This window comes from Lutjanus erythropterus, chromosome 3 (assembly GCF_056507025.1).
Source record: "Lutjanus erythropterus isolate fLutEry1 chromosome 3, fLutEry1.hap2, whole genome shotgun sequence".
In the NCBI taxonomy this organism is placed as follows: Eukaryota; Metazoa; Chordata; class Actinopteri; order Lutjaniformes; family Lutjanidae; genus Lutjanus; species Lutjanus erythropterus.
The window spans coordinates 45009945-45151448 of NC_139319.1; the positions used below are offsets into that span (position 1 = coordinate 45009945).

At 38.1% G+C, this 141504-nt stretch overlaps 17 protein-coding genes, 1 long non-coding RNA gene and 2 pseudogenes across 21 annotated transcripts in view; 11 read left to right on the forward strand and 9 right to left on the reverse strand.

Annotated features, from left to right (window-relative positions):
* Nucleotides 1-1862: 1862 nt before the first annotated feature.
* Nucleotides 1863-17599, reverse strand: LOC146330872 (uncharacterized). The gene is made up of 7 exons (XM_084711770.1): nt 17509-17599; nt 10083-10133; nt 6994-7095; nt 6693-6908; nt 4312-4442; nt 4013-4113; nt 1863-2209 (listed from the first exon to the last, which is right to left on the reverse strand). Exons 1-7 carry the CDS (start codon nt 17597-17599, stop codon nt 2062-2064), a joined length of 840 nt encoding a protein of 279 aa, XP_084567896.1. The 3' UTR covers nt 1863-2061.
* A 3676-nt stretch (nt 17600-21275) lies between these two features.
* LOC146330873 (histone H1 pseudogene) lies at nt 21276-22510 on the forward strand (annotated as a pseudogene).
* Nucleotides 22511-23088: 578 nt separating this feature from the next.
* Nucleotides 23089-23515, reverse strand: LOC146330874 (histone H2B 3-like). Its single transcript, XM_084710536.1, has one exon. It carries the CDS (start codon nt 23502-23504, stop codon nt 23136-23138), a length of 369 nt encoding a protein of 122 aa, XP_084566662.1. The 5' UTR covers nt 23505-23515; the 3' UTR covers nt 23089-23135.
* A 1799-nt stretch (nt 23516-25314) lies between these two features.
* Nucleotides 25315-25889, reverse strand: LOC146330875 (histone H4). The gene has a single exon (XM_084710549.1). It carries the CDS (start codon nt 25678-25680, stop codon nt 25369-25371), a length of 312 nt encoding a protein of 103 aa, XP_084566675.1. The 5' UTR covers nt 25681-25889; the 3' UTR covers nt 25315-25368.
* Nucleotides 25890-29910: 4021 nt separating this feature from the next.
* LOC146330876 (histone H3) lies at nt 29911-30479 on the reverse strand. The gene has a single exon (XM_084710401.1). It carries the CDS (start codon nt 30366-30368, stop codon nt 29958-29960), a length of 411 nt encoding a protein of 136 aa, XP_084566527.1. The 5' UTR covers nt 30369-30479; the 3' UTR covers nt 29911-29957.
* Nucleotides 30480-30723: 244 nt separating this feature from the next.
* LOC146330877 (histone H2A-like) lies at nt 30724-31172 on the forward strand. Its single transcript, XM_084710457.1, has one exon. The coding sequence runs from the start codon at nt 30739-30741 to the stop codon at nt 31120-31122; it is 384 nt and encodes a 127-aa protein (XP_084566583.1). The 5' UTR covers nt 30724-30738; the 3' UTR covers nt 31123-31172.
* A 2723-nt stretch (nt 31173-33895) lies between these two features.
* Nucleotides 33896-34362, forward strand: LOC146330878 (histone H2B 3-like). Its single transcript, XM_084710524.1, has one exon. It carries the CDS (start codon nt 33943-33945, stop codon nt 34309-34311), a length of 369 nt encoding a protein of 122 aa, XP_084566650.1. The 5' UTR covers nt 33896-33942; the 3' UTR covers nt 34312-34362.
* A 656-nt stretch (nt 34363-35018) lies between these two features.
* Nucleotides 35019-35794, reverse strand: LOC146330879 (histone H4). Its single transcript, XM_084710638.1, has one exon. The coding sequence runs from the start codon at nt 35571-35573 to the stop codon at nt 35262-35264; it is 312 nt and encodes a 103-aa protein (XP_084566764.1). The 5' UTR covers nt 35574-35794; the 3' UTR covers nt 35019-35261.
* A 1541-nt stretch (nt 35795-37335) lies between these two features.
* Nucleotides 37336-37766, reverse strand: LOC146330880 (histone H2B 1/2-like). Its single transcript, XM_084710675.1, has one exon. It carries the CDS (start codon nt 37749-37751, stop codon nt 37383-37385), a length of 369 nt encoding a protein of 122 aa, XP_084566801.1. The 5' UTR covers nt 37752-37766; the 3' UTR covers nt 37336-37382.
* Nucleotides 37767-40342: 2576 nt separating this feature from the next.
* Nucleotides 40343-41604, reverse strand: LOC146330881 (histone H1 pseudogene; annotated as a pseudogene).
* Nucleotides 41605-46131: 4527 nt separating this feature from the next.
* Nucleotides 46132-46567, reverse strand: LOC146330882 (histone H2A-like). The gene has a single exon (XM_084710460.1). The coding sequence runs from the start codon at nt 46565-46567 to the stop codon at nt 46184-46186; it is 384 nt and encodes a 127-aa protein (XP_084566586.1). The 3' UTR covers nt 46132-46183.
* Nucleotides 46568-46894: 327 nt separating this feature from the next.
* LOC146330883 (histone H3) lies at nt 46895-47395 on the forward strand. The gene has a single exon (XM_084710411.1). It carries the CDS (start codon nt 46938-46940, stop codon nt 47346-47348), a length of 411 nt encoding a protein of 136 aa, XP_084566537.1. The 5' UTR covers nt 46895-46937; the 3' UTR covers nt 47349-47395.
* A 1873-nt stretch (nt 47396-49268) lies between these two features.
* LOC146330884 (uncharacterized) lies at nt 49269-51872 on the reverse strand. Its single transcript, XR_014768961.1, has 3 exons — nt 51622-51872; nt 50259-50345; nt 49269-50079 (listed from the first exon to the last, which is right to left on the reverse strand). It is a non-coding gene; the product is annotated as an uncharacterized LOC146330884 (long non-coding RNA).
* Nucleotides 51873-53611: 1739 nt separating this feature from the next.
* On the forward strand, nt 53612-58006 carry LOC146330885 (CD209 antigen-like protein C). The gene is made up of 6 exons (XM_084710361.1): nt 53612-53769; nt 54927-55016; nt 55777-55839; nt 57006-57148; nt 57504-57604; nt 57809-58006. Exons 1-6 carry the CDS (start codon nt 53637-53639, stop codon nt 57954-57956), a joined length of 678 nt encoding a protein of 225 aa, XP_084566487.1. The 5' UTR covers nt 53612-53636; the 3' UTR covers nt 57957-58006.
* A 1095-nt stretch (nt 58007-59101) lies between these two features.
* Nucleotides 59102-68651, forward strand: LOC146330886 (uncharacterized). The gene is made up of 11 exons (XM_084711776.1): nt 59102-59359; nt 59762-59857; nt 59940-60241; nt 60834-60885; nt 63443-63562; nt 63793-63882; nt 64914-64997; nt 66927-67010; nt 67613-67755; nt 67890-67990; nt 68114-68651. Exons 1-11 carry the CDS (start codon nt 59209-59211, stop codon nt 68259-68261), a joined length of 1371 nt encoding a protein of 456 aa, XP_084567902.1. The 5' UTR covers nt 59102-59208; the 3' UTR covers nt 68262-68651.
* Nucleotides 68652-70768: 2117 nt separating this feature from the next.
* Nucleotides 70769-75079, forward strand: LOC146330887 (uncharacterized). The gene is made up of 5 exons (XM_084711784.1): nt 70769-70941; nt 71642-71731; nt 71962-72021; nt 74254-74316; nt 74895-75079. Exons 1-5 carry the CDS (start codon nt 70923-70925, stop codon nt 75077-75079), a joined length of 417 nt encoding a protein of 138 aa, XP_084567910.1. The 5' UTR covers nt 70769-70922.
* Nucleotides 75080-86317: 11238 nt separating this feature from the next.
* Nucleotides 86318-102919, forward strand: LOC146330888 (C-type mannose receptor 2-like). Its single transcript, XM_084711795.1, has 12 exons — nt 86318-86467; nt 86954-87043; nt 87296-87355; nt 88042-88104; nt 90201-90343; nt 90472-90572; nt 90757-90881; nt 97295-97384; nt 98866-98958; nt 101163-101305; nt 102405-102505; nt 102596-102919. Exons 1-12 carry the CDS (start codon nt 86347-86349, stop codon nt 102741-102743), a joined length of 1278 nt encoding a protein of 425 aa, XP_084567921.1. The 5' UTR covers nt 86318-86346; the 3' UTR covers nt 102744-102919.
* Nucleotides 102920-116133: 13214 nt separating this feature from the next.
* Nucleotides 116134-119924, forward strand: LOC146330889 (CD209 antigen-like protein C). Of its 2 annotated transcripts, XM_084747784.1 has the most exons (4): nt 116134-116365; nt 117149-117217; nt 119030-119363; nt 119496-119924. In XM_084747784.1, the coding sequence occupies exons 1-4, from the start codon at nt 116158-116160 to the stop codon at nt 119635-119637; spliced, it is 753 nt and encodes a 250-aa protein (XP_084603910.1). In that variant the 5' UTR covers nt 116134-116157; the 3' UTR covers nt 119638-119924. The 2 variants fall into 2 exon arrangements, with proteins under 2 accessions (XP_084603910.1, XP_084603900.1); XM_084747774.1 differs by having other exon boundaries at nt 119030-119924.
* A 3243-nt stretch (nt 119925-123167) lies between these two features.
* On the forward strand, nt 123168-127906 carry LOC146330890 (CD209 antigen-like protein C). Of its 2 annotated transcripts, XM_084714370.1 has the most exons (6): nt 123168-123883; nt 124835-124924; nt 125870-125962; nt 127019-127161; nt 127264-127364; nt 127449-127906. In XM_084714370.1, exons 1-6 carry the CDS (start codon nt 123730-123732, stop codon nt 127594-127596), a joined length of 729 nt encoding a protein of 242 aa, XP_084570496.1. In that variant the 5' UTR covers nt 123168-123729; the 3' UTR covers nt 127597-127906. The 2 variants fall into 2 exon arrangements, with proteins under 2 accessions (XP_084570496.1, XP_084570497.1); XM_084714371.1 differs by lacking the exon at nt 124835-124924.
* Nucleotides 127907-131756: 3850 nt separating this feature from the next.
* The window catches only part of LOC146330891 (centrosomal protein of 95 kDa-like), a 25571-nt gene continuing 15823 nt past the window's right edge, over nt 131757-141504 (forward strand). Inside the window, exons 1-7 of one of the 2 annotated variants that reach the window (XM_084710722.1) lie at nt 131757-131954; nt 134089-134217; nt 134870-134977; nt 135244-135354; nt 137467-137578; nt 139190-139305; nt 140847-141079. In XM_084710722.1, coding sequence (XP_084566848.1) covers nt 131930-131954; nt 134089-134217; nt 134870-134977; nt 135244-135354; nt 137467-137578; nt 139190-139305; nt 140847-141079 — 834 coding nt within the window. In that variant the 5' untranslated portion in view covers nt 131757-131929. The remainder of the gene's footprint in view (nt 131955-134088; nt 134218-134869; nt 134978-135243; nt 135355-137466; nt 137579-139189; nt 139306-140846; nt 141080-141504) is intronic. The other variant, XM_084710730.1, reaches the window with a different exon arrangement.

The window sequence follows — 141504 nt, forward strand, 5'->3', positions numbered from 1 at the left end:
CTCTGCTGCCTCCAAGCAATGTCCTACCTACCTGTCCATGATTCAGCTCCATGGTTTTTCCAAGGTCCAGCCTCTCCCTCGTCTTCAGCCCGGCCAGAAAACTTCCCAAAATCTGACACAGTGCATTGCTCTCCAAAATGACCTCAAGACTCTATGCCAGGATAAAAAACAATATGAAGCCATTTGGAAATGCCTTGAGAAGCATCTTCAGTAAACAGTTCATTCATTTATTTCTTTATTGTATATGCATCAACTCAATATTTTATATATAAACATTAGGGGAATCGGATCAAACAAAGAAGAGCTTCTCCACTTCCTACAGGAAAATGATGTTCATGCAGCTTCAATAAATGAAACGTTTCTCTCCCCGCTCATAGACTTCTCCATACCAGGCTATGACATTCTAAGAAAAGACAGACCTCAGGGGAAAGGTGGAGGAGTGGCCCTGCTCATTAAAAAAACAATTGCCTATAATGAAACTATTATCTCACGTCCAGATCAAGTCCAAAGCAATGAATATATAACTGCAAGAATCAAACCCTCCCCTGACTCTAGTATACTCCTGATGTCAGTTTACTGTCCTCCAGGTGTAATTCCTTCCACTTATCTATTGCAAAAGATTCTTCTCCAGGAGAAGAAAGTAATTATCATGGGAGACTTAAATGCAAAACACTCAGCTTTTAATAATAATAGCACAAATCAATCAGGTACTGTACTAAATAGTATAATTGAGCAGACTGATCTAGTTATACTGAACAATGATGAGCCATAAATTCATCAAGTGTAAATCCCAAATATTTATATTCAGGTGTACACTGATCAGGTATAACATTATGACCAAGCAAGCGTAAGGATTTGACAAGGGCCAAATTGTAATGGCTGGACGACTGGATCAGAGCATCTCCAAAACTGCAGCTCTTGTGGGGTGTTCCTGGTCTGCAGAGGTCAGTATCTATCAAAAATGGTCCAAGGAAGGAACAGTGGTGAACTGACGACAGGTTCATGGGCGGCCAAGGTTCATTGATGCACATGGGGAGTGAAGGCTGGTCCATGTGGTCTGATCCAACAGACGAGCTACTGTTGCTCAAATTGCTGAAGAAGTTAATGCTGGTTCTGATAGAAAGGTGTCAGAATACACAGTGCATCACAGTTTGTTGTGTGTGGGGCTGCATAGCTGCAGACCAGTCAGGGTGTCCATGTTGACCCCTGTACACCACTGAAAGCACCAAGAGTGGACATGTGAGCATCAGAACTGGACCATGAAGCAATGGAAGAAGGTGGCCTGGTCTGATGAATCATGTTTTCTTTTACATCACGTGGATGGCTCACATGGTATTGACTTGGCCTCCAAATTCCCCAGATCTCGATCCGGTCAAGCATCTGTGGGATGTGCTGGACAAACAAGTCTGATCCATGGAGGCTCCACCTTGCAACTTACAGGACTTAAAGGATCTGCTGCTAACATCTTGGTGCCAGATACCACAGCACATCTTCAGGGGTCTAGTGGAGTCCATGCCTCGACGGGTCAGGGCTGTTAATGCAACAAAAGGGGGACCAACACAATATTAGGCAGGTGGTCATAATGTTATTCCTGATCAGTGTATATTTTTAATACAAAATAAAAGATAGAATCATCACAGAAAAAAACAAAATTGATCATCTACTGACATAATACAAAGAAAAGTTACTCAAAGAAGTTGATGAATGAACCACAAAAATATATATGAATGTAAAATGAATTTGGGAAACAGAATAACAGGTAGCTATTAAATGCTTTTTAAAATGAACTGATATATGGAAGCATTTAAAACAGTAACAGTTACCATTCTGCAAACAGCTGTAAAAGAAAAGCAATTTTCAACTGCAACATATAATATCTCATATCCTGTATACATGAAGTTTACACAGTGTGTGTATGTCTGTGTATGTTAATGAGACACTTTCCCTACACTAGTTTTCTTAGCATTATGTTTGTGTTGTCTTAACAAATTTAGCTAAAACTGGCAACATGGAGTATCTCCCTGTCTTTTATGTCACTGTTTTGTGGGTTTGGATGCTGAGTTATGAAGGTGATGTCTGTTCACAGATCCAGGATCTTTGAAGGTTACACAATTCATCATTCCAGCTGTTTTGCTGATCATAGATCTTTATTTCTGCGCAGTCTTCGTCTCTGTCTGGGACACCATTTGGCTCAGCATTGGCCCAGAAGCTGAAACCACAAAACACAAAATTAACAACAAGATACAGTTGACTGTCAATAACACTCAGGTCATGTGTAAATGAAAGGTCCAGTGTATGAGATTCACAGGGATTTATTGGCAGAATATGGAATATAATATTCAGAGGTTTTGTTACTTTAGAATGTTCTTTAAATTTCAACCCACGGCCAACACAATACTTTATTATGAGTGATAGATTGGTTTCTATATTGAAAGTATAAGTTCTACTTAAATGTGTATTTTGATTGACAGAAGCTAAATATTCACTGTGTCCAGCTCAGTGTATCTCATAGTCGGTCCATTCTACTAAATGGGTGCATATTGCTTCGTGTGTGCAAATCTTGGATGTAAGATCCTGATATAATCAACTGACGTCCAAAATAATATTTGATATAGCAGTAAGCTTAATGCATATAAAATCATTATTTGTAGGGTACTAAATTAAACTAAATTTCAACTTATGAACCGGGTATCAAAAAGATTTTGATGATTTTTTTCAATGCTGTATTTAAAAGATCTGTGTAGATCAAAAATACATTTATTTTGCATTTTGTTCTGCACTCGTGTAATTTTTGGGTGTGATTGCAGAAAACTTTTATATGTGTACAACTGTTCGGAGCGAGGCTAGCTGACTAGTCTCTTTGAGATGGGCTCAAAATGATCTAACATTGTCACTACTGAAACAGTGAGCACACTGTATGACATTTTTGTGTACAGTATTAAAATGTGAGAAATGGAGCCGTTATGAAAAGTTAGTTTCCCTCCTGAATTCAGTCTCTGATTTAAAATGACAACCGATGCAGCAGATGGTTGGCTCTCCTGTTGATGGAAGGCTCAGGGAGCCAGAAGTGTAAGTCTGGTTGCCTGCTTTGTTACATTTTCTGGCAAAGATTTTCCTACAGTTTGATGTTTAAATTATGTATGTGGAGTGAAAACTGTGGGAGCAAATTTAAGAGAAGATTTTACCCCCTCTGCTCTCTGATTTATCCCCAGAATATTCTGCCCAATACACACTAATACAAACATCAAATACAAAAGATGGTTTGAGAATTGCATGAAATTTGAATTGCTGATTGTGTAAAAAGAAAAAGAAAAAGATGAAAAGTTGAATTAATGGGAGAAAGTCCAAAATGTCATGAACCTTTTAAGGTTTGAATGGAGTTTGTTTGTGAATGTATGAATGAGTGGGAAGAGGCTGAAAAGTCAGTCTGTCAGTCATTTTACAACAGTTTACAGACTGACTTCCACTTTGACTAAGCCTAAAGGAAAGTTCTGACAAGTTTTAACAGGATTTGAAAGTTGGACGATGGCCAAAATGTATGAAAGAAGTTGAATGACTGCATTTAATTTCTAGCTGAAAGTATGAATGAGTTGTTAGGAGTTGAAAACCTTGAAAATCTGTGACAATGTGGCAATTCTTCCACAATTCCTCCAATTCTTTCACCAAAACCACTGAGTATTTCTGAAAGTATGAAAATAATCAAACATCTGAATAATAGCTGATTGAGCTGAATATTTAATGTTCAAATGAAGTTTCTACATAGAAACATGTGGAATCAGCTAAGTGAAGAATCTTTTTGTAAAAGAACATATGATTGTGAGAAACTGACTCCACATATCAGTTAAATATAACTGTCAAAACTGATGAAGCTGAGGCTGAGATATCCTGACTCTGTGGGACAAGCTTTAAAAGTGCTACATCACGATACTCCCATAATGCAGCTGAATAGAGTGAGTGACTACAAGAGACTGGTCACAGTACACCATAGCAACAAAAAAGAGAAGTCATGAACCTTGTGGTCAGCGGAGTCCCATCCACCCATTTCCACGTCCCCTCTGTCTCTCGGTCTGTCAGTCCAATCCACACCCGTCTCTTGAAACCTCTTGTGAATTCCTTGTTGAGAGAAACAGTCATCAACATGCACTTCAATACAAACAGTTTAATAATGTTCTACCTCTTTCACTCTTTCACTGTTTGTCTCACAAAGATGCACAGACAGACACATACCTTGGGTTGTATTCACATGGATAAATGCATTTATTATTGTAAGTTGCTTTGGTTAAATACATGTAAGGCAGTGTGATGAAATACCTGTTCCTCTCTGCTGTTGATGATCACCAGGTCTGCACCTTTTTCCCGACAGTCATTTCTGCCTTCTTGCCAGGTCTTTTCCGAAGAAGAAATGTAATAGAAACTTCCTCTGAAATACACCCATCCTAATTGGGCAAATATGAAACAAAACAAATCAATATCTCAACTGACATTAGTTTTTTTTTTCAACATTGTCTGGAGGGCTGCACATTTACTCTCAACTGCAATAAAAATTGCAATATTGGAGCTGCTGGTTCCAGAAGTGCTTTTCAACCACATCTTCCTTTTACATCAACTTTGTTTCTGAAAAAGCATGTGTAAATTACTACAATACCCATGAGCCACAGTCACCACTGCCATGGAGAAGAAGCCAGGCAGAGGTGTGAATCAAGGCAAATTGAAATCACTTGTTGTTGTTTGTGCTTTTTGAATCCCCGTGGATGCCGACACGGACCTTTCAGCGCCTCATGGACACTGTGGTGACAGACCTGCCATTCCTTTTCATCTACCCGGGTAACATCTTCATGGCAGGACAGAGCATGTGGTCCACCTTTGAAGTACAAGTTTGAACTGATTTTCTCAGCCACTCAGACCACTTTTACTTTACACTTTATCTCCCAGGTTGCACAGCTGATGAGAGACCTTGAAAGACTGTCAGACACACTGTGGACTGGACTGTGGAGAAGGACAAGGCATTTATGGACACCAAAGCATCTCTGTCTAACACAATAATGCCATCACCCTCTGCATCAGCACAGACACCTCAGACTATACAGTCACCATGGTTCACGAGCAGTGGGTCCATGACACTTGAAGCCACTTGCTTTATTTATTTACTACGGACATACGACATGTGTCTTTTCTGGGTCATTGCCGGGGCCATTCATCTGAGACGGGACTACACACACATGGTGGCTGATCAAGTTTCTGATGCACACATGATAAGGGATTTCAGCTTGAGGATGTTGTACACTCCTGTGTGATTTCCATGGGTCAGTCAAAGTCTACCATGATGTCTACAGTGGACCTTTTCAATTACCATATGACAGTCCCTTCTGCATCCTGGGGACTGGTGACAAGGCCCTCATACTAAATGCTGTAAGCAAGTCAGAGTGCGTCTTTCATTTATCTGTACTTTTGTCCTGCCTTTTTCAGCTGATCTGGAAAAAGATGAATAAACCCCCACTACACCCCTGTTTGGTCCCCCTTTTGCTTTAATGACAGAATGCACTTGAACTGGCGTGGACATGGACACATTTGATGACTACCAGCTTGTCAAATACAACAGCATGTTCAGTGGCCCCACGCCTCAAAGTTTAACACTGTAGGTACCCCTCTAGCATCAGTTTTGCCTGTCTGGGGTCCGCAGTCTTTCAAATTAAAAGCACCAAAGTAATAATTCCATCAGATGATCAGCATTATTTTTTTATGTTTAACAATCAGTGGTGTTGTAACATTAATAATTCCTACTTTTCCTCTAAAAAAGTTAGCAGTGTTATTTTTGATGACGATGAATTTTGGCTCCGATTGATGTCGTTTTTGATGAGGATGAATTTTGGCTCCGATTGGAGCCATTTTTGGCGAGGTTTGATAACCATGTATTTTGCCTATGACGACAGCCCACCGGGTGTCATTTTTGATGACAACAAATTTTGGCTCCAGTTGTAACATTCTGGATTTTGTCATGTTGTTTCCTGTTTTATTTTGTAACGCTATCTCTTGTGTCATTTCAGTTTCCTGTGTTTTCCCACCACTCATCAACCACACCTGAGGCCACTTACTCACCTATCCCTGATTACCCTCCTTACCATCCCTGTGTATATATACCCCCCTCCAGCTCCACATCTTTGCCAGATTGTCTTTGTTCTCAGTGACCTTATTTCTAGCTTTCACTGTGTTAGGCTCCCTGGATTGTTCTATTTGTAGGATTGTGCCTATTCCTTGTTTGTTTTGTTTGCCTTTATGGACTCAAGTAAAGACAGCGATTTTTTTGTTTGAACCTCACTCTGACTCCTGTGTGTTTCTCTGCACCTGAGTCTGAGCCTACCAGAGTTGTCACACCTGTGGGTTTCCTTCTTGATGATGATGAATTTTGGCTCCGACAACAGCTGGCAGCAGTATGGAGGCTGGTATCGAAACAACCCTAGTTTTTTATTTAATAAATGATTTAATACCTGGAAACTTTTTCTGAAGATTATTTCTCTCTTCGGTCATGTCCAAGTTTTTTTGGAGCTGGTCTCGTTCTTTAGCCAGGTTGTAGTAACTAGTCTGTAACTGGTCTCTTTCTTCCGTCAGGTTGTTGTAACTAGTCTGTAACTGGTCTCTTTCTTCCGTCAGGTTGTTGTAACTAGTCTGTAACTGGTCTCTTTCTTTAGCCAGGTTGTTGTAACCAGTCTGTAACTGGTCTCTTTCTTCCGTCAGGTTGTTGTAACTAGTCTGTGACTGGTCTCTTTCTTTAGCCAGGTTGTTGTAACCAGTCTGTAACTGGTCTCTTTCTTCCGTCAGGTTGTTGTAACTAGTCTGTGACTGGTCTCTTTCTTTAGCCAGGTTGTTGTAACTGTTGTGTAACAGGATCATCTCTGTTTTCCTTTTGGTGTCTGTTGGCACATAAACAAACAAACAAACAAACACTGTTAGGCAGCATCACTCGGGGGTTTAGCAGCATGCTAACAAAGTACTCACAGAGGCAAACCAGAGTTATGAGTCCAGCGAGGAGGAGAAGACACAGCAGACCCAGACACACTGCTGCAGCTCTGCAGGAACTCTTCTTTACAGTTTCAGCACCTGCAGGTAGAGGTCAGTGTTGTTCATGTGTTTGTTCCTCAAAGTTAAATCAAATGATCAGAGGTCAAGTCAGCTCTTCGCGTGTTTGGTCATCATCAATCATTTCACCAGTTGGTCCCAATGCTCAACAGCTATTTGATAGATTGCCATGAAATTTTGTACATTTTACATTTTGCACAGTTTGACAGTCATGATCCTTGGAGAATTAATCCCAATGACTGTTTGAATTCAAGGCTTTACATCTAGCTGTACTATCTGGTCAGAATTTCAATTTCAGTTGGTTTAAGACCAAATACCTGCAGTACTAATGGCATTCCCATCAGCCTCAGCCGCATTTTCTACGGTGGCCGACAAGTGCAAACGCGCTGCATATACAGACAGGCGCTGCAAATACAGAAACGCCCTGCATATAAGAAAACAGATGCAAAAGGAAAACGCTGCAAATACAGAAACGCGCTGCATAAACAGAAACGTGCTGCAAATACAGAAACACGCTGCATAACCAGAAACGTGCTGCAAATACAGAAACACGCTGCATAACCAGAAACGTGCTGCAAATACAGAAACACGCTGCATAACCAGAAACGTGCTGCAAATACAGAAACGCGCTGCATATAGGAAAACAGATGCAAAACAAAAACGCTGCAAATACAGAAACGCGCTGCAAATGAGAAAACAAATGCAAAACGAAAACGCCGCATATACAGTCACACAACAGAAGTGCTCCAGGCCTCTAGGGGCAGTGCTGAGCTTTCCCCCGAGAGACAGACAACGGACGAATCAACCTGCTGAAGAGAGGAATAGGCCTACGTGAGAAGTAGAAAGTTATTGGTGAGAGGAAAATTGGAGGCGGGAGAGGCAAAAAATCAGAAAATGTAAATCAGACAAACAAACAAAAATGTGAAATGTAAATCAGCTGCACTTTCATAATACAGTAAAAGATGAGGGCCACATGTGGAAAAAAGAAAGAAAGAAAGAAAAAGAAAAAAGAATACGTACTTTTTCATGTAGCCTCTCCCGCCTCCAATTTTCCTCTCACCAATAACTTTCTACTTCTCACGTAGGCCTATTCCTCTCCTCCGCAGGTTGATTCGTCCGTTGTCTGTCTCTCAGGCCCCTAGAGGCCTGGAGCACTTCCGTTGTGTGACTGTATATGCAGCGTTTTCATTTTGCATTTGTTTTCTCATTTGCAGCGCGTTTCTGTTTATGCAGCGCATTTCTGTATTTGCAGCACGTTTCTGTTTATGCAGCGTGTTTCTGTATTTGCAGCACGTTTCTGTTTATGCAGCGCATTTCTGTATTTGCAGCACGTTTCTGTTTATGCAGCACGTTTCTGTATTTGCAGCGTTTTCCTTTTGCATCTGTTTTCTTATATGCAGCGCGTTTCTGTATTTGCAGCGCCTGTCTGTATATGCAGCGCGTTTGCACTTGTCGGCCACCAAAATTTTCAGCTGTTTAATGCTCTTTAGTAAATACTAGCATGCTAACACATTGAACTAAGACAGTGAACATATTAAACGAGATACCTCAGTAAGTGGTAGCATGACATTTTGAGCATTTTTGCACTCTGGCTGTGGCATTCAGCACATAAGACTGTTACAGACCTTTTCCACAACATTTTGACATGTTAAATAACAGAAGAGTTAATTAGCAGGATAGCACAGGTGTATTTATTAATATGAATGATGGCTAAGTTCTGTTTAGAGAAGGATATGTACTGAAAGTGACAAAGTGTGAAAAGGGCTAGTGAGAGAGGGAAGATAGGTAATTTACTGATTTTCCACATTATGCAGTTTATTAAAGCACTTTATTTAAGAGTAAAGAAGAAACAGTTTTGAACAAAGTGAACAATTTGAAGTGACCAAAAAAATTATGATGAAAATTGCAGTGGTGGAAAGAGTACTGAAAATCTGTACTCAAGTACAAGTACTATTACATTGCTAAAATATTACTCAATTGCATGTAAAAGTACTAGTGTTAGAAAAATACTTAAGTAAAAGTACAAAGTATTGTCAAAAAAACTACTCAGAGTATTAGTTACTTTCAACCGATGATGTCACCATCACCTCTTCAGACTAGGGCTCTAAATTTTTAGAGTTTTTCTTTACCAATAGTTAAAACACTAAAAATCAATTAATCATTAATAAGTGATTTTATACAAAACGAGTGTTTTTTTCCTTGTTTTGATTAGCTGTTTTTTTTTGGGGGGGGGGGGGGGCTGACTTTTTGCATTTGTTTTACTGGAGGGTCATTCTGGTTCAAGCATAGTTTGGGAGAGAAACTAACACCCTTACTTTCTTATTTGCATACACCATTGCACCACTTCAGTATCTAAATTAAGATGAGAAGAAAGTAGATGTTCTTTTCTTCTTCTTTTTTTCTTTTCCATAGTCTGAATATACCAGCTCATGCTAACAGACCACAACTCAGAAAACAGGAAGGTGACAAAGATCATAAAGTCTTTCTGTTGTGTTTTGTGTGAGCTTCACATTATGTATTGTACATGTGATATCATTTATTGAAGTGCTGCGCCCTCATTATCAAAACAATAAAACACAGGTCTTCCTGGTTCACTGAACCCACATACCTGTAAAACATTGCAGCATCTGTACTGATGCATTCGAGGCAACATCTCACAGTAGGATTTTCCATTCAAAGATATATTCTCTCACTTGTATTTTAGTGATGTGTCGGTCGCGAACGATCCAGATCTTAGAGCCGGCTCTTTGAAGTGAATGATGGGAACCGGCTCTTGATTGGGAGCCGATTTGTTTTTTTCTCCTCTTTTTTTCTGTTAAAGTCGCACATGATTGGTGGCGTGTGTGTGTCCACACTGAGTATAAGGGGGAGGGGAGGGGTTATAGACACACAACACAGTGAGCACATAAGCAAGTGGGAGGGTGACGAGAGAGAACATGCGCTACAGACAGAGACAACACGCTTGAAAGGTGAGAAAATACACTTGTTTGAGATGAACTGTGCCTCACCTGGAAAGTAGACGAGATCAGACGGCCGCAGCAGGAAGTGGAGACGAAAATCTACAGTCAAGTTTTCAACAGAGTTAAGAGAGAATAGGTTACCTGTAGTCTGCAGATCACGATCATAGCTGAAGAAATAAAGTGCCTTCTTGATCGCTGATTGAAGTTAAAATAGAAGAGATCCTCCTTCTGATACATGTAACATCTGTTCTTTTATCTGCCTTGTAAAACCAAGTCATATATAAGTCATATATATAATCTTTATTATTATCAGACAAAATAACTGCTTGTTGACAGATTAAAACTTCATTGCACAACAGAAGACTAATATATCCAGTGTTAAATATTACAATTACATAGAAAATTAGTAATTAATATAATATGTGGTGTTTGTTGTCAAAATTAAGCACTCTGCTTAATATTGTAGTACTCTCCTCCATGTTAAGTATATTGAGTGTATAAATAAAGACACACAACATTTGATATAATGTATGTTTTTTACATTAGTAAATTAATTTTACATTATTTTGGGTAATAAATTAATTTGAGCAGCAAAAAATCTGAGGAGCCACTTGGGAGCCGAAAGAGCCGGCTCTTTTTAGGGAGCCGAGCCAAAAGAACCAGCTCGCTAAAAAGAGCCGGAATTCCCATCACTACTCTGTAGACCATCACTCACTAAATCAGTTTAAAGTTAAACCCCTCCCTGAAAAGTGACTGACAATAGCAACTGGAACAACAGGCCTCAGAAGAGTTTAGGATTGAATATTTTTAAATCACTTTTTCAAAATCAAAACCTCCAACATGAGCCACAAACATTTGCCTGCCTGACTAACATGTAACCTCTAGTGACCAGGCACTAGCATGACTTCCAAGACTCATAGCATTTATATAGCTAACTGTATTATGTGCAGTTACATGATATACTGATATAATTTGAATAATAACCTGGGAAAGATGCCCCACTTCTGTGATGAGATACCCCTAGGGGTGGGACTCCTGCCTTATGAGTTATTTTGATCTCTAAAAACATGTTATTTATGCATAAGATCAACTTTATATTTAAGTTCTGATGCTGCACTTAACCACAACATCAATGTTACATGACCTGCAGAAATGATTATTGTTTTGTTACTTTTATTGCAATAAATTCATGTTACATTTACAACTACAGTCCATTCACTATTTACACATTATTGCAATGTAAATTTATGTATTTTTTCATCCACCCAGTGAAACAAACTTGTTTTCATCTTCATTCTTATATTTCTATACATACATTCATACCTACATACATAAAACAGAACCCAAAAAAGAAGAAAAAAAACAAAACAAAAAAACAAAAAAAAAAAACACGAACCTACTTTTCCACTTAACTGTTCACAGTACTCTAATCATGTCTGTCTTATCCATTGAATGTATTATTTACTCAATTTAATTCATTCATGTCCTCATACCTCATCCACTTAAACCATCGTCTTTTATGTTCAGTGTCCTCGTTCCTAATTCCATAAGTTATCCTGTCCATTTCAGAGATATCCCTTATGGTTGATATCCCTCTCTTTACTGATGGACTTACAGGCTTTAACCACATCCTGGTGATTTGTTTCATAGCTGCCGTCCTCATTCTATAAATGTATTGGTCTCTTTCCTCCAACAGCTCTGGTGGAGATTTTCCTAGAATAATATGCGTGGGATTAATTGCTTTTTTTATTTAAAACATGCTCGTAATAGCTGTCATAACTGAATGCCAAAATGATTTTAGTACAGGACAGAAAAAGAAGACATGTGCATGGTTTGCCTCAGTCTCCCCACATTTTCTCCAGCAATTAGGTGTCACTGATGCATCAATTTTTGAATGGACCTCAGGTGTAGTAAAAAATCTTGAATATACTTTCCATGCAAATTCTTTTCAATATTTAGAGTTTGTTGTTTTGTGAATTTCTCTGCAAATTTGCTTCCACTCTTCTTTATTAACTTGCTGTCCTAGTTCAGACGTCCATTTTTGCTGGGTGCTAGTTTCAGCGTCCATATTGTTCTCCAGGAATTTGTATATTTTTGACAGGAGGTTTTTTATTTCCTTATTGTGACTTTTGCGAGGTGATTAATGGGTGCATTTCTTCAGAGGTTTGATTTTTGAAAATTTTTGAAAGGATTGTCCTTATTTGCAAATATTTATAAAAGTTACTTTGTGCCAGATTGTATTTCGAAACCAATGACTGAAATGAGCTTTCAGTATTATTCGACAGCATTTGTGAATATATTTTTGAACCTCTTGTTGCCCATACTTTCAAAATATTATCTGTTTTGTTTGGCTTGAACTGGGGGTCCCATGCCATCTCTCGGAAAACTATTAAGTCATCATTTATTTTGTAAGTTTTACATATATTTATTCAACTTTTTAGTGTGTTATCGACCCATCTATTCAATCCTTTGATTTGTGAATAATCCTTTTTGTCTATATATGGCAATGATTTTATAGATATTGGTAAGGACTCTTCCTCGATCTGTATCCACTTTGCTTCAACTCGGTCATTTGACCGTCTTAAAACTGTATTTATTTGTGTTGCATTAAAATAACTCTGGAGATTAGGAACGGCTAAACCACCACATTCTTTTGCTTTAGTTAATTTATTGAATTTTATTCTTTTCTTTTTATTGTTCCACATAAAATTACTTAGTAATCCATTCCACCTTTTAAACGATATAGTAGGAACTGCTACTGGTAAAGTCTGAAACAGGAAGAGAAACTGTGGGAGAATCATCATTTTAATTGTGTCCACTCGCTGAAAAATGGAGTCTGGTAACATTTTCCACCTATTTAAATCAGATTTAATTTTTTCCTCTAAAGGCACATAATTAGCTTCATACAGTTTACTCAGCTCCTTTTCAATGAAAATTCCCAAACACTTAATTTTATTCTGATTCCATTTTAACTTAAAGTTATTCTTAGCTGCCTGTGTTAACTCACAACCAAAGATTATTGATTCACATTTAGTTTCATTTATTAAATATCCTGAAAAATCACTGTATTCATTTATTGATTCCTTTAAAGCTGGTAGTGAAGTTTCAGGTGATGTTATATACATAATAACATCATCGGCGTACATTGCCATCTTATGGACCTCCTGACCTATTGTTACTCCCTTAATAAGGTTCTGTTGTCTCACTGCTTCCGCTAAAGGTTCCATACACATAATAAAAACCAGCCCAGAGAGTGGGTCTCCCTGTCTGGTTCCCTTTTGTATTTCCAACCATCTTTGTATGATAGACTGTGTGTGAGGATCCTATGTGGCAGCAACCGCCTCAGGGCGTCAGGTCAGGACACTTTTTATGTTCACGTGTGCTTTAAGGAGAGGCAGAGTCCATAATAAAGTTCAACTGTTTATCTGAGTTTTGAGGATGTACAGTATCTCGTGCAGAGTGGTTTACAGTGCGTGGTTTCTGAAACACAATCACAACAATACAGATTGATTAGAAATAAAATACAACTTAAATACAAAATACACTTGAGCTACATATTCTAGCTAGATAACAACTGAAATGCAGCTACTGCAGATTAGGAATGATTTCAGATCAACATTAATGAAATTAAATGAATGAGAAGAAATAAGCATGAATCAGCAGTACTCCACATTCTTAGATACAAATTAGAAGGACGTATCTTTACTGATCAATTAACATTCACCATGAGATATTTAACCAACAGAGATTAGCAATACAGCAACATAAACTTCACTGATAGATGCTAGTTTGCAGTTAGCTCCGTTTAATTAGCTATCAGCTATTTATGCAAGTTAAACATTCACAACAGAGAAAAACGACTCTTTAACGACCTTAATACACTCTTAATAACTCTAACAGAGAGTAAAACGTCACCACTCACAGTTCAATGGACGCAGGCACAGCAGATAATTCAGATGATCGTCACTCTGCACCGAGTGGTCTGTGTATGGTGCGTTCAATGACTTCACAGCTGTGGTAATGTACAGTTGCGGCGACAATAACAAGAAAAGGGGCATGCACTGAGATAACCTTTTGTACAATCGTGATAGGGTACCATTAACTTTTACTTGTGCTACAGGGTTTTTATACATTGCTTGCAACCATGAAATAAATTTTGGGTGAAATCCGAAAGCTTTAGCTGTACTGAAAATATAAGGCCATAATACTCTGTCGAATGCTTTTTCTGCGTTGATCATTAGCAGAAGTACATCTTTTTTATTTTTTTGGCAATGGTCCATTATATTTAAAGTACGCCTCATATTATCTGCTAGATACCTACCAGAGACAAACCCACACTGGTCCTTATTTATTATATTTGGAATTATGTCTTTTAACCTCTCTGCTATTATTGATGATAATATTTTTTGATCTGTATTTAATTTAATAGCGATATTGGCCTATATGACGAACACTTAGTTAAGTCCTTGCCTTCTTTAGGAATAACAGTGATTACTGATGAATTCCAAGTTGGTGCAAAAGTCCCCACTTCCAAAGCAAAATTATAAACTCTATGTAGAACTGGGGTTAAAAGTAGTCTGAACTCTTGATAAAATTCGTTTGTGTACCCTTCATCCCCGAGTCTTCCCGTTTTTAAGTTTCTTTATTTGTCTTGCTATTTCTTCTACTGAGATAGTTTTTATGAGAGATATGTTCTGATGAGGAGAGACTTGTTTTAATTTAAGTTTCCCCAAGTACATTTCCATTTCAGTCTTTTCTTTTATATCGTGCTCATCTTTGTATAGGTTTTCATAAAATTTTGCAAACATCTCTGCTATATCGTTTTTATCGGTTATGGTTTTAGCGGTATCATCTTTTAGTTTAGTAATATAAGATTTGAAAGTTTCCTTCTTAAGTTTATAGGCCAGAGCCTTAATTGAATTTGGTCCGTCATAATGTTTTTGTTTTGTCTCTCTATTTCCTCTGACATTAGTTTGTCCAGTTCTGAACGTCTCCTTTTTAGTTGTATATTAGTGCTGGTATTAAGGTTAAGTTTATGCTTGTCCTCCAGGCGTTTAATTTGTAATTCAAGATCTTTTTTAACTTGCTCCTGTTGTCTCTTCTTTTCAGATGCATAGGCTATTATTTCTCCTCTTAATACAGCTTTTGCCCCTTCCCATAACGTGATGTCGTTGACGTCCCCAGTATCATTTAGTTCTAAATAGTCATTTAAGCATTTTTTAATTTTTTCTTTAAATTTCACATCCTGCAAGAGGGAATTGTTCATTCTCCATAGATGTTTCCCTTTTTTGGAGGTTTAATTTCACCTTTAAAGTAACCATTACATGGTCTGATAAACTCATTGTTCCAATGACACACTGACTAATTAGTGAGATGTCTTTTTTAAACATAAAAAAGTAGTCCAGTCTACTATAAGTGGAATGTCTACAAGAAAAGAATGTATAAGCTTTAGTTGTGGGATGTAATGTTCTCCATACATCCATTAATCCTGTGTCTACACATGTTCGTCTCAGTATTGTCGCTGCTTTTTCAGCCTTATGTTTTCCCCCTGTTGAATCCATGTTAGGGTTGAGAACCAGGTTAAAGTCCCCACCAATAATAATTACTCCTTTACCTTGTGTCATTATTACCTCTGTCATTTGACTCATAAATTCTGGTCCTACATCTGGGGGATAGTAAACGTTCATTAAAGATATTTCGGTTTTGTCTATTTTTCCCACCACCATCATGAATCTTCCCTCTCTGTCTCGTACACATTTTGTCTTTTCAAAAGGAATGTGGCCATTTATAATTGTAGCTACCCGTCTTCTTGCTGAGCTGTATGGGGGTGAAAAAACCTGTCCATTTGTTATTTTACTTAGCTTTTTATGCTCTTCCTGAGTCAAATGGGTCTCTTGCAAAAACAGTATATCTCCCTTTTCTTTCTTCAATTGCTGAAATATTTTTTTCTTCTTACAGTTATTGAGACCGTTAACATTTAATGAAATTACATTCAGATTACTCATACAACAATAAGTTGTATGCACTTAATCTTAGGCATTTACTTCCTGTATTGTTTTGTGAATATATTTGCATTGTACTGTATCTCATGTCGTGGAACGTAGATAAAATATAAATAGCATTCAAAGGGGTGCAACCAAACCAACCCAAATTAAATAGAACCAAAACACAACTTCCTGATATGCTAAAATATGCATTCTACTATAAAAAAGGAACGCCTTATTTTTTCAAAATCAAAGTTACTCAGTATACGTTAGCTGCTCTTATTTACTGCTAGAGCCCTCCCCACTTTTTTTTTTTTGCTTTATCTATCCTCTATTTTTTTTTCTTTCTTTGTTTTCCCTTCCCTTCCCTCTCTCCCCCTTTTTCTCCCTTCCCTTTTCCCTCCTCTCCTTTTTCTCCTTCACCTTCCGCTTCCTTCCTCCTCTTCTCCCTTCTTTCTTGCACAGGCTAATGTGCTATATGGAGTTAAAGAGAAGAAAAAAAAAAATCTAAACAAAATAGAAATAAATAATAATAAATTAATAATAATAAAATAAATAAAATCACCTTTTTTTCCCTTAAACTTATACACACACACACACACACACACACACACACACATATATATATATATGTATATATATGTGTATATATATATATATATGTATATATATATATATATATATATATATATATATATATATATATATATATATATATATATATATATATATATATATATATATATATATGGGTGTGTGTGTATGTGTATGTGTATATATGTGTGTGTGTCTCTGGGCTGCCGTAGATCGTCGCTGACCCGTCCTTATTAAACACCTTAAGTTTTGCTGGAGCAATGATGTACGATCTGATGTTTTCTTTGTTGTTGGTCTGTTATCGGTCTGTACAGGATTCTCATCTGTTTGTGAAATCGTGGTCGAAATATAGTCTCTTTCTGTTAAACAGGACCTCTTTCCTTGTCCACGCTGCCTGTAAAACTTTTTTCTTGGTGTCATAATTCATAAAGGCAGCGACAGCAGGTCTGGAGTGGTCTGTGCTCTCCTTATAGATGCGGTGGGCTCTAATAATACTCAAATCTCCAGATAGTCCCAGCGCCTCATGAAAGAGTTTTCTCAGGAAACCCGTCACATCATTACCTTCACTTTTTTTCTGGGATGTTGAAGATGCGTATATTGTTTTGTCTGGACTTATACTCTCCAGGTCCATCTGGCTCCCATTTCATTCATCTTTTGCGTGATGTTGACAGATATCTGACTCGTGTATTTCCTCCACTCTGGTCTCCGTTTCCTCCAGCTTTTGCCGTAGCTCAGTCATCTGTTCTATGATTTTCTTCATATCTCTATGTTTTAAATTCAGATCGGAAGTCTTTGGTCTCTGTTGTGATAAAGTGTCAATTCAATCATCAACTGTTTCATCTCTATGTCTTCTGGCATTTTTGGAGAGGCGTCTGTCGGCTGTTTGACCATCTTACTGTGTTTCTGTCGTTTGTTGCGGTCAAACCTCTTCGTTTCCGATCCAGATCGGAGATTCATTTCCCTCTGGATGTGTCTCACTTTTTTCATCTTTAAATTCGTGCCTTTAGCATCACATCGTTATCTAAAACTGAGGGCTCAACGGACGCCACTTTCAACCTGCCGCCATTACGCACGCGGCCGGAAGTCCTTCCTGTGATTATTTTTGATTGATTTCAGAGAACGCTTACTGCCAATTAATTTTAAATTGCCGGGCCAAAGACAAATCACAATTGGTTTCATTAGAAAAAAAACTTTCACTTGTTAAAAAAAGAAATTTGTTATTTTTTGTTAAAAATAAAGGATCACCCTACAAATGTATTTCCTCTGTTGAGGTCAACAATACATCACAGCCTCACATGGCTGCTGCTGAGGACTTTTAAACTTTTATTGTTGTTATTTACAGAGAGAAGACGCTGTCAGATGATTTTCCTTGGTTTTAGCATCCTGTGTGTCATATAAGCAACTCATGTTTCTCAAAGCCTTGCTTGCGATTGTGGATTTTCTGAAAAGGTCACTTCTTAATGTACATGTTGAAGAAGGACAGGCTGACCAAGCTGCAGAGATCAGTCTCCCTCCCTCTCCAACACACATGCCGCTGAAGACGTGTGCAGCCACGCAGGACAAGAAAGGGTTACACCCTGAAACTGTGGAATCCGTTCTTATTCCTACACAGTTCAGCCAAATCCCCAAGTATAGTCCTCCACCTGTGGGCTAATGTCCTGTTAAAATCCACTGTGCGGACATGAGGGGGGAGTGAGGGACAGAACAAGAGACACAGAGAGTCAGTGTGTTTGATGGAGCCTTATTGTTTTGCTGCTAATCAATAATGAGGAAGACGTTTAGGAAAAAAATGTCAGATCTTCACACTGTGCGGGGGAGACAGAGACACTTTCTTTGTTCCGAGCGCAGGATCAGCACCATGGACAGCACCACGTGACGATCCTGACTGTTCTACTGTTCTGCTACACTGGCGCGTTCAGGGGGGCGAAGGGTGCTGGAGCACCTGCCCCTTTGCCCCTTTGACTTGCCCAGATGTGCCCTTTTTTCACTGATGTAACTCTGCTATCACCATAGAAACACATCATCAAACTGTGATGTTCATTGAAACTTTGGTGATATCAGCTGTCTTAACTTCTACACAGCTCCTCTCTGCTCACCGCTGCAGCTCTGTCTCACCACGTCTGTGACACAGTGTGTCTGCTGATTGATCGTGACTTCTAACCAATCAGATGTGCTGCTGTAGGCGGGACATTGAGCCAGACTTCAGAGTGGAGTTGTGTATTATACTGTACAGTGTATAATGATCTAATATATGTATAGTATATACATAGTACAGCATTGTATAAGTTTGAAGTTTTTAATATCATTACCATTATCATTATTATCATTATTGTTACATTACATAACTATGGTGATAATTACAGACAGACAAAGATCAAGGACAGGTGCGTTTTTAAAATAATTTAACCCTAATCCCACCACTTTTTTCTTTTTTGCTGATCTGAAAAATTATCCGTTCCGTTACTCAAAACCGTGATACGGTCCGTAAGCATCCTGTGTGTGTGTGTGTGTGTGTGTGTGTGTGTGTGTGTGTGTGTGTGTGTGTGTGTGTGTGTGTGTGTGTGTGTCTCACTCTGCACACACCTCTCATAAGTTACAGCCTCTAGTTAACCACACACAGCATGCTGAGAGGAAAAAGTATGTCAGGACTCTTTGTGTTTCTATATGTTTCTTTTGTCATGAGCAAAGTGCATCAGAGATCTGTATCATTTTACTGTCAAGTGAGTTTCAGTGTTTTTCCTCTGTTTCTAGAGGCTGTTAATTCACTAAAACGATGCAATGTACATGCATATTCACATCATTTCGGACTATTACAGTATAAATACAACAACAATAACAATAATAATTAGAAGAATTTGAATTGTGATTTTCTCAACCTCTCATTTAAACATATCAGTACTTGTTTATAACATTTGTATATATATACACACAAATTCAATATATTATGCATAAATATAAAATATATAATTTTCATACCCTTGCTGTCTTGAGCAAAGTGGATAGTCAAACTGAATAAAAGCACAAATACATGATTTCTATATCATTTCATTATAATTTTTTCTTTATTATTAGCACTACGAATAATAAAATTATGAAAATTATGAATCAGCACCATGGAGCAAATTTGTGGCCCCCTTTTAACTTTGAGCACCTGCCCCTCTAAAGGTCTCTGCACGGCCCTGCTGCTACAACTCATGAAGTTGGTGATTTTAGAGGGAAAATCCTCACCTTTTTTCAGATTAGTCAATAAAATAACTGATAATTAGATTACTGTGATTTAGGTGAGTCACACAGGATGGCAGCAGTGGACTGAGCCAGTTTCTGTTTGACACAGGAAGAAAAGTAGAAATATGAAAAATGTCCGTGTGTCAGTTAACTGTTGTAAATATGGTCTATTATTAAAATGGGTAATTTAGTAATAAACAGGACTGTCCCGATTTTTTCAGGACATCTGGTCAGGTTAAAGACCAGTATAGAGTCCTAAAGTGTGTCCTGTATTTCGACGTGCACACGCCCAGAGAAGTCAATTCAAAATATCACTTTGCTCTTTGTAGAATATCTGAGCTGCTGTTTTCATATTAGAAACTCTACATGAACAGACAACAGCTTGTTTCTCTGAGGGAAACTACAGAACAGAGTCCCGACATGTCAGTGCGTCATGACGCGGAGCGAAAGTACAGTAGATAACACAGTCATCACTGATAACATGACTAGACATGAAATATTTGAAATGTTTCAATCCCGGTTCTACCATGTAGAGCGCTTTATGACTTTGTTTTGAAAGGCGCTGTTTAAATAAAGTTTATAATTGTTATTTTTATTATTAATGAGCTCACACGTGTTGAACCTCTATGCTTCTTTTTGTCGGTTTTGATGCAGTCAGCAGCAGCTGAGTTTGTTGCAGATTTAAATCTTCTCCATAATATTGATCATGTTGTTTATCCTGCAGTAATATTTCCACGCAAGCTTCAGATTTAATTAAATACTACAGCTTGGTGTAAAAAATATTTATTCAGTATGAAAATTTAATACAAAGTATGGAATACTCAATACAAATTCAAAGTCAGCCAGTAGGCAGCAGAGCGATGCAATAACATCCTGCTGATGAAGAAAGTCAACAGATCAGAGACACTTTGTGACGAATATTAAAGGTGAAGAAGTACAATAATATAATTTGAATCATCTTTATTCAAAATCCACATTGGAACTGTGAAAAAAATGAAAACACAAAAACAAACAGAAAAATACAGTGTAAAATGCAAAAATATGAAAATAAAATCAAACAATAACATGAAATAGGATTAAAATTGTGAATAAGAAATAACCTGGTAGAATAGCATCATGTAGTCCTTCAAATATTGTATTTAATCTTTATTTCAAAGACAAATATTTTACATTCTAGTTTTTTTTGTTTAACCATTTCTTGGTTTGTTTAAATCACTAATAAAGAAAAAGAAAAACTTTTTTTAAACGTAATAATTAATGATTAATATGAATTTAATCTAAATAACATTGTGTGAACAATGATCTGCTGAGTTATTAAGTACATCTTCACTTTCAGTATCAGTAGAAAACAGTTTGGTGTGACATAATTATTTCTTTAAAAAAAAATCAGCATGAATCAGTGAAGGTATTACATTTAAAACACATTGATTAATTAATAGTAGAACTATTGACAGTTGGTTGAAATGAAAAGTCGTCCTCAGCAGAAGAAAACAGCCACAGTGAGCAGCTCTGATACAAGTCTGCCACCAGCAGCCTCAGCCATCATCTGTGTGTTTGCTGCTACCAGAATAACTTGACTTTCTAACACAGTGATCATCAACAGATGCTTGTTTTTACTTGGAGTCTGTGAACAAACACGTGGAGCAGCTGAAAACGGCTTTTGATGGAGCTCGGATGCATTTTCAAACATTTTAGGAGAGAAATGAGTGAGAAAAGTGTCTGAGCAGCGCTGGACGCGGCGGTGAATGTGTGAGTTTTAGAGGCTCCTCAAAGAAAAAGCAGAGAGCATCAGAGCTCTGCATGACGTCAATATGAAGAGACACAAGTCCACTATCGACTCCTTCACTGTCAGCCTTCAGAACTTGTCCCACATTTAGTCTGGACTCTTTTATGGATGAAGAGAAAACACAAGTGACACGACATTCACACCGCACAGAGGAGCCACGGGCTGGGCTGAGTCTCCACGGTTCTCATGGTGTGTTTAAGTGCAGCCTCCAGCTCTGGACTCTTCATTAGTCCAGTCAGACTCTCGTATTGTCGTGATTAGGATCAGAATACTCAGAGAAAATGGCAGAAGTAGCTCCAGCTCCAGCCGCTGCCGCTCCGGCGAAAGCAGCCAAGAAGAAGACTCCCAAACCGAAGAGGACTGGTCCCAGCGTCAGTGAACTCATCATCAAAGCTGTGGCCGCATCCAAGGAGCGGAGCGGCGTGTCCGCGGCCGCCCTCAAGAAGACTCTGGCCGCCGGAGGCTACGATGTGGACAAGAACAAGGTCCGCGTCAAGACCGCCATCAAGAAGCTGGTAGCTAAGGGAATTCTGGTCCAGACCAAGGGGACCGGGGCCTCCGGCTCTTTCAAGATGAGCAAGAAGGCGGCTGAGCCTAAAAAAGTCAAGAAGCCTGCAGCCAAGAAACCCGCTGCTAAAGTCAAGAAGGCCGCAGCCAAGAAACCCGCAGCGGCTAAAAAGCCCAAGACCGCAAAGAAGCCAGCAGCCGCTAAGAAGTCTCCGAAGAAGCCCAAGAAACCCGCAGCGGCCAAGAAAGCAGCCAAGAGCCCCAAGAAGGCCACGAAGAGCCCCAAGAAAGTGGCAAAGAAGGCCCCTGCAGCCAAGAAAGCCCCCGCGAAGAAGGCCGCCAAGCCCAAAGTTAAGAAGGCAGCACCCAAGAAGAAGTGAGCTGTTATGATTTTAAAGAAACTTTCACACAAAAGGCTCTTTTAAGAGCCACCCATCATCATTAAAGAGCACATTCCTGTTTTTATTGTTGCAATTCACGTCAAATATTACGATATTTGCGCCTGTTCTGCGCGCGGGAACGTGTTTACAAGAGGTGGGGTTTACCCTGGGTACAACAGCGCGCCAGTTTCGATGCGCGCGCGCGCCTATGAATGAATAAACAATTAAAAGAGGAGGGTCACATAACAATGTATACAAGACCGAAACTTGTCCTCAGCTGACAATTCATATTTGCAACATTAATTAAAACACACAATCAACTTGAAATGTTCAATTATATTTCATCATGATTTTTTAAACTTACACTGAGTTACACAGAGCCTGTTGTACTGCACTTGATCCCACGTAAACCACGTCAAGACGCACTGGAATATAGAGCATGACAAGTGCTGATTATAAAAGAGCTTTTCACCTCCGTAAGCTTGGTGGTTTTGCAGAGATGTTATCGGTATAGACACAAACTAACATTAAACTAATAGACATTTACACAGGAGCGCAGCTCTCAGTTGAAGTGTTGTGTGGTCCTGAAAAGGACCTTTGTGTTGTTGAACTGAGTGTAGCGGGTTTACTTGGAGCTGGTGTACTTGGTCACAGCCTTTGTTCCCTCAGACACGGCGTGCTTGGCCAGCTCACCGGGCAGCAGCAGGCGCACGGCGGTCTGGATCTCCCTGGAGGTGATGGTGGAGCGCTTGTTGTAGTGAGCCAGACGGGAGGCCTCACCGGCGATGCGCTCAAAGATGTCGCTCACAAACGAGTTCATGATGCCCATGGCCTTGGAGGAGATGCCGGTGTCGGGGTGGACCTGCTTCAGAACCTTGTACACGTAGATGGCGTAGCTCTCCTTCCTGGTCCTCTTCCTCTTCTTGCCGCTCTTGGTGGCTTTAGAGACGGCTTTCTTTGAGCCCTTCTTCGGTGCTTTCGCTGGTTCAGGCATGGTCGCTTCAGACGCGGTCTTAAAATGAGTTAATCCATGGTAATCTGGATACTGTATTTGTACGTGCAGGAGGCAAATGATAATGTGCTGTTGCTCGCACAGGATTGGCCAAATTGATGTGCTCGAGACTGACATGACCAGGGTGTCCTTTTTAGAGTTACATAACGGATAAACTCAGGGCCGAGCCAAGAGACCGCTTCATCCTTCGCTCTGAGTACACAGAGATTGAGACTGTATACTTTTAATTCTACACAAAATCAGAGAAATTGCATCTGATGTTTGGGCTTTATACTTCGATATCAGAATAAAGACCCGACATCTTGGGTGTATTTTTGTTATATTTAGTCATATTTGTCGATATGTCGTATATTGTTCAGGGACGTTACACTTTTGCCTCTACCAGTGTGGGTGTGTCCACCTCTGTATTCGCCTGCTTTGATAACATTTTATGTTAACATTTATGATTGACTCCTTCTTGGCATTGAAATAGCAGAATATATTTCGTGTTTTTAAAATTAGTAAAGAAGCCGTTTTCACATTTAATAGCTAAATTTGACTATCCGGAATTAATATTATAGATACCAATAATTTCATTTTGACTAGTCGTAATTATATTGTTACTAGTAAGTATTTTTATTCAAGGTATCTATAACTTCATTCTGACTAGTCAAAGGTACATTTAGAGATATCTGCAATTTAATTTTGACTAGTCAAAACAGAATTGCAGATATCCGAAATGACGTCACTTAAACCGACTCTCGACTCGTCACACATTCTAAATGACAATTACACATATCTGTAATTCAGTTTTGACTAGGCGGAATGAAAATTAAAGATATCTCAAGCGTAATTAGTCAGAATTGTTGTGCAAGACGTTGCTCATGCGAGGCTTCCCATTCGTTGCTCATTCCATTGGATACTGGCTCAGTAAACAAAACAATTAAACAGTGTTAGAAGAAGAAATGCACATGAAGAAGAAAAAGTAGAAGAAATGGCGGTTGCTGTTGTGGACAAGGTTGTCAGAAAATGCCACGAAATAGAACGAGTTTATCGCCAAGGAATTTGGTTTGAAGGGTTTTGATTGATTGAACAGGAAGCCCTATGGCCATACAAGCCGCTCCTACCACCCACTTGCTCCCGTCTCCCACTTTTACAGATATCTGCAATGTCATTTCGCCTTGTCAAAACTCCAATACAAGATATCTGCAATTACATTCTGACTAGATAGATTGCAGGTAAAAGATAAAATCCCTTCCAAGATATCCACAACCCGATTATAGATATCTACATCTGAATTATGACTATCCATAATCCCAACTAGAGATATCTACAACATAATTTTGACTACTCGTAATTCCAACTCAAGATATCTACAATGTAATTCTAGCTAGGTAAAACTCATTTTAAGATATCTCGAAAAACAAAGATATCTTGAATTGAGAGCATTTGGAGATATCTTTAAATGGAATTAGGGATATCTATAATTCATATGTAAATATCTGCAATGCGAGTTGTGGATATCTGCAATTTAATTACGGATATCTGTAATGAGAAACCCCATACACATGAATGGGGAAAGTGACGTCATTTGTCCTAGTAAAAATTACATTGTGGATATCTGAAATGATAATTGGGTATAGAAAGAATTACTTTGTGGATATCTGAAATGTTATTTTTGAATAGGAAGAAGTGAATTACAGATATCTGCAATACATATCCAGCCTAACTTTTAAATATTAAGACAGCTTGCCATAGCCTGAAGTTCTTGTATCTTTAACAATCTGGTAGAAATCCAGCTCTTCAGAGAGAGTGTGTGGCCCTTAAAAGGACCTTTGTGTTTTTAGTAAAGGGTGAACCCAGGACTTTAACCTCCGAAGCCGTACAGAGTGCGTCCCTGTCTCTTCAGAGCATACACCACATCCATGGCGGTCACCGTCTTTCTCTTGGCGTGCTCGGTGTAGGTGACGGCATCACGGATGACGTTCTCCAGGAAAACCTTCAACACACCGCGGGTCTCCTCGTAGATCAGACCGGAGATGCGCTTCACTCCACCACGACGAGCCAGACGGCGGATAGCGGGCTTGGTGATTCCCTGGATGTTATCACGGAGAACTTTACGGTGACGCTTAGCGCCTCCTTTCCCCAGTCCTTTACCTCCTTTTCCTCTGCCAGACATCCTGATAATTCAGACAGTAGACAGTCAATGTACCAAACACGACGTAACACCGTTCATTTAAATCTTCATTGAGGACGTGATAGAAAATAGAGGCTGGTCTGTTCTTCTTTGTCCTTCATGGCGGTTGATGATTAACTCTTTGGCAGCGCCACCTGCTGGACTAAAGTCCAGTTTCAACAGTCACGGTGTGACTGTGTAGATCACTCAGTAATGTTGCTTTCTGACTGTTGTTGTTGTTGTTGTTTCTCGTTGTCTTGTTGAGAAAAACATTGACAGTGTGTGTTTTTTTCTTTATTTGGTCGCTGTCCGAGGTTCTGAACTGACAGCATCAGAGCAGATAGCTGCTGTCTCTGTCCAGGTGCTGAACCTGAGCTGCTGCTGAGCTCTGTGGAGCAACAACCAGAGCCGGCCCAAGGCATAAGCGAACTAAGCACCTGCTTAGGGCCCCGCAGCCAATAGGGGGCCCCCAAAAACAATAAAAAAAAAAAAAAAAAAAAAAAAAAAAAATATATATATTATTGTAAAAATAAAATGAAATAAAATAAAGTCATTTTTTTAGTGCTGCTGCTGATGTATGCCTATGATTCTTACTGCCGTTCTATGTCAAAGCCCCGCTACCGTTATGTGTCTCCTGCTGTGCAATGTGCACTGAGCATAGCGCAGGTAGTTGTGGGGCAAAACAATGTCACAAAAAAGGACATATCCTTCAGGAGCAGAGAAAAGAAAGAGGAAGAAAGAGGAAGAAGAGAAAAAACGCCAAGATAAAGGTATGATTGCATATTATGGAATGTTAATCAAAGAGATTTGTGAATAACATAATAGCTAGATAGATGGCTAGATTTATCTTTCAGCTGGTCTGTTAGCTATAGCTTAAAATTCATACTACAGTAATGTATTAGTATTTGTGTCTGAGCTTTAACTTAGAGATTCTCAGGGTTGGCCCTATATCCCCAGTGCCAGTCCACATCGTCAGGCCCAACTGTGGGAAATACATCAGGTCAGGCAAAGACTGACACTACACAGTACATTTAATTTCTAAGTATAAGAATTACACCTGAAGCGAAATTAATTTAGTGAAAGTATCTCATTAATATGTGTGTATATTAATGTATGTATTTCATCTTAGGTCTATCTCCATCCTCTACAGAGCCCCCATCCTCTGTGCCCACTGTCCCCTCAGGCTCTGTGTCTGCGACCACAGCTGATTTGCCTGGTAATTTAACAGCAAAACTCCTTTCATGTAATTGTCAAATTATCCCAATAAGATTTAATTTAAGATATTATCATATAATGAGGGACTTTTTTAGACAAACGCATATTATTTCCAAATTTCTGTAGTAAATTTCAGTTGTTTCACTGGCAGAGTTTTTCTTATTACAAGCAAAGTCATACTGATATAAGATTTTAAACTTTTAGGTTTTTTTATATAAAAAAAAGTAAGCAACATCAAATATGACATCTAACATGGCTTGCTGTTGATGTTGTTGTTGTTTTTCTTAGGTCCATCTCCATCCTCTACAGAGCCTTGTCTCACATGCCCATCCTCTGTGCCCACTGTTCCCTCTGTGTCTGCAACCACAGCTGATTTACCTGGTAAGTTAACAGCAAAACACTTTTTATAATTGCTCATTGTACTGCAGAACATTCAGAAATTAATAATTATGTCCAAAACTGTAATTTAATGTCCTTATCAGTCTTTCTTTTTTAACCATTGTATTTCTTTGGTCACTTCCTCAGCAATTTCCACCACAGCGTCCCCTTCGCACCATGGATCATCATCAGCTCCGCCAGTTGATCCAGCTGAGTGGCCTTCTTTCCTCTCAGATTTAGACAGGACTGAATTGAATTTGTTATTATTTTTATACATTTAAGTGATTTTATTTGTTGTTGCACTTTATTGTTGTTGTTGCACTACAAATTTTTGGACATTGTTGTGCCAGATGACACTTTTACAGCAAACACAGTTTGTTTTAGGTCGCTCTTGTAGCTTAATGTGCTACATTTTAAGATTAAAAACCATATGTGGCATCCTGAACATCATTCATCAGTCATTCATTGGTCTTATTTGTATGGTTGCATTGGTATTATTTATGTTATTACCTAGGCCACCCCCGTAAATGGGTAAAGACATGTCAGGCGCAATAAGTTAATACTGTAGTAGGTGTGTGAATGATCAACAATCAATATTACTGGCAGAAATAGAGGGCCCCAAAATCAAATTTTGCTTAGGGCCCCATGGAGGCTTGGGCCGGCTCTGGCAACAACCAACATCCTGACTGACACTTCTAGCTTACTAGAACAACTTAAAAATATAAACACACTGAAGGACAAATTAATAAACTGATCAGTCATATTTATCCATCCACCTGCTCATAACAGGGGGGTTAAAATGAAATCAGAGTGATTTCAATGAGTCTCCACCAGATGGCAGCACTGCACTGACCCTGTCTCTGTGTGACTTTCTGGAGGACAAAAAGAAATATGTCATTGGCTGGGGCTTGAGTTTTTATACACACACACACACACACACACACACACACGTATGTATCAGTGTTGTTTTCGTTAACGATGACGATAACCAAATGATTTCGTTAACGCACCTTTTTTTTCATGACTAAAACGAGACGGTGACGAGCTAAAGTTAGCTCTTTGATGACGAAAATATGACGAGACGTATCTGTTGTTTTCGTTGACGAGACGAGACGAGATGAAAATGTTAGTGGGTTGGCTTTAGGACTATCAACATGCATGGCATTTCCTCCAACTGTATGTGCAATCTGTCTGTCAAATGCTGAAGATATCAGCAATGCACCTGCATCCCGTCCTTGTTTGGTCCCACCCACCACCGGACACAGTGCACACCAAGTTTTTCTGTATCTTCTCCAGACAGAAATCCTTTAATTCTTGCTATGAAAGGCAGAGACAGAGTCTCAGGCAAGTTTGTTAAGCATTTTTTTTATCAGTGTTATGAAATAAAGAGCCCTCCCTTATTTGAACTTGTTAAAAAGTCTACAATAATCTTGATTTTGTCTTGAATAATATTTATTCCAGGAGACTGTGTGTTCAGTCAGTAAGTCATGCAGCCACTGAGACTTTAAATTACAGCACAGAGGACAGGAGCCTCACAAGTTCACTGCCATTTTCTGCATCACCTTATATTATCTTGATGTGTGTTATTGAAAAAATATACACGTTTAATATTTTATGAATAAGGAATAAATTTAGACTGAGATAACAGACGATCTCATTGTTTCCTATCATCAGTAAAACAATACACACACTTTAGATGCTCTTTAAAAGCTGGACTGCAGTTAAAAATCTAGAATTTGCCCAAATTAAATCACCCAGTCTGATAGGAAGGACTGATGTAAACAACACTAAATATGTATTTGATATGAAGCTTCCATTTCCTTGAACTAGTATGTGGTTTTATCTTTTGTATCTAATTTTATTGTTGTGTTGTTGATGTCCTTTTGTCTTTTCATGTTGACCCTTGCTGCACCCTGTTTCTTTAAACATCATTTAAAAAGATTTCAAAATGAAAATAAAAAAAATATTTGAGCTTGCCATTTCAAATGAATTACTAAAGTTCAATATTGAACATTTGATAAAAGCTTTTTAATCATAATGACTCTTCATTTATTGAACATATAATTAATGTGATTAAGTTAACTTTAAGGACTTTAGTGACTGATAAAGTAAGTAACATTTTCCACCGTTTTATTGAATAATCCACATATGAAAAATGTCCCTGTGAGCGCCACCAGCTGGATTATCCAGTCAGTACAGAGTGCAAACGAGACAAAAGAGACCATTCATCAAAAAGGAGTGGAAATTGTTTCTCATATTGTTGGTCAGAAGATAAACTGATAAATATTAGATGCTCTAAATCACGTACCAAATAATAGTAAAGGCATATATATGAAGAATGTCTTCAGAGAAAGTAAGGTGGAGAAACTTGCTTAATTTTATGCATTTATTTCTAAGAAATAAATGCATAAAATTAAGCAAGTTTGAATGTCCAAGATTTCTTTTAAAATACAAACTAATGACTTGTTTACCGTTTAATATGTTCCTTTCCATGTCAAGCAAATGCACAAACGAAACAAAGAAACAGAAGTAGTTTGTTTGTCTTGAATGTGCAAAAAACAAGAATTGAAGGAAAACAATAAAAGACATAAAATCACTAAATCGCAGAGCAGCAGAGGAAGAGTGTCTTGAGAAAGTGAGGTGGCTCTTAAAAGAGCCGTTGTGTTTGTGGAGCAGCAGCAGATAGTTTAAGCTCTCTCTCCGCGGATGCGACGGGCCAGCTGGATGTCTTTGGGCATGATGGTGACTCTCTTGGCGTGGATGGCGCACAGGTTGGTGTCCTCAAAGAGTCCGACCAGGTAAGCCTCGCTGGCCTCCTGCAGAGCCATGACAGCGGAGCTCTGGAAGCGCAGGTCGGTCTTGAAATCCTGAGCGATCTCTCTGACCAGGCGCTGGAAGGGCAGCTTGCGGATGAGCAGCTCGGTGGATTTCTGGTAACGACGGATCTCTCTCAGAGCCACGGTACCGGGCCTGTAACGGTGAGGCTTCTTGACGCCGCCGGTGGCCGGGGCGCTCTTACGGGCAGCCTTGGTGGCCAGCTGCTTCCTGGGAGCTTTGCCTCCGGTGGATTTACGAGCAGTCTGCTTGGTTCTTGCCATCCTTTCTTCTCTCTCTCAACAAGAGTAAAGTAGAGTAGAGAGGAGAGACACGCTGCTCTTAAACTGTCTGACCGGCTGTGATCAGTGACGCTGCGCCAGACCTCCGCCTCCTGATTGGTGAGGGGCTCCTCTTGGAGCTCAGCACCGACAGGAGGGGCGACCCACCGCCCGAATCTCTGCTGCTGATTGGGGAGAAATCTGTTCAAAAAGTCCGCCACAATCCAGAGCGGTCGACCTCTGCTGGAGGCTCTGCTGTGGTTGGTCTGACGGACCCCAGACCCCGTCCGCGCGCGCTCCCTGAGCATATAATTGGGGTTTGACTGTCTGGTCTTCAGTTTCTGTTAGTCTCGACTTCGGAAAGTATCCAACAATGAGCGGACGAGGAAAGACCGGTGGTAAAGCCAGAGCTAAGGCAAAGACCCGCTCCTCTCGTGCTGGGCTCCAGTTCCCAGTCGGTCGTGTTCACAGGCTGCTGAGGAAGGGCAACTATGCGGAGCGTGTTGGTGCCGGCGCCCCCGTCTATCTGGCGGCTGTGCTGGAGTACCTGACCGCTGAGATCCTGGAGTTGGCTGGAAACGCTGCCCGCGACAACAAGAAGACCCGTATCATCCCCCGTCACCTGCAGCTGGCTGTCCGCAACGACGAGGAGCTCAACAAACTCCTGGGTGGAGTCACCATCGCTCAGGGCGGCGTGCTGCCCAACATCCAGGCTGTTCTGCTGCCCAAGAAGACCGAGAAGCCCGCCAAGAAGTAAAGCTGCTGGATCCTCAACCAGACCCCAAAACGGCTCTTTTCAGAGCCACACACTCTCCTCATAAAGAGCTCTGTCTTATGTCTCATGCACACAAACACACTGGAACTTTCACCATGTCTTACTAATGTTGTGGAACTCAGGAAATCATTTACAACCACAGTGGCTTTTCACCACACATCATCTTCATGAAGCTGCAGGAGTTTACAACAACTTTCTTTTCATTTCCTCTCGCAGTAGCGGCTGTTCTCTCCGTCATCGATCAAGTAACGCCAACTATCCGTCATTTAACAGTCCAGTCAGTGAAAACACCAACTGTTACAATTATTACTAAAATGACAAATCAAACGCAACAGACAACACGTTTTCTCTGAGGGAAACTACATTACAGTCCACAACTGTCAGTGCGTCATGACGCGGAGTCAAAGTACAGTAGATAATACAGTCATTACTCACAACATGTTGAACAACACAACATGAAGAAATTCAATATTTCAAATGTTTCACTCTCTGCTCTGTAAATCACTTTGTAACTTTCTTGTGACAAGCGCTTCTTCAACTTTTGCAATATATTAAAAAAAACACGCATTTAGCATTTTTTCTTTTTGTCACACTTGACATTAAAACAAACCTACAAAAAATAATGGTAAATCAGTCATTATTTTTCTGATATAAAAAGTGGCCTTTAACGTGTGATTTTTTTTTTGTCTCAAAGACATCCAACTCTGCATTATTTTAAAATTGAACCTTGATCTAATAAAAACCGTCCATTTTAGTGAAATGTATCATGTGTTGTAAGAACTATTAGTATTTTATGTCTTTTTTCATAAAAAGAACAGCTGTCCCTTTGGGTCACCCTCATTTCCACCACACTGGATAAAATGCAGATTCAGGGAGGAAAAGACATACTGTGATGGAAATGACGATGTCAGTGTTATAAATGTGTTTTATTTGGGTTCTACAACTACAAATATTTCATGTTCAGTTAAAAAGTTCAAACACTTAATTACACTTAAATCGGTCTAACATATATGAGCTCATTACAATTGATGTTGTGGTCTTTTATTCAACATCTTCTCACTCGTGACTGGATTATCTACTCTACTTTGATCCCACGGAAGTTTGTCCGTCATGACGCACTCAAAGTTCACCAGAGAAAACGTCCTGCTGTCTCTTCCCCGCACTTTCTAATATGAATACACTCGCTGAAATATTATTCCAGAAACAGATGATTAGTTTGCTTTAATGACTTTTCTGGATGTTTTCAACATCCAGTAGTCACCATGTTTTTTCCTCTGTCATTTTGTCCATAATGAATTACCGTCTGCAGTCAAGTCACTGCAGCGCTTTAAATAAAATAAAAATAAAGATTTAAATGTGCTCTATTTTCTTTCCTGTTTATTTCAGAAATAACAACATTTTGGATTTACAGAGGAAAATCAACAATGAGTCAAATTCACTATAAATCTGCCTGGAGAAATACAGAGGAAGAATAAACAACATGTAGACCTTCAGACAAACAGCCGTCGACTCTTTCAAAAACACTTCTACAACTACACAAAAAATAACTAACAAGGAAAAGAACTCGGTGCATTTTAGCCGCAACCAGAATAGACACCCGAATTTCCTTTCAACAAATTAAGAAAACGTTACAGGATAAAATCCGTCAGGAGTCAAATTCATCAAAATGCGCCCGAGGAAGGAGGACATTTTTCATGACGTTTTTTTCGAGTAGGGGAGAGTTGGGCTTCTTGTCACATGGCTACGTTGACACAAGTTATATCTCCAAAACCACCGTTGACAAATCATTTTTCTCTTGACATGCAATAAATGTGATCTGAGGTGAGAACAATTTTCAGAATTTTCAATCATATAAAAAGAAAAAAAAAACAAGAACTAAAATGCAACATTTATGTAATAAACCTTTCATAAATCAGTGCGGTCAATGATATTGTTTTTATACAGTATAGTGCAGAGTAAGTGTGTATTTTGATACCTAAATTCAAGTCATATATTAAAGCTACTTTGTGATGTAGCGAACAACAACACATGTGACTCTGAGGCAAGTTGTCTCAGTGACTTTGCTGCAAATGGTTACATGTCACAATTTTCCCCAGTCTGCAGATCTGACCACAGCCCCGAAGAAACTGACTCTGTTAGCTGCTACAGTTGATTATTATTAGTTTTAATCATATTCACTTACTGAAAATATCAGTGAGTTTAAGTCACATTTTAGTCTCTTGTTTTTGATGCTTTAGTTGTAACTTTTTTGGTGCTTTTTGTTCAAAACTGTTTATTCTTCATCCTTAAAAATAAAGTTCTTTCATACATGTGGATCTTAAATCAGCACATTTCCTCTCATTGTGACATCTATCACCAGCTCATGTTTCAACCCACCCCAGCGGTGGGGCAGGTTGTGAGAATGGACCTGCTCATATGTCACATTAACACACATAATCTGTGATGAGACGTCCAATAGAGTTTTATATGTAGTAGACACATCTGAGCGATGTGCATCAAAGCTTGAGAGATCGAGCACCAACAACCACCGACTTACTGACGGTCAAACAAAAAGTGTCACTAACGACCCCGGTCTCCCCTATTATGTACAAACGCATGCATCGGTGATGACAGGATGCTTCATTACTTCTGGAGGGGCTTTAGAGGGTCTCTCTGTTCTGGCACATGCGCAGTCTGGAGCACAAGTCAGCCAATCCTGTGTGAGTAACAGCCCACTACTCTTCACCTCATGCACATACATATAGAGCCTCTTGATCGCTCTCAAGTCACTCGTTTGACCAGTCAGTTTGGTTGGAAGCGAAAATGCCTGAACCAGCGAAAGCACCGAAGAAGGGCTCAAAGAAAGCCGTCTCTAAAGCCACCAAGAGCGGCAAGAAGAGGAAGAGGACCAGGAAGGAGAGCTACGCCATCTACGTGTACAAGGTTCTGAAGCAGGTCCACCCCGACACCGGCATCTCCTCCAAGGCCATGGGCATCATGAACTCGTTTGTGAGCGACATCTTTGAGCGCATCGCCGGTGAGGCCTCCCGTCTGGCTCACTACAACAAGCGCTCCACCATCACCTCCAGGGAGATCCAGACCGCCGTGCGCCTGCTGCTGCCCGGTGAGCTGGCCAAGCACGCCGTGTCTGAGGGAACAAAGGCTGTGACCAAGTACACCAGCTCCAAGTAAAGCTGCTTCACTCAGTTCAACAACACAAAGGTCCTTTTCAGGACCACACAACACTTCTACCAAGAGCTGTGATCCTGCTTCTTTCATATTTCATTATGTATTTGTTTTTATCATGTATTTGATTTTGGGTGTGCAACTTCACTTCAGTGTTTATTTGAAACTCAACAATGTTGCAAACTTCTTTGCATGCTTCAAACAGCATAATAATGAACGATGGCGGAGCTCACAGCCTGTGCCTGTCCGACGTACCCCAGGGATTCAAGACCCAAGTCCACAGGGATGCTGCGTTTAGTGACCGTAGTAAAATTACGCTACGGTGATACGTGATGTGCGATAATGGCAAATATTTTTTTTTATCATGTGTTTTGGCGGACAACGAAGCGTCCTGTATGCGCGAGTTCAAAACATGCAGCACAATTAAAACCTACTTGGTATTTCTAAGTCCATTTCAATGACTATGAAACCTTTGAATATTACGTGAAAATACATAAAACTCACTCTTCCCACACAGTTTACTTATTACATGGCATATGTAGGATTTACTTAAATGATTCCAGTTCTCACAGATACTTACGTTAACACTTACTACTTTACAATCTCTAATTGTAAAGTAGTAAGTGTTAACGTATTAGTAGTAAATATTACTAGTCATTTTTTACAGTGTTCATTTTCTTTTCAATGCAAAGCCACAACATTGACATAATCCACTTCATCAATTCTACCTTATTTACAATTATGCGTTTTTACAGACATTGACATAACTGAACGTATATAACTGCATTTGGTGGTTGGTGTATCACAAGTTTTCTATTGTTTAACAGAAATAAATAATGGTCCTGAATCAGCTTTAGTCACAATACATATAATCTGGTAGAAATCCAGCTCTTCAGAGAGAGTGTGTGGCCCTTAAAAGGACCTTTGTGTTTTTACTAAAGGGTGAACCCAGAACTTTAACCTCCGAAGCCGTACAGAGTGCGTCCCTGTCTCTTCAGAGCATACACCACATCCATGGCGGTCACCGTCTTTCTCTTGGCGTGCTCGGTGTAGGTGACGGCATCACGGATGACGTTCTCCAGGAAAACCTTCAACACACCGCGAGTCTCCTCGTAGATCAGACCGGAGATGCGCTTCACTCCACCACGACGAGCCAGACGGCGGATAGCGGGCTTGGTGATTCCCTGGATGTTATCACGGAGAACTTTACGGTGACGCTTAGCGCCTCCTTTCCCCAGTCCTTTACCTCCTTTTCCTCTGCCAGACATCCTGATAATTCAGACAGTAGACAGTCAATGTACCAAACACGACGTAACACCGTTCATTTAAATCTTCATTGAGGACGTGATAGAAAATAGAGGCTGGTCTGTTCTTCTTTGTCCTTCATGGCGGTTGATGATTAACTCTTTGGCAGCGCCACCTGCTGGACTAAAGTCCAGTTTCAACAGTCACGGTGTGACTGTGTAGATCACTCAGTAATGTTGCTTTCTGACTGTTGTTGTTGTTGTTGTTTCTCGTTGTCTTGTTGAGAAAAACATTGACAGTGTGTTTTTTTTCTTTATTTGGTCGCTGTCCGAGGTTCTGAACTGACAGCATCAGAGCAGATAGCTGCTGTCTCTGTCCAGGTGCTGAACCTGAGCTGTGGCTGAGCTCTGTGGAGCAGCAACCGACATCCTGACTGACACTTCTAACTTACTAGAACAACTGGGTGATAAACAGCTACTGGCTTGATTGTCTTTTTTATTATTTTTTTATTGGAATTTAACAATAAAAAAGTGCAAGATGATGTTTAAAATAGCACAAACGCTCTAAACTTTTTTTTTGTGGTTTTTGATATATAACACTTCATTACGCGTGATTAAATTGTTAAAAACCGAAAAGATTTAAAGTAGGAAACACCCACCTGTCAGTTTTCCTGCATTTATGATTTTTGTTTAGTTTGAAGTCATGAACCATTTATTTTGTATTTTTTGTGCAGGAAAACACAAGTCGTCATATCTGTATATCGTGTTTCTGCTGTGTTTCTGCTGATGTGACCATCTAAAAGTTCAGACTACATACCAATTGTTGAGTGTTGAGTGACCATCTAAAAGTTCAGACTACATACCAATTGTTGAGAGGTTTAAATTATTTGGTAAAATGACACACTGTCCTACTTGAATTCACCGGTGAGCCACATTTTTGTCCACCAAATGTGAAGAAAAGTCTGAACTAAGGATTAAAGAAAGCAGAAAATATTCACATTTAAAAAGGTGAAATCAGAGAATTTTGACTTATTTTTTTTGAAAAAATTATGCAATCAAAATAGATGGTGATTGATGTCATAATTGATTACTTCATTAATTGTTGTGATAATTTCCAGATGTGTACATCTAAAAATGTTAACCGTCTTTTTGTTTCAAATCCATTTAATTTTGTCAATGATTTTTTTCAATGTAGTTTTATTATTAAGTTTTATTAATATTCACTTACTGAAAATTTGTTTTAGTTAAAGAGTAAAAATGGAACTGCTCATACGTCACATTAACACACATGATCTGTGACGTCCAATAGGTTTATATGTAAAAGACACATCTGAGTACTGTGCATTAAAGCCTGAGAGATCTAGCATGAACAATCACCGACTTACTGATGCTCAAATAAAAGGTGTTACTATCAACCCCAGTCTCCCCTATTACATACTGCACACTTCTTGTATAGAAAAAGACAAGCTGTCGTATTGTTTTATGTCTAAAAGTTGCTTACGAAAATCAAACATTGTTCCAATTTGAGTGCCACAATTTTGCATTTTGTTCCTAATATTTATTCGCATCTTTATTGATAATGATACAGGTGGTGTGTGAATTAAAAAATGTCGATAATGTACACAGTTGTGATAGTGGAGAATCAGGATCGAGACTATCACTGACATTTTGGAGTAAACTACTACAGAACATTGCAAAAATCTGGAAAAGCATAAACAAGTTAAATAAAATGTATAATAAAAACATGGAAAAGAAGCAGGATCGCAGCTCTTTATAGAAGTAGTAGGTGGTCCTGAAAAGGACCTTTGTGTTGTTGAACTGAGTGAAGCAGCTTTACTTGGAGCTGGTGTACTTGGTCACAGCCTTTGTTCCCTCAGACACGGCGTGCTTGGCCAGCTCACCGGGCAGCAGCAGGCGCACGGCGGTCTGGATCTCCCTGGAGGTGATGGTGGAGCGCTTGTTGTAGTGAGCCAGACGGGAGGCCTCACCGGCGATGCGCTCAAAGATGTCGCTCACAAACGAGTTCATGATGCCCATGGCCTTGGAGGAGATGCCGGTGTCGGGGTGGACCTGCTTCAGAACCTTGTACACGTAGATGGCGTAGCTCTCCTTCCTGGTCCTCTTCCTCTTCTTGCCGGTCTTGGTAGCTTTAGAGACGGCTTTCTTTGAGCCCTTCTTCGGTGCTTTCGCTGGTTCAGGCATGGTCGCTTCGGATGTGATCTCCTAAAACGAATAAAGTAGTAGTGGTCAGGACGCTCTATATGTACGTGCAGGAGGCAAAGTGTGGTGTGTTGTTGCTCACACAGGATTGGCTGAGTTGTGCTCGAGACTGCGCATGTGCCAGAATAGAGAGCCCCTCTAAACCCCCTCCAAAAAAGTAACGAAGCATCAATAATCACTGATACATGCGTTCGTATGTAATAGGGGAGACTGGGGTTGATAGGAACACTTTTTATTTGAGCATCAGTAAGTCAGTGGTTGTTCATGCTAGATCTCTCAGGCTTTGATGCACAATACTCAGATGTGTCTTTTACATATAAAACTGTGTATGTACTGAACACTGCACATGTGCCATAACAAAGACCCTCTTGCTTTGTTGTTCCAAAGATGTTTCAATTAAGTACAATACAGTGCAAACACAAAAACATTCAAGATGCAAACCACCAACACAAGACCACATTTTGAAACTACTACACCTTTTTCTTGTTTTAAATATTACACAATTGGTAAATAAACGTAAAGAAAACAAAAAAAAACAAAAACAAAAAAACTAAATTAGGAATTAATAAAAACAATTATTTGGAAATGTCAGTAACATCTTGGCATTTGGCTCCTAAACGACTAGTTGTGTGAAACACCTCTGGTGTGTTAGACATTTATATACAAATGTGAAGGTAATACAAGTCTTAATGGTGAGCAATATTCATATTTTTGTATTATTTAATAAATGTGATAAATACTGACTCGGCTAAATAATTATTTTAGTATCTCAAAATAATTATTTAGTGATTCAAAACTATAAATCTTTGTCATAAAATAATGAATTAGTATTTCTAAATTATTATGTTTTCAAAAATAATGATTTTGTGTCTTCAAATAGTGATTTAGTATCTCAAAATAATTCAGGACTTCAGAACAATTATACATTTTTTGGGGGGGGGGAAATAATTTAGTGTCTGAAAATGATTTTGTATCTCAAACTTATAATTGATTGTTTCAACATAATTAATGTTTTAAGACAATGACTTTGTATTTCTTAACAATTATTTTGTTCTTAAAATAGTAATTAGTGTCTCATGATAAGTATTTAGTCTGTCAGAATAATTATTTAGTCTTCCAAAATAATAAAACAAAAAGTCTCTAAAATTCTACATTGTTGAATTTTACTCCAGGCAGATTTTATTCTGTAAACCCAAAGTTCGGAGACTCTCAGGATTCTACTCTGGTGTCCATTAAGGTGCTTGAACTTACGGTCAAAACGGTCATGTACAGAGACATGGTCAGGTGGAATCCATTGCCATTAAATATTGTTCAAGAGGACACTAAAGTTCATTTTAAAATTTTGTTAAAACAATATTTACAGTTATTTAAGGAAACATAGATGAGGGAAATGGTGTAAGAAATAAAATGTAAACCCATGGTGAAAGCAGAGAATGTGAAATGTCTTTGTACCCCAGTTCTTGGATTTCAATGTGTTGAGGCACAGGAGGGATAAATATTATTTAAGGTAATTCTGATTATATGTTTATAATGAAGAATTATGAATGTGTGCATATGAAAGGATCAAGTTTCTATGATATCTGGATCAATAATGATGGATTTATAATTCTGTTTATGATTTAACGTATGTTGTACTGAATGACAATTTGTTTCTCTAAATTTAAAAGATGAACTTTTATGTTTGTTGTGTTTATGTGGTTGTGGTGTCTATAAGTGTCAATGTGTGTATGTGTGTAGACCCCAGGAAGAATAGGCTATGCTTATGCTAGTGCTAATGGGGATCCTAATAAAGACAAAGACAACTTGATGAAATAAAACACGCAAGAAATTATATCACATTTAAATCGTTGTATTCTTTTTATTTAAAAAACTGCAGTGACTTTACTGCAGGTTGTAATTTATTATAGACACAATCACAAATAGAAAACATGCGTGACTCTCGAATTTTCAAAACATCAACAAAAGTCATTTAAACTAATACTCATCATGTGCTTTTGCTGATGATATCGGAAACTACGGTCCTTAACTGTCAGTGCGTCATGACGGAGAGCCATCAGTGTTTACATGAGATGAAAGTACAGCAGATAATGCAGTCATTATTGGTTACATGTTGAATAACACGCCACAAAATAAATCATAATAAGTCCGAGCATGTAAAGCCTTATTATTGTTAACATTGTTATTCTTTTCAGTCTTGTCAGTAGCTGTACTTTTTTCAGTTTTAATTCCCTCCATCATGTTGTTTACTCTTCTGTAAACCTTCAGTAAATAAATGACTAAATAATGTCCTGCAGGTGTTGACTGTAAACATAAATGTCAGCTGAGGTCTTGTATAAATTATGTGACCCTCCATCTTTTAACTGTTTATTCATTCATAGGCGCGCGCACCGAAACTGGCGCGCAGTTGTACCCAGGGCAACCCCCACCTCATGTAAACACGTTCCCGCGCGCAGAACAGGCGCAAATATCGTAATATTTGACGTGAATTGCAACAATAAAAACAGGAATGTGCTCTTTAATGATGATGGGTGGCTCTTAAAAGAGCCTTTTGTGTGAAAGTTTCTTTAAAATCATAACAGCTCACTTCTTCTTGGGTGCTGCCTTCTTAACTTTGGGCTTGGCGGCCTTCTTCGCGGGGGCTTTCTTGGCTGCAGGGGCCTTCTTTGCCACTTTCTTGGGGCTCTTCGTGGCCTTCTTGGGGCTCTTGGCTGCTTTCTTGGCCGCTGCGGGTTTCTTGGGCTTCTTCGGAGACTTCTTAGCGGCTGCTGGCTTCTTTGCGGTCTTGGGCTTTTTAGCCGCTGCGGGTTTCTTGGCTGCGGCCTTCTTGACTTTAGGAGCGGGTTTCTTGGCTGCAGGCTTCTTGACTTTTTTAGGCTCAGCCGCCTTCTTGCTCATCTTGAAGGAGCCGGAGGCCCCGGTCCCCTTGGTCTGGACCAGAGTCCCTTTCGCCACCAGAGACTTGATGGCGGTCTTGACGCGGACCTTGTTCTTGTCCACATCGTAGCCTCCGGCGGCCAGAGCCTTCTTGAGGGCGGCCGCGGACACGCCGCTCCGCTCCTTGGATGCGGCCACAGCTTTGATGATGAGTTCACTGACGCTGGGACCAGTCCTCTTCGGTTTGGGAGTCTTCTTCTTGGCTGCCTTCGCCGGAGCGGCAGCGGCTGGAGCTGGAGCTACTTCTGCCATTTTCTCTGAGTATTCTGATCCTAATCACGACAATACGAGAGTCTGACTGGACTAATGAAGAGTCCAGAGCTGGAGGCTGCACTTAAACACACCATGAGAACCGTGGAGACTCAGCCCAGCCCGTGGCTCCTCTGTGCGGTGTGAATGTCGTGTCACTTGTGTTTTCTCTTCATCGATAAAAGAGTCCAGACTAAATGTGGGACAAGTTCTGAAGGCTGACAGTGAAGGAGTCGATAGTGGACTTGTGTCTCTTCATATTGACGTCATGCAGAGCTCTGATGCTCTCTGCTTTTTCTTTGAGGAGCCTCTAAAACTCACACATTCACCGCCGCGTCCAGCGCTGCTCAGACACTTTTCTCACTCATTTCTCTCCTAAAATGTTTGAAAATGCATCCGAGCTCCATCAAAAGCCGTTTTCAGCTGCTCCACGTGTTTGTTCACAGACTCCAAGTAAAAACAAGCATCTGTTGATGATCACTGTGTTAGAAAGTCAAGTTATTCTGGTAGCAGCAAACACACAGATGATGGCTGAGGCTGCTGGTGGCAGACTTGTATCAGAGCTGCTCACTGTGGCTGTTTTCTTCTGCTGAGGACGACTTTTCATTTCAACCAACTGTCAATAGTTCTACTATTAATTAATCAATGTGTTTTAAATGTAATACCTTCACTGATTCATGCTGATTTTTTTTTTTTTAAGAAATAATTATGTCACACCAAACTGTTTTCTACTGATACAGAAAGTGAAGATGTACTTAATAACTCAGCAGATCATTGTTCACACAATGTTATTTAGATTAAATTCATATTAATCATTAATTATTAAGTTTTTTCAAAGGGTTTTTTTTTTTTCTTTTATTAGTGATTTACACAAACCAAGAAATGTTTTTTAACAAAAAACAAGAATGTAAAATATTTGTCTTTGAAATAAAGATTAAATACAATATTTGAAGGACATGATGCTATTCTACCAGGTTATTTCTTATTCACAATTTTAATCCTATTTCATGTTATTGTTTGATTTTATTTTCATATTTTTGCATTTTACACTGTATTTTTCTGTTTGTTTTTGTGTTTTCATTTTTTTTTTCACAGTTCCAATGTGGATTTTGAATAAAGATGATTCAAATTATATTATTGTACTTCTTCACCTTTAATATTCGTCACAAAGTGTCTCTGATCTGTTGACTTTCTTCATCAGCAGGATGTTATTGCATCGCTCTGCTGCCTACTGGCTGACTTTGAATTTGTATTGAGTATTCCATACTTTGTATTAAATTTTCATACTGAATAAATATTTTTTTACACCAAGCTGTAGTATTTAATTAAATCTGAAGCTTGCGTGGAAATATTACTGCAGGATAAACAACCTGATCAATATTATGGAGAAGATTTAAATCTGCAACAAACTCAGCTGCTGCTGACTGCATCAAAACCGACAAAAAGAAGCATAGAGGTTCAACACGTGTGAGCTCATTAATAATAAAAATAACAATTATAAACTCTATTTAAACAGCGCCTTTCAAAACAAAGTCATAAAGCGCTCTACATGGTAGAACCGGGATTGAAACATTTCAAATATTTCATGTCTAGTCATGTTATCAGTGATGACTGTGTTATCTACTGTACTTTCGCTCCGCGTCATGACGCACTGACATGTCGGGACTCTGTTCTGTAGTTTCCCTCAGAGAAACAAGCTGTTGTCTGTTCATGTAGAGTTTCTAATATGAAAACAGCAGCTCAGATATTCTACAAAGAGCAAAGTGATATTTTGAATTGACTTCTCTGGGCGTGTGCACGTCGAAATACAGGACACACTTTAGGACTCTCTACTGGTCTTTAACCTGACCAGATGTCCTGAAAAAATCGGGACAGTCCTGTTTATTACTAAATTACCCATTTTAATAATAGACCATATTTACAACAGTTAACTGACACACGGACATTTTTCATATTTCTACTTTTCTTCCTGTGTCAAACAGAAACTGCCTCAGTCCACTGCTGCCATCCTGCGTGACTCACCTAAATCACAGTAATCTAATTATCAGTTATTTTATTGACCAATCTGAAAAAAGGTGAGGATATTCCCTCTAAAATCACCAACTTAATTTCAATCAGGAGAGACTAAGAGTAAAAGGAAATAGTTTATTGATACGTGCATGAAATTTGTAATGTGAAAAGTCTTTGGCGGTCAGACCCCATCCTGGTGAAAACAATATGCACATATATAAATGGGGGGTGATGAAGCTGTAGTGAAGAGAACCCCCCGGTGTCTAAACACTGGTGGTGGTGGTGGTGATGAGGTGCAAAGCAGAGACTGGTGAGGTGAAGTGGCTCCGGACTCCTGCTGCCTGGACCTGAAGGCGTCGGGGAGGATCGAGGTGAACATCTGTTACCTGGGTCCAATGACTGGAGGAGAGAGGGGTGGAGGAGGGTCGCGCGACTGACTGGATGACAAGCGATGGAGCAAAGACAGAGAAGATTTAAAGTTTGTCAGCAGCAAATTGACTGGCTACCGCGACCATGGCAAAATCTTACAATCCAGTAAAGAAGGAAGGTGAACACTCACAATCAGCTGATTCGAGGGAATAGGAGGAGTGTGACAGAGTAAATGAAAGTTGTGAATGAAGGCATCGTAAAAGAAAGTCTTTCTGATTGAACTTCCGCTGAGCTTCATGAGTTGTAGAAGCAGAACAGTGAGGATCGTCGCTCGGTGTTGTCCAAGGTGCTGATCCTGCGCTCGGAGCAGAGAAGCTGCATCTCTGTCTCCCCCGCGCGGTGTGGAGATCTGACGTTTTGTTTTCTAAACGTCTTCCTCATTATTGATTAGCAGCAAAACAATAAGGCTTCATCAAACACACTGACTCTCTGTGTCTCTCGTTCTTTCCCTCTTTTCCTCCTCATGTCCTCACAGTGAACTTTAACAGAACAGTGGTCCACATGTGGAGGACTATACTGTCCCCTGCAGTACATTTATTTGAGTATCTGTACTTAAGTACATTTTTTGAGTATCTGTACTTTACTTGAATATTTGTTTTTGTTTTTTTTTAAACTTTCACTCCACTACATTCCAAAGACAAATATTGTACTTTTGACTCCACTACATGTCTGGGAAGGTTGTTACTTTTCGACTAAGCACAGCTTTAAAGTCAGCTGTTGCTGTTATTTCTATTAAAATAATCATACTGGCGCGATCTTTCGCGGATCTAAGGTTCCCTTCCAGACACGACCCTCTCTGTCTCTCTGTCAAACTACAGACAGCAGACTGTCTGTAAACAGCACGATGTTAAACTCTGCAGTGTTTCACACAAAGACTTTATTTGCGTGGACACCCAGGTTTGTGTGGCAGGTGGTAGGTGCACCAGTCAGGGACCCTACAAATATATGTACCTGTAGGAGGAACAGAGGTTCCGCTGTTGGTTTGTGCCGGTGGAATGAGGCAGGTGCACACCTCATTCCACACGGGCTGCAGGAAAACGGGTAGGCGAATTTTGTTTGTTTGTTTGTTTGTTTGTTTGTTTGTTTGTTTGTTTGTTTGTTTGTTTGTTTGTTTGTTTGTGGGTGAGTGAGTGTTGTTTGATGATGTCGTGTTTAGCGCGTATTACTCCCCGCTAGGTGAAGGCGGCTGGTAGTTATAAGGAAGTTGAGCACCGGCATACCAGGTATTTTAAAGTTTGGTCGTAGTTTTCATATTTTAATTTTATTATTTTTTTTTTTTTTTAATAAAGTGTTTTATAATTGTTGATATGTGTTTCCTTGCAGAGCATCAGTGGTCTATACGCTGCTCTTGCCGGGAATCATTTGTTTGGTTGGTTTGTTTCTTTGAGGGTTTCCTTTGTCTAGTCCGTCCTGGCAAGTGAGCCGGTACTGGGCAAAAAGAGATGGGTGTTGCCCGTGGGACGGACTAGTTTCTTTTTCTTTTCTTTATTCATGTTTGTTTGTTTTTTTTTTCCTTTGTCAGCTGCTTCCCCCTCATCACCAGTACCCAGTTTACTCACAGTCAGGCTGTTAGAGAGGTGTGCAAGTGTGCAGTGAAATAGTGTGTAAACTGTGTTAACTGTTTTTGAGTGCAGACATTTAGGGATTGCAGTGTAGTGTTGGTACTGGAACTCCCCCCCCCCCCCCTCTGTTCTGTTAGCATAATTGGGAGTTAGGCTGGGATTCGGGTATGGTGAGAGAAACTGATTTGTGAAGCTGAATTTTTGTAATAAATATTCGCTATCACTTACCTTTGTGACTGTCCTTCAAAAAAAAAAAGTAGTACTTGAGCGGGTGTAACATTTGGTTTGTGACCAATTTTGGCATTTTTATTTTTTTTAATCAGTCCGAGAGGACGACGGTATCAGTGATTGATTAGTGATCAGTCTGCCCTCCTCTCCTCCCTCACCTGTTCACTCTGCTGTGAGAAGATCTGAAAGTTTCTCACAGAGAAACACAGACTCTCCTGTTTTACGTATAGGCTTCCTTATACAGTTGTTTAATTTTATAAGTGCATCTGGTTGGTGTCGATGTCATTAACCATCACGTTAGTTTCTGTTGTAATAAACTTCGTCATTAACAACAGTCTCCTCCACACACAGCTTCTCTGCTGCTGTGAAAACTGAATCATGGGTGGATTAATATGTAGGGAAAAACACAGAATGTGAGTTAGGTTTAGTCTTTTTGTCTTTATAAAACATCCTGCTGATGAAGAAAGTCAACAGATCAGATACAGACAGAGTCAGAGAATCACACTGACCTCCTCTGTGTGTCTGTACTGTATGTGTGTGTCTGTACTGTACGTGTGTGTCTGTTCTGTACGTGTGTGTATGGAGGAGCTGCATTGACGCAGAGAGGAGAGATGCTGCAGCCGTGTGATAATAAATTACATCAAAATTTAAATGTCGGCACTCATCAGTACTCTGGTCTTTAATAACCCCCACATCCCAAAACAGTGGGCTGTACAGTTGTTTAAATTATATATTTAAACGGAATTTAGTAATCGAATTACTCTAGGAATGGTTTCAATCCTAAAATTAATGTGTCACACTGCAAAGTCATCCCGCGTTAAATGTTTACAATTTCTTAAGATATTAAATAATTTGAATTATGACTGAGAAACAACTTGACCAGTCTGAGCTATATTGTCAAAGTTTAAAACTTGTAAAGAAAATGAACGAACACAGCACTTTATGAAGAGTGTGTGGCTCTTAAAAGAGCCTTTTTGGGGTCTGGTTGAGGATCCAGCAGCTTTACTTCTTGGCGGGCTTCTCGGTCTTCTTGGGCAGCAGAACAGCCTGGATGTTGGGCAGCACGCCGCCCTGAGCGATGGTGACTCCACCCAGGAGTTTGTTGAGCTCCTCGTCGTTGCGGACAGCCAGCTGCAGGTGACGGGGGATGATACGGGTCTTCTTGTTGTCGCGGGCAGCGTTTCCAGCCAACTCCAGGATCTCAGCGGTCAGGTACTCCAGCACAGCCGCCAGATAGACGGGGGCGCCGGCACCAACACGCTCCGCATAGTTGCCCTTCCTCAGCAGTCTATGAACACGACCGACTGGGAACTGGAGCCCAGCACGAGAGGAGCGGGTCTTTGCCTTAGCTCTGGCTTTACCACCGGTCTTTCCACGTCCAGACATTTTATGATACTTCTAGAGATACAACTCAAGGAAACTGTAGTCTACACCAACACAACCCTCCGTTATATCTCTGCGGAGCGCGCGCTGGACGGTCGGAGCTTCGTTAGACCAACCAGAGAAGAGGCTCCAGCAGGGGTCAGCCGCTCTGGACTCTGGCGGTCTTTACGATCAGATTTCTCCCCAATCAGCAGCAGAGATTCGGGCGGTGGGTCGCCCCTCCTCTCGGTGCTGAGCTCCAAGAGGAGCCCCTCACCAATCAGGAGGCGGAGGTCTGGCGCAGCGTCACTGATCACAGCCGGTCAGACAGTTTAAGAGCAGCGTGTCTCTCCTCTCTACTCTACTTTACTCTTGTTGAGAGAGAGAAGAAAGGATGGCAAGAACCAAGCAGACTGCTCGTAAATCCACCGGAGGCAAAGCTCCCAGGAAGCAGCTGGCCACCAAGGCTGCCCGTAAGAGCGCCCCGGCCACCGGCGGCGTCAAGAAGCCTCACCGTTACAGGCCCGGTACCGTGGCTCTGAGAGAGATCCGTCGTTACCAGAAATCCACCGAGCTGCTCATCCGCAAGCTGCCCTTCCAGCGCCTGGTCAGAGAGATCGCTCAGGATTTCAAGACCGACCTGCGCTTCCAGAGCTCCGCTGTCATGGCTCTGCAGGAGGCCAGCGAGGCTTACCTGGTCGGACTCTTTGAGGACACCAACCTGTGCGCCATCCACGCCAAGAGAGTCACCATCATGCCCAAAGACATCCAGCTGGCCCGTCGCATCCGCGGAGAGAGAGCTTAAACTATCTGCTGCTGCTCCACAAACACAACGGCTCTTTTAAGAGCCACCTCACTTTCTGAAGACGCTCTGTTGCTCCTCAAGAAATAATATATACCAAGAACTAAAACAATACTTTCTTCGGTAACCATAATGTTTAAAATCTACTTTTTGTCTTGGAGATTGTAGTTCAGATCGTTCGGTATTAACCAGTTAATCTTCTGACCCTCAATTTGAGAAACGATTTCCATTTATTTTCAATAAATAGTCATTTTTATCTTGTTTGCACTCTGTACTGCCTGGATAATCCGGCTGGTGGTGATCACACAGCCGATTTACATATGTGGATCATTCGGTAAAACGGTATGGTAGCAATAGTGGTGTTCATTGTGTAGGAAGGGAGTTAGAATTTCCAATACTTCTCAGTTAACATCAGTTCTGCACATCAGTAATATAAGACCTAATTAGTTCCACTAATTTTGTTTTAGAGGAACACATTCCCAGTGTTTCTGTTACTGTTGGCAGCTTGGATCATCAGATTGGTTGTAACACACAGCCATTTATCATAATTCTACTTTTCTTTGTGTCACACAGAAACTGGCTCAGTCCATCACTGCCATCCTATGGTCACTCCTTTAAATCACTCATTTTATTAGAGCCCCCTGGTCATGAATGGATGGATACACATTAGTTATTTAAATAGTAAACATCTCATTACCTGGCTGCAGTGTTATAGGACATCAACACATTTAGTCATTGTACAAATCTGTCTTGGCTTAAGGTGTAAAATTGTTTATTTAATTTTGTTATCGGGAATAACAATTCTAACATGCATCTATTGTCATTGGTTGGTTGGTTAATTGTTTTTTTGTCCAGTGGGACATATGACCAACAAAACAAACAAATAGAATCTCATTTTTACAGCAAGAAAACATCAGTTGACATCTTTATCAGTTGGAGCACAACACCATAACCTCTACCTCCAAATGCTCTACATGTACCAACTTCATAGGGAAAGTGAGGACTAAATTACATTACAATAGTCTGTATCATTGATTCTTAGCTTATCATGTCACTTCTATTAAATTTATATATCATGTTGGCTACAAATGGAGGTTCTCATTAAAATATGTTGAAAACAGTCATTGACAAGAAATAATGCATTAGATACATACAATTTAGCACAAAGTGTAGCACAAAATACCTCAAAGAAACACAACACATGCCACAAATCACCAAGTTACACAAAGTAGCAAAAGTTAAGTTATGTAATTTATATGTACATTCACATCATATGATGTTCTTGAGTTGATGTTACTGGCATTTTGATCTCTCACACAGCCAGCGCCGCTTGCTCCCACAGGGGGCCTCATTCCAGTTGACCCCCGTGTCGAAGTGATGCATCTCCACTTTGATGTCTGCAACACGTTCCAAAAAAGTTGGGACGGTGTCATGTTTACCGCTGTGTTACATGAGCTTTTCTTTTAACAACGCTCAGTAAGTGTTTGGGAACTGAGAACACTAATTTTGAAGGTGAAATTCTTTCTAATTCCTGCCTGATGTATGACTTTGGGTGCTCAACAGTCCAGGGTTTCTGCTGTCCAATTTTAAATTAACACAAGGCATGGCATCATGGATAATTTGCACTGGAGCCTCAGGTTGCAGACCCCTGCCCCAGACTGTTGAGCACTGAAAGTCAGATATCAAGCAAGAATGAGAAAGAATTTCTCTTTCAAAACTTTAGCAATTGGTGTCCTCAGTTCCAAAACGCTGACTGAGTGTTGTTAAAGGAGAAGGTGATGTATCACAGTGGTAAACATGCTTCTGTCTTTTTGTAACATGTTGCAGACATTAAATTTAGAATGAGTGTATATTTACAAAAACAATTAAGTCAATCAGATTGAATATGAAATATCTTGTCTTTGTACTGTATTCAAATTGCAAATCATCAAAAACATGTCAACGTTTTTGGATTTGGGGTGGTACAAAAACATATTCATATCTAGAATAACAAGTACAATCATAACACGTAATTTCATGCATAAAAACCCTGATTGTGGTGCTGGGCTCAGAAAAGGTACTGCAAAGCAATAACTGTCCCAAATATGCCACGGATACCAACACGGTTAGAGCTTTTGTAGTCACTGTTCTAAATGACGTAAGATGTTGGAGGTGTTTTTAGAGAGTTTATGCTGTAACTTTCCACATTTCAGAAACCACAAGATGGGTAGTATAAGGGTAATAAGCAAAAGACATCACAGAAAATGCTTCATAACATATACAGATATTTGTGTGATAGATAGATTACAGATGGTAGGTAAATAGTGAAGACATTACGTTACATCAGAATAAGAGGATGAAATTAAGATGAACTAACGCTGAGGTCAAAAGGTTAAGGCTGAGCTTTTCTCATTCCTCAGGTACAATTTCAGCCTGTCCCTCTCCTCCTCCACCTTCTTTAGCATGTTGAGGAGTTCATTGTTTCGGTTTTCAAGCAGGTTTTTGTCTCGGGTCAAAGCATTGAATCTTTCTTGTAATCTGTTGCACTGGTCGTTCCCCCTTGACTCACAAACCCTCAACCTGTTGAGTAGCTCATTGTTTTGGTTTTCTAGCAGGTTCTTGTCTCGGGTCAAGGCGTTGAATTTTTCTTGTAATCTGTTGCACTGGTCACTACTCCTTCGTTCACAGTCTTGCACTTCCTTCAGGTTTTGCTCACTAAAGTGAGTCATGTTGCAGTTTGAGTGGCTCGAGTATGCTGACAGTACAGAAACACACAGTTTATTTAAAAATAATTTTCAGGGTTTTTTTGACAGCAAATTGTGAAAGATGTGTGACAGCAATATGTGAAACTACACAACAGTTGGGGTGAATGTGCAATAGTGTGTTCTGTATGTAACTGTCATGAAGTTGCACAATGCCAAAAACCACACTTACAAGCAAGGCGCAGAGAAACATTGAGAATGGCTTGTATGACACACAGGATGCCGAAGCCAAGGAAAATCAGCTGACAGCGTCTTCTCTCTGTAAAATAACAACAATAAAAGTTTAAAAGTCCTCAGCAGCAGCCGTGTGAGGCTGTAATGTATTGTTGACCTCACCAGATCAAAAATATGCATCACATGCAGGGTCAGGGCCAGGGTTGTGGTTAGGTGTAGGGGTTAGGGTTAGATGTCACAATTTTTTTTAACAAGTTTCTCCAAGTATGAGAAAACATAGTGTTCTGTATTCAAGTAGAGTGTGAATGAAAATAAGGTACAAACTGTGTAATTGATTCAGAAAGGGGTAATCTTGTATTATACAGGACAGGTTGCAAACCTAGTCAAGAGTCCCAGGGAATCTTCCCCAGGTTATTAAACAAATTATATATATTTTAAAAGTTAAAAAATGTGGGGCATGAACTTTTTTTCAGCTTCTGAAGTAGGGCATCCCATAAAAAGTTTAAAAACAACTGATCCAATATAACCTGTAACTGCGCATAATGTAGCTAGCTACATAAATGCTACAAGTTTTGGTCTTGGAAGTTATGCCAGTACAGATAGGTGAAGTACCTTCACAAAAAATATGAACTGTAGTCAATGATGAGACACAAATAATTTTATACTCCCGTTTGAATTGTGCCACGACTCACATGTATGATGTTTGTCAATTTAAAACATAATTTTGCTAGTCAAGAAAGTCTCAGTTGGTCATAAACTGCTGAAATATCAGACGGTGAAGAAACGTTATTAGAAAGGCTAAAACACTTAAAAAGGAGCACACAAAACTAAACAACTGCAAACCTTACACAAACTGCAACTTTCTTGCCTTGTAAAATTATCTTTTGATTTGACAAATGTCATATGTGTAATTTGCGTCACAATTCAAACGGGATCTCACTATTGACTACCGTTCATATTTCTTCTGAAGTTAGACCCAACAGGGCACACCAGAAGGGGCACGACTTCACCTCACTATAGGTAACAAGTTAGCCGGGCACCTAAATGTTTGTAGGTTACGCTGGAGAACACAAACAGAAATTAAATCCATTTGCTTACATTTCTGCTTTTCAAGGGAGCCAACTTTAAATTCATGTGCTGAGTAAAAGTATGTCATTTCTGGGGTTCTCCCAAAACTACAAAAATACAAGTGGGAATAAACCAGACAACACTTGTGTGGAATCAGTGTCAAAACACAACAAGACAAACTTAGTATAATAGCGTTGCATACTGACAATAGCATGCTATCATTATAAGTTAGTATTTTACTGCATTTGTATTATTTAACAGTACATATACAGTAAAATATTATGCATTGTTACCTCTTTGATTTCCATCGCCACTGTATTTCTGCCGTCTTGGTTGCTCATTAACATAATCTAATATCTCCATTTGCTGCATCGCTCTGGTTGCCTAACTGTAGTATTTGGTGAGAACTCAAGTTCCGTATTGTTGTCTGATGAATCTGTGTTCCCTCTTTTGGTGCGTGTCGTTGTCAAGAGTGAGCTAACACTCTCATCTCATCATGGTTAAGAGACTTAAAAGAGGTACAAAAAGAGGAACAAGTCATGTGCAGCAACTGTGTAACAATAGAATATATGACTCACTGAAGTATGTTTCAGCTAAAATACTGAAAGAATAACTCACTAAATTTTCTTGATGTTGAGTTTTATATAATTCAAGCCTACATAACATGTTTTCATCTTCCTTTTACCTTTGTAGTTATACTGTAAATTGCCTTCAAAGTTTTCTTCCTGCACTTATTATTATTATTATTATTATTATTATTATTATTATTATTATTATTATTATTATTATTATTATTATTATTATTATAAACTCTTAAATGGATAGTTCACCCAAAAATGAAAAAATCTGTCATTATCTGCTCACCCTCATAGAGATTGAAGGTGGGGTTTAGTTTTTTAGTCCACATAACACTGCTGGGGTTTCACAAGAAAACAGTGTTGCAGAATCTCCCAAAAAATCGAAGTGAATTGTGACCAGTTTTCAGATGTAAAAAACAATAACATTTAAAAAAAAACAAAAAACAAAAAAAACATGAAATGCCTTCACTGCTCTGGCGTGATCTAAGTCTCCTAAAGCTTCAACATGCCAAGTTGACAAAGAAAATGTTATTTACACCATGTTTTAGCCTGAATATTCACTGTAGATCCTTAGTTAAAGCCATGTGTGTGGTGTGACAGTCTGCAAGCAGCATGTCAGGACTTTAGGAGACTTGGATTATGCCAAGTAATGAAATATGACAAGCAATATGAAGGTATTTTATTTTCCTTTACTCGTTGTTTGTAACATTTGAAAACTGGTCACCATTCACTTCCACTGTTTGGGAGATTCTGCGACACTATCTTCCTGTGAAGCAATTTTTTGCAGATGAGCAAAGTAAACCTGACCCACGACTTGCATGAGGGTGAGTAGATAATGGCTGAATTTTCATTTTTGGGTGAACTATCCCTTTAAAACATTCCACTAAAGCAAAAATCTCCATATTGTGTCTTATTTTCATAAATCAATGCTATTGGACAGCCGGTCAGTCTGTCTGTGGGCTTGAAAAATATTTAACCTATTGAAAGTATTAATAGAAGCTACAAACTGTGTTCAGGTTTTTCAAGTTTTTTTTTTTTATTTCCTGAGAAGTCGCAGTTTTGTTCATTCACTATTTCCGCTCAACAGTAACACATTTATGACATTTTACATTTGTGTGTAACCAAACCTATGACAAATATCTCAAGAGTTACTTGGAATACAACGGACACAGTATAAATCTAAAATAGGTGAGATGTGCACGTTAGATTTTGTTTTTTATAAATGTCAGTTTATGTGTAGGAAATGACATAAGCATGGTTTTCCTGTTTACTAGAGTTTATGCACCTGCCCCCAGCTGTGGAAGCAGGTCTGAGAGAGGTACAGTAGCCTATAACTGACTTGGCACTGCCACGTGAATAATTCTGTTGAACTGTGTTTGGCACCATTTGAATACACTACTTCTTGATGGATGGATGTTCTATTACATCAAAAGGCATACAGCCACTAATGGTGACAGTCACATATTATCCATCCCATGTACTACTGTATAGTGACAGAAAAACAAAAAGCTGCTTTAATATAAGTCTCCAAAAGTTCTAGCTGGAGCAGTGATCAAAAGGATTTAGTAGGTAGAAGTTGGTTAAGACAAGGAAAAATGAGGAAGCCTCCAAGTGTGCTCTTTTGTCAGCAAACAGAAACATACAAAAGAAGAAGTAGAAAACAGATCAGTGTCAATCTTAGAAAGCACATTCACCATTAGCACCATCCCTCTTCAGTCAGTAAGTGAAACATGGTGAGGTTGGTCCATACAGAGCAATCTGAGATCACTATGGACTACGTAAATCTACCTGATGCATCAGCCAGGAGTCATGCCATGGAGAGCTCTTCTGGCAGAGATGGTGTAATGAACGCTGCAGTGCCTGGTGAGACAGAAAACCTACAAACATTTTGGGTTTTAACCATTGACACAATATGGAATTGTGACATAAGTGTCATTTTAAATGTATACTTGATTTGATCTGATTTGATCGAGTTGATCTGCTTTCATGGACCTTTAGTTTATTCAGTTTATCCAGAACGTCATTGTTTTACTAGGGTTGGATGTCATTTGGATTTTAATTATTCTGATTCCAAATAATTTCCATTCTTAACAAATACATTCTTGCATTCTTCACAGCAGACTTTTGTGAAATGATAATTAAGACAGATCAATCAGCGAAACCACTGCTCTAAACTAACATTGAACACATTTGTGGTTTCTTGAATATTTTGAGGTTTACTTTGGCTACTTTACCATAAGAGAGTATCCAGACCTTCTAAAGCATTTTGTAGCATTTGGTAAACTGAGGTGACTGTTAAAGACTAACAATTTGTCCTTTTCATCCGCTCATCAAGGAACTTAGCAACAGCTGAGTTCGTTAACTGAGAATAATGCTAGACTCACAATTTAATAAGACAATTTTTTTAGGAGACAGGAAGACATGCCTGCCTTCAACTCACATGTCTGTATGTGGAGACAGACAGGCAGGCTGATGTACAGTAGGTGTTTGCAGTACATGATTTAATTTGAAACTAGTACAAGTAAAGTTTGTGCAGGAATCAATGAGCTGAATCGAAATTAAATTTCTTAGTCGTTCCTTTAGAATCATAGTTTTGGAATTGATTATTATTTTAAATCGGTTCTTGATTCCCAACCCTATATTTCATTTAAGTGACTCATGTTGAAAGTATGCGTCATAGGGTACAGAGCTGTCTGATTTTGTACTGATGGCTACAAGGCTACAAGTTTAGAAGAAGCGTTCACGGAAGAAATTTGTCCCAAACAAACAATGTTCCTGAAGACGTTAGCATAGATACTGTGATAGCATCAGTTACATCAGAACTGGAGTGTTAGATGTGATAGATGGTTCATCCAATCACCTGCCAAGTGTCTTTTGAAAGTGCCAGCCCTTTTCCAAACAGTTTCTTAGGAGGACTTCCCAGACGGTTCTGTGTAACAAAGCATCTGGCATGTCAGGTTACTGTAAACCTGCTTCTGGGCTTTTATGTCATATGATGTTTGTCTGATTTCTGCCCTCAGGGAGAAAACTCTACAGACTTGTTGCTGTGAGCTTTGGACTCCTGTGTATCCTACAAGCTGCTCTCAACATTTCCCTGCGTCTCGCTCTCTGTGAGTCATTTTAAACTGTCTTCATTTAAGACCTGAAAATGGATCAGCTTACCGCCACAAGCTGTGAGAATCCCTGTCTCTGAGGGGTTTCTAAGAACACTATGTGTTAAGATCACTTGATGGACGCTGGCAGCAACACCTTATTATAATTCTGTGTTTGAACTCTCAGGCTAAATCATAGTTTTGATCAATTCAGTAACATTCAGTAACATACCTGCTTAGTTTGTGGATGACTGATTTTCAGATGGTGTCACAAGTTTGGGAAAGTTAAGAATCAGAAAAATCCTGACGAATAACGAAAGCAAAAGAGAGCTAACACATAACACAGCACACTACAAGATTTAAGGAAGAGGATGATGGGGCATTCCAGTTATGCTTCATTAAACATACCTTTAGCCTATAAATGTGCTTATTTTCACACACTGATTCGCTTCTTTGGTTTGTTTCCCAGTGTCCACCTATCCATGTGTCAAAGTGTCCTTGAGCAAAATGCCGAACCCCAAACACACATTTTTATGTATTTGATGTAGTCTGGAGTTAAGTCTAACAGCACTATTAGGCTATACTGGTTCAAAGGTTGTATGTCTGTGGGATGAAACACTGTACCATAATCGCAATCCCACAGACATCCTGGAATTGAGCAAAAAGTATGTGAAGGAGGGGCACCTTCTTCAAAGCTTTGTATCAGATTTAAAAAAAAATAAATAAATGGTTTAATGTGAACACATGAAATCTCAATGAAGTGTTTCTGCTCTTTCAGACAATCCTGACAGTAAGACATCAGATCCAAGCTATGAAAACCTGACTGAACTGGCTGATTTTGGTTAGTATGAGACTGAAAATCATCATCATCATCATCAATAATGAGCATTCAGTGTAATCTGGGTATTGCATCAATTCATCAATCAGACTTTATTTTATATAACACTTTTTATACAAACAGAATGTAACACAAATTGCAATAACCTCCACCTCATACAGACACACGCAAGCAAAGACTAAAATAAGAACAGCACTCATTAAAAACAGGAACTGAGAAAACACTATTCTATCGTCACTAACCTTGATCAATGCAGTCTCTGTGCTGTGACTGGCTTGAAAACCAGACTGTTATTTTTCAAAAACATTGTGGGAAATCATAAAATTATTTAACTGATTAAAAACAAGCTTCTCTAAAATTTTCCCTAAAAATTGCGGACTGGACGCTGGTCTGTAGTTTTTTTACAGTTATTTCATTTCAGAAGAGTTGTAACCACGGCAGTCTTAAAAGCAGTGGGGAAGGCACCCATCTGAAGTGAATAGTTTACAATCATCTAAAAAGCTATAATATGTTTTTAAAAAGGACGTGGGAATGGGATCCAAGAAGTAGGTTGCAGGTTTTACTTGGGAAATAATTTTACCAAGCATCTCAGCATCAACCAGGACAAACTTCTCTACTGTTTCCTCGGATAAAAACAAAAGTTCAGGGGTTACCTACAGTATATCAGATGGGAACTCACAATAAATCTTGTCAATGCCAAAGATACCAATGTCCAGAACATTTGTTTTAGATTAGATTGTACGGGTGGCCTCAAGACCAAGACTGACCTCAAGTGCTGCAACACTAGAGCAGAATGCTAGAAACAATGGTGTCCTCCTTATGGGAATATTAGAGAAATTTCTTAATTTGCTCAACAGCTGTGTATCAACCAAAGGTCAGGTGTTAGTCTCGGAAAAGTGGAAATGTAGAACGTAGAGATACTGACTGTAAAATTCATTAGTCTTCTCTTAACTGAATCTGTCTGCATCAATAGACACAAGAACACAGAGTTGTTACATTTAATGGCATTTTATCATGTTATTTTTTACTTACAGAGCTAATTAATTCTGAGTCACTTCATTTTCATTTAACTGATTACAGTCAAAGATTGCAAGTGAATAATTATTCCAGGCTCTTTTTTATTGTCTAGATTAATGTCTGAGGTATTAAGATACTGTTTTTCATAACAGATCACTATTTCCAACAAGGATGGGTCTATTTCCATACCAGTTTCTATTACATTTCTTCTACCGAGAAATCCTGGAATGACAGCAGAGATGACTGTCTGCAAAGAGGTGCCGACCTGATGATCATCAACAGCAAAGAAGAACAGGTGTGTGTATTCATGTGTGATGTTAAGAGACAATAGCGAGACAAAGAGTGAAAAATTTAATGACTGTGAGTGAGAACTATTTATGTTTTAAATAAAGATTTTAAGCACAGGAATGTAAGAAACTATACTGTGATGTAGGTAATTAAAGTGGATATGAGAAATGGTAAATTTATGCTATTCTGACATCACATACACACACACACACACACACACACACACACACACACACACACACACACACACACATATACTTTATGCCACCCCTGCAAAAGCCTCCCAGTCCAAAATGTCCAGACACGCCCCTGAGTGTGAGGTCGCCAAGATGAACCAATTACTGTTTTTCTCTCCAAACAAGGACTTCACAAGAAAATTCAAGCGGCTCATGTGGATTGGACTGACAGACAGGGAAACTGAAGGGGTGTGGAAATGGGTGGATGGCACTCCACTGACCAAGAGGTTCACACAATACTCCTTTATTCAAATGACATTCATGCTGGAGCCTTAAAGCTTCTGTCAGATGTTTATGTTAGATTAATAAATTAATCTGTGATAAATCATAGGGAATAGTTTAATTTAACCTAAACCTGGCCACATTAGACCAGGCTGCTGTCCATCAGGGTTGTGTTGTTTGTTTAAAGATTGTTTGTTTGGTTGTTTCAGCTACTGGAGCCCTGGAGAGCCCAACAGCCACGAGGGCAGAGATGAAGACTGTGTAGAATTGAAGTTCCTTGGTAATGAAGACACCTGGAATGATAGACTATGTGAAGAACAAACCTTCTGGATCTGTGAAAAGATGATAGCTTCATAGCTCAGCTTATAAAACCCTGCGAGGCTGAATTTATACAGTACAATATATTCTGGAAACACTGTTACATGTCAATGATTAAACTGTACCCACGTCTTTATGGTGATAAAAAGCATGTTGTAAAAGTGTTGTGTCCATAGATAATTTAAAGAAGAGCAGAAGTAGAGTAATATATTTTGATCAGAAGCCTTACATCGGCCTTCTGCTGAGTTCTTCCTATTACTTTAAAGTCTGTGTGAAGGGGATTCAGTTTTTCTTCTAAACACATTATACATGTTAGAAAATAGTTGCTGAAAACAGGAAGAAATGAAAATTATTTAGTACTGAACTGTGGAGTTCACCTGCTCAGGCAATAAACCAGAAGGGCTTTTATTGTTTTATAAGTTTTATTGTCCACACATAACAGTAAACCTTTTGTCTTTCCATGTGAGCGAGATTATTTCTTGGGGTAATGTCAGGGGAACACTGATAAAATCCACCCGCAAACCCATCAGTGCCAGGAGATTTGCCCTTTTGGGATGGTTTTAATCACTGCAGTAGCCTCTAGCACAGACCTGGACAATTGCATTTTGCTTACTATTAAACTGTTATCAGACCCTTATTTTGAAAGGGCTCATTGTTGTGTTCACTGATAATGATAATGAACTGTATCTTTTATATTAAACTGTAACTTTACTCACTCAGTGCTGTACATCCATGTTGTTAATGTTCTACTTTTGCTGTTACTATCATTGCAATTTGGAAAGGGTGACCAGCAGTAGAAGTGCCCTATATAGAACACTTCTGACCATTCCATTGTTAGAGATTTGGCTAATCAGCTCAACTTCTCTTGCTTGTTAAGCTCTGATATTTGTGCTGACTAAGTTGGCATGGAGAGATTCAGAAGAGATCGCAAGTTCTGAAATTAATTATGTTCCTATTTTTCACCAATAAAGGGTGAATGCACCATGTGAAGTGTTAATTTGGCCCTGCAGAAAGACAGATTTCAAGTCTTAACTATCAAGGGTTTTTGCAAAATAACACTAAGCAAAATGGAAAGCCCCTTTCTGCAGCTGCAACGTTTAAGTCAAATAGGTCATGGCGGTCACCCAAAATACTTAATACTAACACCCCTCAACTTCCTGTCAAGTAGAGAGTCACCCTAGAAAGTGTTACTTTGACGACAGCTCTTAAGAATATAACTTCAGAGGAACACTCTGCAGACTTTGATGGCTTCAGGCAGAGACAGACTACAACATTAGTACAGCTGAACATTATGGATCCACTCTTTAATATCTATGTTAACGTAGACAGACCCACAGTTAATCCCAACACGAGGAAAAGGGAGATGCAAAGTTTGGAAATTATCTATGACAATGTGTTGAACCACACTCTGGAGGCAAACAGACCCGAACCTGCGCTCTCAGGTAATAAACACATGCAAACTAATTACATGTACACTACTTTTAAAAAAAAAAAAAAAGAAAAAACAGCAAAAAAGCTTGGCTTTAGGGAAAATGACTAATGAAAGAGTTGAACAGCAAATGACAAGGACTGTCTAGTAATGGTTTTAACAAAAAAAAAAAAAAACAGAAGAAGAAAATGAAATACAAAGCAATGCAAATTTATGCTTTATATATAGATTTATGTCAGCTCATAGAAAATACATGGTCCATATTTGTGGATGGCTGAAATTTGTGTCTTTGTAAATCATTAAAATCCCAAACCTCAATGTGTTGTTTTATAAAAACTGATAATAAAAAGGCTGACTTCATTTTATCTGATTTGACATAGAAATGCAAACAATCAATGATTCAATTTACTTTCAGGGGCGAAAGATGTAAAGAAGTGTTCCTGCAGAGCTGCTGTAGTGTGTCTGAGTCTGCTGTGTCTCCTGACTGGACTCATAACTCTGGTTTGCCTATGTGAGTACTTTGTTTGCATGCTGGTAAAATCCAGAGAAGATCAAACTGGTTGACGGTGTTCCTTTATTTGTGTCAAACACAGTCACCAAGACCACTTCTGAGCGGGAAATGGAGATGATCCTGCTACACAACCTGACAAAAGAGAGAGACCAGCTACAGACCAGTTACGACAACCTGACAAAAGAGAGAGACCAGCTACAGACCAGTTACGACAACCTGACAAATGAGAGAGACCAGCTACAGACCAGTTACGACAACTTGACAAAAGAGAGAGACCAGTTACAGACCAATTACGACAACCTCATCAGTGAGAAAGACCAGATAGAGAAAAACTTGAAAACACAGAATGACCAGTTACAAAGTAGCTGCAGAGAAAAACCAGCTGCAAGAGAGAATTGAAGGCCTGAGCAAAGCCAAAGATGATCTTCAGAGAAAGCTTCAAGGTAAGAAAGGTGGAAACATCATACAGGAATTTCTTCATTCAGTCTTCATTCTTAATCGAGCATAAATATACAGTACAAGTCAAAAGTTTGGACACGCTTCTCATTCAGTGTTTTTTCTTTATTTTTTATAAGAAATGGTTCAAATTATTGTTGAAGTGGATAGGTCAGTCCCTAAACACAGAGAAGAATAAGAACAATTTTAAAGAGAAACAGAGACAAATATAGATGTAATGTGCATAGATGGGCAGTTAACCTGATTATCTTCTATTCCCAACAGCTAAAACAAGTCACTGTACCAATGAAGGGGTCATAGGCCAATGACCAGAGGTCAGTTGATGGCTGAAGAATCACAGGCACTCACAACAACAGATACACAGACGGGGTAACCCACACTAAACCAGCTGTTATCATGTGACCAGGTCACGTGATGACAACTGAATCCTCACCTGCTGAAGAAGGCGACAATATGAGGGTAAAAGTTTCACAAACAAGGTGAACTTTTCCCTGAGACTCTTTCTGTTGAAAATCCATAGTTCATGTATTTCAGACAGGAAGCTCAGCGGTTGTCGTGTAAATTTCAGACAGGTTAGAAACTTCAGGTAAACATTTAAATGCATCATATAAGCCCTAAATTTGAGACATCCAGGTTTCAGAGCTGGGAACTGTTTTGTCCAGTTATCCTGCGAAGCTAATGTTAATGTTAGCTACCGCTTAAAGCTTTTAAAAGCTGCATAAGAGGATATCAGTCTGTAAAAATTTTCCAGCAGCTTGTCATTACCATAACTGGCTAATTGCTCAACTATTTAAAGGAGTAATCTGTAATATTGGTATGTTATCAGAGATCAAGGAAGCATGATGAGTTGAAATACTTGCTTCACTTGACTTAAATGCTATCTACAGTGTCTGCCTTTGAAATTTCCATTCTGGATCAGAATAGTTGTTTTGTATGTCCATTTCACATTAATTCACATTAGTTCAGATGAATGCAGAATTTTCACAGAATGACTAAGTGTCTGTTTAAGAGTTGTAAGAAATTATTAATAATCTTGTTTGGCAGGCAGTGACACAGGCAGCCGCTTAACTCAAACTCCAGAGTGTGTTATTTCAGAGCAGTGGGCTTTTGTTTTCTGGATAACAGGTTCAACTTTACAGACAACTGACAGTTCTAAGCAGCAGATCAACTTACAGTGGAGGACTCATCTTCACTTGTTATTGTCAGTTTGTTAGTGTGTGTATCCTGCCTTTCTCTGCTGTGTCTGGGTTGAAGGGAGAGAAAGCTGCTATTTTGCATGTGCACTGGCTACATACAGCACATTTAACATAATTTCTAAATTTCATATTTATTTTTGAATATTAAATCAACTACTGACTGCTTTTAATGCTTGTTTTAAGAACTATGGAAACATTCAAACAAAAAAGCAGCAGTGAAGTGAAAAGACCTGAGCCACTCATTTAAACATCCAGCAGGTGGCACTACAGCATTTAAGCTTTCATTGTGCATACTTACTGGCCTTCTTCCAGTACTGTATGTTAGACAATGTTCCATCAGTGCTACATATCAGGAGTCTCAGAGCCCAACAATGACAAAGGTTATCTTGCACTCTTCGTCTATAAAATCATATGTATTTTGCTTTTATTGTGGTTTGTACGCATTTACAAACACTGCTATGTCACATCCAGGCCACAGGCATAATATGGAGCAGTAAACAGACTGTGTTCAATATTTTATTCATTTCTTTTTTTATTTTCTTTTTTTCACTAAATAAGTGTAGGTGTGAATTTGTGATTTTACGCAGAAGATAGTTTGTTGTCTTGAGTGAGTAGCTGTTTTGTTGTTGCAGTATTTTCTGTTTAGACACCAGTCTGTGATTGTATTGTATGAACACCTTTCACTGGTTTGAAACCTGTGGGTCCCTCACTAGGGGTTCCCAAAGCTTCCTGGGGGGTCACAAGGCCTTCTTGATTTTAAGGGGGGTACAAAAAAAAAAAAAAAAAAAAAAAATCACACAGGATGATATGAAAGATCTGATAACAGGTTATATTCAGCTCTCTGCGAAACAGCCTGATCCTGCATGAGAAATGTACACAGTTACAACAACCAAAGTATTAATATAACAACGGCAAAGCAATAGGGAATACAGAGAGAATTCTGTTTTAAAAAATTCAAAAAGTGGCTGATGGCACATCACCACTGATTCAGCAGTAAATGCTGATCCAGGTGGCATGTGCCGCTTGTTCAGTGACATATGTCGAACCATACAACAGTGGTATGCCACTTATGTTCCACTGTTAGACTGTCATGCTGATGCATATGCAAATTCATTTATAGATCTATAGATTGTCATATGCCGCTGAAGCTCTGTGGCATACCATCAGACATTTTTCAGTCTTGGCGTCTCTCAAAGTTCCTGCAGTTATTGTGTCACTATTTGATTTAATTGTACAGTTTATCATCTGTCTGCACTGCTATTGTTATGCTTTGAATATAATGTGAAATATTAAATCAAGCATGTCACTTAGTCAGGAGTCATCAGTTTACTCAATGATGGAAAAGGAAAAAAGAACTGCCTGAATTTCATTTAATTTTTACGGTATTGTATGGCAACCAAGACATTTTGAATAGATTTTGTAACTCAAAATTTTACTTCCTAAAACTGATGAAACATGTACATTCACAGAAACTTTAAAACATCTCGCCAATCAGAAAAATGATTTGAAAGTGCTTTTGATGATTCAGCACCCGCCTGTACATACTGGGGTGGATTCATTATCTGTTTCACGAATAAACTGTATCAATGTTATGAAAAGGTCTGGATTTCATTTTGTATTTAAATAAACAGGATTATTATGGGATTATATTCAATTCTGTATAGACAGATTTATACTTGTGCATTCAGTTGCAACATTACAGCAGCTATCAGTGTTTCATTAGTCAGTATTACAAGAGCCATGATACAGAAAAGATGCACTGATTAATGGTCAATGGCCAGTGCAAACTCTCGAAACACATTTTTGGCCGAAAGTCAAGATATCTTGTTGCTACTTTTGTAATGATAAACTACTGAAAGGTCAGGAAGTGAATTGAGTTTCTGTGGTAACCAGAAAAAACGGAAGCAGCAGCTGATATCTGCGCAATAATCAGAAAACGCCATTGCACAACTTTGTCATACATTTGTGAGAAAATATTTCCAGTTTGTCTCTATAGAGAACTCTGAGATGGCTTCAGACAAACCTGGAAACCTGCCTGATGCTTCATCCAGGAGTAAGTAACTTTAAAACTGTCTGATGATGTCATATTTTCTGCTACATAATTTGATTCAGAAATATACCACAATGAGGCAAAAACTACATTTCTTTCTGTATTATTCAGAGACAGTGTATGAGAAGTAAATTAAACATGGCTGGACAGTTTCCTGTTTCAAAGAACGCACTATCAGGCCTTGCTGCCTAATAATAAGTGTGATTTTGTGTGTGTTTGGTTTCCGCACGCAGAGGAGAAACTCTACTGCCTGGCTGTTTTGAGCTTTGGACTCTTGTGTTTCCTACAAGCTTCTCTCAACATTTCGCTGCGTCTTACTCTCTGTGAGTAAATTCAATTTCATTATCTGACTTTATATGTGGTGGTCCCAGAAGCTCAACACCCCATAAACTGTTTCTAACAAAAGGAAATGGAGTCAACATCCTCATTAATTTGACAGCTCATATGCAGCATATAGTGTAAAAAGAAACACTGAGTCACTGAAAACATACAGAAATGTCTTTCTAATGCTGTTGAAGTCGTACAGACGTTTCCAGGGGACGCTGACGAACGTGTCCAGATGCACCTGGGATGTGATATTAGTTGCACTGGTTCATCAGCTGAGGAGGATTAATGCACACTATGGGCTAATCTGCAGCCCTGGGGCCCCACGTGTGCAAAGGCCCTGAATTAGACAGGCTATTTTTAATTATGTAAATTTACTTCATAGAAAAGAAAAATTTGACGCATAAAAACATTTCATAAATTAGAGTCTGTGTAAAGGGAAATCAGAATTTTTCTTCTAAGCACATTCATGTTGGAAAATAGCTGTCAAAACATGCAAAAAGACTGAAAACTGTCAGCTTCTGTGTTCAGGATTTTCTTGGCAGATCTGAAACATGGCTCGGAAACATGCTGGAGCCATGGTCCCTCAACACTATATAAACCCCACGCAGACGGTCGTACCTTCAGCAACTCTCTCAGTCCAAGTCAATCCAGCAGTTCACTTCAGCTCACTTCAGGTCCAATATCCTATCAGTCCTCTGCCCCCCTCTGTAAAAATAGCCTCTAAGTGAAGAGAGCATGTGAAATTATTCACTGGAATCATAGAGGACAATATGACTTCCATTTTGCCAAAAAAAATACACTTAATACCTTTTATTAAATTACATTATATTAGTATATAGTAAAGTAGTATATAGTATACATAGTATTACATAACATTATACAGTATATATTATATAAGTCTGGACTTAAATATACATAAACTTCAGCTTTTACAAACAGGACAGTGGAACTGCTGCAATTGAAACTGGGATGTTTAAAATCAGAAAACAATCACAAAGCAAACTGATGACTGTTTCTGCTCCTTCAGACAGTAAGTCAAAAGATATTGAGGCCAGCTGCAAAAACCTGACTGAAGAAAGAGACGAGTTGAAGAGGAAGTTGACTGACTTTGGTGAGTATGAGCATGAAATTGCACCAATAATAAGACCTTCTATCCAAATTTGAATTAAGGTACCAAGGTCATCATTACACAACACAGGGTTGTACACTTTGTTTCTACAGCAGCCCAGAATGGACAAACCCAAACCAATTCAAACCAAACCAAAATGCTGGCTCTAGTTATGGCTTTTAGCGAGTTTCCAGGCCTTCATAAGTTTTCCTACATGCTTGGAAGGGGAGGGTGAGGCGACGGATATTCTGTTGGTAGCGATCTACAACCTCACCGCTATGTACAGTAAATACAAAATGCACTTGCATTTCAGAGACCAAAGATGTCTGCAAACTTACTCCCTGTTTGTGTGTGTGTGTGTGTGTGTGTGTGTGTGTGGGCAGGCAGTGAGTAATCCTATGTGACGAATGACTAAAAATACTATGTTACAGAAATGCTAATGTTGGTTGCAGTGTCTTCAAGTGCCGCAACAGTGATAAAAATAAAAGATGAAATATGACATATATATATACAGGATGAAACATGGTGTTAAAAGTGTGACCAGATGAGAAAAATGTAACAAGACAAAAACATCATAAAGAGGTCAAAAAGATGCAATAAGACAAAAAATTACATCATAAAAAGACAAAAAAAAAAACAATACGAAAGATGACATAAGACTGAAAAAATAACAAAACAAATAAGACATAAGACAAAAACAATATGACAGAAGAAAAGATGTAGAAAGATGAAAAATGATGTTAAAAACAAGAGGAAAAGGACGTAATAAGACAAATAAGACGTAACAATAAAAAAAACATTAAAGAAAAAAGATGTAACAGGATGAAAAACAAAGATAATGTAACCAGATGTAAAAGACAAAAAAAATTATGTTAAAGACATAAGATAAAAAAAAAGGGCCATAAAACAAAGTATAAAACACTTAAGACAATTAAACTGTTAAGACAAAAGAGAAGTAACAACACTAAAAACTATATAACAAGAGAAAAACAAAACACAAAGAAAACATAACAAGACGAAACACACAAGAGAGTGAAACTTGACAGGAGACAGTCAGAGGGCTACTTCTTACTTTTATACTTTGAGTACATTTCAGAGCTTTTACTTAGTTTTACTGAGTAGAGAAGTCGAGTGCCTCTTCTTTCAACAGAGTCTTTTTTTTACACAACTGCCTGTACTTGTATTTGAGTACAGAATGTGTGTATTTTGCCCCCTCTGGGACTAGTAAGTTAAATCAGCTACAGACTGTCTGAATAATTACAAACGATGAGAATCATTTGCTCTGACTGCTTCCAATAAACAGTGTGTTTCAGTCTAAATACAGTTTCATCAGAGTGTAACTCACTGGATTAATGCATCGTCACAACCCTGAGTTCCTGTTTGGCATTGCCTAAGAATTTGTGGTTTGCTGTTTTTCTGCAGAATTTAGACACCTGAGCAAAGCTAATGTGACACTTTGACTTTACTGTTTTGAGTTCATGCTATGAATCTCTGCCAAGTAAAGATTAAACCCAAGTCAAAAATGTCAGCTTGTAAACCTGATTTTAAGCTACATGAAGTCACACATTGCTCCTAAATATTGATTTAGCTTTGTATGAGGGAACGCTCTCTGCTATATAATATTAAACAAACTACATTACCTGATATATGAAAACATCCATCCATCTTATATGACTTTGGAGGGTTGCAGCAGCTGAATCCAGCCAGCTAACAGTAGATGAGAGGCAGCGTGCACCTGGACAGGTCATCAGTTCATTACAGGGCTGATTCATGCTGCCATTCACACAATCAAGAGTCACCAATAAACCCAACATACATGTTACAACAGATTAAAAATAATCTCTTAACTTGTGGACATGCTTTGATGCTCTCATCTCAAACTGTCAGCTTTACTGCAGAATTCCCACGTGAAGTCTTTCTGCTTTTTCTCAGAGAGGACGACACTCGACACTGAGGCCAGATTAAAGACGCTTACTGAGGAGCGAGATGAGCTGAAGACGAAGCTGATTGACTTCAGTAAGTGTCTTTCCAAATGGAAATTATTTGGATAAACTGAGCACAAATGGGGACTCTCACGGTTACTCTTTTGCTCGAAAAATACTAAGACTTCATGTATAAAGAGCCTTTAGCCTGGCTCAAAATCTCTGCCACAATGGCAGATATTTCCTTTAGTTTGCTCATGATAATCCCGCCTCCAGCCCCTAACGAAGCCATTCAACAACTATTAAATGGATTAAATGGGGTTCACACATTTGTGGCACCCAAATGATGAATCCCAATGATTTTAGTGATACTTTTGTGATTTTTGTTTAGTGCTGCTTACTAAACTAGCATAGCAAACATGGTAACTGTAGTCTTTGTGAGCATGTCAGCATCCTGACATTAGCATTTATCTTAAAACACCGCTGTGCCAAATTACAGCCTAACAGAACTGTTAGCATGGCTGTAGAGTCTTTTAAGGATAACATAATGATTTATTTATTCTTCTCAAAAAACATTTTTAAGTGTTGAAGCAACCTCGTAGAATGCACTTTTGCTGCTGGAGTTGTTAATTTGTTAATATTTCTTGTAACTGCGATATTAAGGATTTGTCTTTTTGTTTTTGTCCTCTGTCAAAGCTAAGTATTCCCAACCAGGATGGACAATTTTCAATGGTAGTTTCTACTACGTTTCTTCTAACCAGAAATCCTGGCAAGAGAGTAGAAATGACTGTCTGCAAAAAGGAGCAGACCTGATGATTATCAACAGCAAAGAAGAACAGGTGAGTGTGTGTGTATATTAACATATATGTGAGACAGAAACAATAGATAGTGAATGAATGTAAGTCAGCTGAGGTGGTGGATGGATTCAGATTTAATGTCACAGTTATATTGATGATTGTTTCTCTATAAAAAGAATTTCACCAGACAACTGAAGGATAACTTGTGGATTGGACTGACTGACAGAGAGACAGAGGGGACATGGAAATGGGTGGATGGGACTCCGCTGACCATGAGGTTCAAACATTTTTCTCACATTTCTCAAGAGTATCTGACTACATTGTTAGGAGAAAAAAAAAAAAACTAAAATCTGTGCATGTTTCATGTTTCAGTTACAAATTGTTTAGTTTTGTGTTTCAGCTTCTGGCTGCATAATGAGCCAAACAGCTATGAGCTCAAAGAAGAAGACTGTGGAGAAATCAGATACCATAAAGAGGAAAACAGCTGGAATGATAAACCATGTAATTTCACAAATTTCTGGATCTGTGAAAAGAAACTGCCTGTATAACTCAGCATCCAAATTCACAAGATGTCTATAAAACTGTTTTGTTTTGTTTTTTTCCTTTCTGCTTTGGCTTTAAGTTCCCCACCTTGACAGACAACTTTACTTTCCTGACATATATGCATCAACTGACCTTCCTCTTTTTGAGAAAAAAGTGTATAGCCTATTCATTTTTTTTTTTTTTTTTTTTTTTTTGCACATGGTTAATTTACTAAAATATATCATAAAAATAAAAGTATTCTTCATTGTGGAGGAGGAATTTAGTCTTGCAGCCTGATGAAAGAGGTACAATGGCAGCACAATTTATTTTTGAGGACTTAATAAAGTATAGAAGCTTAAATTATATTTTTATGGTGCCGTTTTGTTGTGTTATAACCAGTGGGACTATTTCTCTTTTTAAATATAAAATTCCAACACAGGAATGTAAGAAGCTGTAACACACTTTAAGGTCAGTAATTAAAGTATATATGAGAAATGGTACAGTAATGTGCACATGTACATGCCTGCCTGCATCACCCCTGCATAAGTCAAGTTTGGGCCACCCCAGTCAAAATGTCTGGAAATGTTGCTGGGAAGACAACTGATTTTGCAAAAATGGCACTTGAATTGCACGATGGTGCCTCTTCAAGTGAGCTAATCTAAATGACAAAGAAATTCAAGAGATATTGTTGTAAATTCGACAGACAGACTTCTGTTGTGTTTTTTAGGGACCAGATCAATTTCTTTTCCGTTATTGTGTTTCAGTAAACGATATCTTTCTGTGTTGTCTGACGACTGTAACACTATACATGTGAAGTTGCAAAACGCTAATAACATTTTTAAATTTTAATAAAGTCTTGTCAAACTTCCATTCATTTAATCACAAAAGCAGAAGAGCACATGTCACAGTACAGAAGGAAGTGTATTTTGGTACCTCAGCTGTCCCACAGTGACCACATCTTCTCTTTTATGTAGATAACAATACTTTTAAGTCTGTGTAAACAAAAATGGGAGTTTCTCTTAGAAAACAAATTATATATGTTAGAACATAGTTGCCGAAGACTGAGAACTATGTAGTACTGAACTGTGGACACTGAACATTTAACTGTTGTTCCGGATATTTTGGGAGACCTGAAATATGACTCAGCAAATTGCTGAGCCCCTCAAACAGATGCATGAACAACACGACCTCCCCCTCCCCTCACCCTCAGTTACAAACGGACCTTCAGCGACTCTCTCAGTCCAAATCAGCCCAGCAGTTCACTTCAGTTCCAACAACCCACAAAGAAGAAGGCCATACATTATGTTTAAGAGCCACTGGATTATTTACACAATATTATCATACCTGTATTATTATATCGATATTTCATGTTTTAAATTTTACGATTATCCTCGACACCCCTAGTGCGGATGTAACCCCTATAGAATATGCTGTTACTAAAGGGTTAACCTATTGAGTGTCAAACCACCTGATGTCAACAGAGAGCGCTCCTGTACTGTTGTAACCTCAGCCATGAGAAAAAGTTCCTCCAGTGTGATACTGCATAGAGGAGCGCCACCGGCTCATTTTTGGTCAAACTACAGCGAAATACGTGAAGATATTTACTCAATTCTTACTAAGAGTTGTGGACAAGATATTTTTCTATCAAAATTGTATTATCAAACAGACTCAAATGGAGCACTGCTATACTGTAGTGTGATTTGAACAGTTATCTTATAGCCATGGTTAATGGTTTTAAATGTATGACTGTGATTAATTGAGAAGAGAAAGTGAATAAGGTACCTTACAGAAAGAGAATATAAATTGATGTACTTGATTATGTTTGTTCTGTACTGCTACGTACAGATTGGTTTTTATCCTGGATTTGGTTTGGTCCCATACTATGCTGATGTCGATGGCGAGCCTGTCCCAGTGAGCGACACTCCACAGAGGGAACATTTGGATGCAGTGTGTCCAGCTGCTTCAGATTCCATTCTGCAGAGTGACTGAGCTGATTCGCATCAGGACTTCAAATTCTGGATCTCAGATAAGGAACACTTAGGAGATTTTTCTTTACTACCCGGGTAGATTGACTTTATTTTTCCCAAAGAAACACCAAGGGACAATTTATTTATTTTTATTTTTGTTTTCATTTTTTCTATATAAAAGAGCTCTATTTTATTTTGGGGTATTTTCACTTGCAAAAGTAAAGCATCTTGGTGGATATGTGTTGCAGAGATTGTGCAATAAATCTGCCAGCTGTTCTGTTCTAAAAGCAACGTCTCCTTATGAGTCTTGTTTACACTACTGGTCAGAGCCTAGTATTACTATACATTCTACTGTAGCTGTTCTTTCAAGTTAAGAATAGAGGCGCTACACGGGGAATTAAAAAGTGCTTCTTGTTTTGAGGGAAAAGGTCAAATATGAGCTTGACATGTTACAGCTGGAGCAGCAGTATGACCACAACTATGACAAAAGTCTGAATCAAGGAAGGGAAACGCATCACTTAAAAATGAGGAAGACTAAAAGGTGTTGCTATGTAAGCACCATACAAACGAAGAAGCAGATCACAGACTGCAGCAGTCCAAAGAGAAACTTTGGTCACAGTTCAGTGTCTTACAGATCAGCCAGAGATCTCTATTGAAACTGAAAACCTTCCTGTGTCTTCAGCCGGGAGTGTTTCCTCGAGGAGCCGTAAAGGTGGTGAAATGAATACTGCAGCGCCAGGTGAGACAGAAATACTTTATGTTAAGTTGATGTTGTCATCATAAAAGAAAACATTTATTTTGCATCAAATTATAAACTATTGGGTCATGTAAGGTATACAGTCATCTTAAAGTTTAAGAAAACAGTCCAAATGGTTTGTCAGGTTTGTGTGTATAAGTGTTTAAGTGAATATGTCTTTTTGGTTATATGTCAATAGTTTTGATTTATTTATTTCAGTATCTTGTGTAATCTTCTCATTTTACTTTTGTTTTTATGTATGATTGTTTTAAGCTTTGTGTTCTTTTATTATATTGGACCACTAAAGATGATATTTAAAGGGACAGTTCACTCCAAGATCTACAGGGATAAATATAACTACAGGCCAGAGGAAAAAGTTTATTTTTGATTTTGGAGTGAACTAACTATCCCTTTTATATCGGAATTTCTATCACATGAATGCACAGGTTGTGACCTTGTACAACACAATCACACAAGTGATATCTGACAAAGTCAAAAAAGAGCCTCACAACCAGCAGCCGTGTCCTTTTCTTCATCTCTACAGTGTTTGGCTATCCAGTTAGCATTAGCTGTTGGTGTTTGGGGATTTCAAGTGTCAAGTTTCAGAGCAGAGAAAACTGCTGGTGGCTCCAAGTTTAGTGTTCAAGAACTGCAGCAAAAGAGGTTTGAGGTGTGTGTGTTTGTGTGTGTTTTCTTGACACAGGTGGAAAACTGATGGGATGCATTGTTGTGAGCTTTGGTCTCTTGTGTGTCCTACAAGCTGCTCTAAACATTTGCCTGCGTCTTGCTCTCTGTGAGTTGTATATATGTTTGTTTATATACACAATAGATAAATTATCATTCTAACATTAACTAATCTAACATTTTCTGTGTGATAACATGGCTCTATTGTTGATGTTTACAGATTTTCAGCTCCTAGAAAAACCTATAGTATTATGAATGCATATGTCAGTGTTAATATGTGTTAAAGTGAATTGTCTCTATAGTTGTGAACATAATCTGATTGTGTTGTGATGATGTTAGATTCCACATCAGGTATTGATGCCATCTGTAAGAATGTGACTGAGGAGAGAGACACCTTTGGTAAGTATGATGATAAAACTACTGCAGTATTCAGCATTAAAATGTGTAGAAGTCAGACACTGTGCAAATATACAGTCAGTGTTACACATTTTACGTCATTTGAAACATCGCATTTAAATCTCAGTTGTACAAAAAGAGGAAAAGATGATTTACTGTTTCACTGACAGAAAAATGTACAAAAAATATTATTGTCTGGATAGAAGAAACTAACATTTTATTTAGTTAAATATATATCTCTTTTTTTTTACCTGTGTGCTTTCCTGAGGTTCTTGATGAATCTCCGCTTCCCTCTGCCTTTTTGCATTTATTGTTCAATATCTCAAGATGACAAACAGAGGAAAGATAATAATCAGAGGGGACGGTGCTTTGGGAGTCTGTCACCTAGTGGTTGGGACTTACTACTACACCTTAAATTGGTCAAAGTGGCTTCCAGATATCTGTCCACTGTTGAGGACACCATGCAAGAAAGGGCTGAACAAAACACTGAGTTACACTTTGTGGTCAAAAGTGTAAGGGCACCAAAGTACACATATTGTACATCTCATTGCAAGTCTAGGGCCATTAAAGGTCCAGATTAGTGAGGATTTACTGGCAGAATATGGTAGAAGTGGAATATACTATTCCATAGATAATAAGTATTTTTCCACCTGAAAATAAGAATTGTTGTATTTTCCTTACCTGAAAATGACCCCTTTAGACGGGCAGATCCTATTCTAGGGAGGCCATGTTGAGCTGTCTCAATCTGGCTCCACACATGATCATTCTGCAACAGAGAAAAAATGTTTGGAGGTGTATTTCTCTGAATCAATCAACAACATGAAATCCAGGATGTAGTGATGGACATTTGCATGTTGAGAGGCAACCCTTTAAAATGACTAAATCACTGGAAAAGAAAACCGTGATTGCTTGGTCGCATTAGCATCCCATGTGATTGGCATTTTCAGCATGTAGGTCGTTATCTCAGAGTTTGAGTTTCTCAGCTAGTTGTCCAATGGCAGGCTTATACCCCGAGATCTGCAACTGTAAATCCTACTACAAGTTTGGAAGGAGAGGGAGAGGCGAGGTGTTTGTATCTGCAAGCTCACCGCTAGATGCCACTAAATCCTACACACTGGACCTTTAATATGCTGCCAACTTCACTGGGAAGGCTTTCCACAAAATCCTGGAACTCGGAAATTTCAACCACATGATTGACTGAATAAGTACATATCAGTTTATTAGGTGGTCAGTTTCCAAGTTTGAATTCATTCATATCTGGGCTTTCTGTAAACCATCTAAAGTCCTGTCTACATTAACAATTCACAGTTGGGTCTTTAGTCTGCATCAGAGAATAGTAGCAGTAGAATAGTAACTTAACTGATCACACAGCAATGCCTCAGTGCATGTTAGTAAAATTCAATGCACCACAAGAGAATTTGTGCTAAGCTAACATATGGAGGAAGGGATACAGGGTTAGGGTTAGGGGTTAGCATGTACAAAGTCACAGATCTCTGGTTTCTTGCTGTAAGACAGAGTAGTTGGAAAAAAATATGAACAGTAGTCTATGTTACCATTTGAACTGTGCCATGACTAAAACATATTATGTGTGTCGATTTAAAACATACCTTTAAAAGACAAGAAAGTCACAATTTGTTGTAGTTTTGTCATAGTTTATTTCTATGTGAAACCGCTCAGTGAGCTATATCTCTCGTCTTGCAAAATTCATGTCATCAACACTATATCGTCCCTTTGCAACATTATCTTATATACCTGATGTGTTTTATCCAGCAACTCCTGGTCCTTTTATCAGTCAGGAAGATAAACAACCACTGTCATGTGACAACATCCCGGGATGAAAAACACATAGGCATCATAGCTTCAGCAGCTAACATTAGCTTTTGGATGGAGAAAGTCATGACGCCACACAATTTTTCCAATTATGTATCTTCATAGTCATCATAGATACTTAAAATTTTAACAAAAAAATAGTGACTTTCACATCTTGTAAAATTATTTTTGTAAATTGACAAACATATGTGTAACTGATGGCACAATTCAAACAGAATCAAAATTGTATTTGTATCTCACCATTGGCTTCAGTTCATATTTTTTCCAAAGTTGGGTCCCGTGGTGGTTCACCAGAAGGATGACTTTGGCTCTCTATAGAATGGACATTCTGTTGTAAAGTGATTTCTTCCAGTCATGTTCTGATTGTGTTACAAATGATCGTAACCTCTCTACTCAAACTGGCAGCTTCACAGCTGAATTCCACGATGGAAGAGAGAGACGAGCTGAAGAGGAAGCTGAATGTTTATAGTAAGTATGAGGATAACTCTGTTTCAATCAAGAGACACTTCATTCTGAGTGTACGAAATATATATTTCAACAACATGTGCATGGTCAAGATTGCCCTGTTATTTTATCAGTGTGTATACACTGAAAATGAATCGAGAACACCAGGAATTTAGCATTTAACATTGAGGAAGTGGTCAAAGTATGTCTGAGTATAACACTTCAAAATCCTAAAAAGAAATTAGATGTAAGTTTTTTGTAACTCAATTCATTGTATCATCATCATTCAACATTTAAGACAAGCTTATGTTGAATGAGAGAGATCTGAGATTTGCTGCTCACATCTAAAATCAAGTCATCTGCATAAAAACATACATTACAGTCTGGAGTGGCATTGACAATATACTTTTACAAGTATGCAGGGCTTGAAGAGAAACATCACAGAATACATTATTTTGAGAGACAACATTATTAATAAAGTGTTTATTGCACCAGTCGTTCTTTGCCTTCCACAAGATAAAATCATGTTGAGTAAATCTGTGATCAGTCTGTGATCACAGCAGTATCAGCACTTTTTCAGCTTCCTTCTGTTCCTTCAACAGATCACTATTTGGATGAAGGGTGGCTGTATTTCCATGGTAGTTTCTATCTTCTCTCTTCAATCAAGAAAAACTGGCAAGACAGTAGAAGTGACTGCCTGCAGAGAGGAGCAGACCTGATAATTATCAACAGCCAACAAGAACAGGTGTGTGTGTGTTCACTGATATACTATATGAGTCATAAATAAATAGTGAAATATTAGATGAGGTCAGTGAGGTGGACTGACATTGTTATATATTAGCTGATCACTGTATATTTCTCTTTAAAAACAAGGAATTCACAAGACGGTTCCCAGGGGTAATGTGGATTGGACTGACTGACAAAGAGACAGAGGGGAGGTGGAAATGGGTGGATGACTCTCTGCTGACAACAAGGTAAACACATCACTCTTTTATTCAAGTTTAATCAATCTTTAATAGCTTCTTTCAAAGTGCCACAGTTCTGAGCAGACCTGGGATTTCTCAACATATTTAATAGTTTAACTTTGCCCACATTGCTGCTCATTAAATACTGTTGGTTTCTGTTCTTTGACAAAAGTTTGTTTGTTTTGTGTTTCAGCTTCTGGCGCTCCGGAGAACCGAACAACTATAAGAACACAAACGAAGACTGTGTGGACAGTAATTCAAATCATGGCCTAAACAGCTGGAATGATGCAGTATGTCAAACTCAAAACCTCTGGATCTGTGAAAAGAAAATAGATCCATAACATAGTGTACCCACCATCATGACTGTATATTGAAGACATGAAGAGATGATGTATTTACTACCTGAAAGGTTACTAAAAAACAAGACCTGTCCCAGCCACTACTTGTTGATCCTGCTGCCATCAGGCAAGAGATACAGAAGTATCCGCTCAGGCTGTGAGCCGGCTCAATTTATCCTCAGCACCCGTCCAGTATAAATCATTCATTCTTGGTGTTTTTTATTGTATCCTTAATCTTAAATATTTATTAAAAGATGAAACTCTTGGCTATTAAACTTTGTCGGGCCAATCTCCTCGTGATGAAAAGAGTTGATGTCTGAAGAAGTTGACAAAATGTTCTCTTAATGTTAATCAAAATCCACATTTTTAAACCATATTTCTTATTCAGCCTTGATTTAGAAGCACTATACAGTGGACATGTTATGGTCAAGACACAACTGATAGCAATATTATTTAAATGAATTTGTCAAATTTGCTTGAGCAGTACTCCCCCTGTTTTTGAACCAAGAGGTGAGACAGGGGTCCTTGGGGTATAGCTAATCCATTTTATGCCTGATTAAAAATTGATGAAAATGTTGCTCCTTTAAAATTATGCCCCTAATTTCTGTCAAATCCAAACATGAAAAAAAAACAACCAAAAACAACAAACAGGATTTAAACACAGATAATTATAATAGCATATTTCTATGCCTATGTCATCAGTAGGCAGCAATCTTTAGATTTTGAAGGCATTAACACATTTTTAAACTTTTTCAAGTCATGAATTCTTATCTGGGAAGTTTCAAAAATTAAAGCAAACCAAAGCATTTCATTAATTACTTGTTTCATGATATAAAGCCATAAAGAATAAATTTTCATCCAAAAATTGGTATTGGTATTAATGATTTTTACATTTTTTTTGGTCAGATGAGAAAACTCTTCTATGTGTTCTTTATCTGTGAGTGCAGCTAGTCTACAGACAACTTAGTTTTTACTGGTGCTTATTACAGAACTGTTGTTTTCTAATGTGACTGTCGCCTCGATCCACTGTGGACATCAGCATGTGCCACTAAATCAGCAGCATATAGTTCATCAGATAGCGCTGAAGCTTTGTGGCAGACCATCAGACACTTTCCAATCTTGGCAAATTAATTTTGTTATTCAGAATTTTACCTCCTAAAACTGACATTCATAGGTATCACATAGAAGGAAGAAAATGATTGTGAGGATTCAGCACCTGCCTGTAAGTTTAAACATGTTGATTCATTATCTGTTTTATGAATAAATTGTATCAATTTCATGAAAAGGTCTGAATTTCATCTTGTATTTAAATAAACGGGACAATTGTACACACCACAGAGGTCATCTGATTGTATTCAGTTCTGTTTGGACAGATTTATACTCATACATTTAGTTCTAACATTACAGCAGCTATCACTTGTGTCTCCTGATGATTCCTTTTCTCTCCACTTAATTGTCCCAACCAGGTGCAACTGACTATATTTTGGTGGTCAAAGGTCAGAGGTCACAGTGACCTCACTGAACCCTTTTTTCCCCCAAGATTTCATATGTTAATTATGACAAAATTACACACAAATATCTAAAAGGATAAAATGATGAGGTGGTGACATTTTATATCCACAGGTCAAAGGTCAGCTTCACAGTGAGATCATATTATTCAGCCCTGTATCAGTCCTCTGTCCTTCTCTGTAAAAATAGTCTCGAAGTTAATCACTGGAATCACACGTTTGTTGATTACTTCTATTTTGCCACCAAAAATGCATTTCCTTCAAAGTTACAGGTCAATATAGTGGTAAGTTCTACATTAAATTCCTTTAAAGTCTTCACTACAGACATTACATGAATGTGGACAGACATGGATGTAGACTATAACTTGACTGGTTGGTGGAGACAAACAACAGTGAAACAGTAATTCTATTTTTTGACTGCCCATATAAAAATACGACCACTGACAGCTTTTAACAAAGACACAACAAGATGGAAAATTACATTTAGGACATTAGAAGACAAAAAGAAGACAAATAAGAGATAACAAAACAAAAAACAACAACACTAAAGTCATAACAAGAGGAAAAAATGTAACAGGGAAGACATAATCAGACAACAAAAAAGCATAAGACACAACAAGACAAAAATGACATAAAACAAAAAGGATGCAACAAGATGAAAATGGCATAATAAGACAAATAAGACATAACGATACAAAAAAACAACATTTAAGACATAACAAGACCAAAAAAAACAGGATGAGAAAAAAAACTATGTAACAAGATGAAAAAGACAACAAGACAAAAAAAAGAAATACACCCAAAAGACAAAGAATGAAGTTAAAGACATAACAAGATTAAAAAACATATCAAGACAAAAAACAATGTAAAGGATGAAATGAGACAAAAAAAAAAAAGAATAACAACACTAAAAACTATGTAACAAGGCGAAAACAAAGTAACAAGATGAAACAGACAAGAAAAGAAGATTCAACAGGAGACAGCTGGTAGAAATGTCTTTCAGAGGACAACCTTTTACTTCTGTACTTAGAGTACATTTCAGAGCCTGTACTTTTTCACTTTTATTTAGTTTCACTGAGTAAAGAACTTAAATAAGTGCCTCTACTTTAACCAGAGTCTTTTTTATACAACTGTCTGTACTTCTACTTGAGTACAGAATGTGTGTATTTTGCCACCTCTGGAACTAGTAAGTTAAATTGGCTGAATAATTACAAACGATGAGAATCATTTGCTCTGACTGCTTCCAATAAACAGTGTGTTTTAGTCTAAATACAGTTTCATCAGAGTGTGGATCACTTGATTAGTGAATCATCACAACCCTGACTTCCTGTTTGGAATTGTATACAAATTTGTGGTTTGCTGAAATTCAGCGCTCAGAGCGTGTTTCTCAGAATTGGGAAGTTTGAACAGAAACAATCAAACAGTGATTGCACTACTGATGGCCACTGTTATCACAGCAAAGCTAATGTAACACTATGAAATCAGATGAGAATAGGATGGGGTGTTAATGTTTTGAGTTCATGCTATGAATCTCTGCCAAGTAAAGATTAAACCCAAGTCAAAAATGTCAGCTTGTAAACCTGATTTTAAGCTACATGAAGTCACACATTGCTCCTAAATATTGATTTAGCTTTGTATGAGGGAACGCTCTCTGCTATATAATATTAAACAAACTACATTACCTGATACCAATATATGAAAACATCCATCCATCTTATATGACTTTGGAGGGTTGCAGCAGCTGAATCCAGCCAGCTAACAGTAGATGAGAGGCAGCGTGCACCTGGACAGGTCATCAGTTCATTACAGGGCTGATTCATGCTGCCATTCACACAATCAAGAGTCACCAATAAACCCAACATACATGTTACAACAGAACCTCAGATTAAAAATAATCTCTTAACTTGTGGACATGCTTTGATGCTCTCATCTCAAACTGTCAGCTTTACTGCAGAATTCCACGTGAAGTCTTTCTGCTTTTTCTCAGAGAGGACGACACTGGACACTGAGGCCAGATTAAAGACGCTTACTGAGGAGCGAGATGAACTGAAGACGAAGCTGATTGACTTCAGTAAGTGTGAAGATGAAACTAAACTAAAATGTGACTGACTGATATATTAATGATGTACTTTATCAAATGTATTTAATATATCAGATACTTTATTTAAGTAAACAATCTGAATACTTCCTCAAACGATGAAGGTTGCAGGATCTGTTGGGGTGCACCTCACATCACAAATACATGATGCCACAACAACCCACAAAGAAGAAACGGAACTTCTTTAAGGCCATACAGTATGTTTAAGAGCCACTGGATTATTTCCACAATATTATCATACCTGTATTAGTAACATGATATCGATATTTCATGTTTTAAATTTTACGATTATCGTCTACACCCCTAGTGCGGCGAATTAAAAAGTGCTGCTTCTTTTTAGAGAAAAGGTCAAATATGAGCTTTACATGTTACAGCTGGAGCAGCAGTATGACCGCAATTATGACAAAAGTCTGAATCAAGGAAGGAAAACACCTCACTTAAAAATGACGAAGAATAAAAGGTGTTGCTGTGTAAGCAGCACATAAATGAAGAAGCAGATCACAGACTGCAACAGTCCAAGAAGAAACTTTCACCGCACTTCAGTGTCTTACAGATGGCTGTCCATTTAGATCAGCCAGAGATCACTACTGTAACTGAAAACCTTCCTGTATCTTCAGCTGGGAGTGTTAAAGGTGGTGACATGGCTTCTGCAACGCCAGGTGAGACAGAAATACTTTATGTTAAGTTGATGTTGTCATAAAAGTAACGAAAATGAAAAAATTAATCTGGCATTGAATATAAACAGGTCATGTAAGGTATACAGTCATCTTAAAGTTTAAGAAAACAGTCCAGAGGGTTTGTCAGGTTTGTAGGTGTATAAGTGTATAAGTGAAAATGTCTCTTTGGTTATATGTCAATAGTTTTGATTTATTTATTTCAGTATCTTGTATAATCTTCACATTTTATTTTAGTTTTTTATATGAATGTGATTGTTGAGTTTTATTTGACTGTTAAACTGCTTGTTTTCTTTTATTATATCTCCACTAAAGATCATATTTAAATGGACATTTCACCCCAAAATCAAAAATACATATTTTCCCTCTGGCCTGTAGAGCTATTTGTTATCTAGATTTCTTTCTTTTTTTTTTTTTTTTTTCTTTTTTTTTTTGGTGTGAGTTGCAGAGTTTTAGAGACATTGGCAGTAGAGATGTCCGCCTTCTCTCCAATATTATGGGACTAAATGACACTCAGCTTGTGGTGCTGAAAAGTACATTTGAAAAACTTTGGACTATCTTGATTAACCAGGTCATGATTTCTTTTTCTTTTCTTCCTTTTTTTTGCTTTACTTTTTGAAAACACACACTAAAACTATCTGTGGGGATAAATAGCACTATAGGCCAGAGGGGGGGGGGGGGTGTATTTTTGATTCTGGGGTGAACTGTCCCTTTTATACCAGAATCTGCTCATTTTTTCACAATTTTGTCACCTAATTTTAGTACTTATACTTTATATACTGTGATTTCTTTTTCCTTCAAATGTGGCTGAGTGGTTAATTTTGTCACGTGACAAAATCAGAACACACACTTATTGTTGCTAGAAGCATAAATATATATGGTAACAGTCCTACATTTGCTCAGCAGTGCTCTGGGACTTAACCCTCATCCCTGAGCATTACTTCTGCAAGTATATACACAATAATTGTTATGGACAAAGGGCGAACACACATTTGCAAAGATAAAGGGGAAGAAGTCTCTGTATCAAGCACACTGAGAGTTTAAGCAACTCACAGTGATGCCCTTCCCTGTATTTTTCCCTCTATGATTTCCTTGTAAGCAGTTATGTAGATGTTACAGACATAATGTACTCCTGGAAGCCTACATCTGGCAAGTGGAGGAGCTCAAAGGTAGTGCAGATAATCAAGGATCCAAGTTCAGCCTGTTAAGAAACACAAATACACCGCTGTCTTCGGTTCTCCCTTTTAGTGCAGACCAGCCTATTGGGTCAGGATGCACCAGCACCTCCCTGCTCTCACAAATTCTTCTTTGACTTCTGTGGACATAGTGGCTGCCACTAAAGGTTTGAAATAATCACACTTGTCTGTGTGTGTGTTTGTGTGTGTTTTCTGCATACAGGAGGAAAACTGCTGGGATGCATTGCTGTGAGCTTTGGTCTCTTGTGTGTCCTACAAGCTGCTCTAAACATTTGCCTGCATCTTGCTCTCTGTGAGTTGTATGATATGTATACATATATAGTCTGGACAGACACGAATGTAAACTGTAACTTGACTGGCTGGTGGAGACAAACAACTGTGAGGCAGTAATTCTAATTTCTACCACTGACAGCTGACTTCCCACTACCAGCCACTAGGGGGCTCAAGTGATCAACAACTGCTTCAGTTTGGGGAAAAGGTTCTTCCTCATCTGTTGCCTGTCAGAGATCTGCACTCTGAGTGACCTCTTCTAGTTTGAATCTATGGATGACACTTTATTAATTAATGATAAACTACTGAAGAGACAGGAAGAGACAGGAGTTTCTGTGGGAAGCAGAAAAGAAGTAGCAGCTGATATCAGTGCAGTTGTCAGAAAATGCCATTGCACAACTTTGTCATGCATCTGTGAGTTTGTCTTTAAGGAGCACTCTGATATGACTGTGTGTGACAATGTAGTCAAACTCTTTACATAAAAAAAATCCACAAATGGGGAAACAACTTTGACTGTGTTTGTGCATGAAGCATCATCCATGTAAACACAGTGTCCTCCTCCCCCCGTCCTGCTGGAGTCTTGTGTGTTGCCTCCTGTCGGAACTGGTCCACCCATCACAGTACAACAGGTTGGTCCTGGATGTCATGGTGGAACAGTCCTCTGTACGATGCGGGCGCAGCAGTCTGATTTTCTTGCCGCTTGGCCAACCTGAGCTCCAGTTCACCCATTTCATTTTTCTGACTGAACATTAGGAGCAGCCTTAAATCCAAGCTGGGTTAGCATGGCTCTTAACTCTGATCTTGCTGTGTGGTCGAAAGATGCTGTGTGCATTGTTTATTGTCTCAAGGTCCACTGCTCTCATTCACTGTGGAGTTTTAGAATTTCCTTTCCAGCACAAATCCACTGAAATTTTTAAAATCAAAGTATGAGGCTACAGCAGCAGTTTTTCTTAACACACTATTTTTAGTTATTAGTCACAAGGCCTTTCTGTTTTGTGGATTTTCTACAAAACACCTCTGGAATAATAAATTAGGAATTTCAGGTGTTCATAATTTTTCATAACCAATCTGGACAACATCGATTCAAACAGCAAAATGATAATCTGTTGCTTTTTCTTTGTGCAAACTTCATTTGCAGACATTTTATTTTAATATGCCTAGGGGATTTACAATATGAATATTTTTGACACCTCTCTCCCTCCCTTTTCTCACATACACCCACACACTCACACTTAAACAAACACACACACAGATACTTGGTGCCTGTGTTGAGATAAAGTGCTCATATCGCTCAGGGCCCTGTTTCCCAGAGCCTTCGTACGGCTACATACGTCGTAAGTTGTATTTTAAGGTCTCCTTTAAGGTTACAGGCTGTTTCCCAGAGTTGGGACAACCTTAAGGGAGACCTTAAAATACAACTTACGACACACGTAGTGCTACAAAGGCTCTGGGAAACGGGGCCCAGGTAAGTAAAACACATTTTCTTATCTTATGAGCCAGTTATATCTATGAAGGGTGTGTGTCGTCTTCCATAGAGTTCACCATGTTGCATCACCATGTTTCTACAGCAACCTAGAACAGACAAACCACACATGGGCCCTAGACATGGCCTTTACTTAGTATAGGTTCTCCTACATGCTTGGAGAGGGTGAGGTGAGAGGTATTCAGCTGGTAGATATCTACAACCTCACCGCTGCGTGAATATAAAACGCATCTGCAGTTGCATTTCAGAGACTAAAGGTGTCTGTAAACTCATGTCTGGCACTGGCCTTTTTTTTCTCCCTGTGTGTGTTTGTGTAGGTGTGTGTGCACATGCATTTTGTGTGCATGTGTTTGTGTGAGCGTGTTTGTTAGTGGTTGAGACGCTTCAAAATAGAACATAAGTCATTAGTTCATCAGAACAGAGTCGTGCCCATGACTTTCCATTCATTTCTATGGGGTTTTGGGTGTAGAGATGCATGGAAACTCATGATCATCATTACTCCCTAAAAGTGCATTGACTTTTTTTTTTATTACTAACTCAGTCCATCGGGTTATTAAGTAAATACAAGTAACCCTATGTGAGTTACCCTATGTGAGTCAAACTAGTAATTTTGAGGATCTACTGGCTGCTACACTTCAGTTTTGTCAGTACGAGGGACACTGGTATCATGATCCACTGTTGTAAATAAAAAGGAAAGTTAGTTGTTGGTTCCACTTACAAAAGCTGATTTGGCTGTCAGTGATTCACTCATGCCTGAGCATCACAAAACACAACGTTAAGACATAACCAGACGAAAAAGACACAAGACGAAATCAACATAAAAGACGTAATATGACAAAAAATAAGGTAACAAGATAAATGACACATAACACAAGGAAAAACACGATGAAGACATGACAAGACGAAAAAGACGTAACAGGATGAAAAACAGCATAAAAAGTGTGAGCAGATGAGAAAAACGTAACAAGATCAAAAAGACTTAACACAAAGAAATTTTACATTAAAGATATAACAAGACAAAAAATAACATGAAAGACGTAAAAACATAAGACAAAATCGACCTAACAAAACAAAAAAAGTTGCAACAAGATGAAAAATTGTTGAAGACGTAACAAGACAAAATGGGTTTAATAAGACAAGCAATACATAACAAAAAACAATATTTAAGACAAAGCAAGACAAAAAGAAAGACATGATGGGATGAAAAAGATGCAACAAGACAAAGAATAGTGTAAAAGACGTAACAGGACAAGAAATATCTAACAAGACAAAAAACATGCAAAAGATATAATTAGACAAAAAACAACATAAAAGATGCAACAAGACAATAAAAACATAAAAGACAAGACAAGACGAAAAACTATCAAGACAAAACAGAAGTAACATTAAAAACTATGTAACAGGATGAAAACAAAGTATTAAGAGGAAAATGACAAGAGAGGGAGACTCAACAAGAGACAGCTGGTAGAAATGTCCTTCAGAGGGCTACTTCTTACTTTTATACTTTCAGTACATTTCAGAGCATGAACTTTTTCACTTTTACTTACTTTTACTGAGTAAAAAAGTTGAATCAGTGGCTCTACTCTCGTCTGTCTGTACTTCTACTTGAGTACAGAATGTACTAAATAAGTAGTAAATAAAATGGGCTACAAACAGTTTCAGTAATCACACGTTTCATCAGGGTGTAAACCACCGGATTCATGCCTCGCCACTACCCTGAGACCCTGTTTGGTGTTACATACAAATTTGTGGTTTGATGAAATTCAGAGACACGTGTGTGTTTCAGCAGAATTGGGAAGTTTGAGCAGAAGGGTTAGAGCAAAGCAAATGTGACACTGGACACAACAGAAACTATTAAAACGTCTCAAGTATATTATGTCTTAACTTGTGGACATGCTTTGATGCTCTCATCTCAAACTGTCAGCTTTACTGCAGAATTCCACGTGAAGTCTTTCTGCTTTTTCTCAGAGAGGACGACACTGGACACTGAGGCCAGATTAAAGACGCTTACTGAAGAGCGAGATGAGCTGAAGACGAACCTGATTGACTTCAGTAAGTGTGAAGATGAAACTAGACCAAAATGTGACTGACTGATATATTAATGATGTACTTTATCAAATGTATTCAGTATATCAGATACTTTATTTAAGTAAACGATCTGAATACTTCCTCAGACGATGAAGGTCACAGGACATTAAACAGTTGTTTATGATTTCTGCGTTAGACCTGCAACGTGACTCAGTGATGTGCCGGAGCCATGGTCCCACAGCACTCTATAAGCCCCATGAATCAACACAGGAATGACACTGCCTCCCCTCACCCTCCCTAACAGTCAGTTACAAACAGACCTTCAGCAACTCTCGCAGTCCAAATCAGCCCAGCAGTTCACTTCAATTCACTTCAGTTCCAACAACCCACAGAGAAGAAGGTGAAAATGTTTAAGGCCATACAGTATGTTTAAGAGCCACTGGATTATTTACACAATATTATCATGTTTGTATTACTACTGTTTTTAGAGAAAAGGTCAAATACGAACAAATATGAACTTGCATGCATGCGTAAGTCAGTGCCACACCAATCAAAGAGTCTGGACATGTCCCTGGGAAGACAACTGACTTTGCAAAAATGGCATTTGAACGGTTCAATGATGCCTCTTCATGTGAGCTAAACTAAATGACGACCAAGTCCACCAGACCTACTTCTGCTTTGTTTTTGGGACCAAATCAATTTCTTTTCCTTATTTTCTTTCAATAACCAATATCATTCTGTGTCAATAATGCTAATGGTTAGCCAATAAACATGTTCAAATTCTCAACGAAATCTTGTCAAACTTAAATTCATCTAAACAAAAAGAAGAAGAGCACATGTCACAGTACATGAGGAAGTGTATTTTGTCCAACAGTGACCACATTTTCTCACTTCTGTATGTATCAATAAAGTCTGTGTAAAGGAAAACGACTGAAAAAGACTGAGAACTATGTAGTACTGAATTGAGGTGTTAAAACATTAAACAGTTGTTTATGATTTCTGCATTCAGGATTTTGTAGATGGACCTGCAACGTGGCTCAGTGACGTGCCGGAGCCATGGTCCTACAGCACAGTCAGTTACAAATGGACCTTCAGCGACTCTCTCAGTCCAAATCAGCCCAACAATTCACTTCAGTTCCAACAACCCACAGAAAAGAAGGGGAAATTGTTTAAGGCCATACAGTATGTTTAAGAGCCACTGGATTATTTATACAATATTATCATGTTTTAAATGATAATGTGTTTTAAATTTTACAGTTAGTGTGGAAAATTAAAGAGTGCTGCTTGTTTTTAGAAAAAAGGTCAAATATGAGCTATCTTTACATGTTACAGCTGGAGCAGCAGTATGTCTTTGAATCAAGGAAGGAAAACACCTCACTTAAAAATGAGGAAGAAAAAAAGGTGTTGCTATGTGAGCAGCAAATAAACGAAGAAGCAGATCACAGACTGCAACAGTCCAAAAAGAAACTTTGGTCACAGGTCAGTGTCTTACAGATGGCTGTCCATTTAGATCAGCCAGAGATCACTACTGAAACTGAAAACCTTCCTGTATCTTCAGCTGGGAGTGTTTCCTCGAGGAGCCGTAAAGGTGGTGACATGGCTTCTGCAGCACCAGGTGAGACAGAAATACTTTATGTTAAGTTGATGTTGTAAAAGTAAAAAAAATAATAAACATGTATCTTGCACTGAATATATACTAAAAGATGTAAGTTTTATATTTCAGCATCTTGCTCAATATTCTAACTTTACTTCTATTGTTTTTATTTGAATATGATTGTTGAGTTTTATTTGACTGTTAAACTGCTTGTTTTCTTTTATTATATCTGACCATTAAAGATGATATTTACACCTGTGCATTCATGTGATTTAAATTCCAATATAAAAAGGGCAGTTTGCCCCAAATAATCAAAGTTGCCGAGATTAAATCAGCAGTGATGTCTCTTTCCAGAAATCATGACCTGGTCATTAGCTAGTGTTTCAGAGCAGAGAAAACTGCTGGTGCCTCCACGGGAGAGTAGAAATCAAGAATACAAATTTACAACATATTTTAAACCGTGTGTGTGTGTGTGCGTGTGCGTGTGTGTGTGTTTTCTGCACACAGGAAGAAAACTGCTGAGAGGCATTGCTGTGAGCTTTGGTCTCTTGTGTGTCCTACAAGCTGCTCTAAACATTTGCCTGCGTCTTGCTCTCTGTGAGTTGTCTTGAATTATTATATATATGCGTATATACAGTATATGCACACACACACACACACACACACATTGTCATTCTAACACCAGATCACTACCGTTCACATGTTCTGTGTGATAACATGGCTCTGTGGTTTATGTTTACATGCATTAAACTCTTAGACATAACCATCAATGTTATATGGAAATTATGTGTTAAAGTCAATTGTCTCTTTAGTTGTGAACATAATCTGATTGTGTTGTGATGATGTTAGATTCCACATCAGCTATTGATGCCATCTGTAAGAATCTGACTGAGGAGAGAGACACCTTTGGTAAGTATGATGATAAAACTGCTGCAGTATTCAGCATTAAAATGTGTAGAAGTCAGACACTGTGCAAATATACAGTCAGTGTTACACATTTCATATCATTTGAAATATCACATTTAAATCTTAATTGTACCAAAAAGATAAAAAGATGAGTCACTGGGGTTATGTATCCATCCACCACAATGCATCAATGTTGCTGTAATGGCAGATGAATTGAAAAAAAAAATGTAAATTACAATCTGGTTTTAAATGAAACCTAAAAAAAAACAAGGTGAAAACTAAATATAGGCCTAATATACTGAATATATTCTTTTACTCATAACATCCACTGGAGTGGAAAGATGTATGTTCATTCACAGAAAACTGTGTACAAGAAATATTTTTCAAGTATTATTAAAATTCACATAAAACTACTTGTAACATCTCATTTGGTTCAAAATATAGATACTTTTGTGGTTTTCTGAAAATAAAAAGATTTAAGAGTTATTCATTAGGTTTTTGATACGTCTGCTCTTCCCTCTGTCCTGTTGAATTTATTGTGCAATATCTTAAGACGACAAATAGAAAAGAGATATTAATCAAATGGAACAGTGGATAGTGCTTTGCGAAATTCAGTTGTAAAGTGATTTCTTCCAGTCATGCTCTGATTGTGTTACAAATGATCGTAACCTCTCTACTCAAACTGGCAGCTTCACAGCTGAATTCCACGATGGAAGAGAGAGACGAGCTGAAGAGGAAGCTGAGTGTTTGTAGTAAGTATGAGGATATTTTTATTTCAACAAGAGACACTTCATTCTGAGTGTAAGAAATATGTATTTCAACAACATGTGCACGATCAAGATTACCTTGTGAGGCAGGTGCACTATAAACAGTGTTTTGGGAGACTGCCACCTGGTGGTTGGGACTTGGTACTACACCTCCAAATATTTGGAACTGAGTCAATATTTTCATCTTCAGTCTGGTCTACATTAACAATTCATGCATCAGAGAATAGTTCACTTAATGACCAGCTGTCATTTATAGATCAATTAAATATGGAAATTAAATTTCAGAGCAAACCGTCTCTTTAGTTTTGAACATAATCTGATTCTGTTACAAATGATGGGAAACTCTCCATTGTAGGTATTGAGGCAAGGTGTAAAAACATGACTGAAGAGAAAGATGAGTTGAAGAGAGAGCTGGACAACTTTGGTAAGTAAAATCATCAAAAAGGCTCACATCCAAATGAGGAGTGTTGAGCCCAGCATAGGCAGGACAAATATAAATGACAAATATAAGTACATGAAATCTCCCAGTTAAATCTTATTAGTGGCAGAACTACTATTGCTACTACATTAATTTTATGATGAAGATTTTTTTTTAGATTGAATAATACTCACTGTGTAATTGTGTTTCCATCTAAATACGTAACTTAAGTGATCACATAGCAATGCCTCAGTCATGCTCTGATTGTGTTACAAATGATCGTAACCTCTCTACTCAAACTGGCAGCTTCACAGCTGAAATCCATGATGGAAGAGAGAGACGAGCTGAAGAGGAAGCTGAATGTTTATAGTAAGTATGAGTATAACTCTGTTTTAATCAAGAGACACTTCATTCTGAGTGTACTACCTATATTTCATTAACATGTGCATGATCAAGATTAACTTTCAAGGCAGCTGGTTTCTCAAGATCACACCAGAATCCATATTATCAGAGCTTCATGTTGTTTGAAAGTTCCTGCACATTTCCAATAACAACTTCTCAAATGGTTGTGTGTAAGAAATCATCTGGATGAAAAATGTAAAAAGTCAACTCTTTTCCTTAATGTTGTTTTTTTCACACCAAAAAAGAATGTGCATAGTAATCCAGCTTTAGTTTAAACTGAAGCCTGTAGGTCAAAATGCACCAAAAGTTTCAATATAGGTGCATCAACTGAAGCTTCTATGGTGCACTGCAGGCTTCACATTTAAACTCCCAACACCACACTGGCTGGATTTTAGGAAAAGGTTGCTATTCATATGTATGTGTCTATTTATTTCTTCACCATTATTATTATTATTACTGTTAATAATAGGTTTTTTATATATATAAAATATTGTCCTCTAAGAGGAAAAATCCTCACCTTTTTTCAGTTCAGTCTATATTAATGACTAAACATTGTGCGATATATTTTTGTATTAAGGCAGCAGGATAGTTTACACCAGTTTCATCCAGTTTACTTCACTGAGGACATTTGCTGAATATGACAGCAGACAGCAAACTGAACACTGACACACACAGAGGAGATGAAGAGGTAGAGACAGCTCTGGTCAGTTCATCTACAGGACAGTTCAAAATAATGTGGGTGTCTGAGCAATGGGCACTTGTGTGTACATCAGACTGGTGTTGTGAGCTGTACCTGAGCGAAACCTGACAGGACAGAGTGGGAGATAAGGCGACGCTCCATTTTTTTTTTTTTTTTTTTTTTTTTTTTTAAAAACAACCAGCCAACCCTCCCCCACCTGCGCTCCTCGCTCGCTCCTGCTCCGTTCAGTTCACATGTGCTGGATGAGAGAGATCTGAGATGTATCAAAGGCAGACTGTAGGTTTGTAATGATAAGATTAACATCTAAAATCAAGTCATCTGCATAAAAACATACATTACAGTCTGGAGTGGCATTAACAATATACTTTTACAAGTATGCAGGGCTTGAAGAGAAACATCACAGAATACATTATTTTGAGAGACAACATTATTAATAAAGTGTTTATTGCGCCAGTCATTCTTTGCCTTCCACAAGATAAAAGCATGTTGAGTAAATCTGTGATCAGTCTGTGATCACAGCAGTATCAGCACTTTTTCAGCTTCCTTCTGTTCCTTCAACAGATCACTATTTGGATGAAGGGTGGCTGTATTTCCATGGTAGTTTCTATCTTCTCTCTTCAATCAAGAAAAACTGGCAAGACAGTAGAAGTGACTGCCTGCAGAGAGGAGCAGACCTGATAATTATCAACAGCCAACAAGAACAGGTGTGTGTGTGTTCACTGATATACTATATGAGTCATAAATAAATAGTGAAATATTAGATGAGGTCAGTGAGGTGGACTGACATTGTTATATATTAGCTGATCACTGTATATTTCTCTTTAAAAACAAGGAATTCACAAGACGGTTCCAAGGGGTAATGTGGATTGGACTGACTGACAGAGAGACAGAGGGGAGGTGGAAATGGGTGGATGACTCTCTGCTGACAACAAGGTAAACACATCACTCTTTTATTCAAGTTTAATCAATCTTTAATAGCTTCTTTCAAAGTGCCACAGTTCTGAGCAGACCTGGGATTTCTCAACATATTTAATAGTTTAACTTTGCCCACATTGCTGCTCATTAAATACTGTTGGTTTCTGTTCTTTGACAAAAGTTTGTTTGTTTTGTGTTTCAGCTTCTGGCGCTCCGGAGAACCGAACAACTATGGGATCAAAAGTGAAGACTGTGTAGAACGTAATTCAAATCATGGCCTAAACAGCTGGAATGACGTAGTATGTGGAACTCAAAACCTCTGGATCTGTGAAAAGAAAATAGATCCATAACATAGTGCACCCACCATCATGACTGTATATTGAAGACATGAAGAGATGATGTATTTACTATTTTTTGACTCAACTGTAAAGACTGCAGTGACACATGGTTAGGTGAAGTGGTGCATTAGACACATACATCAAAGTGGGATTTTCTGCTAAGAGTTTTCTTAACGGGGGTGGTACGGTGGTGCAGTGGTTAGCACTGCCGCCTCACAGCAAGAAGGTCCGCTATGTTTCATTTTGTGCCAGTGTTTTTAGTAAAGGGGTGATCAAGAAAGCAATTAGTCATACTCAGTGGTGGACAAAGTACTCAACCCCAGTAACTGAGTCAAAGTATAGATACTCTTGGTCAAATATTACTCAACTACAAGTGAAAGTTGCTCAGTCAAAATTTTACTTGAGTTAAAGTACTAGAGTACTTGGTTTTAAAAATATTTCAGTATTCAAAAGTACATGTTTTTAAAAATACTTAAATATTCAAAAGTACAAATTACAAAGTACATTTTCTAATATCAATACATGCTGTATTGTTTTCATGATGCATTTACAGAAGCTTGTAACTCTCTGAAACCATCTAATGATGCTCTGACCTGCTTGTAGAACCACTCTGCTACACAAAGTCTATAGAAACACCTATAAAAACTTCAGCATAGAAATACAATCAAAACCAAAAAGGACAGCTGTTGTCATTTTCTGATGTAACTGTATTAAAATCACATCATAAAATTAGATTGAAGATAACTGTAAGGATTTCTCCAAGTCTGTTAAATAACTGAGATTTCTGTCTGGTTTCAGAGGCAGTATATATACATGAATTATGTGGTATTTTTCACCCCGATAAAAACAATCCAACTTTAAAAGCTACCTGAAATAATGAATAATTATAATTACATCTTGAGATTTAAAATTGTCAATCAATTAACCTATTTACAATCAATTAACCTATTTAATGAGATACTGTATGATCTCTTTAGTGTTGATGTGTGTGTGACAGACATGTGTATTGGACATTTATGAAAATCGCGTCCCGTAATGGTTCAATACAGGACGCAACATTTAATTGTCAAATAAAGGACGATTCCGTATTTTACAGGACGGGTGGCAACCCTACTGTGTGGGTTCTCTCCGGGTTCTCCGGCTTCCTCCCACAGTCCAAAGACATGCATGCTAGGTTAACTGGTGACTCTAAATTGCCCGTAGGTGTGAATGTGAGTGTGAGTGGTTGTCTGTCTCTATGTGTCAGCCCTGTGATGAACTGGCGACTTGTCCAGGGTAAACCCCGCCTCTCGCCCAATGTCAGCTAGGATAGACTCCAGCAGCCCGCAACCCTTACGGAATAAGTGGTTATAGAAAATGAATGAATGAATGAGCTTTCTTAATGCTAATGAAACATACAGATTTTAAAATCATATTTCTTATTTCGGTTTGATTCTGAAGGGCTACACAGCTGACATGTTATGGTTGAGACACCTCCGATAACAATTAATGAATTGGTTGAAAAAACAGAAAGTTTACCCACAGATGAGCAGTGTTCCTGCCGTTTTTAAACAAGGAGATGAGACAAGAGGTCCTAAGGGTATAGTTAATAGTTTTTATGCCTGGTTAAATCATGTTTTTGTAATAAATCCAATGGATTTAACAGAAATCTCTGACACATTTTCATTAAAACAATCTATTTTAAAACCAAGATGATTAAAATAACACGTTTTCACCTATGTTATCAGTAGGTATTATTAGTTTTTTAATTGTTTGAAGTTGTGAATTCTTGAGTGGGACAAGGGTGTTTTCTGGCATACCCAGTCAACCTTCGTTCGTCTCTCACCTATGGTCATGAGGAGTGGGTCATGGCCGAAAAAACGAGATTGCGAATAGGAGCGAGCAGTGAGGTGGTTCAGGCATCTCGTCAGGATGCCACCTGGTCACCTCCCTAGGGTGGTGTTCCAGTTGTATCCAGCTGGGAGGAGGCCACAGGGCAGACTAGGTGAGGGATTGTATCTTCACCCTGGCCTGGGAACAGCTCAGGATCCCCCAGTCAGAGCTGGCTAATGAAGCCAGGGAAAAAGATGTCTGGGGTCTCCTGCTGAACTGTCACCCCTGTAACCTGACTTCGAATAAGCGGTTGAAGATGGATGGAAGGATACTTCCAGCAGGATAATGCAACATGTCACAAAGCTCAGATCATCTCAAACTGGTTTCATGAACATGACAATGAGTTCACTGTTCTCCAGTGGCCTCCACAGTCACCAGATCTCAATCCAATAGAGAACCTTTGGGATGCGGTGTAGTTTTGCATCACAGATGTACAGCCAACAAATCTGCAGCAACTGCATGATGCTATCATGTCAATAATAGACCAAAATCTCTAAGGAATGTTTCCAGCACCTTGTTGAATCTATGCCGCGGAGAATTAAGACAGCTCTGAAGGTAAAAGGGGGTCCAATCTGGTACTAGCAAGGTGTACTTAATAAAGTGGCAGATGAGTGTATATGGGAGAGAGATACAATTCTGAATACCTCTGTGGAGAATAAGTGGGAGACTAAGCGTGAGCATGACTTTTTGAAAATAGAACATCTTATTATTCATTTTTTTCTACTTTGGAAAATCCTCCTGGTAGTCCAATTGTAGCAGGTAATAACTCACTGTCGGAGCCTTTAAGCCAATTTGTGGACCATTTCATTAAAGACATAGTACCGTATTTTTCGGACAATAAGTCACTCCGGAGTATCCAGTCAACCAGTCGCACCAGTCAAAAAATGCATCATGAAGAAGAAAAAAACATATATAAGTCGTACTGGATTATAAGTCGCATTTTTTGGGGAAATTTATTCTAACCGTTGTCTGTGCTCTGATAGAGAAGCGGTTGCGTTGCATGAAGCGGTAACACCAAGAAGGTCCTCCCGAAAAGTCATTCATATTCATTGCCTTGGCAACTACCAGGGCGTGGAGACGTACCTGCACCATTGACAAGCCTCTCCGGGCAGCACGTTGTTCAAGCACCCATCTGTGAACTTGTTCCTCCAGCTGTGGCCAACTTGTTTTTAGCCCGTGATTAGCTTTCTTTGTTTTCTTCATTGCAGTAAGAGTAACCAGTCCCTCACAAGTTTCTCGCTCAGTCCAAACTTTCTTTCTGCTGCTCGATTACCGTTTTCGGCTGCATATTTCACTACTTGCAGCTAATCTGCAGAATATGATTTTCTTTTGGGGGGCATTTCTGTTAAGTCTTTCTCAGTTGTCTTTAAGTTAATGTTAAAATTAATTTTCAGTGGTACAGGAGTAGCAAATACCAGTAGTTGTCACAAGCCTAGAGTGCCTTCTCGCTGCTGTAGGTAATGTTTACTCCTTGGTCATGTCGGTCAGTGTGAAATAACACTTAAGAACATGTGAAATTATATATTTTAATTTATACAAGTCGCACCTGAGTATAAGTCGCAGGACCAGCCAAACTATGAAAAAAAGTGCGACTTATAGTCCAGAAAATACGGTGAAGACATTACAGTCATATGTGGCAGACACTACAGAACTGGTGGCAGACATCACCTGACAACTCCTTTTTGGTATCTTTTGATGTGGGGAGTTTGTATACCAATATTCCACATGGTGGTGGATTAGAAGCTATGAATTTTTATTTTGAACCCGGGAAAGATTCACTCCCAGTGGAATTTCTTAAGTAACTTACGAAAGTCATTCTAAAATCTAATTACTTCATATTTGATAATAAGTATCACCTGTGAGCTTAAGGAACAAATATGGGGTCACCATTTGCTCCTGACCATGCAAATTTATTCATGGGTTTATGTAACGGCATATATATATATTTAAAAACGATCCCTTTGTGAAGAACATTTGTTTTTCAGAAGGTGCACTGATGATATCTTCGTGGCTCTGAGAATGAACTTAAGGCATTTAGTGAACATATACTATATACTTATCCCAACTTGCATTTTACCATGGAATACTGTCAAGAAAAAAACACCTTTAAATCACTGTTAATGAAAACAAAAAATGGAGACATGTATTTAATGTAAAGAAACTGATAGAAACGCTGACTGACACTTCCATCCTGACCACATGATTACCAACATCCCATATGGTCAAACTGTAAGACTGAGAAGGATATGCAGTGAAGAAGATGATTATCAAACTAAAGCTAAACAAATGTCCTAACGTTTTTAGATAAAGGGGATATGACCAGACACTTGATGATCACGGTATTGAAAATGCTGTTAGTTTACTGTATTTTCATCTGTATTAAGATGCCTTGTCGCCAGTCAGTTAACTGTGTTTTCATCAATGTTAAGGTGCGCTGTCGCCTGTTAGTTTTCATATGTAAGAAGTTACTGCGGTCAAGTGAGCCGTCTTTCGTCGTCGCTTGGTCAAGCCAGCCGCACGAACATTTTCAGTGCGCCCGTATTATGAAACTTACGGTTAATGCTCCGCGTCCACTCAGAAAGTCAGGGCTACTTTAACACAGAGCGAGCTAACTATTTTACCGTACAGTAACGACACTTTTGTCCATAATTTCGGACAATGCTGGATGCAGTTGACTTCAGTACCATCCTGACTACTCATTCACTCAATATCAAGCATTGTTACTGTATCATTTTTGAGAAATAAAGCCTCCAAGTTGCATTTTTGGCTCAGAAGAAGGTCTTATGCTCCATTTTTGCTGTACAGTAATGACACTTTGGTCCATAATTTCTGACAATGGTTGATACAGTTCACCTCACCACCATCCTGACTAGTCACTCACACAGTATCAGGCATTTTTACTGTATCATTTCTGAGAAATTAACCCTTTAATATCCCTTTTTTGCTTACAATACGGTCTTATGTTCAAGATTTACTGTACAGTAATGACACTTTGGTCCATAATTTCTGACAATGGTTGATACAGTTGACTTCAGTACCATCCTGACTACCCACTCACACAGTATCAGGCATTTTTACTGTATCATTTTTGAGAAATTAACCCGTAAATATCCCTTTTTTGCTTACAAAAAGGTCTTATGTTCAAGATTTACTGTACAGTAATGGTTAATTTCACACAATGCACAATCATGTCGTGGAGAAGGGAAAAAAAGCAGCCATTTTGGGATGTTTTATTATGACAAACAGATTACAACCAAAAATTCTTCTGCAGAACTCGGGGGTTTTATTTTTTCATGCAAGTGACTCAAGACTGTAAACCACAGAGCTGTCACTGATGTCACCGATAAAACAGACAGACGTGCTGGTTGACTACAGTACACACCACTGTGAAAGCGTGAGGTGGAAGAACACAAGGCAGGAGAACTGTTGAAATCAGTTATGGGTACAAGAAAAGGTGACATGGACACTTCAGACCTGTATCTGAACATGCCAGAGGACATTTATGATCACTTGTATGACGACGTTGGAACTTTCAATCAAAAAAGACATTTGGGTAAGAATATACATGCAGTAAATGCTTTATTTTTTAATTAATAATTAATAATAATAATTCATTATACCTATATAGCGCTTTTCAAAATACTCAAACTACCACTTCCAAGACCCCCAAACTCATTTGGTTTTAATCACAATCTAAAAGCAGAAACCTGTAATATATTTAACGTAGTAAATCATAAAAATTCCATGATATGTCATCAGAGATTAAGGAAACATGTTTAAGTTGAAAAACTCGCTTTACTTGACATGAAAGATTGCAGCCCTGGTGTCCCCCTTTGAAATATCTACATCGGGCCGCTTGGCTATAACTGTTTTGTTTGTCTGTTTCACGTTTTTCAGAGTTCAAATTAATGCAGAATTTTCCCTAAATGTGTAAGCATCTCTTTTTAAGTCCAAAGAAATCATTTATGATCTTATAGAAGGCATAAGTGTTTAGAACTGTTAAATTGATTAAAATGTCAATGAAGTTTGGCAGGCAGTGAGACAGGCAGCCACTTAACTCATAAACCAGTGTGTTATTTCAGAGCAGTGGGTTTTTGTTTTCAGGATAACAGGTTTAACTTTACACTGACACACAACTGAGATATAAAAAGCTTATCAACTTACGGTGGAGGACTCATCGCTGCTTGTTATTGTCGATTTACAAGGTTGCGAGGTACACAGCATCTATTTAATACACAATGTATTGCTCCAACTCGTGATGTTGACCGCTCATTTTTGCACATGCAACATAAATTTGTATCATTAGTTTTAGTAATTTGGAAAATAGAGGTGTAAAGAAAAATCACTTTATAATGGATGGAAATTTTGCAACAGATTAGGTTCATTTTTTTTTAATTTGCTGAATCAGTTCAAAAGAAACAACATGAAAATGGTTTGATGGGTCTTGGTCCACATAACTATTACTTCCCCTAGCTGCCTAGAAATAATAATGTTTTTACATGAGTGTTTCTGTTTGATTTCTGCACACAGGGAGAAATCTGTACAGATTTGTTGCTGTGAGCTTTGGGCTCCTGTGTATCTTACAAGCTGCTCTCAACGTTTCACTGCGTCTGACGCTCTGTGAGTTCAGCTGTCTCTCTATTTTAAGGCTGTGATTTACCAAATATTAAATTTTACTGTCTGATTATTACCGCTGCCATCTGAATACAGGTACAAGTTGTGACAGTCACTTGTTGTCAGTGATTTCTATTTATATTTTCATCAGTCACACATTCTTGAAAACACAAATAACACAAATTGACACTCTAATTTCATTTTTTTTTTTATTCTTTCAGGATTTGCTATATATAAAATATGTGTAATTTGTGAAATTTAATTTCTAAACTTGTTTTGCACAAGAAAACATCCTTGTCTCAGACAAGAATTCACAACTTCAGACAATTAAAGAATGTGTTAAAAGCTGTCAAAGTTTAAAACTAACCTCCCTACTGTTAACAGGTAGGTATGTATTGAAATTATATAATGATAAATAATATTTTTTTCAATAAATAATAATTTACATAATAAATTATGTAATTATTATATATTGCAAGGCTTAACAGCCAAAAGTTTGATCTTTTAAAATATATTTTCTCAAAAGAAAAAAATCAAAAACCCCTCAAAATATGGTTTTGTCCCAGTTCTCAGTAGTACAGCTATGACTCTTTGACAATTCTGTTTTTGTGTTCTAACCCCACACTCATAGTCTTCTACCAGTAGTATTCGGTGGCATGTCAGTTTACAATTAAACATTACATTTACATTAAATACAATAATATTCTTGATACAAATTACTGAGTAAAATCTATCCTATCAATAATAATAATTATTATTCATTAGCTCTAAGAAAGGATGTGCTGTCCCAGTATTATAAAATAATAGCATACATAGTTTAAATAGATAGAACAGAATAAATTGAACTGGGTGTTGTCAGTTGTTAGAGGCCAGGCTGTACTTATAAAATGCATCTTACAAGCATGAATCACTTAATTACAAAAAAAAGTTGAATAAAAGCCATATACACAAAGCTGGAACTGACATACCTTCATCATACCAAAGTTCACTAACACTAAAGTGATTGTAAAGAACTATAACTGCATATAATTGCTACTTGAAAATCCAGCAATGGCAGATTATTAGGCAATTAGGCAGAACTCCATCCAATCTATTTCCATAGTTAGATAAGTCAAGTGATGTTTTGCTGCTAATATAAAAGCCTCCTCATTAACACAATTTGATTCAAGTTTTTTTTCCCTGTAATACTTTTTAAAAAAAAATACACAAATACTGCATCTTGCAGGTAACATAGAACAGAACAACTTTTGTTAAATAATTCCAAATCAGTAACATAAAAGAACTGTATTAAAATGTGTTTGTTATGTCTTATGTCTAATAGAGTTTGTTTACTGTCATGTAGAATAGCTTCTTAAATTATACCGGGCTTAAGTGAGCCTCCTCCGGCACGATATGTTAACATTTCAACTAAATCTGGCTACCTGAGCTACCTTCAGTATGGAACTACAGTAATAAAATGGAGTGTGTAAATATTTCTGCTCTCTCAGATCAATCTGAAGAGGACACATCAGATGCTGAGGCTGATTTAAAAAACGTGATTAAAGAGAGAAACGAGTTGAAGAGGAAACTGACCATCTTTGGTGAGTTATTAAGATGAAACTTTCATAGGTTTTTTCTATTATTCATTTTCGCCTGGGTGTTATTTTTCCTTAAATAATAATACATAATAATAAATAATACCTTAATTAAAGGACTGGGCTCAGATATGGTGTAAATACAGTAAATACGGTTTCTTTATCAGTCGATATCAATCAAATCAAGAGTCATTCTTTCCTCCATCACTTGTTTTAATCACGTATGGGTGAGTCAAGTAAGTCAATTTTCAGAGTGGCTAACCATCCAAACCACAGATGGTAACCAATCAAAAACAACCTACAATTCAACTGATGCCATAGCCTTTCACCTAGATGATGCACACAACTACTCTCCCTTTGCTAACTGTGTGTATTCACAATGAGTAACTGCATATATATACATAATTCTTTAGTGCATTTTGTAAATTTGCATCATGTTGAATGTAAGCAGCAGCAACTATATGGTGATGATAATATGGTCGACATCTTCGCTTTCAAAGTTCGACATTTGGGAAACATTGTCCATCAACTGTGACTGAGTTTGAGCACCAAGCATCACTGATGTAAAAACAGAGTCCTCCTCACTCCTCCTGCTGGAGTCTTGTGTGTTGCGTCCTGTCAGGTTCAGGTGCAACAGCTCGATCCAAGGTGCCGTGGAGCAGGTCTCTCTGCGGACACAACAGTTTCTGATGTCCCATTTCATCTGTGTTATTTTCCTGGCCAGACATCAGCCGGGAGTGGTCTTAGGGTTCCAGCTGTAGCATGGCTCTTGTCCGCTCACCTCTTCTCCTCCTGGTGTGGTGCATCCATCTGATCAGACGGCATGTTTCGAAAGATGCCGACTGCATTTGTTGATCATGTCAGGATCCGCTGCTCTGAAACTGACCGACTGCTTTCGCACAAGCATTTTGCTTGACCTATCTGCAGAAGTGGTCAGATGAGTTTGATGATCTCAAGCACAATGGTGGTGTGTAGCAGTGAAGTTAAGAGGCCAACTGTTTGTCATGTCACTGTTGCATATCAGGACATGCAACATTTGCACCTTCTTTAAAGATCATGTAAAGAAAAAGGGGGGGTTTTCTTCTAAATACAGTAAACACAATATAGATGTTACAAAGTAGCTGCTGAAAACATGTGAAAACACTGACAACTATGCAGCACTGAACTGTGGAGTTGATGTGCTGGAGCACGAAGCAATAAAATACCATCCTGTCACCATCCTCTGGCTCTGGTGGCTCAAACATGTCTGGACGTGTCCAACAAACCTGCTGGAGCATCCATGTTTCAAGTTGTTTTCAGGTCATAGTGCTGTTATACACTGAGACACCAGAGTGTACGCGCCGAGCATTTCAGAGCAGAGAAAATTATTTTATATACTTGGCGATTTTTTTTTTAATTATTCAAATTTAGCTGTGTGTTACTTGAATATATTTTCACACCAGTTGTTTTTCTTGCAACTGAGTAGTATTTAAGTAACATCACCATAGAGTTGAGTGTGAATCTGTCAGTGACTGAGACAGAGAAGGAAGTGTTGGCTCTCACTGTGATAAAATCAGGAGTGGGTGAGAGGAAGCCACCATGCAAACAGAAACAAATTTATTAAATTATGGTTGTGCAACATTGCTAGTAACCACTTCCTGTACACCAGTGCTGTTACTGTAAAAAACAGGAAAAACACTTGCTCATAAAGTACTTTATCTGGAAATGAATCCCTCCTGTTAAATTATAGAGATGACCACATTCACAGCACACTATACATTATGGTGTGTTCTAAATCATTTTTATTACATGGCTTTTGTTAAATACCATTTCTATGGATGCAATTCTGATCATAGACTCTAGAGGAGTACTAAAATATTTTTTTAAATCTATGAAATCATTTTTAAATTAATATTTTGTATCAAAGTACTGTTTTTGTTTTGTTTTTTGTTTTTTGGGGGGGAGGTCAGTAACCATGTAATAATAAGGATAATGTACATTGAGCAGGTCATTATTGCAAAATAAACCACTTCAGGATGATTCAAGACCCCTCCACTTCATGTCAAGGTCCTGCATCTTCCTATTGGGTTTTTTTTTTCATAAGTATGACCTGCTCACTGTACATTATCCCTTACATAAAATCTTTGTATACTGCCTAGAAATGCTGAATTGGGGGACTTCAAGCATGTTCTTGTTTTATTGATTATTGAGATGTTTTTGTTGTCTAACAGCTGAATATTCACACCAAGGATGGGTGTATGTCAACAACAGTTTCTATTACATTTCTAAATCGAAGAAATCCTGGCAAGACAGCAGAAGTGACTGTCTGAAGAGAGGTGCAGACCTGGTGATCATCAACAGCAAAGAAGAGCAGGTGTGTGTCTACAAAGTTACACACAGGTTGTCCATCCAGCATCAGGCTCTGACAGAACAGTACACAAATTGTTTTCTCCCTGGGTTGGACTGGTCTTGTGGTCAGATATAATGACATAAGATTATAATTATTCAGCCCTTGTTTTTTGGATCCCAATAAACACAAACTGTACAGCTGCTCCAGCTGTCATGCTGACTGATCTGTTAAAGACGATCTGACAGCTGCGATCACATGCTGTGCGCACTTTGCAGGTCTGCTGAGATTTATTGGCTTTATAATTCTAATAATAATTCCTGATTCCTTCTTAGTGAGAATAATTTTGGACACACACTGTTTAACATTAATGAAAGGTGTTTTGTGATTGTGGAGAAGTGTGCACACCTCAGCCAAGAGCAAAACGCACACGCGCACACTTTTAACTTACATTGCTGATAGAAAATACGTTCAAACACTTTATTAGTCCACACTCCTGTGTGGGGAAAAGAGTGAACATAAATGAAGGTATTTTGTGACTGTGGAGACGTGTGTGTGCGCTTTGGCCAAACGCGCTGGGTGCTAGCTTGTGCAGACCGGCCAGCCAGTCCAAAGCGCAAGTGGTTTTTACTCCAGTGTGCCGAGGACAAGATACCAAATGCACTTGGCCACACCTTTGTTTTGCCTTCATTGTCAGACCGACTGCCCATGGCTGCACAGCCCAGGCGTAAGTTCATTTTCTGTGTTGCAGACATGGCAAAAAATGCAACTGTGCTGGTGTAATTGCAAATCCACCTGCGCCACCAGCGCATTGGCTTTGCGCTGTGTATAAGATAGGGATCTTAGTGTCTAAACCTAACCAAGTAGTTTTGGTGTCTAAAGGTAACCAAATACTGTTTTCACCTCAAACTAACCAAACTTTTTCACAGTGTTAATCATGCATTAAAAAGCTGTTTCTTGGTATTAATTACGTGTTAAAAAGTAAAAAAAAAAAAAAAAAAAAAAAAAAAGCTCAGTATCAGGAGCCATGGGATGATGACATTTCATCAGTATGTGACGAGTTGGGATCAGAGTTACTGTATGTTTCATTTAAGTAAATGACAGTTTGTTTTTCTCCATCAACAAGGAATTCACAAGAAGTTTCCAGAGGCACATGTGGATTGGACTGACTGACAGAGAGAGAGAGGGAACATGGAAATGGGTGGATGGGACTCCGCTAACCACAAGGTTCGTACATTATTTTTTTAATCACTGTCTAATAAACCTGGATTACTATCAAAAGGTAACACGTTTTATTCTTTGTTTTGGGATTTTCAGCTTCTGGGGCAACAATGAGCCTAACAGTCATGAAGGAACAGATGAAGACTGCGGGGAAATAAAGTTCTTTGATGAAGAAAACAGCTGGAATGATAAACCGTGTGGAACTCAAAACATCTGGATCTGTGAAAAGACAGCAGCTCTATAACTCAGCAGCCAAACTCTCAGGACAATTGAAACACTGATTATGGCAATCCTGCAGATAAAGTGGACCATTAACTTATAGGCCTTCAGTGACACACAGTATATAAATGTATTATACACAGAAAACCAAGGCAGATACATTTGGCCTTTTGCTAAGCCCCACCTCCAAACAGCAACTGTCCAATCATAGCTTAACAGCCGTAACTAGAGCTGGCAAGTTTTCCATTTCTCTCGGTGACATCTTTTCTGTAGTCTCTCAAAAACATAAAAGACAAGGGCACACATGTCATGAATGGATTAAACTCTGTCTTCATCTGCAACATAAGCTGCAAACATTAGCATGTCTAACTAACACTAGCTTACAGGCTGCAGTAAGTTTACCTCCAGACAAAGTTGTTAGATCTCACTGCATCTGCATTTGTTCTGTGAGGGTTTGAGGAGGAGGAAGTGGGCTGATGCAGAATCGAAGTGGGTCAACAATGATGCATCTCTCTCCGCCTTAAGTTAACTTAGCTCTTATCTCGGCTGTCTTCTGCCATTGTGATCAGCTCATCTGGCTGGGTGACCTGTCTCCAAGTCCAGTGCACCATCCTAGTACCTGTGCTTCCTTTTTTTATGTTAATGAGTGTACTTCTGTCATCTATCATGTCGATATACCTGCTGTATTTCACCATTCAACCAATCTTTCCAGAGATGTAAGCTAGCTTTAGCCTCAGTCTTTTAGCATTATCATTATACCATGTGGACAGCTGTCAGATAACTAAATTCCCACTTTCACATTGTACTTGTTTTAAAATGTGTCAGATGGAAACCTTTCAGCCAAGTCAAGGACTTAGAAGTAGCTTACATCAGCCAGCTACACTTGTAAAATCTGCTTGTGAGTCATTATTTTAGCCAACAAAATCCACTATTGTCAGCTTGAAATGAGAAGCTGCTTTTGTATATGTCTCTAAGGTTTCAAAGACCTTGTGTTTCAACAATTTCAATGATATATCTGCCACCGTTATCACTGTAAATGTAGCGCGAGAAAGTTTGGCAGGCTTAGCAACAGTAACTAAAAAGGACAGGGCTTAAGAAAGGGTCAATTACAGCTGCTTCATGTTACCTTCAAAAATACTGTGAATTTGAAGTATCACATTGGTTTATTTAGTATTCCATTTAGTGATTAAAAAGTTTCTGTTAACATTAAATTGGATGTATTATGCCTCTCCGTATTCTCTGACATTTATATAATAAGAATCAGAAATACTTAATTGATCCCCGGTGGGAAATTTTTTTGCATAGTTGCTCCTATTCAAGAAAAAGCGAGTATATACGCATATAGAAAAAACAAGAATGGAAATAGAAATTGCAAGTATGTAAAAAAAAATTATGTGCATTACACTAAAAATAAAAATAAGAGGTGTAAAAATATGTAAACAACAAAATGTACAACAATATATACAACAGTGGTACATATAAATAGTGTATAATGAGGATGAAGATAGGGGATAAGTGCGTTAGAATTCAAATATTATAAATAAGAGTAATTTTACAATGTTGGATGGTCACATTAAACATGGCCAAAGTCTCAAATAATGAGGTAATCTTACATAAAAGTAAGTGAGCAAAACACTCAGTTTTCAGTCTGCCCTAACTGCCCTAAATTTGTTAAGTTTAAGTCTTTGTTTTGTTTTGTTTTTTTCAACTTTCAACAACGGTTGACATGTTTTCCCTCTGCCGTCGTCCGGCTGCTAAACTCTCTACTTGTTGCTCTTGACTGCTATAGATAGTTAGTCATGCACTCCGCTGATGTTTTGAGCTCCCAGTCCAGACAGAGTCAGCTGCATGTTGGCTAACTGGGCTAACTGAGCTAACTGGCGGTTAGTTGGCTATTTTTTCATCCTGAGATGGTGCTCAGAAGCACTAGGTGCTGTAGTCTCACATAGCCAGACCTATCTCTGAGCTAACTAGCCAAATAAGTGGCTAAAGTAGCCACTGACAACATGTAATACTTGTCCCACTATCGGGGTTCGAGGCAGAGCAGCCTAAGGACATCACAGGGAAGACCAAAAGATATGTCCACCAAATCACCAAAATCACCCAAAATCAGTGAGTAAATTTGCCTCATATACAGCAATCAGTGACGATTTGGTGGGTCCTGCTCCTTACCATGCTTCCAGGAAGGTGGTGAATAATAAAAATGTAAGCTTTTAGGGAGAGTGAGCTTCAGACAAAGGGTGAACAGAGGGGCTGCAAAAGGATAAGATAAATAAGAATGCTTTTGAACTGTGGGTCATGCAAAGTTACTCTAGTGGGTCCTAGAATGAAATTATGGAGCTGGAAATGAACAGGTGGTCAACATAATAACAGTAGCAAGTGGTTACCCTGCTGGGCAGCTGGACTCATGAAATTCATGAAAAGATCACAATGAGAATCAATCCTGCCAAGTTATCAATTTGGTACAAGCCAATCAGTGTCCTCAAGCAAGCAAGCAAGTAATATAAAAAGGAGGAGATATGAAAAATAAAAACACTGTACATAGGAAAATATTCATATTGCACTTGCAATTGTAATCATAGTTTTAACCACACTTGTAACATTATATATGCTGTTAATATAGGTAGATTGAGGTCTATAATTATAGTTAAATCCAGAGAAAATACAAAGCATAAATGCTGTAGCATAAATGATGAACAAATACTATTGAGTCATTCTTCAACTTTGTGTCATAGTTTGGTTGAATAAAAAGTTTGCAGAATCTTCTCCATTTTGGATGCTTCATATGTCATGTTTGTTTGTTTGTTTTTTAATTAATCTTTTCATGGGGTTTTCACATCAGAGACAGTCTAGAATTGCAGAAAGCCACATCTGGCAGATATAGATTAGGAATGCACAGGGCGTAATATATTACCCTCCAGGTCATTTTAGATGACATCTTACAGGTCATGCTTCCAGGAGCCTGACGGAGATACAGTGGAGGGCAGATTTATAATGATCAGTATGATCTACTTTTGATCTAAATTAATGGTAAGGAATTGTTCGATTTTGGATTCAAGGTGGCAGTTGGGGAAATGGGAGAATTGCTTTTGTATAAAGTGGCTGATTGTAATGAAGCAAAAAAGTCCAATGCCTATTGGGCATCTATATTGCGCTCAAAGGGATGAAATCAGTAATAGATATAAGGCCACTGGCCAACCAATTACAAATGGCTGAGTCTGGACAGGACAGAGGCAATAAGTAATTAGCATGTTCTATGCAAGTCAAATCTTAGCTGCAAATTTGCATTCTTTTTGCAGACCAGTGAACTTTGAGGGGGCGGAGTCACAGATTCAATTCAATATTGGCAGGCAATTATTATCCCACTGCACATATCCATTTAACATTTATCTAGTTAGTTATTCTAGTTAGTTATCAAGTTGAAAAAAAAAAAAATGTACATATGATATATAACTTTCCAGAGTAAAATGCCCAAAAATGATTAGTTCTATGTTGTAAAATTTGTTGAGTTCTGTAGTTTTATTCAAACTAATGTTGTGTTTCCTTCTAATCACGAGTTGCTACAACTTCCAGTGGAACACAGGTTCGTCAGATACATCGGAGAGTGAAGAAGGAAGTCAGTGCATGTGACTAAACATACTGTGATTAAAACTTAATTACATCACCTCATCTGAAAACATGATTCCTGCCTGAGTCACATCAGATAGATTTTCATCTATGGTGTTTCCTTAACGATGCCCCACCCCTTCCCCCCAACAACAAACAAACAAAGACAGAGAATTTTAACTGTACAAGAGAATGTCATCTGAGAACTTGTGGTTTCGACCGTGCCATGTGATGTCCTTATATATGTCCTGACCAGTGGTGGACAATAGTGAAGTACATTTACTTGAGTACTGTACTTAAGTACATTTTTTGTGTATCTGTACTTTACTTGAGTATTTGTTTTTTTGGAAACTTATTACTTCACTCCACTACATTTCTAGGAAGGTTGTTGTTACTTTTCGACTAAGCTTTGAAGTCAGCTGTTGGTGTTTTTTTCTTTTCTAAACTGCAGTTGGTCACATGCTGTGTTCCTCACAAAAGAAAACCAATCACAGTAGCTCCTCTCAAATGGGACTGATGTAAAAGTGGAAATACATCATCCAGGCGCTCTCTGTAACAAGAACAAGCAAACTCTCCCTCTTTCATTCAAACAAAAAGCAGTAATGGTGATGGCAGAGAAAGACTAAATTAAATCTCAAGATGTTATTATAATTATTAATTAAAGTTGGATTGTTTTTATTGGGGTGAAAAATACAGCATAATTCATGTATATATACTGCGTCTGAGAACAGAAAGAAATCTGTTATTTAACAGACTTGGAGAAATCCTTACAGTTATCTTCAATCTAATTTTATGCAGTAATTTTAATACAGTTACATCAGAAAACGACAATAACTGTCCTTTTTGGTTTTGATTGTATTTCTATGTTGAAGTTTTTAAAGGTGTTTCTATAGACTTTGTGTAGCAGAGTGGTTCTACAAGCAGGTCAGTGCATCATTAGATGGTTTCAGAGAGTTACAAGCTTCTGTGAATGCATCATGAAAACAACACAGCATGTATTGATAGTAGAAAATGTACTTTGTAATTTGTACTTTTGAATACTTAAGTATTTTTAAAAACATGTACTTTTGAATACTGAAGTATTTTTAAAAGCAAGAACTCTAGTACTTTAACTCAAGTAAAATTTTGACTGTGTCACAACCGAACTAGGACTGAACCCAAATGCACGACTCTAGAGACGAGGTTCAAATATACAGTCTTTTAATATCAAAGTATCAAAGGAAAATCACTCAATCGAGGAAGATCTCAAACTAACAAAAAACTCTGATGAGGAAAAAATACTACGAACACAGAAGAAATCAAAATCACTCTTTCGAGGAAAATAGCTATGGCTGAGAAAAATAACAAGACAAAGTATCAAAATAACATAAGGCAAGTCTAAGGCAAAACAAAGTATCAAAGAATACAAAACCTGAATTGACAAGAGTTCTGGAGTAAACAGACGTGGGTTCTCTGGCACACAAGACAAGACGAACTGGCACAGGACAAAGGGAAACAGACTATATACCCACACACATGAGGTAATGGGAAACAGGTGGAAACAATCAGGGCAGGGCAGACAATCAGACCAGTGGGATCACACAAGGGGGAAGGAGCAAGTTACCTGAAACGAGAGGAGAGTAAGGTGTCAAAATAAAACAGGAAGCCACGAGACAACATAGACACAAGACAAAAACTAAACATAACTTAACCTGACTTCTTGGACATGACAGACTGAGCAACTTTCACTTGTAGTTGAGTAATATTTGACCAAGAGTATCTAGACTTTGACTCAAGTACTGGGGCTGAGTACTTTGTCCACCACTGGTCCTGACCTTGGAGCCAGATGGATAAGTACTCTGTGGTTACGTTGAATCGCAGTGGAGAAAATGGGCATCAACAGTGTCCCAGGCTGAAGAGGAAAAGGCCATGTGTACATAAACACAACTGGGAAGGCATACAAAGGTTGAAACCAAGAAAAAAAGTTCAAAAAAATGTATCTAAAATGATTCTCATTTCCAGAGAATTACTGCAGATGGAGGGGATGGATGAAGAGATCTCTGGCCTGTTTCTATCACTTGTGATGAACACACGTAGGGAAGGAATCTCTTGTTGATCAGAACAAACAGAAAAAAATAATCACAATAACCAAAAATTGTGTCAAAGTGTTTATGGGAACCTGTTGGTTTAGGACAGATTTGGACCTATCCTTTCAGGTAATTAAACGCAAGTCACAATTTTCAGCTTTTACATAGTTTACATAAGATCACACATTACTAGATACCATCTATGTGATGTGGTTTGTTGATGGATGAGAGAATGGTTTGTGTTAAAGACTATTTGAAAAATTAAACCACATATATACTCTATATATTATTGCAACCTGGAAATTCATCTTTAAACAGCACTGGGCTGTACTTTCCTGAGACAAATGCAAACACAAGCAAATTCTGCAGGTGCAAGGACAGCATTGACACAACTGGTAGCTGGAGCCACAGGGTCCAGTATGGTAAAACTAAATGTTAGGACCCTTTAAAAAATACATCCTACCTTTTCAATAAACAAAATATTACCCTGCTTAGGGAACTCAATTTCACAGTAGGGTTAAATATAAATCTTGTTGATATACAATATTCAGAACATGCTTTAAAACCCATATAAAAAAAATGCTAAACTTAGGGCACTTCAGCTTCCTAAGAGACTATTTTCAATATCCATATTTCCATTTAGAGGGAATGTTCCTCAAGTTTCAGTTCCTGTTTTGATATATTCAGGCTTCATCAGTTGTTATTTTGGTCAGTAAATTCCAGGTTTCAGTCAATTCTTATTTTTGAGATCAGTATGTTTCTTGTTTTTCTTCTATGTTTATCATCACACTAATAAATGCAAAGGGAATGTGGAGCTTATGGCAAAGTCCTGCCACACTGATATCATCCAAATGATGGGGTGAAGGAGGAGCTGTTTTCCTTCTCTTGAATGAAGGATGATGAGGTGCAACAGTCACTGGCCGCCTTTCAGTCCACAAGTTTCAGTTATCTGTGGGTTCAAATTGTTTTCAAATTGTACAGCAGCATTTTGTATGACATTTTTTGTAAATATTTCATACAAAAGTATAAATGAATTTTAAAATTGTACAAATAAAATTAACAAATGTTTTTTTGTGTGTGTGTGTGTGTGTGTGTGTGTGTGTGCTCTTGTGTCTTGTTAGTCAATGGCTAATTTAAACTTTTCTTATCTTGCTCTTAGATAAAAAGATCTGCAAATGCAATTTAAACTGCAGGAATGGATGACATTTTCATTGCCCCATATGTGATGAAACCATAATTGAAAGGACAGACATGGAAAAACACCTGGAGGCTTGCCAAGATGCCACAAAACAAATGCCCACCTCAGCTGCTGTCCCCATACAAACAGAATCTGCTGGTCACCTCTGCTGCACCCTCTCCCCTTCTTCCACCATCCACTCTTCCACAAGTCTCCCTCATTTCAGAATCAGTTGTTCCTCCTCCACAACAAGGTGTTCCCCTGCACAGTCAACCCAACCTTCTGCCATCCCTTCAAATACAGAGATCACGCCAGAATAAGGAGCAATGTCTTCATTGCAAACTTATCTGGCATAAAAAGAATTTAAACAAACATGTCCAGAGGAAACACATTAAGAAAAAGAACACAACAGTTAGCAACATATTGAAAAGTGTCTGTGTGGATGCAACTAATGGAATATCTGCTGTCCATAAAACAACTCCCAGATTTTCTGTGTCTATTCATGTTCAAAAGAAAACCTGGGGCCACCAACAAATTACATCACAGAGTTGCATCCATCAGAGACCATTTGCACCATCTGTCTGGGGTCAGTGCATCTTGATCAGTCCATACTAATCTCCAGAAATGCCTGGATAATAATCACAATCAATGGTGTAATTGAACGTTAGTTATTAATATCTCTCCTCATATTATGAAAGTTTCCTTTTTTGAATGTCACATTGTTAATTAATCAAAATTTTGTCACTTCACAGGAGTAGATGAAAATTCATAATTTTTTATGCTATTTTTTACTGGATGTATCAACCTATTTCCTGCGATGCCCACAGTGCCACATGATCCACCGCCAACAGGAATGACAGGACAGTCTTCACAATTTTGATGACCATGTCATATTGAACCTGGAACTATGTTTATACCTGGGACTAAACTTACAGGTTAGTACAATGGAACTTTCATGAAAAGGAAATCTGTGTTTCTTGGAAATTGTTTATTCCTCTAAAATACACATAACTGTATTTGCCTTTCTTTAAGAATAATGTTTCAGTGTCCAAGGTGGTGGACTCACTGGAAAACCTAAGGAAAGTAAAATTTCCTGCCACAGCTACCATCCTCCATGCCTACTTTGAGGCATTGACGAGTCATGATTATTCCTATTCCTGTGTTTGCTGTGGCTACTATCCTCCAGTAGTTGTGATGGACCTGCACAAAAAAGGAGTGTTCAACTCGCCTGCTAGGTCGCAATGTCACATGTGTGTTTAGACAGTAAATTACAGGGTTTTCTTTTCTTTCAGTGAGTAACATTAGAGAAGTCTTAGTTAGCATTAAAGAGTTCTGGGATTCTGTCCAGCTGGAGATGATTTCTCATGGCTTTCTCGCAAGTATTTACATCACACAGCAGTTCAGCAGGGAAAACTTAGCAGTCCTCTTCCATGGTTGACTGAAAAGCTGCAAAATCCTGATGAAGATGGGCATCCTTGCACTGGTTTTTCAGACCATTACGTCCTGTATGATAATTTCCATGAGGCCAATACCAAAGACCCAAAGGAGGTCTTAAGGAGGCTCAACCTTGTCCCAGAACTTCAGGCTTCTCTGAAAGGCCAGGTGGCTGAGCAGCTGTTTTCAAGTCTGCAGAGACACAACTACTTCCTCAATAACTTGGCACCGTCAACACACATTTTTATGGTGAGAAACCTGGTGCATCATCGAAACAGCAACACAAATGAAACACTTTTAAAAAAAACAGCTCAAGAGAGGATGTGATTCACATTCTCTGAACGAGGACAAGCAGTATTTGGTAAATATGAAGTCAAGGATTTGTTTTATTTTATAGTTGTAATGTGAAATATAATATAAAATATATGCTTGTACTGAACAAGTGTAAAGCCTCAAGATTCCTGCCATCTGAAAAATCTGCACAGCATCAACATCAGCCCTCAGCAGTTGGACCCCTGTGCAGCAACAAGGGCTTCACACTGACACACACAAAGGTCAAATCATCATGAAATTACTTTGGGCTTTTTTTTAAACTTTAATTTTCTTGGATAGATGGTGACTCATGTGGACCACACTGTGAAAATATCACAAAATGTACACACATAGAGCCACGCCGGACATCATGGACAATTCACCCACATCCCTCCCAACACCAGCTGGTATGTATATGTATTTTAAAAGCAAAAGATAATTATATTACATTTTAGAGAAAGGTTTGTAATTCATATCTTGAAACCCAGCCACCCATGAAATTCCTGGGCTACATTTTATGCTGGTTATGAACTATATGATATATGTGCAATCATGTTTTATTTTTTTATTTTACAATAATTAGCTCGACTATTTCCTGGATACTGAGATTATTTTTTGTCCCCACTGCTTTTTTACTTTCATGAGGCACATTCTAAACAGAAAAATATTCTTAAAATGTGTGTGTGTTTTATTTGTGTTGTGCCATCGTGTGTCTGTGTTGCATTAACCTCTCCCACTACGATGAATTGAAATGTCATTAACTACAATAGGTGTTGAAGCCAACGCAGAGAGAGATACTCTGGATTTGGTGATCAGGAAATGAGAGAACTGCTGAGGTCACCAACAAAAACTTATATTTGGGTTCTCATTGGTGTTCATGTTCCTATGTCGTTCTGAAAAGGTTTGTTGTAGGGCTGAGCAGTATGGGCAAAATCAAACCCCATCATTACAGTATCCAAAATCCCACATGTCATTATTGATATGTTGCCCAGCTCTACATTGTTTTTTCAATGGATCATGTTCTGATCAGTGTAATAGTCTTTTTATGGTGCAACCTAAATATAACCACATTTTGCAGAAACAGATTTTTTTTAATTAGACAGTTGTGCTGTGCATGTAAGATTACTATATGATTTTGAGAACTACATAGTTAACTGTTAATGTGTTTTCACTTTTAGAAACCTTTCCCAGTCAATATTTCCTGGACCATCGGAAGAGACCACTGATTTGGAAATACATACACCACTTGTAATCTACATTTAACAGCACTATAAAATCATTGACTGACTTTTTTCTGTCATTATAGGGTTTTCCGAGACAGCTGTATGGACATGACCGTGGCATCTTAATGTTGATGGTAGGAGACATTATTGGTCTTATTTAATTCTGTGTCTTCAAAAGATATTAACATAAAATTATTAATGTTTTTTCATAGTATGCCCTATACATTGTACTGGATGCACCCTATGATTTCACTGTGGTAAGTTGACCTGCATATTCAAAGTAAACTGTAAAAATTCAAACATAAACATTTACTCTGGCTTACAGTGCTAATAATTTCTTTTCAGATGGACATGCCAGCTTTGTGAAAGTGGTGGTGTGTTATGTTGATGGAAAATTTTGATCTTGAAAGGTGAGAGCACAAAAATGTTGACATTTGATTGATTGTCTTCGAAATGTTAACACCCTCTTATTTACCGCCATCTTTGTTATACCTGTAAAACACTTATTTTTTTTCCTTTTTATTTGAGCCATGGCAAAATGTTTGTCCACTGGATAGACACTTCAAAAGCCATCCTGCATGGTGAGGTGCCGCCAGTGTTCCATTTGAAGACATCACTGAGGTCAGATTTTGGGTTTGAGTTCCCACAATGCATATTTATTTGAATATAAAAAAAAAGGTGGAGTTGCCCAGTGTGATCACAATGGGAGAAGAGGAACTGGCGGAGGCTGTGCAGCAGTAAAACAGACTTAGAGTTGAAGATGAAAGTTCCAGAGTTGATGACCTGGAGAAAGAAGCAATCCTGGAGCTATTTAAATTCAAGTTCCACAAAATGGAAGCCATGTGGATCTTTTGTGAGGAGATTGCTGACAGACGAGGGTACTTGACATACACCAGGACTAATGATGCTCAATAAAAGGCAGAATGAACAGAATGAAAGTTTGTCGTTTTATGTATTTTCGTATTTGTTTTTTTTTTAATCATGCACCTAATAATCTATTTTTATTATACCATGAAGAACACAGGCAAGTTAGTGCATTTTAAGAAAATGAATACAGTTTTAACTATTCCCCAACTCCACACACGCTGACATTTTTAAATTTAAGCATAGCTGAAAATCTGATTGGCCCCTATGTCTTCTAACTATATCATATAAAATATATAGGTGGAATCATTTAATGTAATAATAGACAAAATAATGTATTATTATTATTATTGTTGTTGTTGTTGTTGTTGTTGTTGTTGTTGTTGTTGTTATTATTATTGTTGTTATAAATATTATGTATAAATGTTAAACATGAGATATTGAGGCTATGGAAAACAGCTTAGATTAATTATGTTGCTATGCTGATTGATTGATTCATGTAACTACTCTTCAAAGGAGCTTCAGGTTCACAGTGTAAGCAGATGCATAAGCTTCCTTTCTCATGGAATATATTTTACACATTAAGTTCAGATCTTTGCAATAAATTAACGTAATTTATATATGAGAGGTGTGTTGATCTGTCCGATCAACAAGCGTTATATGAACTTAGCTACAGCTATATGGACGGAGTTTATACCCCATTTTGACATAATGCAATAATGTTGCTGGCAGACTTACACCCATGTTAAATGCCATGTAATAAAGAATAGCAAAAATCAACATGTGCATCAAAGAAATTACATACACATACATGTACATTTAAGAAACGAATGGTTTCGCGTTACAGTGTTATTTAATTAACTATAATTTAGCGACAAAAGTGTCAAGACGATCTTATTTTGAAGTTTCTCGCGTGCATTTCCTGTCCTGAGTGTCCCGACACTGGAGGCGGCGGAGAAAGGCGCCAGCAGCGGAAACGGCCTCACTGGGGGTCTGCAGTCAGACTCTGTTGGAAAAATGAGGAAGAAGAGAGTAAGAGATGGGGGTTTGCTGCATAAGTAGACAGGACTAATAAAAGAAGAATCAGATCACAGACCAGCACCATTTAAAGAAAACACTTTCACCAACGCCACCATCATTCCACAGTGGCTAAAATATGGAGATGGTCTTCCATGAAGAGGAGGATGAGACCTCTGTGGTAAATGAAAAACAGCATGATGCTTCAGCCGGGGATGTTGCATTGAAGAGCCACTCTGGTGAAGACAGTAAAGAGACTGCTGCTGTACTCGGTGAGACAAAAATCCTTAAGTTTATTTTTGATTTATTTCTGTGACAGCTGCTCTGAGGTATCATAATCCATGCAATACAGAAGTAAAGTTTTGTTGTAATAGGATCTTTGTTTATTCTACATTAATAGAATATACTTCAAAGACAAACAACGCCAACAGGAGGTAACCGTACTCACTTACTTACTGTAAAATGCATCACTGTTAAGTTACTGTGTAATGAGTAGGGCTGGGTATCATTTTAAATAATTACAATACTAGTAATAATACTGGTATGCTTAAAGTCATACCAATACCAATGAAGTACTATATTCAGTATTTTTTCTTTGGTTTTGGTGGCCTCTAGGTAACCAACTCTGAAGCTTTGTGGTGATTAGTGGAGAGCAAAACCATTTTTCCTAGATCTGAGTACAAAAAGGATCAAATGCAGGTATCATTCAACTGGGGAAGCTTAGATACAACTTAGATACAACTTAGATACAACTTAGATACAACTGGGTAATTTCAGAGTCAAGATAAAGAAATGAATGTAATTGTAAAGTAATATATATTATATATATTATAGCAGGAAAATTGGTAAAGTGTTCCTTTTAGCATACATTGTTTTTGATGATGAGAAAAACTCATGCAGGCACACTAAGAACATGCAAACCATTGCGCCACTGTGCTGCATATATATGTTGATGTCCAATTTTAAGTCGCTATTTGATCATGTTACCACTTTGTCAGAGCGCTATCCAAGATTGTGATAGCTTTCTCTTTCTCAACTTTACCAACACAGTAGCCTCATTCAACTGTAAAATCCAACACATTGCTGGTAAAACATGTATTTTATGCCTATATGCCCAGTGGTGTGTGTGTGTGTGTGTGTGTGTGTGTGTGTGTGTGTGTGTGTGTGAGTGTGATTCATAATGGGTAAGTAGTTTTCACTGGGACCCATCGTAGCTACCTTACACTCCGGACCATAGAGATGTGCAGCTGTGCCTGTACACTGGACAAGCTGGTCAATTTAAAAATGTAAGACTCTGTGCAGACTTGTGATCATAAAGGCAGACGAAAAACTATTTAACTGTAGCCCACTTATCCAAATCAATCAAATCTGAGCAAGTCCACATAATCAGGCTGCTGGTAAGACATGCAGCCATGTGGAGGGCGCAGACGTGCCGTGCTCAGTGCAATCACCGAGTTATGTATCCAAACTCATTTCAACATTTCACTGTGTGACAAATGTTGCATTTTACCTTCAGGTGCCAGAAATGTAAAGACGAGTTCGTGCAGAGTTGCTGCTCTGTGTCTGGCTCTGCTGTGTCTTCTTCTTCTGATAGGAGTCAAAGCCCTGGTTTCCCAGTGTGAGTACTTTGCTAGCATGCTGTTAACATCAGGATCAGATTAAACTGGTTAACAGTGTTCCTTTATTTGTTTCTTTGTTTTTTTGTGTCAAACAGTTGCCAAGAACAACTGTGAGCAGGAAATGGTCCTCTTGCACAACAGTAACAACAACCTGACAAAAGAAAGAGACCAGTTACAGACTGGTTACACCAACCTCATCAGTGAGAGAAACCAGTTAGAGAACAACTTGACAAGACAGAATGACCAACTGGCTGCAGAGAGGGACCAGGTGCAAGACAGATTTGAAGCCCTGAGCAAAGACAGAGATGATCTTCAGAGGACGCTTCAAGGTAAGTAGAGAATTACTGGCTGCTGAATGTCTGGTGCTGAGCTGTATTGTTTCATGCGTACCTGGGAGCTGAACAGCACTGCTGGTTTAACTTCATATGAAAGAGCAGCTGAAGGAGCAGATTCAAGATCGAGAGATTCAAGATTCCTTCATGGGAAAAATGCTCTTCTTTTATGTAATCTACTGTCATTTTACACGTCCTTAAAAAAAAAAAAAAGAAGAAGAAGTATCATTTCAGGCACCATTAAGGCACCGGCAACATTTTGGAAGCATCGTTTCAGCACCAGTGTTGGAACAAATTCAAACGATGCCCAAACATAGTTGTTGCTGCAGCTTACAGTCATCTGTGGCTGCGAGCAGCAGATCCATAAGGTTGCGTATGAAAAATCACCTCATTATTTCCTTGCTAACACGCCAAAAAATAAAATTAAGATTGTTCACACATTCTAAATCTTGAGTCCAAGTCAATTCTGAAGTCTCACTTGTGTGTGGCAAAAGTGCAGCTCGAGTCCAAGCCACAGACTCGAGTCACCATCTCTGCTACAAGTTATGAGAAACATTTGCTCTGACTGCTCTCTAAATATGCGTCGATAAAAATCTGTTTTTATCCGTGTGCAGATCACTTAATTAGTAGCAACAAAGGAAAATAATTTGTGCGTGTGTGTGAAAGAATGAGATCCAAATATAAATCATATCAGCATCTCTGGACACTTTATTAGATGAAGCAGAGGAAACAAACACTGTATCACTGATAATATAACAGACGATGGGAATTCTGTTTCAGACACTGAGGCCAGTTTGAAAAACCTGACTGAGGAGAGAGCTGACCTGAAGAGGATTTTGACTACCTTTGGTAAGTATGATGATAGAATCAGTTCTTTTTTATTATTATTGTTATTATTTCTTTTTTGTAGGTTTCCCCATTACAAGTGATCAAGTTCAACACTTATTTCAGTTCTCCTGCCACATTTATACAGTATTTGTTTTTACAGACAGTCAGGGAATAAAAGAAAAGAGAGACAGAAACGAGGGAGAAAAGGAGGGAATCCATCTATACTCTCTTAAGTATAATTTATTTATTTTAATTTTACTATTCCACTCCATATGTTTATTTGACTCATTTTGACCATTTTTTCCTTTTCCTTTTATAATTCCAGATATAATTTGAAAGCATTCTATTCCATCTTTTAAAACTACTTTGTGGAATGGTTAATGGTAAAACATGGCATAAACACAGAAATGAAGGAAGAACCATCATTTTCACATTTTCTACTCAGTATCGATTCTGGTACAGTTTTCCATCTATTTAACCCTCATATACCCTTTTAAAAAAGTTACATTCTTCCTATTAAGGGCCAAAAGTGTCCTCTTCCAAAACACCATAAAAATATTACATGTTAATATTTTTTTCCAGTTTTCTTTCATAAATCTTTGAATCAACTTCAGGTCTGATCATAACTACCAAATATTCAATTATTTTCAGAATTTTAACCCTTTAAATGTCAGTGTTTGTGATGGCATCGCAAGTTTTTGTAAAAAAAAAAAAAAAAAAAGAAATATTTTCAATATTTCAAATGCAAACTGGATTTTTCTGGGGGGGGGTTATTACAGGCTAGGATATGTCAATGATCAGTAACAACATTGATTTTGATGGATTTTTAGTTTTTTGCAATGTCAGATTTAAAAAAAAAAATACTCACACTCTTACTATTGAAGGACAAAAGTCTCCTCTTCCAAAATGTTATAAATGTTAATATTTTTTTCCACTTTTTTCTCATAAATCTTTTAATCAACCTCAGTCTTGATCATAACCACCAAATATTCAGAATTTCTTAACCCTTTAAATGTCAGTTTGTAGTGCAGAGTCCTATTACTTTATTTTGCCATAGAAATGAATACAACATCACTTTGAACAAGAACACGTTTATTTTTTAACATTCAACAAACTTCAAACAAGAAATTCAAGATAGTCTGAATATTGGGTGGTTATGATCAGGACTGAAGTTGATTCAAAGATTTATGAAAGAAAATTTTGAAAAAAAAATCAACAAATAATATTTTTATGGCGTTTTGGAAGACGACACTTGTCCCTTAACAGGCAGAGTGTGAGTATTTTTGCTACACAGTGTAGAAAAGTGGAATATAGGATTTGTCTTTGAAATTCCAAAATAAGTCAAAACATACATAACTTTGCCAAATATCATGCCTAAAAACAGAATCACTGCAAAGTTAGCAAGAAAGTAAAACTTGTAAAGAACACTTTTGTCTCTAACAGGGCACAAGGGTTAAATCTCATCTCAATTTATCTTCCAAAACTCGGTAGTTATCTATATAGAAGGTTTTTATGTCTCCAGTAAGATAGATTCCCAAATATTTAATTTTCTTTGAATCCCATTTTAATTTATATCTATCTGTCTCTAGAGTACTTTCATTAAGCTTATAGCTTGAGTGTTTACTATATTCTGAGATTGTTTCCATCAGCTTTGGTACGGATAGGTCTGAGGATGTTAAGTAAACACACACATCATCTGCATATAATGTCAATTTATGCTCTTCTCTTTTTTTCAGATACCAATGTGACTCTGTTTTGTAGCTGAACTATTTGTTAATTCCATTTGTTAACGTAATATTAATGTTCTTTCTGCTTCTCAATATACTCATCAAGAATGGGTGTATTTCAGAGGTAGTTTCTATCACATTTCGTCTACCAGGGAAACCTGGCAACAGAGCAGAAATGACTGTCTTCAAAAAAGTGCAGACCTGATGATTATCAACAGCAAAGAAGAACAGGTGTGTTTACTGAATGCAAAAGGTCATGAGGTGGAACATACATTGGAATCAACTCAATTAAACTTCAATGTTTTTTATGTTTACAGTTTGTATCTCTCTTTAAACAAGAATTTCTCAAGACAATTCAAAAAGAACTTGTGGATTGGCCTGACTGACTCAGAGACAGAGGGGACATGGAAGTGGGTGGATGGTACTCCAATGGACAAAAGGTTAACAGGTTTTTGTTGTCCTTTTCAAACTAAATTACTGCCTTGTGCTTCTTGGGTTGTGTTCTCTGATTTTTTTTTTTTTAAGAATTATTTATGTCCTTTTTTGTTTTGTTTTGTTTTGTTTTTGTCCAGCTATTGGGGTTCGGAGGAGCCTAACGGCGGAAAACTTGAAAACTGTGGAGATATTAAGTATTATGATGCTGAAAACAGCTGGAATGATGAAGAATGTTCTGATACAGTCTTCTGGATCTGTGAAAAGAAAATCTTTCCATAACCCTGCAACCAAAGCCACCAGACAGCACAGAAAACTATAGTAGTAAATACACTTCTATATTTTAGCCAAAAGGAATAAAATACTTAGCCTTTTGTATCTTCTTAGATCTTAGTTCTTCACAAAAGTAACCTGATTGTGGTAGAACATCATTTTCAGGTGTAAACAGCATTTTCAAATTTGTCACTTTAGTTTGGATATAATCTGAAACCTGGTTATTTCTGTGCCTCATACAAGTATATAAGCAAACATATACATACTTGTAGAAACATGCATACATACATACATACATACATACATACATAGACACACATACTTATACATATATACCTTTATATACAAAGATTCATAGTTGTACATACATACATGTAAACAAATATCCATCTAAGGTCAATGCTTTAGTCATCAGCATGAATTCTCTTTTTTCTCATTAATTGACATAAATTAAGGTAAATCAACAAATTTCCCCTTCAATTATTATATTGTTGTATAAACCATCGGTCCCAGAACTGTTAATAGTCCGACTCTCAAAGTAATACTGGGATTCTTCAGTCCCTCCTATAACTGATGCTTTGCACTCAGACACTCTCTCAGACACTGAGTGTTTGCTTGATACAAGCAAAGTCACAGGTGCAGAGGCCTCGTTGTTGTTGGTGATTTTAAAAAATCATTTCAAGTGTGCCCTTGTTACTGTCAATGATGTCTGATTTTCATAGCACTGTGTTGCCTCCGTACTATGTGTTTTACCTGCTCCTTGTTCCATCCTTAAGGCTGACTGCTCTTATAAAATATGAACAATGTGGCTTTCCTGACATTGTGAGCAATGTATCACACAACTGTACAATATATATAGCCAACAAATGATCTTTTATTATCTTCTACTGTATATTACTGTATATATATTATATATATAAAAAAAATACAGCACTGTAATGGCAAATCACTCATTTAAGTCACTTTTTATCAACATCTGCCCACAAAATGTACAAACTCAGAGAAGGACAGACAAGTAAAAAATTGATCAGAATGAAATTTAAACTTGCATGTTAAATAACATCTGTAACATAACTATAACATTTATATTAATCTCACTCATTCCCACCTCCAGCTCTACAGTGTCACCATATTGCTTGGAAAGGGAAAGTGTTATTAGGGGTTTACAATCTGCAAGAACAGTTCTCATCAGTTCACACGCAGTGCTATATATTTCTCAGAGGAGAAGACGTGTCCACATTTTTGTGGAAGTCGTCCAACCTGACAACACCACATCCACTTCAGACATCAGTCACCATGACTATTATAACAGAGACACACCTGACCTCAGTGCTGCGGTTTTGTTTCAGTTCTACATGGAAGAAAGTGTGAAATGTGGATGCTCATAAACTTTGAGCCTGTCTTCTGTGATTCTGTGTGACTTGAACTGGACTTACACATCAATTCTGTAACTGTAATTATTAAGCATCACCCAGCTCAGCAAAATATGTAGTGAATATGAATTATAAGGCCTCACAAGGGGCATCAAATTTACATTTCACCCATTGCTGAGAATTTGGTCAAATCATGTCCAACAAAAAAGCCTAAAATGATTAATACCAACACTCTAATTCCATTTGTGTGAAGTCATACCATTTTTTTGGAAATGAAGCATAAGTGAATGAAAATTACACTAACCAGTGAAATTAAATTAATGCATTGTTTTTCATTCTGATGAAAAATAAAACATAAAATATCAAAATGAACATGTCATTCTCATAGCTTGTAACTGTAGTCAGACTCTGTTGGTAGCAGTTCCACTGAGAGATTATTGAGAAGTACGAGAGAAATACACTGATACACAATATGTTTTATTGATAGGAGTCCTTTCAGTGCTTTACTACCATAATGTTACCTAATCATTCTAATGCTACACCCCCAAAAGCAAAGAAAAAGTGCAGTATCACCTATAGCTTCAGAGGGCCAGGGGAAAAGTTGTACTGAAAGTAAAGGGAGCGTGGATGATGTCAGTGCTGATTAATGTGTGGAGCTCTCAGGCATTCTTGGGTGCACTCCATCCCTTTCCTTACAAGGCAGCTGGATGTGTGAGATACTTCAAGTTGTCCATTTGTGGCTGCACCATGGTCTTACAGGAGGGACTACTGGCAGCTACAGGCGTGGTTTTAGGTGTGACGACAACAAGAAATATCCATGGAAGTGAACAATGGTGGCCTCTGATGAGGTTAGCGTAGATACTGCAATAGCGTCAGTTATTTCAGAACTGGAGAGTATTTCTTCATTGGAAGAAGAGCAGTTGGTTGAAATTAGCCTGTGTAAGACATGATAGACAGATGGTTCATCCAATCACCTGTCAGGTGTTTTTTTGAAAGTGCCTGCCCTTTTCCAAACAGTTTCTAAAGACAACCTCCCTCATGGTTCTGTGAAGCAAACCATCTGGCGTGTCAGATTACTTAATCCCACCTGGGCGTTCAAACAACAGATCTGACTCTCTGTTTATCCCCTCTTGGCTGGGTTTGATGTGATGAGTTTTCTGAATTCAGATTTCTTTCTCTTACAGTTGGCTGAATGCCGGCCAACAGCACATTCGATGTGGCTCAGAGATTCAGCTGAGTTCCAGGCCCCCCCCATATCAATTAGTGTATGTTCAATTTTGCATTACAAAAGTTCTTTTGTTCCTTTGTACAGTGTAGGAGTCCTTGATGAAGTCCTGAGCCTGGCATACTGCCCGTCAAAAGGGTCAGTGCAAGGTTGTTGCCATGTCCCGTCAACAGACTAAATTAGCTAACTGTCTTGCAAACAGTCAGATTAGGAGAAGTCCTGTAGGGAGGGGAATTCCTTCTCACATGCCACACGAAGATTCTCTGATTCCCTTTAAGTCCTCCAGAGTTACTATAAAGATTTTGAATTTAAGAACACCACAAAATGCATTTTAAAGATATCAATTAATAGAGCACAGTGTTTATAATGCACAATGTGCATTATAATGCAAACATTGCACACATTGTAACTCAGTGTCACCTCAGTCTCTGTTGCAAGGAGGTGACAACACTTTCTTGCTTCCTTATTCAATCTCTAAATCCCTCTCTTAGGAATGAATATTTATATATATTTTGACTTTGTTGATAACCAGGCTACTCTTTTTTAAGCTAGCAAATCAGCAACACCTTTGTTTCTGGAGAATAACCAATTTGGTTCACTGTGGTAGATTTCAGTTGCCAATGCCATTCAAACAGCAATCTTTTAAAGTACAAAGAATTTTACCTAGTTCAAATAAACAGATGGTTTGTTTCTTCCAGTCATTGACAAAATGATGCCAACTTCCCACCTTCACGTTATATAACATTAAATACTGAATGTCACATAAAAAGACAATCATAAAATATGAAATGCAAACCACATATTAAGTCAATTTATTAATGGCAGATTCATTACAAAAAAGCTGCTATTTGATTGGATTGGCTTTGACATGAAGTGGGTGGGGCTAGACCCAGTCAAGTTGTTTTATTTATTTATTTTTTTTGGGGGGGGGGGTGTTTGTCATGACATTTGGTAATGATGTGGTAAAGTTCTCATGTCTTGCTTGTGCAGTCAAATGTGGTGTACTTTAAAATTAAAAATGACTTACAATTAGTGATCTTAAACAAGGAACAGCTCATTATTAATCTTTTACAAGAATTTACTTGAACTTATTATATCTTTTAAAGTCATATTCACACAGGGTCCAAGATGTCTGTGACGGGGTTGAACTCAAACAACTTTTGGTGAGAAAGAAAAGCCTAATAATGGTTGGGATTTCATGCCTAAGGTGGGAAAATGTATTTTCTCAATGGTTTAACTAGTCCACTATCAGATGTAGTGATCAGAAATACAGTTCTTCTTAATTCATACTTAAGTTAACTGTAATGCTCAGCCATGTCCACCCACAGTGGGCTGAGAAATACCAAGAACCTAATGATAATATAAAGTTTTAGAAGAGCACAGTTTTCTTCTATGGACTGGTAATTCCTGATTACCTGCTTTCACCTTGCAGGAAACCGTGAATCTCCTCCAATTCTAGCCGGAGCAGCAAACCCTTGTATGAAGAAGTTGTTGTACTGAACAATGAGGAAGAACAAATCTATGTGGCTTTACATGCAGAGAGACAAGTATAAGAGAGGAGGTAGATCTCAGATCTCACACACCTGCATCAGACTCAAGCTGAATATGGTGAGGAGTCGCTCTCGAGAAGATGGTGAAATGACTGCCGCAGTGCCTGGTGAGACAGAAATCCTATATTTCAACATTATATTAAGGTGCCTGTAATAAACATCAAGTTTAACATTTATTTATTTATTTATTTAAAAAGGATCCCCATTAGCTAGTGCTCTTGACACCAGCTAATCTTCCTGGGGTCCATGACACTTACAAAGTGCTTATTACATTAAAATACATAATTACACTAAATAAGTGTTAATAATTGCATAATAAACATGTTTATTGTGACATTATAAGACGCTTATAAGCACCTATAAGAGCCTATATCTGTTTATAGAATGTTAATAAAAGGCTTGTGAGTTTGTCATAATTTATACTTTGTTATCAAATACATTTATTGAGCTTAACCAACTTAACTATTATTCCAGCCTTTACTAAGCTTTTGTTGTTGCTTTATAAATGTCTACTTATAAATGTCTTATAATGTAACAATAATTATGTTATTATGCTATTATTAACACTTATATTGTCTTATTAACATATATTAATGTTAATAAGCATCTTATAAGGGCCTTATTACCTGACCTCACAACAAACCATCTAGAATATGGCTGATATTGAGTAGATCATATTTTTGCTAAAGCAGCAGAACAATGCTCTAAAACAGTAACCGTACATATCAGCTGTAGTGAGCATAATTTAGTTGCACATGTGAGGACAAAGGAAAATGTTAAACACTAGATGTGTGTTGGTCAGTTAATTGAAAAAACACTGGTGAAATTTGCTGAACGTATTCATGTCACTGGTTACAAACACGAATCACAGCAGAAGTTTTACTGTCAGAGATGTCAGAGCACCATGAAGTCAGTGAAGAAGAAGTGACATGATGAAAATGGTTTGATAGGGTCTTGAAGCACATAATAATTATTTCACCTGGCAGCCTAAACATAATAATAATAATAATAGTACGGGTATTTTTACATGAGTGTTTCTGTTTGATTTCTGCACACAGGGAGAAATCTGTACAGATTTGTTGCTGTGAGCTTTGGGCTCCTGTGTATCTTACAAGCTGCTCTCAACGTTTCACTGCGTCTGACCCTCTGTGAGTTTAATTGTTTTTCTACTTTCACCCTGTTTTCCCAAACACTGAATTTTACTGAAGGATTATTATTTTAAGACCAGGATGAGTCTGACTACAGTTACAAGCTTTGAGAATGACTTGCTCTCACTCATTTTTATATCTTATGTTTTATTTTTCATCAGAATGAAGATCACTCAATAGAACAGCTAGGACTCTTTGTACAGATAATTCTGTTTTCTCATAGTTTCTATCAGTATGATTCAGTAACACATCAATACTCTGTCTTGTCTAGTGTTGTGGGAGAAGTTGTGGTTTGTCAACAGCACGAGAACGAATCAAGTTTGGGGAAGTTTAAAAATAAAGAATGACAAAGCATGATGGCAGTTTATCTTGAAATTTATTTTAATATGTAAACATGTCTGTAGTCTAGTGTTTGTTTCTTTGTTCACAGCTTCCCTTTGCATTGTCAAAGGGAAGTTATAATTTATAAGAACATTATAATCTAATTATCATCTAAGATAAGAGAGAGAGGGGACTTTTACAGTGCTTAGTTCACATGCTTAATTTTTGCCAGTAAAATTAAACTTAACATACATTTTGGCCTGTAAACTCATTTGTAGTGTAGTTTATACAGTTATAGAGTCGCCTCAGCTGTTAGACCTCTGCTTAAGTATGGCATAAATGATGGGTAAAATGCATTTTGGGGGTATCAGATCTAAGGTTTGAACAATGCTTATTAAGGTTAATTGATCCTTTATTATGCATTTATTAACAGCTAACGAGGCCTTTTGGGGGTACCAGAGCTAAAGTGTGAATAATGCTTATAAGTGTAATTAATCCTTTATTATGCATTTATTAACAGCTAACTATAGAGTCAGGGGGTCACCATATCTTTATCAGCATCTCCACTCAACATGGCAACCTGGGATAACCTGTAAGAGTGTGTAAATATTTCTGCTCTTTCAGATCGTTCTGAAGAGAACACATCAGACATGGAGGCTATTTGCAAAAACATGACTAAAGAGAGAGACGAGTTGAAAAGGAAGCTGAACATCCTTGGTGAGTATAAGGATGAAACTCAATAGTATTATTATTTTTTTTCTATAATTTGGATATTGACCAGATGTGACAGCTCTCCATTAAATACAGTTTCTTGTCATAATAAGAGTCAGTGTTTCCTCTTTCACTTATATTACTTAAATGATGTGCAGCCAACACCACAGAAATAAATTCATCAAGTTATCAACATTATAACACATAGAGCATACTGTATAAACAAATATTTTAAATGAAATTAAAGAAAATAAAACTTAAATATTCAGTAACTTCTATGCCAATACTTATAAATACCTATACACATACACAAGGTGTGCAATGTCAATGTAAGGATCCATGTAATTTATTTATGGTGGAGTCTAACAGCTTGAGAAAAGGAGCTGTTCTGTCACCTGTTGGCACGACAGCAGTTACTTCTGTGTCTCTTGTCAGGAGCTTGGCAACAGGCCATGTCTGGGGTGGCTGTTGTCTTTTAGGGATCCTTTGGGCTCTGCCATTGACATAATCAGGAGTGGGTGAAAGAAAGTTACGATACAAACAGAAACATTCAACAAATGTTTGTGCAACTTATCATCCCCATCTTGTACACCAGTTACAGTAAAAAAGAAAACAGAATATAAAATAGAAGTCAAATAGCCCCTATTTAGTAGCATACGTATATTTAGTAAATTATTTATGACTGGCGTGGTGAAGTAATAATGAGTAATAATATGGTAAAACAAACAAAATAATAATGCAAAAACATGTCTTCATAGGAGATGTTGTAATTGTTGCTTGAAATACTGTACATTATACAGCACTTTGAAATATTCTTATAGCTTGTACAACTACACTGTAGAAGGTTATATAATTATTTAATATTTGTATACTGATTAAAAGTGCTAAATCAGGAGATTGCACTGTCTTGTGAGCCTAAACCGTCTGGGCATCTGTCAGTGCGTAACACTTAAAAAAAAACAGAAATGACCTTACCTCAAATATGTGTGTTACCTACCGTCACTAGATGCGTGCTCTAGTTTCTGCTAATATTGAGATGCTTTTGTTATTGTCTCTTAACAGCTGAATATTCTCGCCAAAGATGGGTATATTTCAACAATAGTTTCTATTACACTTCCTCATTGGAGAACTCCTGGAACGACAGCAGAAGTGACTGTCTGCAGAGAGGCGCAGATCTAGTGATCATCAACAGCAAAGAAGAACAGGTGATATAGAGGGATGGAGAGAAACAGTGGTCAGTTTAGAGGAATAAAACTACTGTGTATTTCATTTATGTAGATGGCAGCATGTTTTTCTCTGTCAACAAGGAATTTGTGAGAGGTTTCCGGAGGCTTGTGTGGATTGGGCTCACCGACCAAGGGACAGAGGGGACGTGGAAATGGGTGGATGGGACTCCACTGACCACAAGGTTCATATTTTTTTTAATCACTCTCAAATAAATCTGAATTAATGTTAGAAGTAATGTTGCATATTGTTTGTTTTGGGTTTTCAGCTACTGGGGCCCCAGTGAGCCTAACAATGATGGAGACACAGATGAAGACTGCGTAGAAATAAAGTTCTTTGATCAGGAATACAGCTGGAATGATAGACCATGTAAAGATCAAAACAGCTGGATCTGTGAAAAGACAGTGGCTCTATAACTCGGCAAACAAACTCTGCAGATAAAGCCTATATTATGTATTAACTTACAACTAATTTCCCTGCTGAGAATCATAAGACTGTTAAACATTATCGCTTCTCTAATTCAGTGCCTGATGGTTGTCATAATAAGAATACTATTTAAAATAATATTCATAAATGTTGTCATTAATTTAGGTGGCTTTATAATTATTAGTTTATAAGTTTATTTTTATTTTTGACATATGTCCAAACTGTCTGCGTCACACATGGAAAAATACTCACTGAAATACTGTTAGTAAGGCAAATCCTGTTTTATTTTCTGCAAATGTTGCCCAATTTCAGAATAAATGTGTTTGTTTGATACTGTTGTTTTTTTAATCTGATAAATTATAATGACTGTGTTGAACTGGCACTGTGACCCAGAGAGGTACATTTTGTGGTTGTGGCTTTGTCTTTAGCAAACATTCTTTGCAGCTGAAACTGCACAGTCCTCTCACAGAGGCACATGATGTGGTCTTTAGGGCATCATCGGTCTGTGACCTCCCACATTCACTGGATCAGTTTCCATCTCAGTGTGAAGCAGCTGGGATGGGGATCAAGACCGCTAAATCTGGTTCCCAGCAGCAACCCGGTAGATTGTCTACTCTGAGAAGGGAATGATTCCTTTCCCCAAGTGAAAGAGTTCAAGTATCTCGAGGTCTTGTTCTCAAGTGAGAGGACAATGGAGCATGTGATGGTCCGGAGAATCTGAGCTGCAGGAGCGGTACTGCGTTTGCTTTACCACACTGTTATGACAAAAAGAGGGCGGATCCAGAGGGTGAAGCTCTCAATCTTCGTTCCTGCTCCCACTTATGGTCATGAAGGGTGAGTCATGACCACAAGCAAGCGGCTGGGTTTCTCAGGAGTGTGGTTGGCATCTCCCTTAGGGATAGGGTGAGAAATTTGGTCATCCATGAGGGAGTAGAGCCACTGTCCCTTTGCGTAGAAAGGAGCCTGTTGAGGTGGTTTGGGCATCTCATAAGGATGCCACCAGGTCACCTCCTTTGGGAAGTTTTTCCAGGCATGTCCAGCTGGAAGGACAACACAGGCCAGACCGAGGACTAGATGGAGGGATTATATTCATAGCCTGACCTGGGAACGCCTCAGGATCCCCCAGTCAGAGCTGGTTAATGTAGCCAAGGAAAGAGAAGACTGTGGTCCCCAACTGGGACTGTTACTTCTGTGAAACTACTTTGAATAAGTGGTTGAGGATGGATGGATGGATGGATGGATGAATGGTCGTGGGCCAAAAATGACATGTTACATTTTCGTATTGTACACCCAATTTAAAAAAAAATTTTTTTTTAATAATTTGTCAACTATGTCTACAGCTTTTGATATAGTGCCCTCTAGAGTGCTCTTCTAATGGAGAAATGTGATAAAGTTCCCTCTAGAGTGCCCTTCCAGTGAAGAAAATGGGATGAAGTGTCCTTTCATAAAAATCTGAACTAGGAATTGGAACTGTTTGTGCATAAATTCATCATGACTTTCATTGCACTGGCACCCCGCTGCACACAGCTGGTGACCCTTTTACTGTTTTTTGCCCCTGCCCCTCAGACAGCCTGAGTCTGTTACTGGCCTTACCTAAACAACAGGCTCACATCCAGCTACTTCTCTGATGTTAGATATCTCCAACATTAAATTATCTGTCATGTTCATCATTCACACTGTATTAGGCAATGGTTGTGTATCTCCTCTGCCATCCTCAGATAGTGCACTTTGTGTTGCTGTGCTGATATTGCTAAGAGAAAACCACTAGAACATTTATATCTGATAACTGTAGCAACTCTGGAAAGTTTGGCCTTTAATTAGATATCCTGCATGTAGAGCCACAGTCATGACCTTTAATCTTCACTTCTGCTTTGGGAAATAGATGCTTATTTGAGAAACCGTTCACACCATTACAGCTCGGTTTCTCACCTAATGCATCTCACAGGGTATTCATTTGAGACGTCAGTGTCAGTGGGCAAAATGTAAAAAGACATGTCAGTATGAAAAACACAGAGGTAAATAATAACATTAATGATGTCTGAATTCCATTTAGCTGCTTCAGTTTCAGGGTCTTGTTGCTGACTGACTGTCACATTGTCTTGGCTTACTAGGACACCTAAATAGAACAGAGTCAGTGTTAATGCTATAAGTAACACTTGTGCTTTTTCTACTATGACAGTCAAAATTTCTGCATGTAGTCTGCTGTGTGCATTGAAGGTGGGCACAAACATTTTCCTGCACACTAATGTTAGCTTGCTAGCTACTTTGTGTAGGTCTGCATGTCACCGCAGTGTAGCTTCCCAGCTATGTTGTACCAGTGGATCGCTAAAACTGCCTCAAGGCTGTTGTCTTAAATATTTTGAGAGTCAACCCTGAGATGGACCAAACAACAGGACTGAGACCGCTTGAAAAGGTGGGTCTCTGTCTTCTTCAAAACTGACTCTTTTTCGGTTTGTTTGTGGTTTGAAAGCAAGTGAACCAACCACAGGAATTGATGATATTATGAGTGAAGAAGCTAAGCTACTAATAAACCCATCTGTTTAAGCCATGTATAGACTATATTTATGCAAATAATTTAATAGCCATAACACGCATGCACATGAATGTGGGTATTTTCCCTGATAAACAGTTCAAAAACTAAAACTGTGGTTCTTGTACCTTACTTTGTGTATTTTTTTCAGATTAAAAAGTGTGTGACAGTTATAAGTTCTGAATCATTACGTGACACGTCCTTTTCATCCTGTCTGTGGTTTCTACCTGTTAGCCACTGTAACATTAATGTAACAGTTATTAGAAAATCCATAATGCAGAGTGATACATGTAACTAAAAGTCACAGTACTGTTCTATACTATATCATCACCCCTTGACCAATTAAATTCCTTGGTCAGAACTAATACTTTGTAATATCCCTTAACTTGTGAGAGCTATGTCTATGACAGTCTATGAGAAGTGGGTGTGAAGGTTTCCTGTTTTAATGTGAACTGGCATTATCAGGTGAGTTGATTAAAAAGAGTTTCATACATTCTAATAAAATATTATTGGTATTTATTTGTAAAATTACAAACAACAAGAGTGCAATACAATAAATGCTAAAACGGGTTCCCTAACTTTTCCATGTGAAGGTCCCCAAATGGCATTAGCTTATGGCTGAGGCCCCTACTTTGCAAGATGACATTAAAAAGCCAGTGACACTGCTACAACAAATAGGGGTGCAAGGGTTGACCCAAGGGACCCACATAAGTCACTCATAGCCATTCATCAGGCAGGAATAAATCCATACTTAATGCATGCTGTAGCAAATTTGAATGTCAAGTTTAACTTGGAACCAGGAGTTCCTCAGATTTTAGCTGAGCTTTAAATAGCTGGGACGTTGGTCCACTCATCAGGTCTTGTCCTGTTTAAATCTATTGTCTGTCTATTTTTGTGGATTAGCATAGCCAGCTAAATTTCAGGAGCAGAGCAGCTTTGTGGCAGGTGCAGACCAGTTTAAAGATCATGTCAAACAACAATAACTGTTTGTTCTGAATTTGTTACACACATATTGTCAACATATGTAGTGATAATAAACTACTGTATAAACTACCATAAGACACAATCATCCTAGCAAATTATTAACTTATTAACTTAGTGTGTACACGAACATAGACAGAGCACAGAGCACATCTGTGCCTGCTGCATCTGTCTGTCTCTTTCAAAATGACAAGGTGTGCCAACCCCCTGAAAGTGTGTGATATTTACCCATGGCAATTATGAACTCACTCAATAAATGGTGTCATTTATTAAAACTGCATAGGCAGGATTGGATATTTTTGATTGGGGTCCCTCAGGATTCAAAATACATTTTTTAAGCACAAATTAAAACACAAACAGAAAATACTGATATTAAGTTGTTAGAGATAATTTCCACGTACAATTGGAATGTTATAAAATAATAAATAAATAAGAACAATGAAGCACTTAAGAGATATGACATATTTGACTCAGTTCATTAATTTGCATCCACTTGCGGTTTCCACGTGGTTGATGCTCACATGCAGTACACATGATGACTGCCTGTGTTATACGCAGTAACCTGCAGGGGGCGGTACGTGTTCATCAAAAGGAACTTCCGCAAACAAAGAACAAGCGTATCATCCAATCAAACAAGACTTCGATTTTAAACGAGAGCCGACAGTTCCTTCTTGCTGTTACTGAAAACCACAACAACATCAAAACTGACCCCATCTGCTCTGGTCAGTGTCGGGACTCTGGATTAAACGACGGTATTTTCCAGCGCGTCAGTGGAATTTGAGCTCCAGCTGCCTCTTGTCAACAGCTGTTTCATGGGAACCCAGGAGGGAGACAGAGGTAAGGCAGCGGAGACTCTGTGCTCCAGTTCAGGAGAAAGCTAACGACACGTAGTTCGCTAACTTACAGCTAACGTGAACCAGCAACCAAATTATTGTTGGTTACCAAGCCTGACATCACCTGTTCAGCACATGTCTAACTAAATTTCAGAGATACATTTTAATTCAAGGATCAGAGTTGACAGTTAAATAATGTTCTCGTTAGCAAACAGACCGAATTGGGGTCGTATCTGAGGGTAACCCCGGATCCATGAAAGATCTCGCGAGCGTGGGCGTTTAAAACCACATCTTTCCCTAGCTTTTACCGAGTCTTTTATGATTGTAATCCTACTCAGACTTTAGCCACAACTTTGACACACTATACAACATAATTATGTTGCTCAAAGCGCACAGTGAAGAAATAACGCACACAGATCTCGCGATAGTTCCGCAAGTCAAGAGTTCCCTTCTTGACACAAACCCGAAGTAGCAACGTTAGCTAGCTAGCGGTACTTCTGGGTTAACCTCAACCGGTAAAGTTGCGGTAAAACCCGTTAGAGGTGACTTATATGTGGGATGACAAAATAACACAAAAACTATTGTCAGAAGTTACCAACCACATTTAAGGCCACCGGTAAAGCTGGTTAAAAACCTAATGTATGTCATCTCAACTGTCTTTAATAGGAGCCCTAGTGTATTAGCCAAGTCGTATAAGGCAGGGGGAGATGACTCCCCGCTCTCACACTGAAGTTTGCCGCGGATGAGGATTTGTGATTGAATTGATGTTATCACCCATAGAGGAGGCACTGAGGTGGTTTGTGGCTAAATAGCCAGTGAATGTCATCACAATGAGCTCTCAGCAAGTAAAATCATTGTTCATACTTGGTAAACTGATGCCAGCAAAGATGCGGGATTTTGTTTCTGTTTTAACTGTCTGTTGTCAGTAGAGCACTTTTTGTTATTCTATACGAAAACTTTTCAGATAGATTCAATTTTATGCTTAAAGCCTTTACTGTTGGACATTAATTAATATACAGAAGTCTTTTGAACAGAAGTGTTTTGTGGACTATCAAAATAAACCTGGCCTTTTTTAGTACAAATGCCTATCCCATTGTTAGACTATCGAGTCTTCATCTGTAAAGATCATTGATTTTATGCCCCACAGCTGTCATTTACATTTTCTAATTCCTCTTTAAAGGGACACTTCACCCAAAAATCAAAAAGACATGTATTTCCTCTCACCTGTAGTGCTGTTTGTCCATCTAGATTTTGGAGTGAGTTGCAGAGTTTTGGAGATAACGGCCATAGAGATGTCTGCCTTCTCTCCAGTATAGTGGAACTAAATGGGACTTGGCTTGAGTCTTGTATATAACTTTCTTTCCATGGTAGCATCCACCACAACTTCTTTGTTTCCACTAAAAAACACATGAAACTGTTCACAACAAGGCCTGTGGATTATCTTGAATAACCGGGTTGTGATTTCTGGACCGAGGCATTTCTGTTGAGGTTTCAAATGTATGTTTTTGCTGCTTTGAGCACCACAAGCTGAGTGCCATCTACGGTAGTTTGATTGTATTCAAGAGAAGGCAGACATCTCTTCGTCTGTTATCTCCAAAACTGCAACTCACACCAATTCTATGTAAATCGATAAATGGCACTACAGGCCAGAGGAAAAATATTTATTTTTAACCTAAGGGTGAACTATCAGTTTAAATGTGATGCTGCTATATAATATCAAATGAGATACAATAGCTGCTAAGCTATGCTTTGTCATCTTTGAATCTTTAAAGGATTGTTTTTCCATCAGACATACACCAGATGCCACAAGTTGGTGGGGGTGGTGAGAAAAAAAATATCAGGAGAATCACTGTTACTGCCTTTTTGATTTGATTATTAAAATTGAAAGTTCAGATTGATCTATTTTCAATTCAGTATTGAAATCATGAGACCCCTGGCAAACAGTCAGTTATTTATGTTGTTTGTAGTCAAATGATATGATAATATTTTGTAAGTAATGTGTTGGTGCTGAATTTAAAATTGTTATAAATTTTCATTATCTGTGTTGGACCCCAGGAAGACTAACTGACGTCATAGTGTTACTTAATAGGGGATCCTAAACTAATCAGCAAGGCCATTCCCTTTCCCCCCCCATACAGATTGGGTAGATGTGGCAAATGATCTACTCAGCAAGTGTCACATAAACCTGAGGCTGAGGAAACTGACGGACTGTGATGCAAATGTTTTCATTGCTCTGTATGAGAGCATCTTGGGGGAGAAAGTTCCAGGTAAGAGAAAGCAAACTACAGATTAGAAATATGATCAAATATTATCAATATGGCCAAGTGTAGTATCTAAATTGCAGCAGCTGCAGCAATTTTAAGGGAAAATGTGTCAAAACATGCTATTATACACAAAACACTGTTGAGCTATAGCGATGCCCTGGCCTATGAATCATATTGTCTAGAAGCAAGAGAACATGCTTGTTTGATACAGACCCCAGCAGAAATCACATCATCATTATTTTTGTAAAAAGCAAAAATGTCAAATATTCTCTGGTTCCATCTTCTCTCTTGTGATGATTTGCTGCTTTTCTTTTTTTCTTATGTGCTAATAAACTGAATATCTTCAATCCAGTCTTAGCAAGTTCACTTTAATTCTTACCATGAGGCCAAATGCACTGAGGGTTAACAAGCTATGAGGTTTTAGTTATGAGCAAGATCTCCTGAGTGTGCTTAGCATGTCAGGAATGCCTTCTAAGACTATCAAACATGCCATCACAGGACTGTTAATGTTGCTGAGCTCTTTCCTGCATTGTTAAGTACAGGAAGGAGCTCAACAACATTAACAGTCCCATGATAGGGTTTTGAAGTGTGTGAATATGTGTTTCTGTGGTCTGATACATGCTTTGATTATTCACCTCGGTATGTGTGTGTTTAGATTACATTGCAGCACCATGCAGTCAAGAAGATGACGTCCATAACATTCAGTCTGTGATTGATTCACTGTCCCTGGATTACCTTCAGATCAGCCTCTCACACATTACAGGTATAATGACCATTTCCACTCTTAACAACAATGGTGATTAAGTTTGAAGAGAACTCCTACATATATACCTAACTTTCACTTGGATCAACTTGAGATGCTAGAAAATTTCACCATCAAGTCACTTAATTTTGGGCTGCACAGTCTGCTCTCCTGGCTTCCTGGAGTGATATGGAAAAACACAAGGGCAATACAATCCTCTTTTTTTTCTCCAGCAGTAAAACTGATGAGTACTGAGTATAATGTTGATGATGTTTGCATGTTCCCAGGAGAAAATGTTGTCAGAGGGGACAAAGAGTCTATCAAAAATCTCCTGGAAATCTTCGATGGCCTCCTGGAATATCTCAAGGAGGAGATAAGCGAGGAGTCACAGAATGGTGGTAGGCAGATTAATTTGTCACTTCTGCTTTTTCTTTTTATCTTTTAAAAAGACTTTTAGTATTACCCACACATTGGTACTTTATACATTTTTTGTTTGGAAAATATTGCAGATTGTACCTTTAAAACATCATTAAAAATGATAAACTCATAATGCATATGTACATACATAGATAATCTCTCTCAATCGTCACTTACTACTGTCTAGAGGTGTATGGTGGTGGCTGAATCTGCAGAGACTCTGTCCTCTGCCTGTATTTCCTTATTTCTTCTTCATTGTTGTGGTTTGGTGAAACATCCTGAGCACAGCAAAACATTGGTATTTGACGTTCTGATGTGCGAATGGCTCAGGCAAATCCTACTGACTCTACCTTTTTAAGGCTTCATAATTTATCAGAACTCTCAAAAACTATTCAGGAACTTTTCTGCTTTAGTAACCCAGAAAGCCAGTGCTATGCTAATGTTAACTGAGGAATATTAACATCAGTTTGTTTAACTTTTAACTATTAAATTGAGTTGTCTTTTTCAGGGAAAAAGTGTTCAAATTCTCTAATTTCAGTTCAGTAAATGTGAGTGTTTTCTGGTTTCTGTGTTCCTCTATGACGGTAAACTGAATGTCTTTAGGTTGTAGACAAAACAAAATATTTGAGAACGTCATCTTGGGCTTTTGGAAACAATGATCAACACATTTGACCTTTTTCTGGCATTTTATGGACCAAACAACCAATTGATTAACTAATCTGTTGTTCATTTTCTTGATTAGTTAGTTAGTTGTAACCTTATTTGAAATACATATCTGATGATCAGACTTCAGTCATCTAAACTTATGAAAACTTTGTTGTTAATATGGATTTCTCATCATTAAATGGCTTTGCAGCACAGTGACCCAAAGGCAACTTTTAGCATCTGGTCTTCTCAGTTTGCTTTTCTTTTTCACAGACTGAGACATACAGTAACTGTCTGTTGAGGTGAGACTGCCTGTCTGTCCTCCAGCATGAACTGGACATAGTGTGTTCCAAACCCAGTATAAGACCAGCTGGTGCAGGACTTGGTAGAGAACAGTCACCCCCCTTCATTTGGCAGAACTGAGCATGCCTTTGTGTGAGTGGGCCGACCCTCAGAGCACTGCCAAACAGCAATTAGTTGTTAATTACTATGACTGATGTAGTGTCCACACTTACAAATGATGTGAGTTTATAAAAGGCCTAATCAATCTGCCTGGATGTACAGTACTGACATTACTGTTTATGACAATAAGCATGGTCTGTTTACTGTGATGTAAATGCAGAACATTTGAGTTGTTAATGTTTATTAACCTGAGCTGTGGTGACACTGGTACAGTGTGGTGTTTATCTTCAGTAACTAACAGTAATGAGCTGTCCCTCTGCTTTTAGATTTTAGTCTAGTTTGTAGTTGCTGTATTTGGCTGAGCTGGGGCTAAAAAATACAAGATGGCCTCAGTTCAGAGTGTCCACAGGTCTTGAGAAAGTTCAAAATCAAGTAATCTGAACTTGAGGCCTCAAAATGTTATGAATGAGATGTTTACAGGTCTTAAAAATGTATTATTATGTTAACATTACTTTTATTAATTTGCATTAACTTCAGTCTCGCTTTCAACGGTATTTTGGGCAAAAAATATGTACTTATCACTGTGGAACAACTACAAATTAAACCAAAATGGATTTAAAAATACCTTTGAGCACACCCAGGTAGATTCACGCTATATCTTCAAGTGTGGGAAGGACAAGTCAGTTTTTTAAGAGATGAATTAACATAGGCTACTTTTTTGGCAGCATAAATATGAAATAGGTCTCAAGTTCAGTTCATAATGGTCCTAAAAAGGAATTAAAAGTTTAACTTGTTGAAACCTACAGAAACCCTTGCCTATTTCTTTGGCTTTTTTTTAGCTGTAAGTCTTTTAGGTTTTCTTTGTCTTTTCCAACAGTGAATTTCAGTCTGTTGAATTAAAGGTCATATGTCTCTGTTCCTCTTAACAAGTACAGCTTTCTCTTTGTTGTTGTTTCTGTTTATTCATATTACTCTGTAAAGTTTTTTGTCTCTTCTGTTTCTTCTGTCCTGTGGGTCATTTTGTACTATTCATGTCCTTTTTTCAGAGGAACTGAATGACAGTCTCAATGAAGAAGTTCCTGGTGAAACCAAGGAGCCCACAAATTGCAATGCCACAGATAACAAGGAGGACAGAGCATCTTCGTCTTCTAGTGGAGAGTAAGAGCTTCTCCCAGAAGCACCTCACATACTCCCAGAACACTAAAACACATCTTGGCCATGAGATGAAATGCACTGGAGATGATTTTTTTTTTTTTTGTATTTTTGTGCAGCTCATGCCAGCTGTTCTGTTCATCCCAAACATGCAGACAGACAGCAGGTGTTTCAAACAGGAAAAAGATGTTAAATCTGATATTATTTTTTTGACAGTGCTGTGGGTTATTCATTGTAAGATAAAGTTTGTTTGATAATTGGCAGTAGAGATTAACATGGAGAGAGACAGAGGATGATATGTGATAAAACTGCATCTGTCAGACTCAAATTCGGGACAGTACAGTTACACACTCACTACTTTTTTATTCTGAACAGGCAATTCATGGTAGAATGGAAAAAATAACCTAAAACAAAGTAAAAGAATACATACGCTTCTCTTCTTTCCCATTAACCAAAACAAAATAACCTGACTGTCAGGTTTGTTCCACATGACCCTGATCATGTCATTTGGCTTCAGTGCAAATCTGGGCTCTACATCCTGTTGGCACAACAGCCAGCTAGACTGTATACATGAGACCAGCAATACGCCATCCAGCCAGAGTCAGCAAGGCCACACGCTCCTCTGGGGGAGAACTCATGGTTTCATATAGTGGGAGAGAGAGGAAAATGCCAAAAGCTGCTGTGTATCAGGTCATAAAACAAATACATATACAAATCCATCACAATCTCTCATCCCCCTCCTTCCTGGAAAAGGATCCCAAAAAGGAGAGCAGTAAGAATGTCTGAGCGTCCAGAGTAACAGTAACTGTCACTACTAATGTAGAGTTAACGTTAGCTTGAGTGTGAGGCTGCTGGAGTTCACTCATAACGTTATAGTTCAGCAGACTGTCATCTCTGACTAAATCTCAGCCTTGCTCAGATCAACAGTTTTTTGCTGACAGCGTTTGTTATTTACAGACAATGTTAAGTGTAAGGATACCTGACAATCCAACCTTAATTTATTAGGATGTTGTGACTGCTCAGGGTCAGGCAAGGTCACAGAATAATTCTTAGACAGGGCTATAAAACTAATTGCATTGTTGTCTGTGAGATACCCGGTTTTCTATCCCCCAAAAAGGGGAAGTGGCTTGACATTGTAGCAGAGTAACTGTATGTGCTGGTCTGATGTATTGTAAATGGGTAATGTCAGTGGGAAGCTGTTGATTTTTTTTTGATTTTTTTTTTGTATTTGTGGGAGAACTGGTTTTGGCACCAACATTGTATTATTTAATTCTCGTAAAAGTAAATTACCATATAAAACTAGCTGTCAATATTTGTTTTGAAGGCACTCAAAGCAGTCAAGCTGTGTAAATAACTTTTGTATTGTGGTGGTACTGTAAGTAACATCTGTCTGAGTAGTGCCTCACAGCTGTTCAGTGAGTTGATGCTCCTCCTGTGATGATTTTGATGATTCATACATCTTTGGTGCTATGTACTCATTGACTTCTTTTAAAATTCTGCACTGATGAGTGAGTAGGTTGTAGTTTGATAATTTCAGAAGTATATCAAAATAAACATCCACCATTTTCATATACAGAATATTACTTTTTGCAAATAATATCATGTCTTATTGTTCAGGTCAGCTGTCCACTCCAGTAAACATTCCCTCCACTCCTGGAACGCTGAAGAGATAGGATCAGCTAGTGAGCTCATTGGGTTGGGAGTGTCGGCACACACTTTCACAAAACAACAAGGTAAAACACACAGCACATCTTACTTATCCCAGTGACATTAACCTTACTATACTGTGTCTCTATGCAGTGTTTTTCCCCTCTGGTTTTCCAGATGTTTTGAGACCAGAGTTTGACATTAAGATGCTTCAGGACTTCATGTCCCCTTAATGGAAAATTCACAAAATGTTCTTTGAAGGGATTTGAAAGAGTTTTAAGCCTCTGGGAGAACATGTTGTTTTATGCATTGATTAAAATAGTTGCCTAACCTGTCATGTGGCTTTGCTGCAGACCACAAAGATATTCTGAGACCATTTAGTGTGTTTGGCAAACAAGGAAGAACCTTGTCTACATCAACCAGGGTGGTACTGAATATCTTTTTTTTAACATTCAAAGCTTCTATTGAAGTTTTCTAATGAAGCTTTGAATGTCTGTCTTATTTTGTGATATCACCATCCTAAAAAAATCTCAATTTGAATAAAGTGATTCATTGGATTAAATGATACATCTTCTTTAATATAAAGTCAGCTTTCTTTAATGAAAATTATTCAGTTTCCGCAACTTAAAAATGTAATTTATAATGCTGTTAGATTACTGCTAGACTGCCCCATTAAAGGGCAAGTATGTATGATTTAGGGGCATCCAGCGGTGACTTTGCAGTGTAGACACACCTCACCTCATCCTCCCCCTCTGAACATCTATGTATGATGTCCCCAAAATGTGAAGGGCCCTCTATAGAGTCCAGTTTTGGTTTGTCCATTCTGGGCTTCTGTAGAAACATTTTTAAACTATAATTCTTATTTAGCTTTGAGTTAGAAGGACTACAGAGTTGACATAATGGTTGAGACGCATCTGATAACAATATTATTGAATGGATTTGTCAAAAAATATAAAGTTTACTAGTGCTTCAGCAATATTCCCGCCTTTTTAAAAACGGGAAGTAAGACAGGGGTCCTTAGGGTATAGCTAACCCTTTTAACGTCTGATGAAATTATGTTTAAATCTTAAGTCGACAGAAATCTGGGACACACTTTAAAAGGCCAACCTTTTCATAAAAATCAATTGTGAAACAAAGATGATCATAACATCATATTTTTATACCTATGTTATCAGTAGGTATTGTTAGTTTTGTTTTGTTTGTTTTTTTTGTTTTTTTTAAGGGTTTTAACATGTTTTTAAATTGTCATGTTGTGAATTCTTGTCAGGGACGAGGGTGTTTTCTGACACAGAAAAACAGCAAACCAAAACATTTCTTAATTAAATTATATATATATATATATATATATATATATATATATATATATATATATATATATATATATATATATATATATATATACATATATATATACATATATATATATATATAAATAATTAAATAATAGATTTCCACCAAAAAATGGAATGGAAATGGAATTAGAGTGTTGGTATTAAATTTTAAACGTTTCTTTTGGTAGGACATGTTTTGGACATGGACAAAACATGTTCAAACAACAAATTATTAAATGTTTTTACTTGCAACTGTAATAACTCTTTTTTGATAAATCTCATGATTAATCTGCTAGGACTGGCTGTCCCTCCCCAAACCTCAGATGCAATTACCACCTCTGGTCCTCTGGACTCCCAAGACGCTCCACAGACTGAACCACTGCACTCCGCCATCGCCCTTCAGCCCCCCAACCAGAGCAACACACCCCACAGACCCAACACAGACCCACACTCACCCAGCCCACCCCCTGCAGCTAATGGCCCCAGCCAAGAGGATGCAGCGGAGGAAGCAGCTGCTGTCACTGCGCAGGTACTGTAGCTGTGTAATACAACATGTTGAGGTTCATATATTTCAGTCAATTTACCTTACATTTGCATGCAGTTTGAAAAGACATGCAAACTTTATTATCTTCCCACAGCTCGAGGTGCAATGACCTGTTGTACTATAGTGGCTGCAATGCAGGAGTGTCTGTCTGTCTTTCACACTCACACCCAAACACTTACACTTCCTATTTTAGTGATTTCAAGACAATACAGGAAGGATACATGTATGCTGACTCATTCAAAGTGGCTGAGACAAAGAGTTCAGTAATGAACTCTTACTTTCCAGACTTCCTGGCCTTTTTATAACAACACTGTACTAACAATCTCTTATCAAACCTCTGAAGGCTCATTTCACATGTAAATCTTTTGCATATCTGCTGTCCATTAGCCTGGAAGAAACAAATGTCTATA

Bases quoted from the DNA above. Each gene is read 5' to 3' on its own strand.
- LOC146330872 (XM_084711770.1), bottom strand. From the start codon at position 17,599: ATGAAAAAAGTGAGACACATCCAGAGGGAAATGAATCTCCGATCTGGA. The intron at 10,134-17,508 runs GTAAGATGGTCA...ACTTGACTGTAG, and splicing joins CAACAAACGACAGAAACACA to ATTTTCGTCTCCACTTCCTG. The intron at 4,114-4,311 runs GTATTTCATCAC...TCTCTCAACAAG, and splicing joins TCAACAGCAGAGAGGAACAG to GAATTCACAAGAGGTTTCAA.
- LOC146330874 (XM_084710536.1), bottom strand. From the start codon at position 23,504: ATGCCTGAACCAGCGAAAGCACCGAAGAAGGGCTCAAAGAAAGCCGTC.
- LOC146330875 (XM_084710549.1), bottom strand. From the start codon at position 25,680: ATGTCTGGCAGAGGAAAAGGAGGTAAAGGACTGGGGAAAGGAGGCGCT.
- LOC146330876 (XM_084710401.1), bottom strand. From the start codon at position 30,368: ATGGCAAGAACCAAGCAGACTGCTCGTAAATCCACCGGAGGCAAAGCT.
- LOC146330877 (XM_084710457.1), top strand. From the start codon at position 30,739: ATGAGCGGACGAGGAAAGACCGGTGGTAAAGCCAGAGCTAAGGCAAAG.
- LOC146330878 (XM_084710524.1), top strand. From the start codon at position 33,943: ATGCCTGAACCAGCGAAAGCACCGAAGAAGGGCTCAAAGAAAGCCGTC.
- LOC146330879 (XM_084710638.1), bottom strand. From the start codon at position 35,573: ATGTCTGGCAGAGGAAAAGGAGGTAAAGGACTGGGGAAAGGAGGCGCT.
- LOC146330880 (XM_084710675.1), bottom strand. From the start codon at position 37,751: ATGCCTGAACCAGCGAAAGCACCGAAGAAGGGCTCAAAGAAAGCCGTC.
- LOC146330882 (XM_084710460.1), bottom strand. From the start codon at position 46,567: ATGTCTGGACGTGGAAAGACCGGTGGTAAAGCCAGAGCTAAGGCAAAG.
- LOC146330883 (XM_084710411.1), top strand. From the start codon at position 46,938: ATGGCAAGAACCAAGCAGACTGCTCGTAAATCCACCGGAGGCAAAGCT.
- LOC146330885 (XM_084710361.1), top strand. From the start codon at position 53,637: ATGGTGAGGTTGGTCCATACAGAGCAATCTGAGATCACTATGGACTAC. The intron at 55,017-55,776 runs GTGAGTCATTTT...CTGCTCTTTCAG, and splicing joins TTCCCTGCGTCTCGCTCTCT to ACAATCCTGACAGTAAGACA. The intron at 57,149-57,503 runs GTGTGTGTATTC...TCTCCAAACAAG, and splicing joins TCAACAGCAAAGAAGAACAG to GACTTCACAAGAAAATTCAA.
- LOC146330886 (XM_084711776.1), top strand. From the start codon at position 59,209: ATGGATCCACTCTTTAATATCTATGTTAACGTAGACAGACCCACAGTT. The intron at 59,360-59,761 runs GTAATAAACACA...ATTTACTTTCAG, and splicing joins ACCCGAACCTGCGCTCTCAG to GGGCGAAAGATGTAAAGAAG. The intron at 64,998-66,926 runs GTGAGTATGAGC...GCTTTTTCTCAG, and splicing joins GAGGAAGTTGACTGACTTTG to AGAGGACGACACTCGACACT.
- LOC146330887 (XM_084711784.1), top strand. The intron at 72,022-74,253 runs GTAAGTATGATG...TCAAACTGGCAG, and splicing joins TGAGGAGAGAGACACCTTTG to CTTCACAGCTGAATTCCACG. The intron at 74,317-74,894 runs GTAAGTATGAGG...TTCCTTCAACAG, and splicing joins GAGGAAGCTGAATGTTTATA to ATCACTATTTGGATGAAGGG.
- LOC146330888 (XM_084711795.1), top strand. From the start codon at position 86,347: ATGGCTGTCCATTTAGATCAGCCAGAGATCACTACTGAAACTGAAAAC. The intron at 87,356-88,041 runs GTAAGTATGATG...TCAAACTGGCAG, and splicing joins TGAGGAGAGAGACACCTTTG to CTTCACAGCTGAATTCCACG. The intron at 90,344-90,471 runs GTGTGTGTGTGT...TTTAAAAACAAG, and splicing joins TCAACAGCCAACAAGAACAG to GAATTCACAAGACGGTTCCA.
- LOC146330889 (XM_084747774.1), top strand. From the start codon at position 116,158: ATGGTCCTCTTGCACAACAGTAACAACAACCTGACAAAAGAAAGAGAC. The intron at 116,366-117,148 runs GTAAGTAGAGAA...ATTCTGTTTCAG, and splicing joins TCTTCAGAGGACGCTTCAAG to ACACTGAGGCCAGTTTGAAA. The intron at 117,218-119,029 runs GTAAGTATGATG...ATACTCATCAAG, and splicing joins GAGGATTTTGACTACCTTTG to AATGGGTGTATTTCAGAGGT.
- LOC146330890 (XM_084714370.1), top strand. From the start codon at position 123,730: ATGAGGAAGAACAAATCTATGTGGCTTTACATGCAGAGAGACAAGTAT. The intron at 125,963-127,018 runs GTGAGTATAAGG...GTCTCTTAACAG, and splicing joins AAGGAAGCTGAACATCCTTG to CTGAATATTCTCGCCAAAGA. The intron at 127,162-127,263 runs GTGATATAGAGG...TCTGTCAACAAG, and splicing joins TCAACAGCAAAGAAGAACAG to GAATTTGTGAGAGGTTTCCG.